Genomic DNA, 122,547 nt, shown 5'->3' on the forward strand with positions numbered 1-122,547 from the left:
ACGTGTTTTGCACTCAGAAGAAGTTTCAGTGGATGATTTCCGCGTCATCTGAACGTTTGGTTACTTATTCATTACGGTAAAGTTGAATAATTTACCTGACTGGTGTTTGTATCAATATCTACAGTAAAAATCGATATGCATTTAAATTAAATTTATGTACGTCACCATTAATTTTGTTAACCAGGTTGGTGTGTTCATAGCACACTCTTCAATTGGGTTATAATAAATACAAAGGACAGCGCTAGTGTATGAACATACTTGTCGGTGAGGAGCCACGAACTCGCCCGAAATGAGCCGATCGCGTGCTCGTGACACAAGTGTTTGAACATTAGGTATCAGGTAGTAGTGGAGAATGGATTGTTTTGCTGTAATTTGGTGACGCAAATTAATTTTACAGTTTGTAATCTTCAATTGTATGTTCTCTTTATAAAAGTTATTTACATGTTTTTTATTATGCCGCATTATTTGTGTTCAGGAAGCTGATTATATTTTATTGACTTTCTCTATAACCTATTTTTACCTATGTTTTTAATGCCATTCAAGAAGAAGTAAGTTACCGATCAGTTTGTTAAAAGTGTTTTAGCCCTTATGTTTCCTTGCAATTTGTTTGTGATCGTTATCATTATTTTAATGTATAAAATATATACTGCATTTACATGTCCGCTGTATTATTTTTCACTTAAACCTCTTGTTTGGGTTGAATTCGTAGCGGTTGTTGAGTAGGTATAAGTTATATGTTTTTATTGTATTGCCGTTAGAGTAAGTTTCATTTAAATTATGACATTCCAGCCCTGAACTTATTTTTCATGAGTCCAAGTGTACACTTGTCACGGTATAGGATTACGTTAATCTAATAAAGAACATTCTTCGTGTATCTGTACTATAACACTAATTTTCAAATTTGAAAATATTGTTTACTACACTGCAGTCATTTAACACCTGTAACACCATTATTGACACCATTGTGACTATACTTTTTTTGGTGTTGCCGATTGATTTTCTCAATTAAATATTCTAAATTACTGAATGGAAACTTTAGTGTGGTACTTCTTAAATACTACTGACCAATTTATTATTGTAATTATTCTGCTGCTCCTTTCTGACATTAACTGGTGATACCTTTAGGTTACCATATTCTGTTGTTTTAATAGCAAATAGTTTTGTATGGTTCATTATTTTCATGTAGTTTATATGTACTTTTGTCAATTATAGTTTAAGTTTGTGTTTCATTCAGTGATGATGATGCCTGCAAAGATTCTTTTATATAACTTTCAGAATTGGCTCTATGCACATTAATTCATCACAAGAATAATTTTTGGATGAAAGATTTTTTTATCAAGTTTTTAATGAAAAATATTTTTATTGAAGGATACCGTGTTTACTTTTTTGTAACTTATGAATGATAATAAAGTGAAATGTGTGATAAACTGTTTACATCCCTGGCTATTAATATTGTTGATCACAGTTTATTTTCAAATAACATATTCCTTTTTTTTTCAGAATATCCTTTATAAAGCTTAGTTTGCTTTTTGTGTGGTGTTGTGTTGTATATAATGAGTGGTTTGTGTATGTGTTGAGTTCCTGGAACTGGCCTTATATGCAGTGCGGTGATATTAAGGAGTTTTACAAGATTTTACTTGTGGCTGATCCACAAATTCTAGGAGAAAAAACTGAATCTTGGATAGCGAGATGGGACAGTGATAGGTAGGAACTTATCGTTTATATTATCTTATGTAAACCTGTAATGTTTACTTTTTGCTTGTATTCATTTATTGTCATGGACACTTGACTGCTTGCAATTAAGATGTAGCTGTTTATCTGATAATCTGTGTGATACATTTTTTTCTAGTACTACTAAATTTCATAATACCTTTTGTTGTTTTCAAAATAATTGTTCTGCAGGACTTAGGTTCAAGTCCACTGCATATAAAATGACTGTTAATTGGCTTTGCTGCCCCTGCTTTGGTCTCTGTAGTACAGAGTTTATTTAAATATCATAATAGAACTGTGAACAGTTCATCAAACTGAAGTTTATCAAATTATTGTTGATGTAGCCAAACTATAGGAACAAATTTATGTTTGTATAATGGTGTCACATAAGACATTTCCAAATATCTGCTTATTAGATGGTAGATGGTATAATTAAAATTTCTACAGTATTATTTGCAACCAAATCAGATTAATCAGTATGACATGACTGATTTCTTGTGAATACTGTGTGGTTTATGCCATATGTAAGTGATATATAAATAATAAAAATTTTTGCATTACTTGGTGCATTTTATATTAAACATTTTTTAGGTAATATTGCTTAAGAATTAGTTTCCTGTGTACAAGGGAGATATTCCTTGAGTTTCTTCATTAGCCAGATTCCTTTGGAAATACAAAATTAATATTAAGTTTTTAGTGACATTCATAGGTTTAGTGTAAAGTGGGCATTTTATTTTTGTTGGCATCCATACTGTGATTGGCCTCAGGAATTCTCTGATTGGAATAATGAAGTTATACAATTAAATTTACATAAAAATAAAATTGAAATATTGTTCAAAACGTCTCCAAACAGTGTTTAATATAAAACTAGAGCCAGTTAGTTCATTTCCTCATTCAATTTATGTCTGCTCTTGCAGCTCTTAAATCTGGTCAAATCAATTTTGATAAAATTTACTTGAAAAAAGGCAGGCCTGCGGCCTGCAGCGAAAATTTTACATGTTTTATGTTTCATCACACATGATTTTGATAAATATTTTTGCCAATTGTAACAAAATAACTTTCATAAATTACTGTACTAACATCAAAAACTTTTACAATGAAAAGCTTCAGAATCCTGAACATTTTTAGCTGTTTCTTGAGTTGTGATTTTTTAACGGAGACAAAACCCCATTGTTTACCTTTTTTATCCCAAAAATACACATATAATTGTAGATAAATTGTTCATATCAAGAAGTATAAATCGTTCAAATGAATGAATCATTTGTGCGCTGTGGGCAGCTACCTGGCACACCATAATTGGTTCGCTTTGTGCCAATAGCAGCTAAAATAAAAATGTGAGCACATACAAACAAACCCACATACCATCGTTTTTTTATGTGAAAAAGATATGATAAATTTATTATTTCAATTTTTTATTGCATTTATAGAGAAAAGACTACTTCTCTGTCCATTTATGAAAAATTAAACATTTTCAGGATATATTTTTCATAAAAAGTTTAATTGGAACTACATTAAGCTTTTCTTTTTAAAGGAGTCTTGCAATAAGGAAGATGTCCTTTATTTCTCTCTAATAAGAATGCTTGCATACCTAAATGAAGTTGACAACTATGGCACTTAGAACCACTTCTGGTTTAACTCCCCAAGTCATAAAGGTTATGTGGAACTCCTGGGTAATGAACGTGCAGATTACACTGCTAAAGATGCATGTATCCAGCTGCCTTTCACCACTCCAGTTACAACTACCGATTCTATTAATCATACAGTTCTAAGAAGGTAACAAGCTGACTGGACTGCTACCGCTGATAGAGTATGGCTAGGAACAGGGAGGGGGGTGACCGGAAGCATCACAAGGCGGGTATCTTACCCTACAGGTTTGGGATGTTGCTGCTGATAATAAACTCTGATGTAACAAAGATACCATGATGGGACTCAACATGCAGAAAGATTTGTCGAGAGGAAGTGGTCCTGTACCAATTGTTATTAGGAAATACCATAGCTACCCACAGATACCTGATGTCAGCAGAGAGGGCATACTGTGCATCCAATGTGACTTGGCTTGACTGTTCACCAGATCCTTGTGGATTGCATTTGTTATGTGGCCTTAACATTGCAAATTTAAATTGTTGATGGATATCTGGTGCTTCGTAGGAAATGACAAGAATATACTGTTAGACAGGGTGTTGTTACTTCTAAGAAGAATTAATAAAATTTAACTCGTACTTAATAAGATTTAACCTATCATAAATTTTTATATTATTTACGTTACTTATATTATCTTAATTGTTGCATTTCTTTTACTATTTCAATTTTATTGCTATTATTATCTTGTTTTCACTGTAGTTTTAACCCTATTTCTTATATTTTAATATCCAAGAAGGATCTTATTATTATTATCTTGACCCAGATGATGATAAAATGGAAGTGTTGTTTTTTACCCCCCAAAAAAAAGGAAATAAACTAGAATAAGTTATCATGATGGTTGAGCTCGGACAAAAAACTGGCAACTATTTTGAAAATCTTGTTTATAAGAACTCAAAAAGTAATTGTAAGTTATTTAACGGACTAGTCGAAAATGATAGTTAGGGTTATCAAACTTTGGACATATATCTCTGAGTTAATTGAGACATAATTTAATAAGAATAAGTCTTCTGCTACATTGAGTTTTGTAGCAGAATTTGAATAAAAACTTCTACAATAACTATCATTGTCATACGTATTTTCATCATTTTTCTCCATTCTGCATTCATGCTGTTTAATGTTGAAACTGTTGTTTCTAAATTATCAACTATAACAATAAAAATATTTTTAAAAAAACTGGAATGCCCTACCTCATTTTTTATCCTAAGAATTTTACGCTAGGCTGATTGAATATTACAGAGTTTGTTGTTTATTAGTAATAATACCTAATATAAATACTCCAGTGTAAATATTGTATATTTTAATTTGGGAGCATGCCATCAGTGAGAATACTTTATAAGAAAGGATCTCATAACTGTAGAATATTATTATCGTACATTCTCAATTATCTGTTTTATATATTTTACAGTCTTTGTTTTCGCTTAAAGTTTTTATCTTCTACACATTTTTTATATCACAAAATTAATTGGGACATCTTAATACATGGCCTTCTTGCTTTTCATTTTTGTGGGGAGCGCCCAATACATTCTCAATTTAGATATATGTTATTTGTAATTTATATATTTTTATATTAATCTAATGTTTTCGGTACAGTTTATTTATTTATATCAAATACGCAGACATATGAGTTGTGTTCAAAAAGTAACGAGAATTTTTGGTTTTTTCGAAAGAATTTTATTTATTCATCTACATTAATGTTATCCCCTACAAAATAGTCCCTGTTAGATATTATACGCTTATGCCAGTGCTTTTTCCAAACCCCGAAACACTTATGGAATTCGATCTTTGGAATAATGTTTAGCTGTTTCAGCGATTCGCTTTTAATCTCATCTATGCTTATAAAATGACGGCCCTTTAAGGTTCTCTTTATTTTTGGGAATAGAAAAAATCACACGGGTCCATATCTGGCAAATATGGCAGCTGGGGTATCATTACCATGGCCAAAAATTGACGAACAAGCAATGAAATGCGAGCAGACGCATTATTGTGGTGCAAAAGCCATAAATTGTTTTGCCACAAATTTGGGCATTTTTTTTTGGATTGCTTCACGCAAACAGCGTTGAACTTGTAGCTAATACTCCTTATTACCGATTCGATTTTAATGGCGATGTCATTAAAATCACAAGAAAAACACAGAGAGCATAACCTTCATGTTCGACTGTCCTTATCCAGCTTTTTTCAGTCTTGGTGATCCAAAATGCCTCCACTGGGACAATTGAGCCTTAGTTTCAACATCATATCTGTAAACGCATGTTTCATCACCTGTTATGACACGTTTCAGTATTTCTGCATTGTTGTTGGCTTCATTTAGCGACTCCTGCGCAACTTCCATTTGCCGCTATTTTTGTTCAAAATTCAACAATTTTGGAACCAATTTTGCTGTTACATATTTCATACCCAAAAAATCCGAGAAAATTTCATGGCATGAGCCAATTGATATCCCAACATCATCATTGACTTTTCTGATTGTGATTCGGCGATCATTCATAATTATTTCTTTCACTTTTTCCACATTTTCACCAGTTGATGTGCTGGAGCACCCAGGGTGCTCATCATCTTCAAGATCTTCACAACCTTCTTAAAAATGCTTATACCACTCGTAAACCCTTGCTTTACTCATAGCAGACTCACCAAAAGCAATATTTAACATTTTTAAAACATTGCTACACTTTATTCCATTCTTATAGCAAATTTAATACAAATTCTATGATCCTATTTATACAAATAAAAATTGCCGATCATACGAAAACATGTGTTATCCTTTTGACAGCTGACAACAGACTAAACATCCAATATGGGTAAAAATGTACGGATACTTTTTAGACATGTTTACTAATACAACAACGAAAAATCCCAAGAATCAACTAATCTGCAAAATTTCAAAATTCTTGTTACTTTGAACACACCTCATATTTGTCCAATTGAAATAAAACATTAATATATGTACATTTAAACATGAGAAATATAGAAACTCCAAATTATATAATTATTTAGGATGCAAACTATAACAAATTTTACATAAAATTGAAATTATCTGTACTTAAGAATAAAGTTGTAAGTATATCGCTCATTTTTGAGTTAAATAAATGAATCTTGTAACTGTTAACAACACTGTATGTTCTTGTAATTGAATTATTTATTTTATAATTTAATCTATAAATATTAATAGCAAATGTTCTATTTTGTCTAGATATTCTAGCCATAAAATTTCTAGAATAAATTTTAAACTATTCAGTAGTAGTTACAATCAGTAACATTAATTGTACGGTAGAGGAAATGTTTAGGTAGTTGTGGTTCATCAGATTCATACATATGGCTATGATTCTTCTTTCTTTTTCCTGTTTAGCCTCCGGTAACTACCGTTTAGATAATTCTTCAGAGGATGAATGAGGATGATGTGTATGAGTGTAAATGAAGTGTAGTCTTGTACATTCTCAGTTCGACCATTCCTGAGATGTGTGTACCCAACCACCAAAGAACACCGGTATCCACGATCTGGTATTCAAATCCATGTAAAAATATCTGGCTTTACTAGGACTTGAACGCTGTAACTCTCGACTTCCAAATCAGCTGATTTGGTAAGACGCGTTAACCATGGCTATGATTCTAAAACATTTATGTTGAACAGTTTCAAGTCTTTTAATATAAGCTTGAGTGAATCCATACAACAGTATAGATCTTATCAAAAGCATGTATAAACGCTTTTTTTAAGAGTAGAGTGAAAAGTTTTACAAATTTTTTTAATAAATTAAAATTGTTAGTTTGATTTATTTACAATATAAAAATTAAAACTAATTTTAAAATCAAAAATTATACCTACATTTCTTGTAGAGTCAACTTTCCCAAAATTAACACCATTCAGACCGTTAAATGTGAATTTTTATTTGCTTAGACCTAGAGAAAGTTATGGTGTTACATTTTTAAATATTGAAATACAGATCATTTCTCAAACACCCATTATAAATCTCATTCAAAGAGATTTGAAAATTAACAGTATCAAAATTTGATTGTATAATTTGAAGATTTTCAAATCATCAGTAAATATTAAAAAAATTACACCATAAATAACTGACCTATTATCATTTATGAAAATGTTAAAGAGAAGTGGACCAAGATGGGAACCTGAGAGGTCCCTGACAAAACTAAGATTTCATTAGATATATACTGTTTTTATTTGACTTATTGAATTCTGTCTTTCAGATAACTTTCAATCTACAGTAATAATGGTCTAGTAATTCCAAAATATTTAAATTTATGAAATAAAATAATACGATTAATAGAATCAAATGCCTTACTTAAATAAGTGTAAATGCTACCAACTTAAAAACCATTTTCCATTGAATCCAAAATATCGAATAACATGCCAAATAATATAAATACTTCTTTTCTCAATAAAACCAAACTGTCTGTCAGTCAAAAAAGGAAAAATGAATACTTTAAATCAGTGTTTCTCAACCTTTTTTTTTATGGTGGACTGTTAAAATTATAGAAAAATTTACAGGGACCAGCAGATCCCCTTCAGCATAGATTTTTTGATGAGAGAAAAAAATACTTATAATCATATTTTTATTTTATTAGTAATTAAATTTATGTATACATAATATTAATTTGTATCATTTCTGTTTGTAAACAACAAAAAAATATATAAATGAAAATCAGAAAATAAATATAGGTTTTATTTAAATAGGAACTACAGACTAATTTTTTAAATACAATTACAATTAAAACTAATGTAGTAATTACATTATAACAAACTAATTGTAAATATTGAAAGTTAGTGAGACATTTGTTGTTGCTCATTTTGTACAGTTGTTTCAATCTTAGTTGTAAATTAATTAAACCTAATCAAAGAGATGAATTTATTGATAAACCACTTCTTGTTTTAGTTTTAATAAGTGTCAGCAGAGAATCCAGCTTCACACAAATTTGTGGTTGCAAAGGGAAGTAGCATTTTCACAGCTTTGTTACGTAAATTTGGATATTCATTTTTTATTTCAATCCAAAATTTAATTAAATTCATAGTTGAAAATTTGTTTTTTAATGTTACGTCTCAACTCAGCTTTCAAGAGACGTTCTGGTCTTCGTTACTTAAATTTATGTTATTGCAATTCTCAATAAAAGGATTAGTTATCTATAAATTCATCTCCTGCAAGTTTATGTTTGTGGATTGGTTATCCATAAATGCATTCATCTCTTACAAGTTTATGTTTATAGAGAAATATTTTTCAAATCTATCATGTAATGACTATAAATGTTGACTTGTTCAGATTATGATTATGATTTTTGTTGATATGTATTCAGATTATGTTCAGACTTAGATTCAGATTATCAACTATTAATTCCTTCTGTGTGGTAATAAAATTGCAATAAGAATTAAATACATCAGGATTATTTTCTTAAATTTTTTTAACCAAAATTAATTTTTTTTGTTGAATGCATCAATTTTGTTAAATAAATTAAATGTAATTGTCATACTTCCATGCAAACTTAAATTTAAGTTGTTTATATAAGAAAATATGTTACTTAAATATGACAGTTTCGCAATCCAATAAATATTGGAAAAATATTTTAATACAGAGATTGTTTTTCTGCCAAAAATATCTCCACTTTCTAATTCATAAAGTTTGATAAGCACTTTTCCTCACGAGAATCATCTTACTTCAGCATGAAGTAAGAAATGTTGCTGTTCTGCTCCTACCTTTTGACAAAGAATGGCAAATAATCGAGAGTTAAGATCACTTTTCTTTACAAAATTAGCAACTTTTGTCGATTCCAGAACATCAATTAATTCAGCTGACATATTTCTGGCTGTTAAGTGCTGGTGAAGTATTATGCAATATGTTAGTAATATGTCCAGAGAAGCGATTTTTTGAATCCTTTTTGTTACTCTGCAATGTTTCTGTCATGTTTGCTGCTCTGTTGGTACATAGACCAATACAATTTTTCCAGTTTAAGGAATGGTTATTAATTTACGACTTCAATGGATAAAAAATTTTGGAACTTGTATGGGAATCTAAATCTTTACAAAATAATTATTTTTCTTTAATTTCTTTAGAAGAATAGTCAGTGTACCAAACATAGTAGAGCAAAATAGCTTTTTTGGAACTATCATATGATTCGTCAATCTGGATGGCAAACATTGGTGATTCTTTAATACTTTTTATTAACTGGTATTCAATACTTAGATAGAGTTTCAATTTAATGACTAATCATATCATTGATCTGATCTGATCTGCAGCTGAGGGTCCAAACATTTCAATGCAAATATCAATTAACACTGGTTTAATTAAATTTTCTTTGGTTGTGAATGATTTTTTTTTGTTTTGGCTATACATAATGCAACTAAATATGAGCATTTGAATTGCGATTTGTTTTGAATAAAAGTTTCTTTAAATTTCTTTCTTTTGGAGATTAAATTCTTGTTTTTGTCGTTCAAATTATTCCAACAGTTTCTGTTCTAGTTCAGAATGCCTTGATTTTAAATGTCGCAACATTTTGGATGGTTTCATGTTATCATTATTCTTAATTTCCTTACATAATATGTACATTATCTTCCGTAGAATCTGGCCAAAGTATAAAACCATATTCCAAGTACTCATTATTGTAGCTTCTTGTGAAAGATTTAATTTTTTGTTTAATGGACATTCATTTTCTATTTCACTCGATTTTTCATTATTACCTTTTCCTGGAGTAAAAATTTCAGTGCAAAAAAAATTATGTTCCTTGTTTTTTTTTACTCATTTTAACAGGAATAAAAATTTTTGGTTTTGCAATAATTAAAAGTAAACCACTTCACTATACCACTAGTAGTCGACTGCGTAAAGTAAAGCATGTAATTGTAAATGTAGTGTTTTCAAATGTACATGTGTGTAGCTAAGTCATAAAACAAAGGTACCGCCAAAGCCACACTCATCAGTGCCACGTTTTTTTGTTATTTTCCCCTACTACACTTTATGCGTTGCAAGATAATTTGTTGTTGCTGATTATACAAAGAATACAATGTATTCAATAAATTAAACCTGCATCAGTATTCGCCAGTGTGTATATACAGAACATTATTAAATAACTGTAATACATAAATTTTATATTACCGTTGAATTTTTTTAATGTTCATTTTTCTCATATTTTTATAGTTTAATGTTTTTGTGGACCCGTTTTTTCAGGGACTGGTAGCATTATCTCGTGGACCGGCACTGATCCTACCGACCAGGGGATGAGAAACACTGCTTTATATTTGTTACTTACTATTGATTCAACTGTTTTAGGAATAACACTCAGAATTGATATAGATCTATAATTAGAAAGATTGCATTCACCAGATTTATGTGTAGGTGTAACGTAATCTGATTTCAAAATCATAGGAAAATGATCTTAAGATAAAGATTTATCAAATAAATTTTTAGGAATAAAGGGAAAGATACAGTTACATTTTTTTAATGAGGATGAGAAATACACCATCAGATATATTATACAAGATCTATAAATAAAGTAATGAGACTACTTTTTTTTTTGGCAGCCAAGATGGCAACACTGTAAAGTTACTAGTAAACATATAGTTATATGAATAGCTGATTTATACTAGATACTAATATTTTTAGTCTATCGTTGCCACATGAGATGTAAACACACTTTTTGTGAAACAAGTTTTTGTCGTGCGTTACAAAAATGAGCGATACTAATTATGAGCAACATTGTGCAATCAAGTTTTGTGTTAAACTCTGTGAGAATGCTACTGAAACTTTTCAAAAATTGAAAAGGGCATATGGAAATGACGCTCTGTCACGAGCCCAAGTTTTTAGCTGGTTTAGAGCATTTTCATTTTCAGATGTTCAGGATCAGTTGCAAACGATCCACTCTCTGGAAGACCATTAACGTCAAAAAGTGACAACAGTGTTGAGCAAATCAGAAACTTGATATGGTATGACCAGCGATTAACTGTCAGAATGATTGAGTTTGAATCATACCGCAGTCCATAAAATTTTGATAAATGAATTGGACATGAAAAAAGTTTGTGCAAAATTGGTCCCAAAGAACGTCACTGTGAATAGAAAAACAACATGGTGGAAGTGTACTACAATCTTCTACGGCGAATTGAAACTTATCCTGATTTTCTAAAAACTGTTATTACTGGTGATGAATCTTGGATATTTGAATATGACCCAGAAACAAAACGCCAGAGCAAGGAGTGACACACTTCAAACTCACCACGTCTGAAAAAAAGCAAAAATGAGCAAATCAAAACCATGCTAACTTGTTTCTTTAATATGTGATATCAGGCATCAAAGGCAACTGGATGTTACATCTTGACAATGCACCTTGTCACACTGCACTCGTAATTAATGAATTTTTGGTAAAGAAAAACATTCCTGTTGTTCCTCAACCACCTTTTTCACCTGATTTGAGTCCCTGCGACTTTTTCCTGTTCCTGGCTTTAAAAAACACATCAATGGACACCATTTTGGAATAATAGAAAACATTTTAAAAAATGTAACTGATCATCTGAAGGATATTCTGGTTTCTAAGTTCCAACACTGCTATGAAGAGTGGGAAAACCGTTTGAAGCATTGTGTGGCTTCCCAAGGGAACTATTTCAAAGGTGATATAGTCCATGTTTAATTGGATTGTAAATAAAAAGTTTTTCTGAACCAGTCTCATTACTTTATTTACGCACCTCATATATTAACTCTTGTGAATATCTAATTATTTATATAGATATATGTATCTCTATATATTTTATTAATCCGATCAACCCAAGTACAGAATTAATAAAATAAAATAAAACAGGATGACACCTACCTTATTCCATAATCCAAGCAAGTGTGTTTTCACAAGCACCTTGCATCATCAGTTGCTCTATAATTTTTCAAATCTTTCTTTGCAAGTTACACATTAAAATTAAAATTGTATGTTGCAAAATTAAAATTGAGATTTCAAATTGTTGAAAGATCCTTTTCCAATTAAATCAAAACAGAAATAAAGCTAACATTTTTTTTTAATATTCAACATTTTAAATTGTAAATGTAAACTAAAAATTAAAAATTGCCTACATACAAAATATAAAGTCTGACTTCATATTTTGTATACATGGAATTTTTAATTTTAATTAATAATATAATATAATTTTAATTAAATATGTTTCCCACAGTAATAGCCTTTGTGGTTGTTCACCTTAATAAACCTGACCTAGTTCACGTTTTTACAAATTTCTTCACCCTTTTATTTATCTTCATCCAAATAATTTTTAAATCCTCCTGAAATGAATTTCAAAGAGCTTTATTTTTTTCCATCTGCTCTTCTTATTGTCTGTTTTATTATGATAAACTGCTGCATGCCACACAAATGTTTTTAGAGTATTTTTAATTTTCAGTCGTATCTCTAGAGGCAGACTTCTATTATGTACCTACCAGGTTGGTCTAGTTGTGAACTCTTCATTGCAAATCAGCTGATTTCTAAGGTTCAGTTGAGAGTTCTAAGGTTCAAATCCTAGTAATGGCAGTTACTTTTATACGGATTTGAATACTAGATCATGGAAACTGGTGCACGTTGGTGGTTGGGTTTCAATTATCCACACATCTCAGGAATAGTTGACCTAAGACTGTACTTCATTTACATTCATAGATATCATCCTCATTCAGCTTCTGAAGTAATACCTTATAGTCGTTCCAGAGGATAAACAGAAGAAGAAAAGAAAAAAGACTTCTATTGTGTGTGAAAACTCTCCATACTTGTGCCAGTCTGTTATTGATGTCTGCATGACTTGAATACTTTGTAATTTAATAATAAATTTCTGGTATATGATATCTATGATTTCTATATTTATTTTATCATTATATTCTTTTTCTTTTTTATAAAAATATATACAGGCTTACTTATGTTATTCATTTAGATTTTGAATTCTTGTTGTGTATGTATTTTGTTTTTATTTTAATTCTGATTTATTATTCTGTTTCATTTTCAGGTATTTGTATAAAACATTTTCAACTGCTGTCAGTCATGTTAAACCAGATTTAATTATGTTTCTTGGTGATTTAATGGACGAAGGCACTGTGGCTACTTCTACTGAATACCAAAGATATGCTGAAAGATTTTCATATATATTCAGTTTGAATTCATTTCCCTCCAACATGGTAATGTGATATTTCTTACATAATTCTAATTTTTACTAATATTACAAGTTCATTAAAAGATAAGGAAGCTTAATAAAAGTAGATGGGCTTCAGTTTGAAAAATAATATAATCAATAAAAATAAATTGTATTGTAAAAATAAACAAGTAATGTAATTTTAATAGGAATATAAACATGATATCTCATTTTTTCTTCTTGCTTTTCATGCTTTAACATTTGAGAATTAAACAATTTTTCAAACTTATCAAATATTAATTATTTATTCAGTGCCAATCCCTCAAGTCTTTTTGACTTGAAATAATACTGCATTTTGAAAGGTATTTGAAGAATTAGTTTGGGGAAAGACATTTTAGAAAGTAACAATTACTTTTATAATGTTAATATTTATTCTGGTGAGATACTTTGACATCATGTCTCCTGTTTAATAAGATACAAAATTCCATTTCCATATTTCCACATACAAACTTCAAAGCTTTTGTAGTAAATTAATTCCATCAAGCAAAAAAAAGAAAAATTGTGAAACTGTTAATTCATATATTGCACATAATCTTTGTGAAAGCATATTAAATACTACTTATTTTTACTAACAATATTAAAAATTACATGTAATATTATTATTACAAAATAAATTTATTTGTTTACTTTTAACAGCAGAATGATAAAGCAAGAATCACTCAAAAATAGTTAAATATTCTTTTATTCTGAAAGTTGCTGCATAACTAAATAAATTACTTATATCATTTCACAGACGTAATAAGTTGACAGAGATGTTTAAACATTTATCATTTTTAACTTAACATTTAAACTTTTTTTTTAGTTCCTACTGTAAAAAAAAACCCAAAAATAAAAACAGTGAATTGTTTTTTTATTACTTTGTAATAAGTTCCCGGTCATATTTGTTTTTTTTTAGATTTAGAATACAAAATTTCAGCTTTCTAGGTTCTATAGTTTTAAAGTTATACATTGTTTTTACACAGCCTAATCTATTTTATATAATATATCTATTTTATAGTTTAGTAAGATTATCTGTCCTCTTCTTAATAATTATATTCTTGCGTGTGGTATACCTCTTGTTATGTATCTAGAAATGTTAAAACCTTATTTTCATTCCTTTGTAGATTAATCTACATTAAATAGGTGATTTTAGAGTAATTAACTCAGCGTCAAATAATGGGCAGGCAGGAGTAGGTTTCGTGATGAACAAGAAGATAGGGAGAAGAGTGGAGTATTTCAAGACGCATAACGATAGAATCATTGTAATACGGATAAAATCAAAACCTAAACCGCCAACGATTGTTAACGTCTATATGCCTACAAGCACCCATGATGATGATGAGGTAGAGTGTGTATACGAAGAGATTGATGAAGCAATTAAACACGTAAAAGGAGATGAAAATTTAATAATAGTTGGAGATTGGAATGCAAGCATTGGAAAAGGCAAGGAGGGAAATATAGCGGGTGAATACGGGTTGGGCAAAAGGAATGAAAGAGGGGACCGACTTATAGAGTTTTGCACGAAGTATAATTTAGTAATTGCCAACACCCAATTTAAAAATCATAATAGAAGAATATACACTTGGAAAAAGCCAGGCGATACTGCAAGGTATCAGATAGATTATATCATGGTTAAGCAAAGATTTAGAAATCAACTCGTTGACTGCAAAACTTACCCTGGAGCAGACATTGATAGAGACCATAATTTAGTGATAATGAAATGTAGATTGGTGTTTAAATACCTGAAGAAAAGGTGTCAGATGAATCGGTGGAATTTAGAGAAGCTTGAGGAAGAGGAGGTAAAGAAGATTTTTGAGGAGGACATTGCAAGAGGTCTGAGTAAAAAAGATAAGGTAGAAAATGTAGAAGAAGAATGGGAGAGTGTTAAAAAGGAAATTCTTAAATCAGCAGAAGCAAACTTAGGCGGAAGAAAGAGAACTAGTAGAAAACCTTGGGTTTCAGACGATATATTGCAGCTGATGGATGAACGTAGAAAATATAAGAATGCTAGTGATGAAGAAAGTAAAAGGAACTATCGGCAATTAAGAAATGCTATAAACAGGAAGTGCAAACTGGTGAAAGAAGAGTGGATTAAAGAAAAGTGTTCAGAAGTGGAAAGAGAAATGAACATTGGTAAAATAGACGGAGCATACAGGAAAGTTAAGGAAACTTTTGGGGTACATAAATTAAAATCTAATAATGTGTTAAACAAAGATGGTACACCAATATATAATACGAAAGGTAAAGTCGATAGATGGGTGGAATATATTGAAGAGTTATACGGAGGAAATGAATTAGAAAATGGTTTTATAGAGGAAGAAGAGGTAGTTGAGGAGGATGAAATGGGAGAAACAATACTGAGATCTAAATTTAAGAGAGCATTAAAAGATTTAAATGGCAGAAAGGCTCCTGGAATAGACGGAATACCTGTAGAATTACTGCGCAGTGCAGGGGAGGAGGCGATTGATAGATTATACAAACTGGTGTGTAATATTTATGAAAAAGGGGAATTTCCGTCAGACTTCAAAAAAAGTGTTATAGTAATGATACCAAAGAAAGCAGGGGCAGATGTGAAGAATACAGAACAATTAGTTTAACTAGTCATCCATCAAAAATCTTAACTAGAATTCTATACAGAAGAATTGAGAGGAGAGTGGAGGAAGTGTTAGGAGAAGACCAATTTGGTTTCAGGAAATGTATAGGGACAAGGGAAGCAATTTTAGACCTCAGATTAATATTAGAAGGAAGATTAAAGAAAAACAAACCAACATACTTGGTGTTTATAGACCTAGAAAAGGCATTCAATAACATAGACTGGAATAAAATGTTCAGCATTTTAAAAAAATTAGGGTTCAAATACAGAGATAGAAGAACAATTGCTAACATGTACAGGAACCAAACAGCAACAGTAACAATTGAAGAACATAAGAAAGAAGCCGTAATAAGAAAGGGAGTCCGACAAGGATGTTCCCTATCTCCGTTACTTTTTAATCTTTACATGGAACTAGCAGTTAATGATGTTAAAAAACAATTTAGATTTGGAGTAACAGTACAAGGTGAAAAGATAAAGATGCTACGATTTGCTGATGATATAGTAATTCTAGCCGAGAGTAAAAAGGATTTAGAAGAAACAATGAACGGCATAGATGAAGTCCTACGCAAGAACTATCGCATGAAAATAAACAAGAACAAAACAAAAGTAATGAAATGTAGTAGAAATAACAAAGATGGACCACTGAATGTGAAAATAGGAGGAGAAAAGGTTATGGTGGTAGAAGAATTTTGTTATTTGGGAAGTAGAATTACTAAAGATGGACGAAGCAGGAGCGATATAAAATGCCGAATAGCACAAGCTAAAAGAGCCTTCAGTAAGAAATATAATTTGTTTACATCAAAAATTAATTTAAATGTCAGGAAAAGATTTTTTAAAGTATATCTTTGGAGCGTTGCTTTATATGGAAGTGAAACTTCAACGATCGGAGTACCTGAAAAGAAAAGATTACAAGCTTTTGAAATGTGGTGTGTAGGAGAATGTTAAAAATCAGATGGGTGGATAAAGTGACAAATGAAGAGGTATTGCGGCAAATAGATGAAGAAGAAGCATTTGGAAAAATATAGTTAAAAGAAGAGACAGACTTATAGGCCACATACTAAGGCATCCTGGAATAGTCGCTTTACTATTGGAAGGACAGGTAGAAGGAAAAAATTGTGTAGGCAGGCCACGTTTGGAATATGTAAAACAAATTGTTAGGGATGTAGGATGTAGAGGGTATACTGAAATGAAACGACTAGCACTAGATAGGGAATCTTGGAGAGCTGCATCAAACCAGTCAAATGACTGAAGACAAAAAAAAGTAGATTAATATGAAATTTTAGAAAGTCATTATTCTGAAACAGGAATATATACTGATCATCTGATAACTTTCTTTGTAATTACCAAAACATACTTTTTATTTTTTAAACTATTGGTGTACCAGTAATAGTTAGCTAGTACAGGAATACGAAGAAGGCGTCATCTTTATCCAGATGACACATGAGCCACTAATATTGCCTTTATACTATTTCTAGATAGAAAACAGAATGTTTGAACAGTTTCTGTGGCATTTAGTAACTGTTTCACCAAACTACGATATAGAATTGGCACCAATGTAGAAGAAGCAATAAATGGTAAGGAAAGGGGAGGGAAAATGAAGGAAAGTAAGCTGAATGAGGGGCTGCCTCAGATCAGGTTGATTTACTTATAACCCTATTGGTAAATCATTCCTAATTATTGATACTTTGAAAATCTTTGATGTACTGATAATACTGTACAGTTTTGGTTAAACATATATATATATATATAAAAGAAATTCCAGTTTCTGAGTTCCAACACTGTTATGAAGAGTGGGAAAACCATTTGAAGCATTGTGTGGCTTCCCAAGGGAACTATTTCGAAGGTGATGGAATCCATGTATAATTTGATTGTAAATATAATGTATTTTCTGAACCAGTATCATTACTTTACATACTTTGTATATATATATATATATATATATATATAAAAACTGAGGAGTCCCTTAAAAGCAATGTATGAAGAATGGTTAAATAACTGAATATAATTAAGAGGTGAACAGCAGTCTTATTTATACCAAATTGTGTTTGTTTTAAGATAGTATGATTACAAAACATTATTTTATTTAACCTGGGAAATTTTTTTCCTTAGTATTGTTATTTTTTATTTGATTATACTGTCTCCTATGAGGGTACTTAATATGATGATAATACTGCTTCATATACCATTTGTTTTAAAGACTTTTATTTTGTTTTATATTCAGAATGAATGGAATGTAATAATACCTTTAATTATACACCAAGAACTATTTCTACTGATTAAAACAATAGTTTTTAATGACAATACAATATTTCTAATAAGTTTATGTTGTAGTACTATGGGATCATATTATAACAGGACCAGTATAATGGACCTGGGTAATTGATTCCTTCCAATTAAGATGAAAGTATGAGAGAATAATAATGAAAGGAATCCAGAAAGGAAATAAAAGAGATCCTTTCTCAGGCTAACGGGTCCATTTAACAACCTGTTCTTAGTAATACTATCAATAGCCACACCTCCAACAGCTGTTGTTTGACGAGAAGGGGTTACCTGGCCAGAATAGGAATTTATGGGAAAATGTAAGGGCACGTATGTTGAAATTATTATGCTTCAACAGTTAAGGAATGAGGTGGATACTGGTTCTACAGGCCAGAGGATATAAATACTGCAGTACCAGTAGTTAAGTGAGTATTAAGCAAGTAGTTTCTGCAAGACCGTGTGCAGTATAGTTGTGAAAACAGTGAATAGTTCTGTTAGTAGATATGCGAGGCTGTGTATGACGTGATTGTGGGATGGTGTTATCAGTCAGCGTTTGATAACAAGTGAAGAGTACATCACAAGCATTCCAGTGTGGACAGTGGATGAATGCAGGAAGTTGTTTGGTGGGTTATTGGTAGACAATAATGTAAGTGACAGTATTAAATTCATTCATAAAGTATAGGGTAGTTTTATTGTAAACAGCAAAGATATGTGCAGAGAATGGAATTGTATGAACTTTAGACTTGTGTAATCTTATTTTGTTGTTAATGCAATATTAGATGTTAATAATTTGTAGTCATTATAATGTCTTTAGTTAAGTGGACTGCATTCTGGTTTTATGATTTAACTATCTTTAAAAGTCTTGCCCTTATTTGAAATACTACTTTTTATGTAATTTATTCACTATTATTATTGTCATTTATTATTATATTACTATTGTCATTATTATTATTTATCTTATTTTTTTGTTTTTAGACTAATAAATTGTATTTGTAACAAATTTTAATTTGTTAGTCTCTCAACAACTGTTAGTTGCGAAATATGTATTGATTTTTTTCCTTTTTCTGTTTATCTTTAATAAGATTTAAGGGTATGAAGACTTGTATTACTTTGTTAACTTTTATGTAATAATCAATATATATTTTCCTATAAGGTTTCTTTTTGTTACGAAATAAGAAAAATATATATAAATAAAACTGGCTTATACTCCTTAGAAATTAGTTTTGTTTTCTTTTTAAATTTCACCCTGTAAAAGTTTCCATCAAGTTAAAAACAATTAGTTACAACGTTTTAGTTTTGCTGTCATTTAAAATACTAATAGGTTTACAAAAAATATTGCCTGTATGTATCAACATTTTGCTAGAATTGGAAAGACAAGAAAACTCTGCTTTGATAAAAAAAGAAAAGAAAAAGGATGCAAGAAAATGGCAAACAGGGACTTATATATGCATGATCACTGTTATGTGGGAGTGTGTATTATTTTTTCCCCAATTGTAACATTTTTTATTGATTTCCTGTATTGTATCTTATATGTACAATTGAAAAATATTGAGATTGACTACATCTTTTCTCAAATTTTCTGAATTGGAAGGTATTTCTTCATCTTCGATGTTTATAATTATTTTATGATTCTTTTATAGATTACAAATGTTACAAATATTCTCCCTACGTTTAAGTCCAAATTTTCTTACAATTTTATACACTTTATTCCATTCTACATTATCAAATACTTTCTCCACAATTACAAATGCCATTAGATTGCCTTTTATTCCATGAATCCCCCTAAGAAACTCACAAGTATAATTTCAATTTTTCTCTTCTTTTCTTCCATATTTTCTTCTGTCACAGAAATCTTTGTGTTGTGTACTATTTCTCTAAATTTCTTTTTATCAAGATAGTCTCTTTCTGAAACGTTACATTTCTTTAGTTATTTTTTCATTTATTTAATATATCCACCTGAATTTTTTAGATGTCAAAAGGTTGCTCTTTATTTTAAACCTTTTAAAATTAATCATGGCTAGAATGGCCTCCACAGTACTTAGTAGTACATAGTACTACTTTGTCTGAAATTAAACTAGTCTTCATCCAATACACCTTTTAACACAAGTTCTATTCATCTTTAAAGTATCCTAGTAAATATTTTCAATGCAAGAGTTGTTAAATTGTTGATGTGATAGTTATCACTTTTATTTGGTTCTTTTTTCTTTGACAGTAAATGTTACATTCTTTTACATCTGATTCTTGTACATCTCCAATTTGAGTAATTTACTTATAAGATTTTTTTTTTTAATGTATTCATTAAAATTTTATTCATTTTTACATTACTAAAAGAAGTGTGCAAGTAATCAAAAATGTTTATCTAAGAATTAGAAAACGATTCTTGAAAGAATTTGCAAGAAATGAGTTTTTTATGATATAAACTATAATAATTTAAATTATAATAATAGGGAAAACAGGAAGGAAAATAATAGAGGCATTTAAGATGTGGTGTTACATAAGGATGTTAAAAATTAATTAATGGGTTTGTGTAACAAATGAAAAAAGGTCTTATAGAAGAATAGGAGAGAGAAAGTTTTGAATCTTGTAAAAATTCAAAGATTTAAAGAAAATCTTGTAAAGAATTGAACTTGCTTTTAGTTTATATGTTTTTTTTTTGTCTTCAGTCATTTGACTGGTTTGATGCAGCTCTCCAAGATTCCCTATCTAGTGCTAGTCGTTTCATTTCAGTATACCCTCTACATCCTACATCCCTAACAATTTGTTTTACATATTCCAAACGTGGCCTACCTACACAATTTTTCCCTTCTACCTGTCCTTCCAAAATTAAAGCGACTATTCCAGGATGCCTTAGTATGTGGCCTATAAGTCTGTCTCTTCTTTTAAGTATATTTTTCCAAATGCTTCTTTCTTCATCTATTTGCCGCAATACCTCCTCATTTGTCACTTTATCCACCCATCTGATTTTTAACATTCTCCTATAGCACCAGATTTCAAAAGCTTCTAACCTTTTCTTCTCAGATACTCCGATTGTCCAAGTTTCACTTCCATATAAAGCGACACTCCAAACAAACACTTTCAAAAATCTTTTCCTGACATTTAAATTAATTTTTGATGTAAACAACTTATATTTCTTACTGAAGGCTCGTTTAGCTTGTGCTATTCGGCATTTTATATCGCTCCTGCTTCGTCCATCTTTAGTAATTCTACTTCCCAAATAACAAAATTCTTCTACCACCATAACCTTTTCTCCTCCTATTTTCACATTCAGTGGTCCATCTTTGTTATTTCTACTACATTTCATTACTTTTGTTTTGTTCTTGTTTATTTTCATGCGATAGTTCTTGCGTAGGACTACATCTATGCCGTTCATTGTAAATCTTTTCATCTAAATCCTTTTTATTCTCGGCTAGAATTACTATATCATCAGCAAATCGTAGCATCTTTATCTTTTCACCTTGTACTGTTACTCCGAATCTAAATTGTTCTTTAACATCATTAACTGCTAGTTCCATGTAAAGATTAAAAAGTAACGGAGATAGGGAACATCCTTGTCGGACTCCCTTTCTTATTACGGCTTCTTTCTTATGTTCTTCAATTGCTACTGTTGGTGTTTGGTTCCTGTACATGTTAGCAATTGTTCTTCTATCTCTGTATTTGAACCCTAATTTTTTTAAAATGCTGAACATTTTATTCCAGTCTACGTTATCGAATGCCTTTTCTAGGTCTATAAACGCCAAGTATGTTGGTTTGTTTTTCTTTAATCTTCCTTCTACTATTAATCTGAGGCCTAAAATTGCTTCCCTTGTCCCTATACTTTTCCTGAAACCAAATTGGTCTTCTCCTAACACTTCCTCCACTCTCCTCTCAATTCTTCTGTATAGAATTCTAGTTAAGATTTTTGATGCATGACTAGTTAAACTAATTGTTCTGTATTCTTCACATTTATCTGCCCCTGCTTTCTTTGGTATCATTACTATAACACTTTTTTTGAAGTCTGACGGAAATTACCCTTTTTCATAAATATTACACACCAGTTTGTATAATCTATCAATCGCCTCCTCCCCTGCACTGCGCAGTAATTCTACAGGTATTCCGTCTATTCCAGGAGCCTTTCTGCCATTTAAATCTTTTAATGCTCTCTTAAATTCAGATCTCAGTATTGTTTCTCCCATTTCATCCTCCTCAACTTCCTCTTCTTCCTCTATAAAACCATTTTCTAATTCATTTCCTCCGTATAACTCTTCAATATATTCCACCCATCTATCGACTTTACCTTTCGTATTATATATAGGTGTACCATCTTTTTTTAACACATTATTAGATTTTAATTTATGTACCCCAAAATTTTCCTTAACTTTCCTGTATGCTCCGTCTATTTTACCAATGTTCATTTCTCTTTCCACTTCTGAACACTTTTCTTTAATCCACTCTTCTTTCGCCAGTTTGCACTTCCTGTTTATAGCATTTCTTAATTGCCGATAGTTCCTTTTACTTTCTTCATCACTAGCATTCTTATATTTTCTACGTTCATCCATCAGCTGCAATATGTCGTCTGAAACCCAAGGTTTTCTACCAGTTCTCTTTATTCCGCCTAAGTTTGCTTCTGCTGATTTAAGAATTTCCTTTTTAACATTCTCCCATTCTTCTTCTACATTTTCTACCTTATCTTTTTTACTCAGACCTCTTGCGATGTCCTCCTCAAAAATCTTCTTTACCTCCTCTTCCTCAAGCTTCTCTAAATTCCACCGATTCATCTGACACCTTTTCTTCAGGTTTTTAAACCCCAATCTACATTTCATTATCACCAAATTATGGTCGCTATCAATGTCTGCTCCAGGGTAAGTTTTGCAGTCCACGAGTTGATTTCTAAATCTTTGCTTAACCATGACATAATCTATCTGATACCTTGCAGTATCGCCTGGCTTTTTCCAAGTGTATATTCTTCTATTATGATTTTTAAATTGGGTGTTGGCAATTACTAAATTATACTTCGTGCAAAACTCTATAAGTCGGTCCCCTCTTTCATTCCTTTTGCCCAGCCCGTATTCACCCACTATATTTCCTTCCTTGCCTTTTCCAATGCTTGCATTCCAATCTCCAACTATTATTAAATTTTCATCTCCTTTTACGTGTTTAATTGCTTCATCAATCTCTTCGTATACACATTCTATCTCATCATCTTCATGGGCGCTTGTAGGCATATAGATGTTAACAATCGTTGTCGGTTTAGGTTTTGAATTTATCCTTATTACAATGACTCTATCGCTATGTGTCTTGAAATACTCCACTCTCCTCCCTATTTTCTTGTTCATCACGAAACCTACTCCTGCCTGCCCATTATTTGACGCTGAGTTAATTACTCTAAAGTCACCCGACCAAAAGTTGCATTCCTCTTCCCACCGAACCTCACTAATTCCTACTATATCCACGTTTACTCTATCCATTTCCCTTTTTAAAATCTCTACCCTACCAACCTTTTTTAAGCTTCTAACATTCCACGCTCCGACTCGTAGAATGTTATTTTTTACTTTTCTGGTGACCCCTTCCTTAGTAGTCCCCACCCGGAGATCCGAACGGGGGACTATTTTACCTCTGGAATATTTTACCAAGGAAGGCGCCTCCATTATTGCTTTTGAAAATGCAGAGAGCCACATTTTCTTGGAAAAAAAAAACAGCTGTAGTTTTCCATTGCTTTCAGCTGCGCAGTACTCAGAGGACTGAGTGATGTTGATATAGCCGTTTAAGTCATTGTGACTCACGCCCCTAACAACTACTGAAAGAGCTGCTGCCCTCTTTCAGGAATCATTCCTTAGTCTGGCTCTCAACAGATACCTCTCCGATATGGTTGCACCTTCGGTCCAGCTACTCTGTATCCCTGAGCACTCAAGCCCCCTCACCAACGGCAAGGTCTCATGATTCATAGAGGAGGGTTTATATGTTAAGATTTAAATTTTAGTTCATTTGGTAATATAGGGATATTTAAAATGTAAAAATGATAAAGGTGAGGAGTAGAATTTATATTACAGATAACTGGGAATATTGACTATAATAAATATGTTGATGCTAAAAGATTAGAGTACATAGCAGAAAAGAATGGAGAATGAGATCAAATCTGTCAATTGATGGGTGAGTAAAAAATGTGTGTGCGCGTGTATGAATTTAAAAGACATAGCAAAGATCTATAAACTTTGACAGCATATTGATTGTATTAGGCTTTCATCTAGTTAACAGACTATATTGCCAACATTTACATTGTTTACAGTGAATTGTTTAATTTCTCTGCATCTAATGATAAAAGTGAAAATATTTGGATCTATTTTCAAAATAAATATTTCAATTTTAATTTTCATATCTGGTAACTTATAGCAAGCAATATTGTGGCATTTATTAAACTCTCAGATTAATGAAGATATTCCTGTTTCATATATTTATTTATTAAATGACAGGAAAAAATTATTACTTCTGTTTTTTAGCTTTTATAACAATAAGCTATTTTATATGTTAACGTTGAAAAAATTTATGTTTAATTTTTATTTGGTTATATTTAAAAATTATGTTTGTTCATATCCTTTAGTGCATGTATGGTAATCAAAGAAATTATCTTTGTTTTAGACAATATTTTTACCTGGTGATAATGATATTGGTGGTGAAGATGAACTAGTAACAAGATCAAAAGTGTCTCGTTTTAAAAAATTTTTTGATCAACCAGATATTGTTAATCTTGGTAATGTACAGTTTATTAAGGTAATTTATTTCTACAAAAATAAATTTTTGTGTTGCTCTATAAGTGAGTGCATGGTGTATAAATCTAAAAAAAAATTGCTTCACTTTTGAAAATTTTTGTTATTTAACCTATTTTAACTAATTTTTATTGAGGTGATAATGTTTTGTTAACATAAGTTTTTGTTTTGTTTTAATTTAAAATTTAGGTGAAATAATCTAGTTAGATTTTTGCTTATTTATAATCATTATCTGTGATTTCTTCACATGTTTTGCATTCTTACATTTACTACAATTACGAATTAAACTTGATAGTGAGTTTTATGCATAATTGAATTTTTAGTTTTTTCATAAAGTCGTCTTTAATAATAATAATTGGCTATTTTCGATTTATGATAAAATATTAAAAACATTTAAATTTTATTCAGTAAGTTTTGTTATTATCTTCTGTTGAGATTCTGGGAATTTATAAATTTATTTTCATGAGTACCGTTCAGTATCATGAGTTGTTTTCCTCATTAGTAAATTTCTTATTATACTTTAGCATGCTTCTCAACCATTTACTTCATGTTATTAAATCTTCCTTCTATCTTTGTGTAAGTCATGCATCTAAAACCCTCTTTTTCTACCTGTATTTTCTTTCCACATTCTTTCTTATTCTGCAGCATAATAGCTTCTCCCTTTCAGGAATTTCAAAGCAATTGCTTACGACCTATTTATTCTTATTATTCAGTTACAAATGTTCACAAAAAGTTAAAAATATTCATGTGCAAGTTAACAACAGCAAATTCTAGTAACTGTTCTCATGTGAAAGCATATTGGTTTTGTGTACTTATCCCTAATCAAATTGATCTTGCATTTTTATGACCTATATTTCTGTGGGCCTGTTGATTTCGTTTCTGTGCAATTTATTTTGTATGTACTGTGTCTAGCAGAAATCTTTTAATAGATCAGCTGAAATCATGGACTACATTATCTACTTATTTATATATTTTATAAGTCAGTTCAAATATTTTCCACTGATATGTTAGTGTCTAGTTAAAGTTATTCTATTCGTACAGATTTTTTATTTTGTTTTATTCTTTTTTTGTGTTTTCAAACTGTATTTCAGGATTTTTTAAATTATTAATGGAAAAAGGATGTCAATAGCAAAAATATTTACATCATTTTGTTCATTGATAGCAATTTCAGATTATGTGTTCGTTGGAAGTGATAGTGAGAACAAAGAAGTAATATCAGGTAGTGAAACTAATTAAGATTACAAATAAATCCATAATTAGTTGAAATAACAATATTGAATGTAGTGTGAATAAATTTAATGGTGATAATTTTTTTACTAGTTAAAAAAATTTCTTCTTCTTTTATTATATTTTATGACACGTAGGATCATGTTAGTCAGTCCATTATCCAAGTCTCTTCAATGGGACTGTTTGGGCCTTGCGATCCTCCCAGTACTTTTTCATATGTTCCAATCTTTGTGCATTTTCTAGTGTTGAGAAAATTTTTCTGTTGTGAGTCTTTTTCGTTGAGTGAAGTGACTGTTTTTGTTCTTGGTTTTCTTGTTAGATTTTATTTTATCTACAGGTTCTTCCAATTCTTCTTTTGATTTTCTGGAGTCTATCTGTTTTTCACTGTTCATTCAAGTGGAAGAGTGTTTCTGCTGCATAAGCAGCTTCTGGTTTTGTAACTGTGTTGTAGTGTCTTATTTTTGTGTTTATTGATAGGCATTTTTTATTGTAAGTGTACAGGTTAATTTTTGAGCTTTAGTTAGTTTGTTTCTTCTAATTTGGATTGAGCTTTTTTCATTTAGGTTTGTTGTTATTATTTCTCAGAGGTTTTTAAATTGGGTTACTATTTTTTTTAAATCTTATTACCGTTTATGTTTACTTCTTTTAATCATATTGGTTTTTGGGGCATAATTTCTATTTTTTGGTTTGATATTCGAGGGTAATTTTATTTGCAATGTTTTGAAGTTTCAATATCTGTGATTTAACTTCATTAATGTCATTTACTAGCAGTACAAAGTCGTTAGCGAAACCAAGACAGTTTGTTTTAATCTTTTGGCCTATTTTTACTTTTGGAATTTTTGAGGCATTTTCTCATTATCATTTCTAGAGCACAGTTGAATAATAGCAGTGATTGCCCATTGCCTTGGCGCAATCCTGTTTTGATCTCAAAAGGTTCTGAGAGCTTGCCTCTGAATTTTGGCTTTGACTTAGTGTTTTGTGAGGGTCAGTTTTATCATATTTATTATTGTGATATCTAGTCCAAGGTGTCAGAATTTTTTTTAGGGATTCTCTGTGGTTGCAGTCAAAAGATTTCTTGAAATCTACAATTGTTATCACCATATCTCTGTTTCTTTTCCTGTTGTAATCCATGTTGTAATTCAGCTTGAGATTCATGATCTGGTTTGTACAGCTCCTCCAGAGTCTGAAACCATCATAGTATTCTCCTAGTTCTTTCTCAAGTTGTGAATCGATCCTGTTGAGGATGATTCTTGAAAGAATTTTGTATGTTTGTGTCTAGGAGTGAGATTCCCCTGTAATTGTTAGGGTCTGTTTTGTCTCCTGTTTTATGTAGCAGGTGGATGAGGGCTGCCCAGTGTTCTGGTAGTTCTTTGATATAGATGTTGACAAGCTGATGAAGGGCAATTTTGCTGATCTTCCTACATGTTTCCAGATTTCTACAAAAATCTGATCTCCTGCTGCTTTGTAATTCTTCATTTCATCCAGTGCTTAGTAGACTTCTTTTATTGTGGGAGTGTTGGTGATGGAAGTTTAGGAGTTCTGTCGGTTCTTCGCAGTTTAGGAGTTTCTTGAAATGTTTAGCTAGGATTTCCACGTTGTCGTTATTGTTATGGCTCAGTTTACCATTTTCATTCTTTATTAGTAGGGTTGGAGGTTCATATTTTTGGAGCTGATTTTTGAAGGTTTTGTAATAGTCTCTCGACTGTGTTTTATTGAATTCTTCTTCTATTGACTTCAGTGTGTCTTTATGGTGTTGTATTTTTATTCTCCTTAGAGTTCAGGTAGTTTGTTTTACTCGATTTTTGAAAGGATGTTTCTGATTTTTGGGATTGGTGAAATAGCCATGCTTGATCTCTTTTTTCCACTGTTTCATCAGATTCATTGTTCCCCCATTGATGTTTTTTACAGGATTTTGTTGGGGGCTAATTCTTCTGTGATTTGTTTAAGGTTGTTGACTAAATCTTTGAGTTTATCCTTGATTATTATTTTTTCAGTTGCTTTTTGGTAATATTCATTCTTGATTAGTTAGGTAGGAGGGTCCATTTTTCTTTTAGTTCTAGGGGCTTGGTTTCGTTACTTTCTTTGGGGAGTAAATTTAATTTTAATTTTGACTTCGTAGATTTCTGAGCCTGTGTCTACTCCTCAGAAGACTCTTACATTGTAGATCTCCTTATGGTGGTGTTTGACCCTGAAGACATTATCTATTTGTAGTTGGGGTGTTATCAGGTTTTGAGTTTTTCAGGTTTCCTCTTGAAATATGTGGATTTTAAGGTTAGGTTATGGTTTCTATAGAGATTGACGAGTCTCTGTCCGTTTTTGTTTGTGTGGGCCATTTTCCAATGATGTCGCAGTATCTTCTTTCTCTGCCTATTTGAGCATTAAAGTCTCTGATAAATTAAAATGGTTTTTTGGAATGTTATTTATAGTTTGATTAAGTAGATCTCAGAACTTTTCTGTTATTTTATTAGTATTTATTTTATTATTAGTGGGTGCATTGCCATTTATTATAGTGTAGATTTTATTAGATGCGTTTGGGTGAGTGTTGAGATTCATGGGGATTGTGACTTGAATTCTTGTATGGAGTTTATTATTTTGAGGTTGACTAAAAAGCCTGCTCCAAACTGTGAGACATTTTTCATCAATCTCTTCTCAAATATACCTTTGTAGAGCCTATATCCTTGAGATTTTATGGCGTCCATTAGGTCAGTTATTATTTTTAGTTTACCAGTTTGTATGAGTGAGTTGACATTGTATGTGGAAATGTAGGTGATTTGATTTTGTTTGCTTGTAGGTGATTTGCTTTCATTTGCTTTTGGACTTTGTATTTTTCTTGTTCATGTGTGGAGTGTTGAGGCATTCCAATGTTTCCAATCACATGTTATCTTCTAAGTGGCAACCTACTGTATCCAAATGCTGCCTTCTCTAAACTCTGGTATTACTTGGTTCAACCAGTGGAGTATTGCTTAAACACCTTTCATGATTGACTGCCGAGGGGTCACCTGTGGTGGGACTAGGTCCCGAGCTACAGCTCTAGATATGATTTAGTGAGGTGTGATTTGAATGATAAATGAAGCTGTGAAGTTTGTTTAGATTCAGTTCACTGGAAAAATTTCTCCTGTTTGTTCTGGATTTATCCAGGCGCACCTTGTGGAGGCTCAATCCAACTTTTGTTAAAGTTATTTTAGAGAAAAATTACAAAGTCTGAGCGTAAACGTTTATGCTCCTTCTTTTATTTAATAAAAAAAAAAAATTTTTTTTAATTATTTTCTTTTTTAACATTAAACTGAACTTTAATAAATATAGGATGTTCAACTTAAAAGAAGTCCCATCACTTAATTTAGTCTGTAATTAATAGTTTTTTGGCAAACACTTACATAATTTTCAGAAGGCATTGAAAATTATGTCCATCTACTTCTACGCACTTGCAATACATCTGTCCATGTTTCTGGCTACTCTTATTAGCTATACCCTGCCTTATTTTCTGGATGGCATTGGTAATGTGTGTCTCCAATTCCTGCAGGGTATGCTTCTATAAACAATTTCTTTTAAGTAACTCCACAGAAATTAGACTAGTCATATCAGGGGATGTTGGTTACCACAGTTCTTTAGAAATGATTCTTCTGCTGAAAAAAATCCTGTAGCATCTCCATAGTAGAGCGAGCTATATGGTAAGTGGTATCCTGTTGCAACCTGCAGTCATGTTCATCCTTTTGCAGCAGGAGTATGAACTGTTGAATAATTTCTTGGTAGACTGCAGCATCTACAGTTTTTAAAAAAAACAAGGCTCCTACTATTCATTGCCTTGAAACCGCACACCATACACCTATTTTTTTGTGAATGTAGGGAAGATTCGAAGAAAATGAGTGGGTTTTTTGTACCCCAGGTCCAGTAATCTGACTATTAACATACCTACCAAGGTGAAACCAAGCGTCATCTGTGAAAAACACTTGATGTAAAATACTAGTGTTGGCTCTAATGAAGTATATATTTCCTCCTACTTGAAAAAATGGAAAAACATTTTCAGAATTGAGCATAACAAAACTGAGGTCAGAAAGAAAAATAGCAATAACTATGGAATATCTTGAAAATAATTCAGTAAATGTTAAAATGATTTACTTTCGCATATGGCAAAATCATTTCATTGAATATGCCTCTAATTAAGAGTATAATTTCATTATTTGTTGTAAAATAAAATTTTAAGGCTAGTATGGAATAATTAGAAGATTTACTAAAAAGAAATGGGGAATTTTTGTGTGGAAAAAATGTGAGTTAACTATTTTGGCTACTATTCATTTTCCTTGAGATATCTGTTACAATTGGTGTACAGTGATTTTAAAGTTAATTGCTTTTGTTGTAATATTTTTGATTTCGCTATGTTATGTTTTAGAAGTACATAAATAAAGTAAAAATTTACCTTATTAAGTTTTAATTATTTTACAGGGTGTGATATTTGAAAGGTGTTTTTTTTAAAGACAGGTTTCATTTCTACTAGCATTGATATCCCTTTTATCCAGAATGTTCATGTAAGCCAGGTGTGTCAGACTCAACCCACCAGGTTGGTCTAGTGGTTAACGCGTCTTCCCAAATCAGCTGATTTGGAAGTCGAGAGTTACAGTGTTCAAGTCCTAGTAAAGCCAGTTATTTTTACACGGATTTGAATACTAGATCGTGGATACCGGTGTTCTTTGGTGGTTGGGTTTCAATTAACCACACATCTCAGGAATGGTCGAACTGAGAATGTACAAGACTACACTTCATTTACACTCATACATATCATCCTCATTTATCCTCTGAAGAATTATCTAAACAGTAGTTACCGGAGGCTAAACAGGAAATAGAAAAGAAAAGGTGTGTCAGACTCAATTTACACACAGGCCATTTAATGCAACTGGCTAGATTCAAATGGGCCATATCACATTTACAAATTTTCTTAAAATCATATTTTGAAGTGAGGATTCAGGAATATGAATAGGATAATTAAAACACATTTGTAATTAAGTGAATTTAGGGTAATAATTTATAATATTGCTACTTAATTGCTTTTATTTAGATATTTATTTAATTTAATGTATTTTATAATTAATTAATTTTTTTTCGGCAACTTGCCAGCACTTTTCTCCTACTAGTATTGCAATATCTGGATTCAGAGACTGAGAACAGACAATCTTCATTATGGAAGAAAGATTTTTACCAGTTAATCTTGATCTGTAGGCCATTTTATTTAATTTCATGTACAAAAATAGTTGCTCACACAAGTACGTACTCCTAAAATTTGTGCAGCAAATTTCCGGGTATTTTTCACCTCAATAAGAATATATTTTCGGAATTGATACTTCTTGATATGTTTTTTTTAAAACCGAATCGTTCTGGAAATCAATTAATTAATTCGATTTGTATTGAAGTGGGAGCATTTTCAACTTCAAAGGAAAAAGGCACAACAAAAAGAGGAAAAATGTTTAGTAACTCTTTGAAATCATTATAATATCCATCAAATACATTTCTGAACTTCAATTTTACCAAAATATGGTGAAATAGAGCAATTTTGATTTTATGCTTTTAACTGCTCACATGTAGGAAAATGCATCAAAAAGTTTTTTGTAGATTATTTTTAAACAGTAAGTTTTTGTACAAAACTTGTTATTGTATTAAACATATTCTTATTAATTGATCTTTGCCTTTCAATGTAATATTAAGGTTATTCAGATGACTTTTTTTTTTTACCTCTTTCAGATGATTTTTTTTTACCTCCATTCAGAGGATGAAATGAATGATTTATAGCGTGTGTGAAAATGCCATGCCTGACTGGGATGATGACCTGTAATATTCGTTAAAAATACCAGATCTTTTACTCGCGAAGTATCTTTTATAATCGATATTTTGTTTTTTCATCTTTCATTTCAAGAAATACAATTATTTCCTCTAAAAGCAGATAAAAGCTCTTCAGGACTACCAATGAACTTCTGGGTGATAAGGAATTTTCAAATTTGAATTCTAAGTCTTTGAACAAAGTAAATTGCGATGGTTAAGTGCTCTTGATTGAATAAAGTTTGACTATGTTTGTTACTGTTTTAAGTACTTTGTCCATTTTTAATATTTTTAAACAGAGAACTTGGTGAATAAGGCAATGGAAGTCCTCAGTTTTAGTTTATCTGGATTTTCTTTTGAAATTTTTTTGTAAGTCTTGACACAAATCCTTTAGTTTCACCCGTGATTGATTTAGCATTATCAGTTGTTACAGAAAGAGGCCTGTCAAAAGGAAGATCAAATTTTTCTAAAATGCTCCATACAACATCAAAAATATCATACCAGTTGTAGTTCCATAAAGAGATTAATTATAATTTCCAACAATTCTTTGGTGATATTATGGCTTATATTATTATTGCAACCACAAAAAAAAAGAACAGCAACTTGTGCAACATCTCTCACATCCGTGCTTTCATCAATTGCTATTGAAAAGAACTGAACTTTGGTAAATATTTCCTGTAATTGTGAACTAATGTTACCTGCAATTTCAGTAATTTTGTCTACCTCCATATATCTTGATAATGATATACCTCGAAATGACTGTACCTTTTCTGGACAGATGAATTTGGCAGCTTTTATCATACATTCCTTTATTAAAGAACTATCGGCGAGTGATTTTGAATGTTTTGCTAATAGATAACTTATTTTTAACATAACGAATTTGTGTGTACAGTATTGCCTTGATTTCTCCTAAGTGCTATTTTCTTCGTTATAAGTTGTTCTGTCGTTTTATTTCAGAGCATTGTGGGCCATAAAAAGTTACTTCGGGGCTGCCAGTTTGACACCCCAGATGTAAGCAGATAAATTTTCTGAAAATAATACATTTGTTGTAAACAATTTAAATTTATTACATTATTTTCTATGCTAAATTATTATTTTCTAACTCCAAAAAATTATCCAAAGAAACTGTATCACTGTCAGAAATCAAATTGAAATTACATTTTTGTAAAGTAATTCTTTTTCACTACGCAAAACACATTCTGAATCCTCTGTACATTCAAGAATTTCAGCGTCATTAAAACACCTGTAGATTAGTCACTTTATAATATAATTAATAAATATAAACTGGTTAAAATAACACAAGACCATAGGAAATACAGAACCGGCACTTTATTCTTGAAACTCATATAAATGCAGAGTGAGGTTAATCTGTTTTTAGGTTTTTTCGAGCAGTAGCTGATGATATTCAATTAAGTCGACTTTGAAATAGGTCTTAAAAGTATCAAAAGAATGCAGGTCAAGATAGCATATTGAAATATTCAACAAATGATATAAATTCAAACATAAAATAGAGGTTGGCTCCTTTCCCTTTAGATATGAACCACTTTGCAGCAGCAAGTTCTCTCCACTCAAGGAGCCAAAAAAGTTAATTTTTTACTAATTGGAAAGTAGAGAGTCATTCTTATACAAGTTACTTAACATGAAAAAGTGTTTTCACTGCTTATGAAACCAATTTTTCGAAGCATACTCCTGAAAATATTTCTTTTTTCAAAGTAAAAAAAACCCATTCATTTGGTAGAAATGTAGCAACATATATTTTGGTTGAATCCAATTTTTAAACTTCCGCTTTTTCTATAATAAAAAAAAAATACCAAAACATTTAATAATAAGTGTTCAGTTTTCTTTAATTAAATTAAAACAATGCACAGTAAAGTAGGTGTAATCTAAATTTTAACAATTTATGTTTTTATTTTACCGTTTATTATTCTTATTTTATATTACTAATTACAAAGTATCTTCTGTCTATTACTTAAAACTGAAATGCTTTTTCCAATTGTTATTTTCTCGATTTCAATTTGTCAATTCTTGGCTTTTTACAGTATTTATTTTCCCTCTGTTTATCTAAAAACAAATTTGTTTAAAGCTCTGCACAAAATTGTTTCTGAACCTTTTTTTTATTAACTGGTTAGATAATAAACTGATATGAATGTAAAGTTATTTCAACTCTTAGTTAAACAATTTTTTTTTTTGTATGACTACTTTTATCAATTGAAGTATTAGTAAAAATATCCAGTACAACTCAATATGTCAATTATTTTTTCATTCTGTTTTCTAACCTTTCTTAAATTGACCTTTTTTTATAGGTAAACAAAATGCAACATAGCTTTCCAAGTGTAAATGGAAAAGAAGATGATGAAATACGAATAGTTGTTTCTCATGTTCCTTTAATGGCATTTCCTAGTTGGTTTTCAGCTGAGGTTTGTAATCATTTATACAGTATTTAACGATTTACACTAAGAACGTATTTATTTCATTTACTGTATGCTCAACAATTTATTCATGTAATATTTTAGTTATTGTTTGAAAATGTTACAAAACTCTCATTTGCAATTGGCAAATAAAGATGTAATTAATGATATATTGATTCTAACAAACTTCAATTGATTTTAAAAATTTTGTGGGAGCTATTGGTATGGAAGCTTAGAATATTAAATAATAAAACATTTGTTTTATTATTTAATTTGATCACTTTCTAAATTTACAATTATACTTCACTTGTTAATCTTATTGGCAAAATCTATAAAAAGTTTCTGTCCTCGGATATCAAATTCTTTATAGAATGTTTTGTTACATTTACACTTTATAAAATTTTGTATTTTTAACGTAATAAAAAAATATTGTTAGATAGATAGCAGTTGTGATTTTTAATTTTTTTTATGGTCTTATAGTTCAATTCCTCTAACTGTTTTTATATTTGAAACAGCTAGAGAAACTGAAACTAGTAAGATTTCAAAAGAATGCTATTACCGAAAAAGTATTTTCCTGTGGTTTCAGTAATTATATTGCATTATATCCTTCCTGAGTCAAGCTGATAAAGACAGGAAACAGTGTTTGATACTTAAAAATGTTTTGGAAGGATTGCACATCTGGACTATATTTATGACTTCACCAGAGCGTATGATTTAGTTAAATCCATTACTTTCCTTTAGCCTTGTGAAAAACTGAGGTTACATGTAGAAAGTTGTAATAAATACAATGAATGTGAATGAAATGGAACCTTCTGAATCTGATTTTGTTGATTTAGTGAGATCAATTGCTGCAGGAGAGAATGTAGCTGAAGGTGACAGACATTACTGAATAGTAAAATTGTATTGAGAGGATCTTTGTTCATTTACCTGACTAGTAGAGGAAGATAAAACTGAAATAAGGAAGTAAAAAGGAGTGCAGGAATCTACTGCACAAAGTTTAATGATTCATGAGATATGCAACATATTCTAGATGCTTGCTACTAGAAGGACAAGATGACATATTAATCCTTTTAGTGCCAAAATGCTGATTTGTAAAATAGTAATGAAAAATGCTATGAGCTGAGGTGTTATCTTTTTGTGTGTACACATTTGTTATTTTCCAATATATCATGTTGATATCTCTTCTACAACTACAGTAAACTATATAGTTAACTTTATGCAGAGTGCGCATATCACTAGCATTTTGACAGTTGTACATTGCAATAATAGAAAATCAATAACTACAATTCACCAAGCTTCTGAAATCACCTGATTTGGAAATTTTGTTTTCAATTTTGCATTTATATTTAGTGGTTTGTTCATTGATTTTAACAATTGTTTTATTTAATTTTAGTGTTAATATTAAAATACACATGATTTAGCTTTCAACTATATGTATGATGTATATAACTATAACTATGATGTATAAGTTTTAGTTTGTAGAGAAATTATGAAAAAATTGAAATTGCATATTTTATTTTTTATTTTTGATAAATTAATTAATTGTTTTTTTTTTTTTTTTTTAGTTTCAAATAATCAAATACCACAATTTTAGAGAATTGAAAATTATAAAAATTATTCAAAGTAAAATGTTTTACATCAAAATTGTTTTTTTTTATTCTTTGTTTTTCTAAATAAAATTAATGAATATTGGAAGCAAAATTTACTTTTTTACAAAATATCAAACATTTTTATCATAAAGAATCAATTTTACTCTAAAACATGACACCAAATGCATCAGTTATGTTGCACAAAAACAGAATTTTTGAATACTAACTATAAAATATAGATAGAAACTTGTCGCGTATAAAATTATAAAAAAAACAAGTAACACTTCTACAAAAAGAGTTTGAAACCTTCCGTAGTGAATGATGTTCTTATTTCATTGTGTTAATTCGTTAACAGAGATTTGATATGTCAGTATTGAGAGCTTTTATTAATTTTGTTCAATATCTTTAGTAAAACTGCATTCATTACTTTGGGTAATCATCCTAACAGTCATAGTTCTAAAACATAGTTTTGTTTAGGAGTATTGTTTTTTATTCTTCCTTTTTTAAAGCATGTAAGTTGAAATCACTAATCAATTAAAAATAATGAATTTGATTTCATTTAATTGGAAAAAGAATTGGTTAAGTTTTTTTAAAAGTTTGTGAGTGTTGAAAACAAATCATTTCTCTGTGAATGATAAATTCTGAGACCGACAGAAGATAGGGCTGTACATATGTAATACATTTTTATAGATAAGTTATATGAAATAGGATTGTGTCAACATTTAACTTCATTAATTATGTACAATTTAGATTTAATAATTACTGAACGACCATTTTGTAAATCTGTATAATTTTAGTGTTCCAGTTTTATTATTGTGAATATATATAATTGTCCATTAATTAAAAACTGGAGATAAAACAATGTAGTAACAGCATTCAATGTTGCTTTGGGATTGATATATCCCCAGTATGTTTCATATTAGGTTCTCTGTTTATAGAGAACCAAAAGTAGCTTCTTAAAACATGTTTTATTAGTTATTATATTAAGACAAGATCGTTTTTCTAATTTTATAGTTTGTTTTATAGTTTTAATTGTTATATGAAAATAATGATTGCTATGTTTGCTGTATTATTTTTTTGTGTGGTAAGAATGAATGTGTTCAGTAAGAAAGATAAGATTATCAGTTCTGTTTTGGTATTTATTTTTTGTATATATGTTAAGTGTGAATAGATAATGTTTGTTGAAGGCAAATTAACATGAGTCATGTCATTCTTGAAAATAAAATAGCTCAAGCATAAAAACTCCTGTAACAGGTTTACTTGGGAAAGTGAGCAGTGAAGTGGTTTTCCATGCTCTCTTCACCAAGTCAGATATAAGGCTGTATATCAGAATGTCAAGCCACTAGAAATAGGTGACATTCAGCTCTACAAATGACATCTTCACCAAAGATTTAGCTGTTTTGAGAACATTCTTACTCTAAGGAAAAAGCAGCTCTAATTTCTGCCCCAGATTCTTTAAATTCATCACATTTGTGACACAAGGTGGTTGAGTAACTACAGGAATGTTTTTCTTTGCCAAAAACTCATTAATTGAAAGTGCAGTGTGACAAGGTGCATTATCATGATGCATCCAGTTGTCTTTGATGGCCTGCCTCATGCGAACAACTCTTTTCTGCAGTCTTTCAAGAATTTCTCTGTAAACATATTGATTTACAATCTGTCCATAGGCAAAAACTCCTTATGGACAATGCCATTACTATCGAAGAAACAGATTAGTGTGGTTTTGATTTGCCTAATTTTTGCTTTTTTGGGACATTGTGACTTTCAGATATGCCCCTCCTTACTGTTGCATTTTGTTTCTGGGTCGTACTCAAATATCCAAGATTCATCACTAGTAATTACATTTTTTAGAAAAAATCAGGATCAGTCTCAATCCGCCGTAGAAGATTGCAGCACACTTCCACCATGTTGTTTTTCTGTTCAACAGTAAGGTTTTTTGGACCAATTTTTGCAAAAACGTTTTCTATCCAATTCGTTTGCCAAAATTTAATAGACTATGGTATGGTTTAAATTTAATTGTTCTGCAATCATTCTGAGAGTTAATTGCCGGTCGTACCATATTAAGTCTGGATTTGCTCAACATTGTCATCACTTTTTGACATTAACGATCTTCCAGACTGTGGATTGTCTGCAACTGATTTCCAGCCATCTGAAAATGCTTTAAACCACCTAAAAATTTGGACACATGATAGAGCGTCATCTCTGTACGCCCTTTTCAATTTTGAAAGTTTCAGTAGCATTCTTACAGAGTTTAACACAAAACTTGATTGCACAATGTTGCTCATAATTAGTTTCACTCATTTTTGTAACGCACAATAAAAAATCATTTCATGAAAAGTATTTTTACGTCTAACGTGACAACAATAGACTAAAAATATTAATACCTAACATAAATCATATGGTACTTATGGTTTATATGTTTACTAGTAACTTTACACTATTGTCACTTTGGCTGTCAAAAAAAAAACTAGTCTCATTACTTTATTTACAGACCTTGTGTGTGTGTGTGTGTATTTTTTCTTTTAATTCAAATAATCCATCAACATGTCAACCACTCTGCTAAATTAAATGAAAATTAAAACACAGTAAATAGGTAAATTAAACTTACCAATTAGTACCAAAAATTGATCTTTTCGGAATCTTGCATCTCCAGTTGGTATTTTATTCTAAATTTAAAAAGAAAACCAATTGATTTTAATGTAATTATAGAATTAAATACCAACTGAAGATGCAGGATCCTGTGAAAGTCGATCCTTGGTATTAATTTGCTAAGTTTAACTTATTTGTTTACTGTGTTTTGGTGATTTAAGTTTAATATATATGGTTTTTCTTTTTTATTATTTATAGGCAATAATGAATTTAAAGCCGCAGATGATATTTTCTGCTCATGATCATAAATCTGTCCACTTTGCTGGTGACCTTAAAACGGGTGAAAGAATTTTAATTGAACCATTGACATCTAATCAAGTAAGCAGTGAATGGCCAATGACTTGGAGATTTCAATTATCTGATAATATTGTTAATGAAGTTGTTGTGCCTACTTGTTCATATAGAATGGGTGCTACACTGATGGGTTATGGTGCTGCTGTTATAGGTAAAAAGTTTTGATACAATTTTAATTTTTATGTTCATGTAACATAGACATAAGTTAAATATTAAATCTAGTTTTAGATTCTTGATAAATAGTTGAATTAGAAATAAGTACATTAATTATTGTAATTGTACAAACAGGTCACATTGAAACCATAGAGATTAAAATTTTACACTAACTATAACCAAAATATTTGCTATAGGTTTTCTAATTGGAACACTGGGAATCTGCTTTATTTTATATGTGTAGGATATCTAACTAGTTCTGTATGTTTTTTTTTTTGTATACTGTAATAAGACAGTGTATAGGTATGACCATATTTCATAGTGTATGTTTTCTGCTGATGAGGATTTTTTTGTTCATGTTTATTTACATACTGAAAAAATTGAAGTGTATGTTTTGTTTTGAACTGGTGATAAATTTGTTTGGTCTTTTTATAGTATTAAATCCAGATTATCAATTATCAGTACCATTTAAGCAACGTAGTGTGTTATGAGAAGTGTAATCATTTTTGATTAGACAGAATTACGCTGAGGCCAAACAAAAACAAATTTGGTGACTGACTGTGATAGCTGATGATGATTACCAAAGAAATGTGTGCCACTATCAAAGAAAATTGTTGGTTGATTGTCTACTATGCATGATGTTAAACATGTATCATGTTGCAGCAAAATTTTACAGTATTCGCTATCATCATCAGTGTATTGCCTGGTTATAGATCCCTTTTGTCACCACTTTCTCTATCCATATCTATCCCAAGGTGTCTGTCACCTTGTAGTTTCTAATTTTCACTTCATCTACTAACTTCAGCCTTCTTCCTTTTTTCTTTTCCTGCCAATGTGGTTGTCAAAATCCCACTTTCCTTAATCACATGTTCAAACCTATTTATTACTGTTCTTCTATCACTTGTCTTTACCACTAAATCCTTTTTTTTGTATACTTTTATAACTTTAGATTTTCTTATATATATTTTTATTCCTACTTACAAGGCTGTTAGCAATCTTTGAAGAGCATGTATGTCAGCAAGAATTACCATGTCATCAGCAAACTTTAATGCATCTTATTTTTCAACCTCCTATAATTATTCCTTCTTCTCCTTCTTCTAAAATATTCATTATCATATCTTGAATGTAAATATTGAACAATGTTGGTCAGATACAGAATCCTTTCTCAACACTTCAACCTAGACCCACCCAGTCAGACATATTCTTACTTTCAATGCTGCTGTTTTTTCATGTAAAATTTTTTAATTAATCTTTTGTCTTTTCAATCTACTTTTTGTTTTTAAGAATCTCCATTTCTCCCACATGTGTCTGTAATATGCCTTCTCTAAATCTATGAAATTCATCAGACTCATTTTTCTTTCTCTCAAAGTCTTTCTCCAATCATGCAGTAGCCCAATGGCATCTCTCATTCCTTTCCTTTTGCTGCGGAAAAGCTGTTCCTCACCTGCATTCTCTTCCATTTTTATTTTAGCAGCCTACACTATTAAACTTATTGTTCTCTGTGCTGAACATTTTCTGATATCATATTTCTTCATTGGTATCATTACTGTTTTCACAACAGTATTAAAGCCATTCTCCCATACTATATATCCTACTACTTTGTTCAGCTATTTCTTCCATCCCTTTCTAATTTATGCATTTATAAAAGTCTGAGATGTGTGTGAATATTCCTATAGATTTTATATTTTTAATTTTTTAATTATTTCTCTACTTTGCTTTTGAAGTCGGCAGTCCTTAACTTTGTTAAGACTCAGATTTCATTTCAAATAGGAAATGAGGAAAAGATGTGGAACTGGTGAGCCAACCTGCCATGTCGGACGTATTGTGGTAGATGGGGAGGGTCATTCAAGTTGCAAGAACACTCCCCTGGGCTGAGTAATACTTTATTGTAGAGCTGGTCCAGGGAAGCAGGAGAACAAACAAAAAAAAAAGGTTCATTTCATGTTTTTTAAATTTTATTATAATGAGGAACTTTAAATTTTATTTACTTATAAATTTTAAAAAGTCCCTGGATGGTTGCACACTGCTATGGGCAGCTGCACTCGGCTCCGTCCATGCTAAAATCAAAGCTTTACTTAACACTGACTTCCACTAGAATGGTCAGTCTAGTATCAGCCATCAGAGACTCAACAGGTATTTAACAGTCATGTGTAATTAATAACAATGTTACATATATGAAGCATAAGTTTGAATATTATAATAAAATAATATTGGTATATATAATGTTATTACAAGTTCAAATATTATAATAAAATTAATTTACAATATAAAATAATGCAGACTATTATTTATTTATTGAACCAGCAAAACAAAGATTTTGAATAATTAAACCTAACCAAGGTACTAAACCAAGGCGGCAATTATTCAACATCCAACTTTCAGTACCTATCTCCCATTCCTTTTTTATATTTATTTCCTCTGATTTTTCTCCTGTCATGTGTAGGTCCTCCACATATTCCTTGCATTTTTCTCTTAACTTCTTTCTTCTCATGTACCATTTTTCTCCTTATCAGTTTCTCTCGTTTTATCATTTATTCCTACACGTCATATTGTATAGCTTTCTTTTCAAAATTCTCAGTGTCATTGCATTCTTTCTTCAACCACTCTTTCCCTAGCTTTTTGTGTTTCTCTCCATAGTTCTTTGTTTAATTTACAATATATCACTCTTTCATTTTTTCCTTACTTATTCTTATATCACCTTCTTTCTCAACTTCTTTCATTTCTGTTATTACCCTTGATTTCTTGAATTTCCTTATAATAACCTACTTTCTCTACTGTTTTTACTGAGGCATTTTTTCTCATCCTGGTCTCTTCACTGTTCTCATTTTCCTTTTTGCTTTCTTTAGTTGCTTTAGTTATTTTTCTCCCGTAGTTTCCTCATCCAATTTCTTCGACCTTTCTAAATTCCATTTCCTAATTACCTTTGTTTTTTCTCTACCTTCTTTAAAGATATTCTCGTTAACATCATAAGTAGCACTTGATTACTACAGGATATCTGGACCTGGTAATCCTTTGGCTTTCTTAACAGAATTCCTATATCTTCATCTATTAAGGTATGGTTTATCTGATAGTAAGCTTTGTCTCCAGTAGATACACAAATATATCTATTCCTGCTATAGTTCTGTACCTCCTCTTTTTATGGTTACTGTTTGAGGAACAAAAAGGAGAAATTTATCATAATAAACAATTTTAAACAAAGGGTATGGTTATGTCGTGGAGACTAAAGTCCATTCATAGTGGATGGTAAAAATTATCATTAAAAAATACAGGAATGTTGTTTCATGATCCAAGACCATATATATATATTTAAATTTTATTAAATAAACCACCTAGTACAGATTATTGAGATAAGACATATTTTTCATTAATTTTTGTTGAACACTTTTGAGGGATCGCATCCTCAGTCATGATTGATTAATTAATTTTTTTACTTTATTAAGATTAGTGGTTTTTTCAGAAGTGTTTAATATCAGTTATTATTTTTAGTTATTACTGTTATTAAAGACTATTGCATTTATTCTTTCTTACCCATCCATCCTTATCCATTTGACTGAAAAAATATTATTTTTTAAGGTAGGTTGTATAAAGTAATCTTACTTTTTGTTTATTCACTTTAATAAAAGATTGTTCTTATTTTTATCATATTTAGAGAATGGGATGATTTTATTAAGTTGTTTGTATATAGAAAATTCTAAGAACCAGAAATTATATTCAGTCAAAAATAGAATTTTCTGCAAAAATTAGTATATGAGGCAAGAATCTGGTTATCACAAAGTAAATTTAAATGTATAATTTTATATTTACTCAGTAGTAGTTTATCTCAAAAAATTAATATTTGTATATAATATAAAGTTATGTTAACTGAAATGAAAAAGAAATTCCAATAAAGGGGATACACGTTTGCATTAAAAATTGAACAATAATGAACTTGTTATAGCAGTAATAGAGCATTTGATAGAGGCAGTGAGAAAGAAGCAGTCAAAGATGTGGGCCAGCTCCTCATGAATACAGCACCATGATAATAAATGTTATTTCTTACCTGTCTGTGGATTTTTGTGAATTTTGACTTTCATTGTTGTTTTCAATTGATAGATGAAGTTGAGGAAAATTCATTTTTGGATGTAGGTCCTGCACAAACTGACTTGGTTTAATAAACTTAGTTTATCCCACAAACAGAATTTCAGATAACATTTGTGGACAGTTTACTTTAGTTTTTCTGCATTTAGGTGTGATCCTTATACCAGTACTACTACCTGGTATTCAGTAGGTGGGTCTGAAGAACTGATAAAACTAAATGTAACTGGAGTAGTTGGATGTTAAGTTGTCTACCTGTGCTGAGAAAAAAAAAAGCTTAATTTCCTTTTTATTATTTCACATTTACAGATTGATTAGTGTAATCTTTGTTTTATAATCCTTAAATTTAGATACTTAAAGTTTATTGGCAATTATTTCATATTTAAGTTTTTTTATTTTTTATTTTCAGATCGAAAGGGAGAATCATTATGTTACAGTGTTCTGCTGTTGCCTTCTAGGTTCATGCTACTTTATATGTATATATTTTGTCTCACTATTTCTGTGTTGTTAATAGCATGTTTTCATCAATCTAGGAATAATTATAAAAAACTAGTCGTCAAAAGTCGCCGTAAATTGTAAAAGTTAATCATGGTCTTTAATTTTAATATGTATCTGTAATAAGCAACTCCATCCATATTATGTAATATTGTAAGTTATTATGTAGTTATTGTTTGTAGCATTTTATATGTGTTTGTTTTGGTTTACATTTATCCTGAATATATCTTATTGTGATTCTTATTAATCTCACTTGTAATGTAGATGGATTCAAAATGCATAAGAGTACCTACCAGACAATTGAAAATGTTTATAACAGAAAAGGTTTTTCTGACTCGTGACCTATAACATTTGACAATTTTTAAAACTTTTTTTTTTTTAATTACAGAAGTTTTTTAAATGACAACCAACAAATTTTACTTTTGAAGGTTTGTGAACTTACTGCATATGACTTAAATGTTTTCTTTGTAAGATATTACACCTGTATAATGCTGCTTAAAATCTATAATTTCACAAGCACACTCTTTGTTTACACTATATTTATATACTGTTCATTGTTTATATTTATTTTTTATATGTATTGACCAACAGTAGTTAATTACTTTTACTGATAAATTTTGTGTTTGTTTTTTTATAAATACCTGACAAAGCAGTGAGCAGACCCACAGCAATTTAAAATTAACTCTGTTTATAAACATAAATGTGTGACAGTACTAGTATAGTCATTAATGGCCCAGTAGTTCTGTAGCATAAGTTGCATTGTAATATAATGATTTCTCTTATTTTGCTTTTTTTTTAGTATGTTTTCATTAATAATTTAATTATTTGAATTAAAAGGCTCTGTTTTTAATTTATTAATTAAAAATAATGGAATGCAAATTTTGAGTATTTATAAAAAATGATAATGTCTTTAATATAATAATTTCAATATGATTTGCGGTACCTTTCTATTTTATTTTTTTAATATTTATATGTTAATATAGTATAAAAAGACAATTACAAAATACAACAAGCATGCCACTTTGTATGTAATGTGATCAAATTTATTGATGACAGGTTACAAAATAATTAAAATTGTTTACTGAGAGACCAATTGAACAGGCTTCTAAAATGTTAAAGTTATGTAAAGATACAGTTTGTAAAATTCATCATGAAACAAGAAGAATCAAAGCTGAGGTAACCAGGACTAGAAAAAAAACTGAAGCACTGATAAATATTTCATTGATATGGACACATGTTTAATTCACTTTGATTTCATTAAATATCTTGATATAAAGAAATTTTTTAACTGCACTATTTTGTGGTGCGAACAACTAAATTTTATGGTAAGCGAAAAAATGCTGCTGAAAATAATTAACGGAATAAAATTTTGTTTTAGAAGTACAAGATTGTTTTTATGTGAACAAGATGGCATAGAATAATGAGCAAAGTTATTTTCATTACAACTTGCTGGATGGATCTGCCCTCATTATATCTGAAAAAAAAAAAATGCTGAGAGATAATGGATAATTACTGAAAAAGAAATGGATTTATGGAGGATGTGGTTGAAAAAATTATAAATGCAGTTTATTAATAATTTCTTTCTTTAAACCTTTTTCCTTATTGTAAAATTATTTTTTATTCAGCTACATCTTTCAGTAAGATATGATGACAAGAGTAAAGTAATGTATAATCATATATTCAAATTATTAATATTAAAGTATTTAAAAGAAAGTTAAAAAAAAAAGTCTAAATAAAAGTATTTGTTAATTCACCCTGTAATTTTATTTTTTCATTGAATTGAAACCACACAGATTGTATCCTTATATAAATTGCCTGAAGTTATACACATTGTCAGTTGTTATACACATTGATTATACTTGTGTATCGCCCTCTCTTGTATAATACTTTTATATGTTTCAACTTTAGGTCTGTTCTTTGTTCTGTCAGGTTATTATTATGATTAATAAACTTGTCAATTTATATAAATTATATAGGTGGGATAAATGCAATCTCAGGGCTACTCTTGAATGTAGTAACCAATCTTTTTTATATGCAGAAGAATTTGGTACTATAATGCTATTTGAATATATCTACAGTAATACAGTAACTTGACCTTTTCTAGGTGTGATTTGTATATTTAATGCCTTATTGTGCCTAAACTATTAATGAAGAATTTCTTTATTTGTTTCTATTTTAGTTCACTAAAATATTAATTATGGAAAAATGTTTGATTTATTATAATTGTATAGTGTTCACTATGTATGAATGAAGTTGACGGATTAGACTCTCTTTCATGTATTACATTGTAATAATTAAAATTATTATACAATTTTTATATTAACATATTAATTGTTTACTGTTTTATTCTTTGTGTTAAGTTTAACCCTAGAACCAGCATTTGCAATACCCTTAATTGTTAATAACAATTAACCTTAATTTCCATTTTAAGGTATTTATAAGTGTTTTATTTCTAGTCTTTACTAAAGTGCTTTATTAAGCTAAAAAAATATATGTTGGCTAATGAATTTTTAGTCATCAAAACTTTTGTGTAAGTTTTATTTTTGAAGAAAATCTATGTATTAAAGTTTAAAAAAAAAATTAATATACTATATTACTTTTTCTAACATTTCATTGATGTATTTTGTAGAGCCTTTTGTCCAAGAAAGTTTTATAAATTTAAAACAAAAAAAATCTTATTGTTAATTATTACAAAAATATTGCATCTAATATACTTAGTGATATCTTGCTGTGTTATTGAAGTATGTAGGTTACTTCCTCTGGTACATTATAAGGGTAGTGCTCATTTTGTGATTTTAATGTAGATGCAGTAGCTCTAAATAGACCAGTCCATTTCACTTTTGTAGACTCCTTTATTGTAAAATTTCAGTAACCTGTGGATCTTGGGAAGAAGATTTTCCTTACATAATTAACTGCAAAAGTTTATATTTTCTTTTACAAATGATGTGTCCAAACTACTTAGGCTTCATCCATTGTAAAATTAACCAACAGTTTCTTTTTTTTTTCAGAAACTAATGATTTTAAGAAAAGACAGCATCATAGAATAGACTTTGATATAAATTGATGTCATGTTAGTGAGAGAGATTATTCATTTTCAGGAAGGGACATGTTTCTTCACTGCGTTTTTTTGACTTCCAGTAGCTTTATTATTGTTATTTACTTCATATTCCTAACTACTGGAAGCTAGGATTGAAACATATTTTAAAAATATTATTAAAACTTTTACTATTTTTTCCTAAATAGAATACCAACAGTATGATGAAACACTATTATTTAAATAGTTCGTATAAAAACATTAAGTATCATCTTGATTGATTACCCTTTCTGATTCAAATCTTTTGTTTCAAAAAAACTTAACATAGATTAATAACAGAAATAAATAATGTAATATATAGAATAAAAAGTAAAAATACATAACACAAAATATGGTAGAAGTGTGTTATCACATTGCTACCAAGACTTGTATATGTGTATACTAATAAACATTGAATGACAAATGCATAAATAATAAACATATAAGGCAATAATAAAGAATCATATGAAACAGTTTCAGTAAGATTTCATCATGAAATAAGTATTTAAAAAAGTTTAAAAAAAATTTAGGAAATATATTAAAATTGAAATATTTGATTTTCCTTTGCAGCCACTCAAGTTGCACAAACGTAAGTTGAAAAATTGGCTCCTGCTGGTTGTATAAGGTTAAACGAATTTAGATTTTTGTAAATAAATATTTGAATATTATAGTAAATAATTTTGCAAATTACTTCCTAACAGTAGAAAATAATTAAAATTTTTATAATAATTACAAAATAATTTTTTTGCACTTACTGGTTTTATTTTTCATTTATAATTAGTATTTCTCCAAGTTTATGTAGAAGGAAATGAGGAAAAGGGATAAAGTTAATAGATAGGTGAAGACTGGAAACTAAGAAAGGGATGAAGCCTGGGACAGAAATGGATGGAGACAACAGTGGTAAGGGGACCTGCCATCAGGCAGATCACCAGATGATGATGATGCAAAAGTATAAAAACTTTTATTTATTATATATATATAGTTATTGGTCAGCTAAACATTTCTTTGTATAATTAAATATTAAAAAAAAATGTTTTAATTAAATCTTATAAAAGATTTAATTAACATTTTTTAAATTGCATTAGAAATTTCCATAAAACATTAAGCATAGAAAAAAAAACCAAATCATTAAATGTAATATAATTTTTTTTCTAGTCCTATAAATTTATAAAGGATCGTAATCAGATTTTCACAAAATTGTATTTTCTTATAATTTTTAAATTTGGATTGTTTAAATATAAATACGACTGTTTTTTTTTTTTATGAAAATGGTTATACCCGTATTATATTGCTTGTTGAAGAAGTATGGTTTCTTAAGTAGCTCATGATATAAAACTTAAATTATTATTAAAAAAAGAAAAGTTATTATTGTAGGAAAACAACATTTTTAATTGTAGAATTTAATGGGAATGTAACCAAATATCTAAATGAAAAAAATAATGTGTATTTTATGTTACTTATAGAATATATTAAAATATAAATTTTTAAAAATTCTATAATTAATGAAATTACAAATCTTATTGTACTTAACTTAAAATATGGTAATTGTGAGAAGGTTTTTGTGAAACCCCATTACTGTTGTCAGTGATTCTGATACTGCTATGAGGGCTTTGGAATTAAACAGACAAAGGTTGTAGAAAAATTATTATTTATTCAGTGGTAATGAAATTTGTGCTTTTTATCAACATAATCCCCAGCTACATTTAGGTTCTTGCTCTATCTTTGTGTGTGAGCTTTCTTATTTCAGTAGTAAAGAATTATTTACCTTGGTGTCTGAGCCATTCTTGTACCTGCATTCTTGACCTGCTCATTTTTGTTAAACTTGGTACCACATTAAAGCTCTGAGAGGATCAAACAATAAAAATCTGTTTGTTGACATCAGGATTTATAGGTGATTATAGTAACACCATTCAGCCTGACTTTTCAAATGGCAATATGGAGGTGGCCACAATGGCCACCTTTTCTTCTGCACAATGCAGAAGAATTACATTTTTGAGAGAGAGCCTGGTAGTTTCTCCCTCATTGCAGGTGTCACCACATCTAGTATATCACAATAATACTTGCTGGTTGATTATATTTTCTTACTAAAATTGCAATAAATTGGGTCTTAATAATTCCAAAACCATTTGCATTATTTTACTGGTTGGCTTGTTTGTTTTAAATGGTTTCCTGGCAGGGAACTCAGATGTTTCCACTTGATATTAAGTTGTTTGGATTACATCCCAAAATGACGAATCCAAATTTCATCACAAGTTATTTTATGATATAAAAAAAAATTGATTTTGGCTAAAGACTGTTATTTAAGTTCTATACAGATGTGAATTTGGGTGCCTTTGTGAATTCACCTTTAATATGATTTCCAATAATTCAGTTTATCATGGGTAGTGAAATGGACATTGCTGATATTCAGATTAAAAATATCAGCAATTGCCCAAATTTTTATGCATCTATCTTAAAAATGGGATTAATGCGGATTTGCAAAGTATTAGTCAAACCAGTAGTTCACCATTCTTCAACTTTGATGAAAATTGGTGGTGCTTGTTTTGCCTAATTTTAACTGTTCAATCCACTTATAAAAGTTTTCATGGGTAATAGACTTTTTACAATACTGTTTAACATCTGCAGCTGAATTTTAGTTAGTGTTAAAGCTTCAGAAAATAAAATTTGTATCAAAACATGCTGTTCTCCTCCACAATACATGTTTAAAACAGAGATTAAATTTTGAAATAAACAGAAGAGATTGTAATAATGGACATTTTTTTTTCAACAGCTGATATTTTCTATCGCTGTTGGACAGTTTCAGTTTATTTTATTAAATGATTTTTCTGCGTGGCCATTTATCTCTGTAATTATTGAACAACCCTTGTGGTTACTTTTGAAATAAAATATTCATAAGTTACATCTGGCTTTGCTCTGAAGTAATAAGAGAACTGAAAATAATAACCTTGATGAAATAACTTCTAAGATAAATTACTATAAAATGAATGTAGCTGCAGACCACTAGCAGCTTCCATTTTACCAGTTCTACATTAAAATTGATTTCTGATAAAATATTGAGGATTTTACTTTTATAACTTTGTGAACATTTTTATTTCACTGTTGAGCTTTTTTTTATTAATTAATTATATATATTTATGTTATCGACATGACAATTTTTATTTAAACTAACAAAAGAACCTTATAATTACCATGAAAAGACCAGGTAGCACATTTGTGTATTTAGAAAGTAAGAGCAATTTTTTTTTGTAATATATGTTTAATGTTAATTTTATGTTAGATTTTTATATTTAGATCTGATATTTTTATTAATTCTTTCTTTTGACTATTGTCATGTTTTCTGTCAATTAGATAATGTGTCTGTTCTGAACATCTAATCTCATTGTATTATTGAAATATTCATGTAACTTGTGCAATTAGTATTTCTAAGATGTTTAACATTTATGGTAAAGAATCTTTAGCTCTAAACAAAAGTTAATTATATAATTTACATGTAATGTGCAATCATTTTTCATTTTGTATATTATAGTTTTAAGATAAGACCTTTTGTGTGTAACTTTTTTTCGTTGCAGTTGGTTTAATTTTTCGTCTTTTGTAAAATGTATTAAAGCTCATTTTTAATAATTTTGTTCTTGAAAATAATTCAAGAACAAGAACTAACATCAACTGCTTTATGTTAGTAACTGCTTAACATACATGTGTTAAGTTTATCTTGGCTGCAAGGTATTGATTCTTTTTTTTATTACTAACTTTTTTTAAAAATGAATAGCTGCTATTCCAAATTATTACCATTGCTTTTTGTTTTCAACGTTTTATATTGTTCTTAGTAAATAAAAAGCTAGCAACATATCTTCAGGGCATTAACATCATACTGTCTTGTAGTCCATGATCAGTATCTTACAATAATGTGGGAGCTAGAATAATTTTAAAAAATCCAGTATTGATTTAGAGTCTTTGGTTTTATGATTGTTGAATAATTTTGCAGATAGCCTGATACTTGTATTTGTTTAGTTTGTTCTCTATTTCTCTGTATAGTACAGTGTATTTGATTTTTAATTTGATTTTTAATCGTACTGGAAAAGAACTTCAAAAAGCCATAACTTTGATTTTGAATTGGTAAAACCTCTCGTTATAACCCTGACTCAAGTGATGCAGTTGAAATACAGCCCATTATAGAGCACTTTTGGTTTTTTATAGAATCATGATTATTCACTTAAAGTGTATTATTTATAGTCATCTTTAGTCAACATTATTTCCTGATGAAGAAAATTGTTCAATTCCAAATCCACTCATCTTTATTTATAATATATTTGAACAAAATTTGGGATAAATGCAGCTTTGACAAACACCCTGACTTGTGAGTATCTCCTGCACTTGATTGCTGACCATATATGTTAATCCCACTGTATCAGACAGAAAGCTTTGAATGATTTACCAAGTTGCATTTGATAATCATAATCTATCATTATTTGCTACAGTTTTATTTTTCTTAACCCAAGTGTTTTTACAAAGTTTGTCATTACTTTTTTAAAATGCTGTAAAAAAATACAATTATGAGTTAACTTATGTCATATATTATACCATTTTGTTCAGAAAACTTTGCAGTTTTCAATGGTGATATCAGAAACACATTCAGCTTTTTTACAAAATACAAAAAACATTTTGGGTTTTTTTTGTAATTTCTTGGACATTTACACCAAACAAAATTTCATTCAATTGAAATGATGCAAAATAACCACAATTTTATGCCAAAAAAGTTCATATAAATATCCCTCAAATTATGGAAACAGTAAACTCAAAAATCATTCGTGGTACCTGCTTAGTATTGAATCCGTTCTTACAAAAATGGTATGAAAATCATCTTAAATATCAGATTTTTATGTAGAATCTAATGAGAGTGCTAAAAACATACCTATAATTGTAATGAATAGTGTCTGATGAAACCATGAATGTGGTGGTACAACTACTATGATTTATTATGCTGAATCACTTTGCACTAAAATATCAGTAATGACAGAACACCAAAAATGTAAAAAAATTCAAAGAAAATATATTTACACAAAGAAAAACAAACTACAAAATCTCTTTACATATATAAACCAATGAAAATAACACTTTTCTATGAAAACTGGAATGGTACTTTGTTGAAATCACTATCAGTAGTAGCTGTCCTCTTCCCTCACTTTAGAGGCCTCCAGTAATGCCTCAACTTTATTAACAAGCAGGATGCACACCTGAATTGCAGCCAAGGCACCAGTATATTTAGTATAAAGTGGGAAGTATGTGATCTTCCTCTTTTCTTGGTTGGTTCACACACTGCACAGAAATGTTCTTTTTTGCCTGGAAGATGGGCCAACATGTGAGCAGGTCCTGGTGCTGGTTGAGGTGGATCAGGTTCTGTTTTGTAAGTTCTTTTAGAGTACTGATCATGAATTTTTTTTCCATTGGATTTCCAGTGTTCTTAGAATATAAAATGTAAACATTCTAAAGAGCCATATCCAGGAGGTTAAAGAAAATCAATTTCCAATAATGTGATAGATAGACTTATCCATTACGTCTATTCCTCGTATAAACCTCTTGTATCTATCAATAAGAACTGGTTTCACCACTTCTCTCCCACTCCTGCTTTTTATTACTTTGTCTTAAGCATGACATGCAGATGTTATCAGATATAAGCTTTCATGCTTTCTTTGTACCAACGAGAAGGATTTGTTCCTGTCTGAAATAAATACTTTCACACTTTTCAGGATTAGTATTTATTACAGTTACTGATAAATCCTTTGTTTTGTTATTGACAGTACCAGTAAGGGATGTACTGATATTTATTTGTATTAGTTCCCTGCACAATGGAAGTTTTGTGTGATAATTATCACAAAGTACGTGATAGCCTTAATATATATAGCTTAGTTTTCTCCAGAAGATCCATGACTACCTTCCTTGTAAAGGGACCTTCCATGTCTACTAAGAAGTCCTTTCCACTGTTCAGTTCAATATGTAGCTTGTAGCTAGTGTCACTGTCACGTACTTCAAATTATTTGATACCAAATCTTGCATGTTGTTTGTTGGGCAAGTACTGTATGAACATACACCAGTTCTGAGTTCTGTATTCCTGTGATACTTTCATCAATAGAAATATCCTAAAAAGGAATGTAATATCTTTTGAACCATTGTTCATTTCATCCAAAAATATTCTTACCTACAGCCATGGATCATAACCAGGTTGCTCCTGTGGTACACCTTGCCTTGTACTGAGACTGAACACAGAAGATATATTCTGGAATCGATTACGAGCCGTAGTATTGGCAAAAAAGGCATTGCTTGAGGGTCTCACATCCCAGTAGTCTTCTACATTATTTTTATAATTTAGTCCCATATTTATTATCAACCTATATATCTTTTCTTCTCAGGCAGGGTATATCAACCCAGTTTTGAAGCTGTGAAAAACTTTTCATGTTGTCTGCATCTTTTTGTTTTTATTTTTTTTATAAAAATTGGTCTCCCTAATTAACAGATTCCAAATTGCAGAAGTGAAAAACAGATTGAAGTAAGCAATGGCTTATTGTCAAAAGGTGTTAGGTTTTTTGTACACCTGGATTTCTAATTCTAAAGTCGTTACTTGCGTCTTTTTCTGGCTTTGGAGGATACACCCTAACCCTGCTAGGAACATCACGTAACTGTAATACAAGAGGAGCAGGATGTACATTATTATTTTCCTACTCTGTAATTTCCCTTTCACTGGTATCTATTTTATTGCAATTAGGAAAGTAGTGTGGGTCACTGCATGAAGTAACACTAAACGGTTCTTCCCAGTTAGATTCAGAATGTTCAGCTGGAAAGTTGCTGTAATTATCGTCGCTAAAATATTTTTCTAAACCTTCCCTAATATCACTTGAACATTCAAGAATGTCATCATCTTTGATATAACGAGACATTGCATACATGTTGTAATAAGAATGACAGATTCAACACACAACATAACACAAGAAACGTAACCTCTGTGAAGCACAACTTCAGAGCCTTCCCAATTATGATATACAGCATTTATTGATATTCTGATATTATCAAAATAACAATCAATTTTTTCTCTTTCAATTTATGAACCATTCATGTGTATTAAATGTAATCTAGTTATAATTTTAAGCGAGAGAGTACGGCCCTACACTAACGATGCAATAGCAATGTTGGCAGAATGGATGGGAAAACTATCATCACAAGTGCGACATGTGGGAGCTGTAGGGATAATTCTGTCAACTGCATTTTCATGCTGCTTTATAAACACTATGCATATTTTAAATTAGCTTCTGTTTATTTGTCCAATTTGCCCGAGTGAAAAATATCATCATATATGATTCCTTTTTCTAAATCCTGATCAAATGTTTGACAACAGTAGATCAGATATTCTTCAACCTTCTGTTGATTATTTTGCTGTACATCTTGTAATCATAATCTAGCTAGTCAGTACTTCTACAATTTGCTTCTGTTCTTTCTTAAACAGAGGTATGATTTTTTATCATTTCCAGTCCTTAGAACTCGCATAAATGATCTTCACCACAGATATAATTAATGTAATCTGTATTTCAGAAACGAACATATTATAATACATATTTAAGTAATTATTCATACCATGTGGTCAGGTTTTCGTACTTGAATTTTGATAAGATATATGCTGTTTGCTATCTCTTCATTCCAAATGTGAGGAGTATGTTTATGTTTAGCGCTAAATCTCTGTGAAAAAGTATGTGCTTTAAAAGTAGCATTTTTTGTGTTTTTCCATTCCTAGTCACTTTTGTCACTTATTACCATAAAAAGTAAATCAATTTGTATAAAACAATATTGGTACAGAGGTATAATGCTTTCCCCTGTAAAATATATACTTATTAAACTTTATCATTTTTCTGATTTATAGGTTCTGCATAGTTTCCTTCATCTTGGCAGGAAATTTATTCAAAAAACAACGAAGTAGTAGTCAGCTAAGGTCTCATTCTCTATATACTAGTGTATCCCTAACTTCATCTGCTGACTTCCTGTTTACAATAACATGGTTGATAAGTGATCTGAGATAACTTTCTCCATCCAAAGGGTAAAGACTATACAATAATTGCATAATTGAGCTTGGATAATGTAGGACAAACAGAACCAAATATAATTATTTACAACATTTTAGGTGGCTTTGTAAAAGGATTTAAATATATAAACTGTGAATTTAATTAAATGAAAATTTGGCTTAGTGTGATAAAGCCCACCATGTCTCTGCTGCTGTTATTTTTGTATCTACCATATTGTTGTTAGATGAATGTTTGTATCTTTTAATTGCTGTTATAGTAACACTATGCAATAATAAGCATTCTTGCCTTTCTTATTGTACTTGAAGTTTTAATATAAATTATTTAATGTATTATGTACAATGTAATAAAATTTATGAAAAAATAATTATTGTTATTTATATTTATAGCTTTTTCATTATTAGATAAAATTAAAATAATAAAATTCTGTGTTTTTATTGTTTGTGTTGCTTTTTATTTTTTAATGTTATTTATTATAATGAATCTACTGAATGTTGTGTGCTTTTAAACCTATTTATGGCTTAAGACACATCAATTTTATCTAATTTATTTATAGTCAACTTATAATAGTTTTTAATTTATATAATTGTAAACCAGTAAGTTTTCAAGTGATATAATTTTTCAGTGCAGAGTGAAATGGATATCTAGTTCTCTGAATTATTTATAATGAATTGCATACAGACATTAATAGATACATATCATGAATATTTCTAGAGATAGCCTGTATTACCTATTTTTAGAGTAATGTTAAATCATTTTATTTCTTAAATTATTTATTTCATTTCAGAAAGTAAAGAAAATATATTTTAAGAAAAACAAAATCAAAATAGTTAATGCCTTCCTCACAATTCCCAATTTTTAATAATGTGTTAGAGAAATAACCTGGTTTTGAGTTCAGTTGTCAGGTGATACCAAAATAAGTACTGTTGACAAGTAATATTATTAGGTAACAAAATTTTGATAACCAGCTTAGCTTAAAAATCAACAAAAAGCCTTTATTTATTTCCAAAATTCCACGTTTACTTGTATCTATTTCAATTGTTCATTATTTTATCCAATCCTTTTGTGATCAGCCTTCATAATGATATTAACAGACTTTGAAAGAATAACAATTTGGAAAGTAAGTTAAGTAATAATTACAATTTATTTTTAAACAATTGAATTATTATGAGAACGTGCTATTTTCAACATATTTTTCATCAATATTAAGACATTAATCATAGTGAGGAATGAATTTTAGAACATCTTTTCAAAAAATGATGCCATTTGTGATGATAACCAATATATTGCAGCTTTTTTGACATCATCGTACACCGATTGTCAAGCAATTAATTGTCTTAAATGAAGCAGGCTGTGAGGGGATAATCTATTTGTCCCAACCAAATGACATGAAATGAGCTCAAATGATTTGAGCAGCAGCAAGCATTTTTGACAAACAGTTTGAGCATAACTTATCTTTTAAATATGTCCCAATTTCATATAGAAAAATACTTGAAATTAGTGGAAAGCCACACGAAAATTATGTAATCATGAACTGTCTGTTCTTATCAATTTATTTATTTAAAAGGACCACCAAATTGTTGTTAATACGTGGTGATTGTTCATGGTTCATCTTGAGCTTTGTCCCAAACTTAATTAAATAAAATGTGGGTTACTCATTCATTAAAGTGATTTACCCATTTCTCACTATTCCTTCACTGATTGCATAATTTAATATTTCATGCATTTAAAAAACAAACCGATTGTATTTCACAGTCCTCTAATTATCTTGAACATTTCTAAGATACAAAACAAACTATAAACAACTTCTTCCACAGTGACAAGTATAGGAAGCTAACACACTGAATTCAGTGCACTTATATCCAAATATGACAAAAGCACTAGCTGATGGTTTGGAAATAAATTTGATAAAAAATTACCTTTATTTTTGTTTTCTGGTTGGTCTTTGAGATAAACACAAAAATGTCTAATTCTCATTCTGAACCGAATCAATAGTTTTTTCTCTTTCTAAAACACTTCCACTCTGTTAATTCCATTTTGTTAGTTCACTGTCCATCTAAAAAAACATTTGCAGAATGTTATGTTTAGCAGTGTTCTTCATTTACCAAAAATACTTGTAATCTTATTCAAATCCAAAATCATAAGTCCTAACATATTTTGTTCTGAATATGATTAAAATATGTTATTACTCTTCCTGTACAAAGAAAACATCTTGCTAAGTGGTCAAATTAGATGCAGCTGAAAGAAGTTGCATCTGGAGGTTTCCTGAAAAATTCATATTAATCAGTCTGTTATTTTGATATTATTTTCAAGAATACTAGAGCCCATGCTACTTAACTGCCACTGAAAAATTATTTTCAAATAAATCGTATTTGTGCCAAATAATTTTCAAATTATGTTGGGGAACAAAAAGTGATAAATGCTCATAAAGTGTGTTATTTTCCGTATTATTAGATGTAGAATATAATTTTTGTATGTTATCAATAAATTTAAAAAAAATTATTAAAACTGAAAAAAGTTAACAAGAAATATTTTGAATACAAAAAAAAAAAATAAATAAAAATGATTTTTATGAATACTAATGTGCTAGTATTTAATATTGTTACATGTAGCATTGATATTTATTATATCAAGTACATATGTATTATTTGTATTGTTATGGCATAGAATTATAGTAGTTTGGGAAAATATTCTGTATTATAATACTCTATTCTGTGGGTGTCATTTATTTATTATTTATTAATAGGATATAATTCTTTCTCGGAAATAGAGAAACAAAACAACAGTTTCTTGAACTTCTTGAACAGTTCTCAACTTTTGAGTTGAATACTTTCTTCTTGTAACAAAAAATTGGCATATTATTGGTTGTAAAATGTAATGTAGTAAATAATAACTAATGATAATATGAGGAGGCAATATTCAAAAGAGACTTTTTCCTTCAAATCTAAGTGTTGGATAATTGGATAAAATTTGTTTTACAGATTCAGATGTTGTTACTTAACTTGTGGCAGTTTATTTACTTAATCAAAATACTTTGTAGCTTGTGTGTAATTAATAATAAGATCATTATATATTTCTAAGATAATTATTTAGAATTTAAACTTGGACATATTCTTTTTTGACTGATGTGTATGGACATAATCTTTTTTTAAACCAAGTCCCACTGCACATAATCGTTTTTGATAGCAGTGTACTGTATGTTCTGTAGTTTATTAAGATGAGGCAGTGTAATAGAAATATATTTTTAATATTAAGAATTGTAAGTATCACTTATCAAAAAATTATGTAGAATGATAGAAACAAACTTAGTAGATTATTGTTCTTATTAAAATGAAATTGTCACATTGGGCATACAGTATCATCATACACACAAAATCATAAAAAAACATTATGGAAATTATCAAAACACTATGCTGTTTTTGGTTTTCCTCCTTTTTACTTTAATATTTACTAAGTACAGACCAAATTAATAACTAGAAAAAAAAAATTAAACTAACAAAATTAACTTTTCTGAACTTTAAACATGAAAGCCGACATCTTCTCAAAAGCAGTCACAAACAGTTTTTTCCTGAGTAGAAGCTGACTCTGCTGAAGGCAGATCAACCAAGAGCTTTTTGTACCAAGCTAAGTCATCTTGAGTACTCTAACCATCGCCAAACAGCTAAGACAGTAGTTTATTCATATAATTTTTCTTTTCATCTGAAACACATGAATTGGCTTTATCTGTTTTTGCTGATTAAAAATGTTCATACACCTGTTACTCTCCAACCTCTTGTTATTAATGATTTATAATCTTCTGCTTCAGATTTAAATCTGAAATTTAGGCACGAAACCTTTACTATTTGTTGTTGATTTCGTATAGTTATGCGCTTTATAAAAATTCATTTCTTTTCACTAATACTATTTAACCTCTTAAAGCATCTCGACAAATCCTTCACACGTTGTATAACTACCCAAAATGTTAATAGTTACAACATATTCATAAACTTCAATATACTCTTCTTTTGTTAAAATTGTAGGCTTTTCCTGCAATTTCATTTCAATTTGGTCAAAAATGCAATCAGTAGGCATATAACTAGCTGCGAAGAAAAATCAAAAGAAAAGTCTTATTTTCTTCTTCCCTACCAAATTTAAAGAATTCAGTTGATGTAGTAATGCAGATAATACCTTAGTAGCACCTCTACCTGATTGGTCTTCTGTACAAAGAAAACCGGAAGTTTTTTTATATAAGTCAACAATGCACCCAATTATATTGAGTAATATTACTCTTTTGTTGACATCTTTGGAAGCAATTCTACTTTTTGGAAGTCAAAGTGTATGAATATTATGTCACTTGAATATTATGATTTCTCTTGAATAAGATCATAAAATGCTTTTGGCCAAAGTGTATGGAATCATTTTACAATCATGTACTCAGGGCTCTTAGTATTTTTTATCAAGAAGTACAACCTAGGACAATAACTACAAGTCTCAATTGCTAGTGACCTAAGTCCTATATTAAATTCATTCATAAAAATTTGGTGAAACATAAATAACGACATTAAACTCACCACACATATCTTTCATAAATTTATGATATTTTTTTTTTTATATTAACTTACATGATGAATCCGAATAAATAAGTTTAGATTTTTTCCAATTTTAGTGGCTTTTTCTCCCTTTCAGCATGTTTCAAAATTGGTGAACATGTTCTTTTTTCTATACACAATTGCCAGATTCCTGATCACCATGTTTTTCTGTCAAATTGATCTCCAGATTTAATTCTATGCTTTATATTTCTCATTTGTGTTGACTATGAATGGTCAATACTATTGAGAAGTGGTGGTTTTTATGTGTGTTTTTATAGTCAGTTGTTGACCACTAAAACATATACATAAAAAGATTTTTACAAAAAGGAATGATTTTATTTGCAAGTTAAATTTTACACTAAAGTCATGTGGCTGTTTGTTGTTATTAGACGTGGTCTTCGCCTTTTAACTTGCTGAATATATAGTCTTGATGCTATAAACTTGTCTTGAGAGACTTTATTTTTAACAGAATATAGTTTAGTTATGACAAAAGCACAATCTTGCGTTCTGAATTTTACACAATGAAATCTCTTATTTGAATGTTTATGCGGCACAAAGTTACACAATGTATGCTGGGAACAAACTTGCTTTCTGATTGGTCATTGGGCAAAATTTCATTTGTTTGAATTAGCCAGTTGGACAAAGTTGTTTTTGAATAAACTAGTCATTTTTAACTATTATTTTATGAGGTCATTTTTTTTTTTTAGTTGAGCAAACTGTATTACTATATACAGCAGACAATCTAAACGAGCAATAAAGTACTTTCTCCATTTTTTATTTTTGTGGACAGTCTTTTTTTTTTTAATGTTACCTCCTCATATGTAATAATATTTTCACTCAATCACCAGGGTAGAGTAGTAACTTTTCTGTTTTTCGTTCTGAAGATCTGGGTTCAAATCCTGGTTAGGTATTGTATTTTCCATATGCTACAAATACATTATTTTTTAATAAAAGAGATCTACTGTAATAATAATTGGCTATGAATGTCCGTTTTATAAGCCAATTTAATGCCATTATGAGTGGTTTATTCTAAAATGTGTGATGGATTGGTTTAATTTTTTTAATGCAGCTCTATTTGTTTCTAAAACAATATTATCACCGTGTAAAAAATGAGAAAAATCTTTAAGAGAATTTCTTGGTTCAAAGTTTCTATTACAGCCGACTTAATTCTGATTTCTGATCCACTTAACTGGATTGTAAATAGATTGTTTTCTAATACCATCATCTGGATTCCAGATTAAAAAAAAAAAGAATAATAATAATAATCCTTTTTATAACCAATTCACCATCACCTCAAATCTTGTGCTTGGAAATGTGAAATTAAATAATAAATTAAAATTTACGTATGAGGTTGTTTATAGTGTGGGAAAAATGCCATGCCTGACGAGGATTAAAATCCAGAACTTTCCTGATGAAAAGCTGAGATACTACCACTGCGCCACAGAGGTTGGAAAAGTGTTACCTAAAGGTATATTATCAATATTCATATTTTCAACGATATTTTCATTATCAGAATTTTCTAGTTGTGACTTCCCATTAAACACTCACTTCATTCATTAATTAAAACAGTAGGAATAGATTTTGAGTATATTAAAGTAGGTTTAACAAACAATAAGTGAATGTGTTCACACTTATTTCCCATTAACAACAAACATGGCATAACCTCAACTTATATGTGTTAATGTAATTTAATAGGCGTACATGGAAGTCATGTGGTTTCCATATCAGATTTTTTTATTATAAAAATAGTGATATTATTTATTAGTTTTTATTTAATTTGGTTAATTTATATTAGTATATTTATGAATTGGCAGGAGGGTTTAAGCTTTTATTTTATTGTAATTGTCTTCATTTTATTTGGGATAGTGTATAAATACAGTAATTATGTACACGTGATAAATTGATATAGTGGTAATTTTTATAGATTTAATATGAATAAAAATGTGTGTTCTCTCATTTGAATGATGTGAGTGGTTTAAGGTTGTGCATAATCTCCCAGTGACCTGACAATCTCACAACTGAGATTTTTCTCTTTATCTAAATAATGCAATATTAATTTCCTACATATAAGTAAAAACGACAACTCTGTGCCTGTGTGTTTTGATGGTAATGAAAAAGAAGTTATACTAGGAGAAAATGGTTAGTATTACTCCATATTATGTTAATAAAAGCACAACATTTATCCAATGATACTGAAGTATTAATAACAGGTATCAGAAATAATTATTTTTATAGTGTGAAAATCACTCTTGTAAATTCATAGTTTTAATGAGTACTTCAATTTCTAACAGCCTATTTGCCTCTAGCTCTTGGATACCAGATAATGCCTGATCAGTGTGCATCGTTCAACTGGCAGTTCCTTCTGATTTTTTCTTATTCTTGGAAGAACATTATCTTTACTTATTTCCTTCCCGTGTCCTTTTCTTCTCTTGAAGGTAAACCATAACTTACAAGGGTGACAGTTATGTGTGTAGTAGGAAGATGGGATTATTGTCCACAAATAGAGCAAACATTATGAGCCAGAACTGAGCTCTTGTTTCTTGTCCAGATGTATGAAAATCCTTTTAGCCCTAGCATTGCCAGTTAGACTGACGTAAATTATAATACTTTAATAACTGTAATGTCAAATTCTTTGATGGCTGACCAATTATTGCACTTGGCAGGAGAGTTTAAGTGCTGTAGCATGTTTTTTGTTATATTCAACTTACAAGATATTCATCACTATGATGCAATTGCATTTATATGACTTCAGTGGGTGAGAATTGTAAACCTTATTTCATTATCATCATTTTGACAGGGTTGTTCTGACTTAAGTAATTTAAATATATGTAGTTTTTAATATTTTTTATATAGTTTTTTTTCTTTTATATAACTTTATTACTTTACAAAAAAAATAACTGTTTTTTTTTCATAATAATAGATAATATAATTGTGTATATTCTCTAAAAAAAAAATCATATCAATTATTGTAGATTTATTTAATCCAGTAAGGATTAAGAGAAATAAACTATAAAATAAAACTAAAAAATCATTTATTCTTTTACTCAGGGTATATGTTTTTTAATGTTAAAACCAAAATTAGTTGATAGAAGGAGATTTTGGAATAATTTTAGAAAAGTTTTATTTGTTAAAACATTAACATTAAACATTTTGTTTATTACAAAATTCTGTAATAAATGAAATTAAATAATTAGATTTTTTAAAATTTAATTTGAATAAAGTAATTAACACTTTGAAAATTGTGTACTTTTGTGCCTTTTTAATTTAGGAAGACTATTAATTTCAATGCTAGAAACATCAGATTTAATATTTTATAAAATTAATTTTTCATCATAACAAGAACAGGGTTGCTCTATCAGGTATAGGCCAGCCTAAAATTACTGTTAAGAATAAATAAATATGTAAATGGTCAAAATGTATATAGAACTCATAAAGGAAATGATTCCAGTTTTAAGTTATAAAAAAAATTATGATGAAAATATTGATGAATGGTCAATGATGTATTGTAATTAAAATTGAAAATATACTAAAATGAAATAATAATAACTTTGTTCTTTGGTTATTGGACATGATAGAAAAAAAATTCATTCACAGAAGGTATAGTACGTGAAAAAAGAAAGTGTAAAAAGAAAAATCTGTTCCCAAAAATACAGAATTATATTATATGGCTGTCATCTTAATCTTGTGTACATCAGTTCTCATACCTTGCCTTAACCAGGACTAAGGTTCAGTCTTCAAAGTGATAATACTGTAAAATGAAATTCAGTGATAAAAGTAAAGAAATTCTTTTAAATTATGACAATAATATTTATGTACTATCTAATATTAAAATAGATTTATCTTTTAATATTTTGATATAATGTAAATTAACTGCTAAATTAAGAGATCGTGGGAGCAGTAGAGAATTAAGTTATTTTTATTTAATAAATTTAAATATTTTAATGTCATACATTAACTCTTGCATGATTTTTCATTGTTTACTTGTTTTATTTATTACAAAAGGCTTCATATCACATATTTACTGTATATATAATAAACACACACACACATACATACATATTATATATATATATATATATTTTTTTTTTTTAAATATTGAAATATTAATAGCCACTGTTGCTGATTGTAAAAATATCAACAATCTTTTCAATGAAAATTAATGAAATCATTAGAAAACTTTTTTAGATTCTAAAATAATATGCAGCTGTTGGGGAGTACAGATGAATTTGAAATAATGTGAAATCCTTTATAGATGTTTCATCTTTCTCCTGCCCCTTTTAGTTTGCTTATGCAAGTTGACATCTTCAACAAATTCAGAAATAAAAATAACGAACTTTCTAGAGCATTTGAGCAAAGCAAACCATACAACTGATTAAATGATTTGCAAATAAATAATAAAAATTGAAATGATAAATTTTTTTTAGTAAGATTTTCATAAATTTAAAAATAAAAATCAATTAATAGATCACCAAATAATTATTTGAAGATTATTGACCTGTATAAACTACTTAAAAAATGGGGGTGGTAAAATTATTATATAGGATTGCATCACATTATTTTAGTTCAGTTTATGCTTAGGAGTAATTAATTACAATTTTTGAAATGGTTGAGATTTCTTTAATGAATTTTTTATGCTTTTAATGAGAATTCACAATGTAAGTAACGAAAGGGCTATGATGAGAAAAATGTCATAATTTTATGTATCCTTTTTGGTGGAAAATAAATAAATATGTATGTATATTTGATTGGATTGTATTTTATGTGTTAAGTGGTATTACGTATGTATTTTATACAAAAATTATACACTTCTTTGTTTGCTTTTTATTTTTCATTGTATTAAATTTTCTGTTGGTTTGGTTTTTTGAATTTAAATAATTTTGAAATTAACTTCAAAAAATCTTTTGATTTTTAATTATTGTTATCATAGACATTTGGTTGAAATAGTCAGTTATTTAATAAATATTATTTAAACTAATGAAATTTCAATTAAAAAAAAAACTAATATATTTTTTATAAAATTTTATAAATATCTATTTTTTTTTGTAGATTCTACAAGATGGACTAAAAATAGCTTCCCATGAATGTTGATTTAGATTCTACAATGGTAGAAAATTTTAATTTTGCAGTCTGCAATAATTAACCAATGTTAAGAACAATTATGATATTAAGATTAAAAAATATTGGCATTTAACCTCACAAAACAAGGGGTTGGTGAAAAAATAATAAAGATTCTGCTGGTGTCCATGAAGAGTTCCTGGGAAGATTAATTAATTCTTCACTATTAATCTGTCAACATTTGAGCTGAACATAAAATTTAAAAGTACTAGAGGCATTGAAGATAGTCCCATGATCAAGTAGGTGTAGAACAGGTTTCACTTAGAAATCATAGAGGCTTGACATAGATCAAACATAGAGGCTTGACATAGATCAAACATAGAGGCTTGTGTTGGAGGTTGCGTTGGAGTGCTATCTTTCTGAAAGATTGGCAACAGACAGGTCCGCCAAGGGAGATGTGCAGATCAGGATGAGTTGCGGTGATCCACAGGACTGAGTGTTAGGTCCAACATTGTATAACATTGCTTACAATGAAGTCCTGACCATAGTGCTTCCCGAAGGAGCAGCCCTGACTGAGTTTGCTGATGATTTGCCTTCAGTAGTGACAGGCAAGTCAGAGCAGTGGTCATGGACATTGGCAATGATTGGATTTATAGGATTGTCTCACGCTGTAGGGTATTGGTGTGCAGCTTTTGTCCGAGAAGCTCCAAGTGGTTGCAGTCTTGGGCAGACAGAAGCTCATCCTGGTCTCATTTAGGATTGGAGACATGGTCATTCACTCCCTCTCCTGCGAAGAAACACCTAGGAGTATGAATACATAAAGGTGCCATATTCTTGAGGCCTTCCACTCCTGAACCTTCTTGTTCAGAAGTGAGAGTTGATATACCGGGGGATAGGTAAAGTTAACGCAGAGGAATACTTCTTTTCAACTGGCAAGAGAGGTGGGATCAGTCTATGAAGGCTAGATGGATCCATAAACTGATCTTGGATCTCCAGAAATTGTTGTAATACAAGTATGGAGAACTGGGTAATATGTTGCAGAATCAATGATGGAACCCTCTTATTCTGATATGATGCTACTAACCAGAGAGACATGAATATTATAGTAGCTGGAACATCCATCCCCTCCCCATACCTCCACTAACTCTCCATGGCAGCCCACACTTGTTCATATGCAAACCGTTAAGATGAAAGTCTGGTTTATATTTACTAACTCTTGTAATAACAGTTCATATTTGATATGGGACCACAAAAAAAGTTATATTGGAGCTTTACTTTTTTGACCGAAGTGTAACAAGCAATTCATATCTTGAAACTAGGATTCATTATTATTTTGAGCTATTTAACATTGGCCAGCCTTATTTTTGGTATCTCCTTATATGCCTTATCAATTTAGAAACTACCTAAATCTTTCTGAACAGATAGGATATTGGGGAACAACTGAGTGGTCATCACATTTGTATGATTAGATAACCTTGCAATTTTTCATTTTGGGGAATCACAGACGTTATTTTCCTCAAATCTGAATGGCTTGAGCTCTAGCTTTTGATTTTATAAATTAGGTAAAAAATTTTTTTTAGAAAAATTGAATAATTAATTTGTTATCTGTTTCCATAGATGTTTAAGTGCATAAGCCTGAAACTTTGATAATTTCCTCTGTTGTATTAAACATGCAATAATAAAGAATGTTTTATTAACTGTTTTCTAATTAATAATTGGGGAACTAACTTTTAACCTATCATTTTAGTTAGTTTGCAATTTCTAAAACCAGTTCATAAAAATGTATTCTCTAAAGGACAGATCCTTTTTCTTGACAGAAGAATATTTTGATTTTCATTAGTTAGTATTATAATGATGTACTTGTCTTAATATCATTATTTTAAATTCAGTCAGCATAATTTTTATGAATAGTTTTCAGGGGGACTGTTAGTTTTTTTTTTAGTTTAACTTGAATGCGGTGTAACCTGGTTATTGCTGTGAGTAGTAAATGTAGATACTTTTATTCTACATGCTTAGAGAAAAGTTATTTTCTTTGCATAGTTTCTAAAATATTTCCTGCTGTGACATCAAATGGTACTTTCTAAGTTTCACAACAGCATTTAGTGTAACAACTGCCCTTTTAATATTCTAATCAGATCTCATTACTGTAGACCCATGTATTTACACAATTCATAATGAATTACTGCAATCCTTCTTCATTAAAAAATTAAATCACAGACAGTTCATAGGATTTTTTATTGTCTCAGCTATTTTTAGTATTTCTATAAAGCAAACAATAGATTTTGACAATGTTTTATAGATATCTAATGAATTGGTTGAAATTATTATACTTACACAACCTGTTTTGTTATTAATATTCTTATTTAGTAGTAATCACACATTTTTACTTTTAACATATGCTTCATATTTATAATTACTACTTAGTACTCATGATGCAGTTCTATTGAGTTGTTAATCCTTGAATAGTGAAGGAACACCAAATTGTGAGAATCCATTCTTTGATACTTGATATAACAATGTTTTATATATATGCAGTTGTGTGTATATGTGTGTTGCAATTTTTATGAATAAAAAGTGTAATAAACAAAATAAATTCTAATTGAAAGTAATATATTTGTTTTGTTCAGCAAATACTTTATATAAAAATAATGTGCATTATTGTAACTGTTCAATAATATTTAAAAGAAAGAATAAAATATTTCTTTTCTAATGACAATATAAGATTTAAATGATTTTGAAAGAAACATATATGCACCCAATGCTGTATTTAGTAAAGTATCCACAATAAAAGGAAGTTTTTTTTTTTGAAAGCATAGTGAAGAGCAGAAAATAGATAGAAAAATTGATGCACAAAGTATCAATAACAACTCATCAGATGTATCAAATTTATACAAAAAAATAACACTTATGCTTTTTCAACAAAAATTATTTATACTATTAATATTATCTAATACTTCTTTACTGCTTGGGAGTGAACTGTATCTATAGTATTAAATTTCTTATTAATGTACGAGGGTTATTTTTTTTCAAGGTCCGATCGATCATGAAATTAAAACCACAGTGAAAATAAAAAATTTTTTATTTGTAACAAGTACTTACATAGTTATGCTATTTCTCTACATAGTCACCACTCCAATTTAGACATTTGTCTTAGCATGGTACCAACTTTCCTATACCCTCGTCATAGAACGGAACTGCCTGTGTTTTCAGCCATGTTTCTACGCTGGTCTGCAGCTTAATGTCTGTGCCAAAATGTTGTCCTCCTAGCCAGCGTTTCATGTGAGCAAAGAGGTGAAAATGGATGGAGCCAAGTCCGGGCTGTATGGTGGGTGATCAAACACTTCCCAATGAAAACGCTGCAGGAGCTTCTTTGCTACAGCTGCAGTGTGCGGCTGAGCATTGTCATGGAGAAAGACAATGCCTGATGACAACATTCCTCTCCACTTATTCTGAATTGCCCTTCGTAGATGTTGAAGAGTCACGCAGTATGAGGCTGCAGTGATGGTTGTTCCACGTTCCATGTATTCCACTAAGAGCTGCAGACCAGCGTAGAAACATGGCTGAAAACACAGGCAGCTCCATTCTATGACGAGGGTATTGGAAAGTTGGTACCACGCTACGACAAATGTCTAAATTGCAGTGGCGACTATGTAAAGAAATAGCGTAACTATGTAAGTACTTGTTACAAATAACAAATTTTTATTTTCACTGTGGTTTTAATTTTGTGACCGATCGGACCTTGAAAAAAAACAACCCTTGTATTTTTATTTTTTTTATTTTTTGCTAATTTATCGAAAAGTCTCTACAAAACATGTGAATAAGAAAAATTTATTTAAAATGTTTAAATGATAAACAACAATAAAAATAATAATTTTGTAACAGGCATGGCATTTTCACAAAATTGCCATTTCATCTAATCTTCTGAAGCAGTACCCAACAATGCTCCCAGAAGTTAAAAAAAAAATGCATTTCATTTTTAGGTTACCTTAACAGTCAACATTTAAATGATATTCATTTAAATACTGCTAACAGTGATTGTTAATCAAAGATTTCCAAGAAAGTTCCAATATCTAAAGGACTTATGTCGGTAAAATCTGTTCAGTTATAATCTTTTCCAGTTACAATCCTTCTTAAGCTAAGAAAATAAACAAATAATTTTACCTAAATAGTTGTAGAGATATGAATGAATTAAGAATGAAAAATTATTATTTTCTAGAGAATGTCATTTTAAGCACGTTCTTTTTTGTATCTCAAATTATATTTGTAATCAGTTCCCTAGATAGAAACCAAAGTAAATTTCATCACAATAAGCAAGTGTTAAGGAGTTTCCTTGAAACACCTTAATTAAATATATTCTGAAAACATTAGTAAATAAATAGATAAATCAGGTAGTATATGCAATGATAAACCCTACACAACTAAGTACTGGAATCTAGTCCAGTAGTACGAAGAATACCACAAGGTATAAGAAAAATTAACATAACAAATGACACCAGAAACAAAAACAATCACATATATTAACACAAATACTTAAATGATGCACAACTTTAGAATAGAAGCCTTTTCCTCATTATCACTATTAGGTTCCTAAGTCTAATCATGGCTTTAACCATGCCTTTAGTCTAGTCTGGCTTTAACCATCTAGCATCTTCGCCATTACCCAAGAGGTTAACTGCTAGATGGTTCATGTGGTTGTTAAGCTTTTTTTTGTACTTTGTTGCCAATCAATTGACTTATTCCTCTTCATATGGCAAATCTTAAGTACTCTTAGATTTCGGCATTCTGAACAAAACATGGGGTCTATGTTATGCATCTCGCAAATTTATTCTAGAAATGCTGAATAGTCTGTATATTGCTGGTACTTGCTGTACCCCTAAATTGGATTCTGCTCTATCATCACTTTGGATCAGCTCTATGATCACTTAGTACAATAGTAGCGTCTTAGATAAGGACAATTCTGATTTCCTGCCTATTAACCAGTTTAACTCCCTAAATCTGATATCTACCTTCTTCCTTTATTCTTTAACATGAACCTTCTATGTTTAACGATGATCAGGGTGATACCAAAATTTGATATCCTCAGTTCCCAGTAGCCCACCTAAATGGATTTCTGGGCAGTCTCCCCTTCTCATATGAGTTGATTTAGCTTGAGTCACCTGTATTTTCCATTTCCTCAACCACTTGGCCATAAGGTCTAATCCTGACTGCAACCTAGCTGAGGCCTAATTGGATCATCATCGACAGCCGTGATTGCTGTGTAATCACTATTGCAAACAATGCAATAGTGGTATTGTTTGTAACCAGAATATCTGCTGTGAAGACAGAGTTGGTAGGCACCAACTCTGAGCCCTGGGGAACACCCAAAGTAATGAAATCAGATAATACTGTATATTTAAACTCGGAACAATGAACTGTGCAATATCAGATATAGTGATTGAGGTAGATTCATTTTTAGGTTGTTAAGCAGACCAGGTAGCCAGACCTTATCGAACACTTGTTTGACATCTAAAAAGGCAGCAAATATAACGCTTATTTTCCCCTCTAAAGCATTTGGCGACAACATGAATGATCCTGTGTATCTGTTTAATGATGGAATTACCACTGTGGAAACTTAACTGATGATCAGGAATAACTTGTCCCCATTCTAAAACTGGCCACAATCTTTGAAGAAATAGCCTTTTGAGTACCTTGGACATCACTGGTAATAGGCTTATTAGGTTGTGCAAGGAACACCTCATGCACTGACTTGCCTAGTTTAGGACCATCTCTATTTGGAATTTTAAACATACTGTAATTTTTTTAAATATAATTTCCACTTTAACTCAAACTTTCTATATTGAAATTTTGTTATGAAAATGCCAAATTGTTATAAATCTTCTTAAATGTCTCAGTTTATTACAATACGTGGTAGAATTTTTTTGTACATCCAGAATAACTAAATGAGTTGAATATATGCCCAACTAAAATTTTCCTTACTATAATTGACTGTAAAATAAATTAAAATATTTAACATAAAGATTATATTAGTACTGCAATACATTGTTTCAAAATACAAAGATCTATGTTACTTTGTTGTTCTGCACTATTTGCCCAAGGCTTTCTTATGTTTGTGATGCACTGTGCACCTGAGGTACATCAAGAATACTAGTATTAGTTATTTTTATTATCACTGCCAGATACTGTGCTGTCAGTGTCATTTTTAACGTTGTATTCAATGAGGTTGATATCCTAGTTTTTAACAGAATATTCAGCTTACTTTAAAAAAAAGAAGTGAAAAACCATTTTTCAACTTGCTTTCCCTGACATATTCAGCATAGAATCCTTGTTGACCTAGATTTTGGTTTTGCTATTTTTGTAAGATTGCTGATCACGGCACTCAACGCAGTCATTAATCTGTTTTTTGTTTGCATTAAGAATACTTTCAGATTTATATATATGTCCAAAGTTTCATGAAATTTCTGTCTTTCCATTTTGTCTGTCTTGTCATGAAAAAAATTCTTTCCATTTTTTAAATTATCTTATAATTTATTTGTGGGTCAAACCCACTGATATATTGTTTAAAACGATTGGCTGATGTACTGAAAGTCCTGTGCTCTCTTTTCAGTGAACATTAAATTTTCAATAAAATAAAAGTAAAAGGTTTTTTCCTTGGTCAAAATAAACCTAATCTGTAAATAATAGATTCAACGAAGTCTATGAATATCACTCACTGAATTTTTCTAAAAAATAAATTTAAGTAAGATAATTAAAAATAAATTAATGAAAGATAAATTGCTAAGAATATTTTAATTTGATGTTTTGTACTATGAAAAATATTGTAATTTTTATTGAATGATATAAAATTGTTTTTGTGTATTTACATTATTATGCAGAGATTTTCCATTCTCGCTATATGAATTTAGATGTGATTTTGTAATTTAACAAATTCAGAATTGGGACAAATTAAAAATTTTAATGACATTTAAGTGATTGTACTAGAGTTTTACTTTGATGTATTTTTCACTGTTTCATTTCTTAATTTTAATCTGATATAATTCTAAGTTTCTATTAGTTTTCTATCAATGGTGATTATTATTATGAAATGCCAGCAAAATCATACTGAATTTTGTGTTAAGTTTTATTAATGCTTTCATTATTAAATATTATTAAAAAGTACAAATCCACCTTAGCAATTTATTTTGAACTTCTCAAGATTTTCAGTCCTTAGACCATCGTCAGGAGATTAAAATATTATTATAAAATAAAGTTCAAAAAATTAAAATATGAAGCAGTCATGACTGCTTAATATTTCAATTTAATATTTTAATTTTATTTTAACCTCCTGATGATTGTCTAAAGACTGAAAGATCTTGAGAAGTTCAAAATTAATTGCTGGTAAGATGTTTTATCTTTTTAATAATATTTAATAATTTATTATTATATCAGCAGTAACCATGTTTGAGAAATTAATGCTTTCATGTACTGATTTAACTTCATTTTTTTAATCATGTTTAAAAGATGGAGCAACCAGCTGCTTGTTCTGATATTAATTAAAATAAAATTGAAAAAAAAGTTTTGTAAGTGCAATTTTTACTTTCTCTAAAGGCAAATAACAATACTTATTTTAACTTATTTTTAGTGGATCTACCTTCATCATAGACATGATTCAAAGTATTTAATTTGCCTTTTTAGACAATTCTTTAAGGTAACATTCTCTTTAGTATTTTTAATGATGATTTTGAAATTATGGTTTTGTTGAAATTGGATCCTGAAAATTGGACTGAAAATACATTGTCAGTAGTAATATACTTTTAACAACTTTGTCAAAGATGATTTCTTTTTTATATTTAATTAATAAGAAAATAAATTGCATAATGAATTATAAATATATGTTTACAATTGCTATCAAGTTGTTTGCTTCTGAAAAATTGTATTTATTTGTCTTTTTAGAAATATATTTGTGTACTTTTGTGTTTATGCAGTGTTTAAAACTTAATATGTTAATTTTTTAGAATTATAATATTTTTCTTCAGTTATTGAAAATAAATTAATGAATGTAATTCTTTTGTAAAGTAGTTGTAATTTTGATGGTTGTATTAATTTAAAATATTAACAAGTGTTTCAAAAAAAAAGTCTAAGATTGCACTGTAGGAAAATGAAAGTAAAATTTAGTATTTAAAACCTCTGTTAATTTTTATATCTGATTATTAATATCAAGTAGCAATTGTTGGTGTTACTATATCACTTTAAGATATACTATTTACTGCTTTTATGTATTGCATATTTTATACAAAATAATGGTTTTATTTTTAAATTATCAGACAAGTGATATTGATAGATTATCTGATTATCAGTTTGAATCACATATTATTTTTATTGATGTCAGTTATGCTCCTAGTTTTTTCCAGATCTAAAAATCATGAAACCTATTTTTGTAAGAGGCTTTTTTCTCTTTAAGCATTGTTGAATTTGGGAGAAATTGACATATCAGCATTTCTTTATTTATTTAACAGACAATAAGTAAGATTTGCTCATATCTCTCTAAATCATAATATATAAAAAGAAAAACATTATGTGTTATGTGACAGGTTACTTTATATGAAATATTAACTTGATGTAATTGTAATATTATTTTGATTTTCCAAAATAAGATTGATTTGGGATATGTAGGTGTGAAATGTTTATTGACCTGTTTTTACTGCTTTAGAATTTGGTGAGGAAATAGATCTAATAATACTGAATCAAGTGTTTTCATCATAAATTATGTAATAGATAGTTAGGTAGAAATGTTGTAGTCATATTAGTTGCCTTAGTACAGCTACATAAAAAATACAGTTTCTTTTCTGCCAACAAGTATTAAATGTGCTGATAAATTTGATAAAACATGGTTATTAGATGTAAAATTTAGGAAAAATAGATGGACGGTCCTTTTTGCAAATTAATCGCTGGTTTGTCATTAACCCTTAGCAAGCAGTCAATTTAAGCTGTTATCAGACTAGCTGAATTCCCAGCATTCTTCTGGCCAGTTGTTTGCTTATTAATGGAAAATAAAGCCTTTCCAGTCAGAATTAAACTTTTTTTTTAATTTGATTTTCTTTAATTTCTGTTTTTGAAATTTTTTCTAATATCCATCTTAAACATGATATCACATTAAATTCTTTTACTTAAAGAGGGTGAAATGCATTCGTTGAACTTTGGAAAAAATTTCTTCATTAAAATTTGTTGAAAAAAATGTTTAGGCTGTAATTTTTGTTGTTCTTTTATTTTTAAAATACATTTTCAGTGAAAAAGTAAAAAAAAGGAAACTAGTTTTTTTCAAGAGGGAGGAGGTAAGGTTTGCTGTAAATATTTTTATTAAAACAGCCAAGATTTCAGTCACAATATAAATTTATCTTGTAAGTAACTTAAAAAAGTTTTTGGTTGTTTTTGTGTTATGGGAGAATAAACACATATATTAAGGTACATGAAATATAAAGAATGAGTTTTGTGTATGAAATTTAAAGAACGTGTGAAAGTAACTTCCTTGGTGTTTGTACTGTTCATTTGAAAGGTCCCTGTTTTGAATCTGGTTAGCTTTACATTTTTCACCTATTACAAAATGTACCTTTTCCATAAGCAACTGTAATTTTGTGTCCGTTTTTAGTTGCAAAAGAAAGTAAATAAATATTGTGAAGTATGGATAACTAAACATAAACAATGAGCAGATAGAATTTCATTTTTAAGCACAGTAAATAAGATCAAGCACTGATGTTTGCAGAATAGTTATTCTTTATTTGTATTGACTTTATAATCATCCTTCATTTCTCTTGGAGTTACAGTTAAGTTGATAATATTATTTAAATTTTAATAGAGACATATGTTCTGTATAACTTATATAAATGTGTGTGTCTATGTACTTTATTTAAGAAAAGAAGAAATTTTTGGAGAGAAATTTTTGGAGTCAAAATCAGGCTTTATTACCATATTTTGACTAATATGTGTTATTTTTTTAAGTTTTTTTTAAGATTGGTGTAAAATGTCTTGATCTTGTAGAAAATGGTATTGTACATCATTTTTCATCAATGAAACATTTTAATGAAATTCTTAATGAAAAAAATGTTTGGAAATTATTTTGTTAAAATTAAATTAATTTTTGATGATTATTGCATAATTGCTGCTTTGTTTAGAGATTTTTGCTTTTTTGGAATAGATGTTTTGTATAAAAATATTTTTAAAAACATTAAAAACTATATCGGTGTTAATTTTACCTAAGTGATTTAGTTTTAATATTTAGGAATATAGTTTTGTAAAAATATCTGTTCTGGAGAAGCAGATATTTCTGCAAGTTAGCTAATGATTGGAAGCCAGTAAATAGTAAATTATTGATTTTAATAAAATAATTTTATTCTGCTATTTGGTCTAGGGGTGAACTCATCATTGCAAATCAGCTGATTTCGAAGTCGAGAGTTCTAAGGTTCAAATCCTAATAAAGGCAGCTACTTTTGTAGGGATTTGAATACTAGTTCATGGATACCAGTGTTCTTTGATGGTTGGTTTTCAGTTAACCACACATGTTAGGAATGATTGACCTGAGATTGTACAAGACTGCACTTCATTTACATTCATAAATATCATACTCATTCATCCTCTGAAGTAATACCTTATGGTGATTCCAGAAACAAAAACACAGGAAAAGAAAAATATATAAAAATAGAGGATGCAATTTTCTAACCTGTTTTTTTGTTAATCTACAAATTTTGATTTTGATTTAAAAATAACCCAATATTCATTTATCTTAACTTTGATTATAATCCCTGATTTCTATGGCAGCAAGGTTGCATCTCACCCTTTTATCTTGAAGTTACAAGTTCGAATCCTGATGATGCATAACATTTTTTATGAGCTATAAAACTTGATTTCATATTCCTATGCTCAGGCTTACAGCTCTTATGATAAATTATTCAAGAAAAAAAACAACTTTGAAAAAGGATAACATTTTTATAGAGGCTGATATAAAAATCACAATGATTGAAATTATTTTCTCTGAAAGAAATTATCCAATCTTTCAGTTCATTCATAGATGACAAGGTTATGTTCATCAATGTTGAAAAATTGATATCAACAGATTGAATGTATACAGATTTTGTTTTTTTTCTGCACTGGATTTTCCTATAATATTTTGTAAAATTAGTGCACTTTACGATATCTTCAAAATAAATTATTTGTTTGTGATGTTAGTATATTTATAAATTTAAGCTTCTCTGTATCCTTTAGAATTTGTTATTTATTTACTGCCCCTTTTTCTATTTTCCTTTTATAAAAATCAGAGGCTGAGGACCTGGTTTACCTGGTTGGCATTTCAGCAATTAAGTTTACTCTGTAGTTAGGAAGCCAGGAAACAGAATCCCCTGGTTAGTACATCAGACCGCATCAAGAATGCTCTGTGGATCAGCTATACATGCTCTAGCTCAAAGCTATACGGGTCTTTTGGAAATAAACATCTCCAGTTAGGAAAGTATGATAGTGATATTTACCTACTGTTATATTAAAACTTATTAGTTTTTGCATGATTTGTATAGTTTTATAATTTTTTTCAGTTAGCATATCTGAAAAATAATTAACAAATTTAATTTAATATAATTTTAAAGTCACAATGGATTTTTTTTCAGGACAATAGTTCTGCCTGTACTCTGCTTATGTGCAAGAAACAAAATTTAAATGTTGTAAATCAATGAAGACAAGCAGAATCTATAATACATAGTGAAAAGGTTGTCTGTAGGTTAGGTGGATGGTTGGAATAATATATATGGGATGAAATAAAGTAGGATATTTATCTTTTTATAAAGGTAATCAATAAGCTGATACCATGACAAGTATAACTCTCATAATGTAGTCTTTCATTAGTTACCTTATTAATGTAATAGCTGTTGTTGATGACTAAGAAAATCCTGCAATAACACATATAGATAGGGTTGCCAGGCATCCCGATTAATTGGTATTGTTACCAGTTTTAAGTCTTGTGTCCCATTGTCTTGAACAAACCTTTCGGGATGCCTAAAAGTCCCAGTTTCGCTATTAAGCATACTTTTTAAGCATTTTCGTCCATCGTACATCCAGTTTGTGCATGGTGTTGATGTAAACAAATTCAAATAGGCTTGAGTGTATGCGTGAGATTGACAGTAGCTGGAAGTGGTAGTGCAACACTGATTTTGGCCTCCGCTTTCAGTCTTCACACACTTGTTGTGGTTGTCAGATGTTATTTTATGTACGTGGTATCTTTTGATTTGGAAGAAAACAGTAATTGAAAGCCAGAGTCATTTGGGAGTTTTCTTCGACGTAAAGTATATGACTGACAGCTAAAATTTAATACCCGTGACATTGTAAACACTTTTATTTAATAATACGTTAGTGAGTTTTGCTAATACTGTATTGGCATTTTTAATATTCTAATGGTTGTTAATGTTTAAAATATTTATTATTTAGATTATAACTGTGCATGAAACAGCCTTGATTGTTATTGCTAATAATTGTTATGACACTTCATTATAATAATAGTTATCTGAGCTGCTAGCTAAAGAAATACTCCATATTATTTATATGTAAATAACATTGAAGTCTAGAAATTTACATTTTTACTGAAGACAGGTATTTGTTACTCTTGAATCGTACTACAATGAGACTGAAAAATATTGAAAACACAATTTATAAATTTCTTATAGAAGATAATTGCTTAATCTTTAAAAATTATAATTAATTGAAATTATCTTGTCATAAATGTAACTTTAAAGTAACATATTTTAGACAACGTAATAATCTTTTACTGTATAGATGATATGTGTAGACCAATCTGTGGGACCAAAAAATTTAATCTAATCTTTTAATTTGTTGTTTTATAATTATTTTTTTTTTAAATAGTAGAAATTGATTATCACTTGTCTGCAAAAATAAACAATGAATGATATTTTCAGTTTGTAATTAAATGAAATTTATGTTAAAATTTACTTGTATGTTAAATAAATAATAAATGTATTATTACAAATAAATTTTTTATTAACCTCATCAATTTCTTAAGTCAGTAATTTTTACTATGAGTTTAGAATGTTGGGAGTTGACTCATAAACTTTCCAGAGTCTAATAGAAAATTTGTGTGGCTTCCATTTCTGTGATAAATAAAACTGTTGGAAATGTGTATGTAAAGTAAAAGCAATTTTTTAAAGATCACAATTAATAATCTTTCCATCATTATAATTAATATGTATGAAATAATCAATTATATATGGACAGATTTAAAAAAAAAATTAGATGCTCATAAGGTCCTGAGCAAGATGTAAAATGTCCTTATCAGAGGCAGTTCCTATGTGGGCTGTTCATTTCCTGTTTCTTTTCTCACATCCCCATAATCTTCATTTACTGTTCCTTGGATTAGTATCATGGGAACTGTCCCAGCGACTGATTGCAATCCGCATGTAGTATCATTTTCCCAGCATGGCACAGTAACCATGTCTTTATTAGAGTTCAGTAGGGTGACATTTCTATTTTGTTTGTTCCTATTAAGAGTTGAAGGAAAAGAAACATTTCAAATGAGCCAATTATTTTGTAGAGGCTGTGTAGAAGCCAAACTAGACTAGGAGCTTAGTGTTGAATGAGTAAAAAGAGACCTAACTAATAAGGTTCTTCATAACCTAGCTAATAAGGACACTCATAATTATGGCACAAAATGTTGAATAAATTGAACCAAATATAATAAAAAAGCACAGATTTACAGGTGCCAACATTAATTGCTATCAAGGAGAGTTCTATATAAAAAAGCCTGAGAAATACCATACTTGAATTAGATGTGATGGATGAAAAAAACAGCTAGCATCACTTTCACTTTTCTCCTGACTTATTTTGTTTTGTTCGATCTTATTGTCCATTGTATTAACTGAGTTTTGATTTCCTGGCCATACCCGAGCATTCATTCATTATCAGTAACATGGTTTAAAGGAAGTTACGATCGCCACTGGCACATTCCAGCATGTCTTATGCAACGTAAAAACATATCTCTGTTCAAGAAAAAGCAGTTTTGGCACATATTTCTCAGCAGCTGTGTACATTCTCAAATCACCCATTAAAATTTTGAGTACAGAGTAATCGCTATTTTCATATGGTTAGCCAATGAATTTTGTTATCAAACTGCACTAGTAGGCTTGTTGGCAGGCTACCAATATGCTGATCACTTTTATCAGAAGATTGGTCATTTTTAAAATAGTTATCTTTCTTTACGTAATGCCCATAGCCTTATTTCCAAAAGCCTAAAATCTTACAAATTAAGCTGTAGGCACAGGAAAAAATAAGACCACCTTGATTTTTACCATAATTATGAAGCAAATTGCTAAGCTTCAAATTTATTAACAAAGATATTATACAACTATGGTAATTGTGAAATGGTAGATCAAGAAAGGTGAGATGTGATTCAGGAAGGAGTGAGTAAGGACGTAGTTTGTATCTGTCTTTTCAGTTTGTTCATAAAAGAAGCAATACAAAAATTGAACTAAATTTTTGTGTACCAGTGTGGAATAATTACCCAAGCTGAAAAAGTAAAGATATTAAGATTTCCCGATGACATTGTTACTTTAGTTGAACTCAAATATGGTTACAAGAAATACTGAATAGCATGGATTTGTTGCTAAAAGAGAAATTGAGTTTGAAAATAATTAGGGCCAAACAATGATATTGAAATGTGACAAAAAGAATTCCATGCCAGGTCACAAAATTCTTTATCTTCTATTATAATGAGAGAAATTTGTTATTTAGGTGGTAAATTTATAAAGGTTCAGTGTAGTAACGCAACTATAAAAAGTAGGTTGAAAAATGCTAGGAGAGCTTTTAGTCAAAGAAGAAGATCAACAAATTAGAAATTCTTAAAACCTTTTGATTAGATGTAGAAATTTGAGATAGTTCATCGCAAATGCTATGTTACAGGAAAATGTTTAGTCAAGTAGATCAGTTAAAGACGTTGACTACATTTGTGGTAAAAAATTGTTAAAGGAACTAAAATGTTGTGACATAAATTTAGACATTCAGGTAAATATGGTTAGCTTAAATAATTAGTATTTCTGTAGACAGGAATTGTGAATAGGATCAAACTAGTCGACCGACTGAAAACTACAAAATAAGCAGTCATGAAAGAAAAAGCTCGTTTCTGAAGACATAAATCTTACATAACCACTCGGTGAAAAAATGGAATATTATATCATGTTAGACTTTGTTTTCTAAACAATTCTTGTTACAATTTATTAGAAGAAAATTTATAAGAATTACGCATTCCATTTTAGAATTCATCACAGATTTTTTTCTGTGAAGATTAATAATATTATTGGAAAATAACTTAAATTAAATTTTAGTTTTTCAAACATTAAACAATAATTATTTTATAGCTTGAACGTTTGTAGGCTGTTACAAGTATTTCTTTTTTTGTTTAACCTTGTTTGGACCACTGTTAGTTATTGCTTCTGAGGCCGAGATGAATGATCTGTAACGTGTATGAAAATGACATGCCTAACCGGAATTCGAATCCGGTACCTCCGGACGAAAAGCCGAGACGCTACCACTCGCACCACGGAGTCTGGCCGTTACAAGTATTTCTCTAACAACCACACGGCTTTTGGAAATATTCGTTAATGTACAGCCTTCATTAAATAAATAAAGTGATCGTTTAATGCTTTATTTTCTGCAATTATTTTAGCAAAATATAAATTTTTCTCTAGCTTTTCTTTATTTATTACTGTTATTTGTTTTGCCTTCAGTACTGTTATATTCTTAATTGGTTAATATAATTACCGAAAAAATGAGAAAATCGGAATGTAAGAAATAATTATTGTTATTAAATAAGTAATTCTTAGAAAATATTTTGAAATAATATTTCATTTTTCAAATTTATGAAACTTTCTTTAAAATTTGTTAATGGTTCTATTCCAAAGGTGGAAGCAATGTTAACAAGTAAAAAAAAAACAAACATAAATTTGATTTTGCTCTTATGGTCGTTGTTTATTGTCGGTATATAGTGTATTGTGTGTTATAGAACTTAATTAATCTGGCTTAATGTAGTTATCCCGTTTTTTATACATTATGGCGACATAAAAAATTCCTATCGTATCAAGTGTCTGTGTTACTTATTCTATAAATAATAAGTTCTACCCAGTTGAGTTAACCTAGGCTGTGCAATATTGTCGAGTGGTTTTTGAAATCAAGCATGGGGAAGGGCCAGAAGAAAGGTCGTTGTTGTGTTGTGGTCAGTGACTCGGACAAGAAAGCCGAAAATTCTTCAGAAAGGCTTTCGACGAAACGTAAGGGTTCGAAAAGAGAATTTCAAGGCAAGTTATCTCATGCTAGCCCTAATACTAGAATAACTAGGTACCTTCAACCACGAATTATCACTGATGAAGTTCAGCAACCGCTAAGTTTGATTAATATAAAGCCCGCTGTTCGTAATTCTCGAAATACTAACTTTAAAATAATGCAAGAAGCCAACGAATTCGTTCCAGTTAGCGAAGGGGAGCAGTCATTGACAGACGATCATACATTTGAACAGGCAGACTGCAGTACATTACCGCTTCTTTCTCACAGGAAATCTGTTGGTGTTGCTATGAATTCCCCTTCTAAATTGCTGTTTCAGCCACATAAAAAGTCTGTGAAGTCTAAAAGAAGACCGAATGATTTGATGCAAGGAATCATCCATAAGACACCACCACTTGGTGAATCTAAATCTTGTCATGATAACAACCACAAATTGACTGAATATTTTCCTGTTAGAAGAAGTGCGAGGAGGACAAAAAAGGTTGTTCTGGAAGAAAAACAAAGGCATTTAGAGGAAGCAGTTCTATCTAAATGTGAAGATGGTCTAGAGGTACGTATATTTGAAGGTAAGGGTCGTGGTGTTGTTGCCACTCGGGTATTTTGTAAAGGTGAATTTGTTGTTGAGTATGCTGGTGAGCTTATATCATTGGATGAAGCTAAAAAACGAGAACAGATGTATGCTCATGATCAAAATACTGGGTGCTATATGTATTACTTTACACATAAAAATATTCATTTTTGTGTTGATGCTACTCCAGAAAGTGATAGATTAGGCAGGTTAGTAAATCATTCACGTTTTGGCAATTTAATAACAAAAACTGTAGTTGTTGAAGACCAGCCACATCTTGTGCTTATTGCTAAGGAAGATATTCGACCTGGGGATGAAATAACTTATGATTATGGTGATAGAAGTAAAGAATCTTTGTATTATCATCCTTGGTTGGCATCATAACTGACATATAGTTTTATTATGTTTAACTAGAGATAAGTTTCTACAAACATCTTTTCTAAGATTAACTAAATCTCTTTTTGAAAACTGTTAATTGATTGAGCATTTAAGAACAATAATCATAATGCATCCTTATTTTACATTGACTGTTAATAGGTTAAGCTGTATTTGTTTATCATTGATTCATCTGCATCTTAATATTTTATTTAAATGGAATAGTAATTTTAGATTGCAGAACTTATGTCAGAATTCATTGATTTTTGTATATTACAGCAGATTCCATATAGGTAAAAATTTTAATGTGTAGTGTTTCATTTTAATTGATATAAATATTGGTATTTTATTAAAGTAATTTATTGACATGTATCAGTTACAAGTTGCTGTTGTGCATTTATAGTATTAATGAAATTTAGAAAAATAGAGTAATGCTTTCATTTTCATTTATATACTTTTTTAGATTAAGAATATAAATAATGGTGCCAAAATATACCTGATGAAAATAAGAAAGTTTTAGAGTGTATATTTAGGTAAATTTAATTGCTTATTCAGGCACTCAATAAAAACAGGATATTTTAATCCTTGATTGATGCCAGTACTTTACCACAAATAAAACTTCATTAGAAAGGTTAGTCTCAAGAAATTTGACAACTATGTAATTGATTTTTATAAGTTTAGGTGTTCTCCGTTATGGGATTAAGTAGTTCTGAATTTTTCAGTTTGTTAATTTTTTTTAATATTAAAACTTTTGTTGTTTTTTTTATTTTTTTTATTGTGATTGTATCAAATAATTAGTAATTCAGTATTGAAGATATAACATTATATGGAATTTGCTGTTGAATTCTTTCTTGGTAATTTTTTTTTTATATGGGCATTGCATTAAATATTTACTTTTGAAAAATGGGTTCAGTTTATTGGTGTTAGCTAACTTTTTATTTATAATTTTCATTTTTTATTAAAAATATCATTTTGTAAATGGACTGGCAGATGTGATGCAGGTACAAATTGTGATAATTTTTATTTTACTTTATGATAGTTTCATTCTGCATATAAATGTATTATATATCCATTATGGATGCTAGAAGACTTTTTGACAAAAATATTTCGCCTAATGACTTAATCAGTAAAAGATGTCAATATTTGTTATGTGTTAATTAAACAATAAATTTTATTACTATTTTTTTTATATCAATAAAGTAATAATTTTATACAGTGATGTAAAGTTGATAAAAGTGTAATAGGAGTGCAGTTTAGCAAAATGTTTTTTATTGTGAAATAATTGGCATTTTTTTAATCTACTGGTTTTTCAGATTTGTAAAACAATATTTCATTTAAAAAAAACACTTGCGTAGTGCAGTTGTTGGTTCTGCAAGCTTATTCTACTTAATGATGTTTTAATTAAGATAATACAATTTTAGTATTATACCTTTTGCAAAGTGATTTATTTCAAGTCAAGTGACTTGTTTCATGGTTTGCATCTTGACTATTTTAGGTTCTGTTGATGGCTGGGGTTCATGATTTGATTGCATTTTGAAGTTCAAATCTTGCTATCTGTGGAAGAAATGCTATTTGTTGAGGGTTGTCTTTTTTATGCATTACCGTAATATATTTTTTAAATGTATTTTTCAATTGTAGCTATATTGATGCTTTGCTGTCAGCATCTTATGTAACAGCCAATCTTCATGACAATTTTTCATTTGCTTTGTCACTTTGGCTGTAAATGGGTTACATCAATTTCTTTATATACAATACAATATATTATTTCAACTTATTCGTTGAAATAAAATATTGATGATCTTTATAGTCATAATTATGTATGAATGTAGCCGCACAAATTAAGGCGACAGTCATAAGTATGTATTGACGAAAATAAGTAAAAATTCAATTGTCAATTCATATTTACTTAACTTGATATTTTTTTTACAGAAATCTGTTTTATAAAGCTTAGTGTTTTCTATATTGACCTTCCTGTAAATTTATCTTACATTTGCTTCATTTTACTAAAAATATAGCAAAATATCATTGTAAAAGGCATCCCTTACTTAATCATTATCTACTATAATGATGGTAATGGAAAAAAAGATGTACATGTTGGTGGAGGGAGTTTTTGAGTGTCTTTATACCAAAGTTCAATAGGAGAAACTGTAGGTGTGGGGTAATGTTCCTGTTTGTAATTACCAATTCACATATGAGAGATGTAGTTGCCCAAAAGGGTTATTATTGTGCATAATGTCTTGGATTTTTTTTTTAGAAATGTTGCAGTTTGATACTGTGTGAAATGCCTTATTTATTATAACAAATATATATATATATATATTTAGGATAGATTATTTAATTATTATTCACTGATTTATTTATTATTATTATTATTATTATTTATATTCACTGATATGTAGCTTTCACTGTTTGAATCTTTTTAATTTTATAACTTAGTATTTTATAAGATATTAAGTGTGTTCGATTTAATGTTTTAATTCTTGTCTATATGTGTATGTGTTAATCAAAATGTTGAAACTGTTATTGTGGTACTAGGAGAAATTACTTGGGTAGCCTTTTTGCTTATGTTTGGTATGTATTAACTATTATTGATGTTTGTGTTGTTACATTGTAAGTAACAAATTTAGGAATTTTAAGTTATAAGTATGATTTGTATCTTATACTTTTATGTGTATATCAAACAATTTGGTAATGTGGTAGTTGAAATTAAAGAAACTATAAAGAGCATACATTCTAAAACCCAGAATCTGTTCTGTTTATCAAATGTCATAATAATAATTTTAATAAAATTACATTTAACATTTATTGTTGGTTGCATACACAGGAATTTAAATATTATTTTAATATCAAAATTACTGTTGAAATTTAATCTAAATGTTCACTCTCATGCACTATTATAAAATAAATAAATTTCATTTTCTGAAAAATATTTTTAACTAAATGCTTATTCAACTTTACAGTTATTACTCGTTGATCATTAAGGATTTTTTTTCAGTTTTTTGTTTAATGAAATGTTTAACCCTTTCTGCTCCAAAATTTTTTAAATGGATATAATTTTTTTTTATTGTTTTGGGTTAAAGAAAGTATCTAATATGAAAATTTAATATATTTCTGAATTTGGTGACAAAATATAGTGTGATTTCATTTGGCGTCATTGGGATTTCATCCATATAACAATTATATTCCTTTTCTACCATGGGGCGAGGTACATTTATATATTTATCAGCAACTGACCAACGCTTGACAGGTTTAATCAGCTCATAACCGTTATATGAAGATAAAAGGTAAATAGCTTTGTTGTTATACTATTTGACAAGTACTATATTATTATTTATTTCCACTCTATTGTCAAAGGCATCTCCATATTCTTTTTTTACTCCTTGTTGTTCTTCAGTAGATGGCCCCTGTTGCTTCATACAGTTCCTTTCATTAGTAACCTCTCACTTTTTAATTTTACGGCTAATGAATAAGCTCTAAACCAATTATCAGTAAACATTTTGTAATTTTCATTTTTAGGCAGGTGTTGGCACAACCGTACTACAATATCTCTGCTAATTCCTAACTCACTGTTTACAGTTGTAGTATTTTTATTAACATACATTTCAACATCATAAACAAAACCACTACTTCCTGCCCTTGTAAACTCTTGTAACTCCCCATGTATGTGGTTTACCCTTTACATATTGATGCAGAGCTGTTTGAGATTTTAGATGAATCATCATTTCATCAATGCTATTGAATTCTTCAGCTTCAACCTTCAAAAAGTTCTTTTGCAGACAAGTGGTTTTACTTTAAACAATTTATCAATTTCTTCAATTTTACTTCTGTTTTTCAATAAAGAATTATCATTCACATGAAGAGAATTTTTTTAAATCTGTTATGATTTGTCACTTCTGCAGTGAGATCATTGCGAGTATCTTCTGCCCAGTACATTTTGTAACTGAAGATTATTACACCAGCTAGCAAATAATATCAATAAACTGACAGATCTCAATTTTATTTGTGTTAACTGAAGACCTGGTCTCTTGGGTTGAGTACAGGTTAGTTTTGTTAATCAAATTTTCAATATCATCATCTGAAAATAACTGAGAGGTGTAAGATGTTCGCTAGGTAGATCTGAAAAATTTATATTACATTGACCATATAGGTTTACTTATAGTTGACCATATAGGTTCCATGTCTTCGGCCACACCATTTATTTTTCTGTTTCTTTTTCTTCTCTGCTGGTTGTGCAATCAAATGTTTGTATCTATCAATAAATGGCAATTCGTCCTCTGAATCCACAGCAGCATCAACTATATTGGCAGTTAACTCATTTCTGCTTACTTAATTGGATTTTGATTGCTCCATATTTATCAAATTCCTGCAACAGTTTAGAAAAACTTTCTTCTCAGTTTCTTAGAGCTTGCTTGATCTACTCATCTTCATCCTCAGCATGATGTACGGTAGTAACATTGCTTTGCTGATCACCAAATTCTAGGTCTGACAGGTCAAAATCTGATAGTGCTCTGTCAAGTAGAAGATCCTTTTCACCCACTAGATTCACATGAACTGTAGAGTCCCAGCCAAAAATGAAACAAAATATATAAGGAAAATAAATGTCAGTGAGATTGCAATATTTTTTTTAAATATACAAAATATTAATTAAAACAAATCTTTATAAAATTAGGGCCTGTGTGGAATTGGTGTGCATTAATAGTGGATAACATATTTGTATTCAGAATATTTGAATACATTTATAAATATTGTATAGTGTGATTAAAGTATCTGTGTTAACCAAAGAATTAATGTTAATAATTTATTTATAATTAAAAATTAATCAGAATTAGGATTTCAGAAAAATGCACAAACACAGTGACAATGTAACTTTTATAAAACTAATTATAATAGAAAAAATATAAAGTCTTAAAGCTTAACGAAATTAATGATTCCATTTGGAATCACTGGGTAATTTTTATTATGTTCATCAAATTGGCTCAATGACTCCAAGTGGAGTCGTGTACATTTATTTTACTATAAATCAGTTAAATTAATGCTAACTAACTGAAAAATAATGCATACTATTTTTCAGTTGCAATCTCCAGTCTTAGCTAAATATAAGCAGTAGAATTAACAGTTAGCACTTCTTTCTTTTTCTGTTTATCCTGCGGAACCACTGTGTTGTATTCTTGTACAGTTTCATGTTGACCATTCCTGAGATGTGTGGTTAATTGAAACCCAACCACCAAAGAACACTGGAATCCACATTGTAGTACTCAAATCTGTATAAAAGAATAGGCAGCTTTTAATCTCAATCAACTTCTTGAACCACATGTAAACGTACTAAAACTGTTTACCTAAACATATAAAATTAAATGAATAGAAATGAAAAGTGCTGCCACTTATTGCAGAAGTAATGAACTACTTCATATGATTCCATTTTTATTGTCATTTTTGGCACTAAAATGAAGACTATGTCATTTAATAAATTCTGGTTGGAATCACTAGAGCAGAAAGGGTTATGAAGTATTGAAGAGTAATTGAGCCCTAACAGTTATATAAGATAATGAGTATATTAATATTGATAGTGTTAAAATATTTTATACAAAGCTGAGAAGTCAAACAGTGCTGTTATAGTATATGTAAAATCTAAAGGCGGGTCCTCCCCACAAGCTGCCTCTACTTGCCTCCTAAACCTGTCATGTGGAACACGTGCTCTTGGTTACCACAATAGTAATGCATATGTGCTGTTTAAAAATAATTTTTTTAAATAACTATGCCATCTCAAAGAAAAATCATAACATTACAGCCTATATAAAATAAATAATAAACAACTTGTATAATATACTTTTGTATTACGTCATTGTTACTGTTTATTTATTTATAGCAAAGCCTTAGTTTAACATATTTCAAGAAATAAATAAATTATTTCATATACATATTGAACAAAATATTAGGCATAAATCATTTTATTTGTAATAACAAATTACCAGAACATATTTTGTTATTGTAATAATGATGTTATAATTAGATACGGTGCAAGTTATTGCAAATTAATTGCTTTAATTTTTGGAATACACAAGACTTTGGCTGCTGGTGTGAGAAGTTGCTGAATGATGTTAAGAGCAGTGGTGGGGATGCCATAGCAAACTATGGACCTGCCTTCAGATATTACATACACTATAGATCCTAAAGATTTAAGGTGATCTGACTATAAAAATTTCAGACCTTAGTGATTTGTGATTACTGAATGAGCCACCGTAGAAGCATATAATGGAGTGTAATAGACATGAGTCTTACCTATTTGATCATTTTCTCAATATTCCTGGTGTTGATGAAATTTCTTGGAAGAATTTACCTGCTTCCAGCTTAGTTGAGGTTGCGCTAGGTTGTATTTATTTGTTGATCATATTTGGGAATTTTGTTAGGGAAGTGGAAGCAATTTATGAAGTTGATATTTAGTTGATAATCCCATCTCAACTATTGTTAAAAAAAGGGATTTTTTAAATATCCAGTTCTGAAAGATATATCTCTGAAAACAAGTATTTAGTATGAAATTTAAAACTTTTTTAATTTCACACTTAAGACTTAAGATAAAAATTGCACATAACACAATCAGTAGTCATTTCATTGTAAACAAATTGTGATTAATGCCCCCCATGTTTATAGAGCATGTAAAAAATATCTTCATGTCTGAGAACCATTAAATTTGGAAAAATCACTAGCCCACAAAATAAATAAATTTAAAAAAATAGTAATTTTGAACTTCCAACATGTAAGATGTGGAAAAAACAGATTTAAAAAAAATGCTGAAGTATTGAGTATCGGATTGCTAGAAGTGGGATAACCTGAGGACAAATAAATACGTGTTATTAGCCAGCATTAATTTTCTATAAAGGACTAATGATGATTTTAGCAGTTTTCTGAGTGTTTACTACTAAAATATTTGTTATTTCTAAACTTTAAACTTTTAAACTTTTTTGAATGTTAAAATTAAGTGAGATAATTTAATTCAGAAATACAATCATAAAACATAGCTTACAAAGAGATTTGCCCTAAAGTTACGTGTTATTTAAATCATAGTTGTATGTAGGCTGTTTGGATAGATGCAAACTGGCTGAAATATGAGATAGTTTTCCAGTTGCTTGTGATAAAGTGCTGATCATGTTTAATAACTGTCTGATCAAATGGATCAAAGTACCAGAGCTATGCACCATTGTGAATTTCAGCTGAATTTCATTGTGAATTTTTGTTACTTTGGGGAGTAGCCCTGCTAGCTGACTGTGAGTGCTGAGGATTAAGTTAAAACCTTCAGTTTAGATTTTGACTTCTCAGTGATAGTATGTATAATGCTATTAGTATAATTAAGTGTTGGGTTCCATAGAATTAGGAAGAAATGTGTAGTTTAAGGTATGTGGTGTAATTCAAGGTAAAATCAAACGAAGATTGCAAATACTTGTACTCGGCAAATTATAGTTGGCTTAAGAGAATATTGGAAATTACAATTTGCAGATATCAAAGTATTTGAAATAAATTGATTTCCTTTTATTTTTAATTATGTTTTCATAAACAACTAAAACTTTTAATGAATTTGATGTTGAGTTTTTATTTTATTTTTTTAGCTAATGTTAAGAGCCATTACTTAGGCTTGAACTTTGCCATATGTAGCCATTAGCCTTTATTTACGTATAAATATATACATTAACTTCCAAAGTGATCCCATATTATAAAAAAATATTAAATTATTTAACTGTTAAAAAATATATATAATGGTTTTATCCTCACATGCTTTCACCCCAGCTATACACATGCGTTGTAGACCTTCAGATTACAGGAATGCAGTTTATTGCTTTACCTAGAACCTACAAGGTTTTCAGGTTGCAAATCCGAGGATCCAAATCTATTTCAGTTACAGCATAGAAAACCATATGTGGCTGCATTTTCTTGTAATATAGTTTAATGGAGGATGTCCTGTGTAATTTTTTTAATCTGAAATGAAAGAAAATTTATTTCAAAAAAAATAAGCCATATTAATTGTTCTACTTGTTTGTTCTACTAAACTATCAATAAATTTTTTAGCTTTGACTTGCCCATCAGGAAAGTATTCAGAAGATAATAAAAATAAATGTGGAAAAATGTTTTTACATCTTCCAAAATAAATAAAAAAATATGAAAAATAATGCATTTAAAATTGTCAATACTTTAAACAAACGTGGTTTTGTGCTATCAAAATTTTTGTTTGAAAACTTAACGTGCATTGTAAAGGTTACTTTAAATGTAGAATCAAAGTAGTTTTTGAGGTATTACATTATACAAAATGTTAGAGTGTACTAAAAAACATTATTCTGTTAATTTATAGATCTTAGTGCCATCAACTTCATTTAACTATGTACTGTTGTTTGAAATAAATTATGCTTCATTGTTTAATTATATTTGACAGTTATAATCCTGTATATTATATAGTGAGATCATTTTTTGATTTTATATGCTATAATTCCATTATGGACTACAACACGGAGATGCTCACACTTGATTTGATTCATGTAATGTAGTTAAAATAAAACTGGTAATGTCTTACAGCAAGTGTTGGAAATGTCCACCATTTTACTGTAGGTAGGTCCAAACCCTTCACATCATATTTTTCTGAGATGAATTCCATTAGCCCCGATATCCTACGAAGGGTGTCAAAAAATATGGTGCAAAAGGTTCAAACCTGCCTTCAGGAAAATATGGACATTTTCAACATTGGCTGTAAGACATTACCAGTTGTGCTATACTAACTATACTGCTATACTGCTATACTAACTATATTTCATGAATCAAATAAAATGCAAGTATCTCTGTATTTTAGTCCATAATGGAATTATAGTGTGTATTGTGATGATCATGACATGATTCTTAAGGATGTAATAAATTGTGTCCTAGGAGTGGAGTGAAATAATATTGTTAAAATTAAATTTTAAGTTATTTCATATACTGCTTTTTATTTTTTTTTATGATGTGCATGGAATTTTTTTTATTTAGATTCTATTTCAGTATATGTATATATATATATTCTTTTTTGTAATAGATTTAATTGAATACATCATTAAAGTAATAGAGATAGATATTTAATTACACAATCACTGAAATAAAGTCAATTTTAATTTAATTAAATATTAAAAAAATTGTATGTCTGCAGATATTTGTAAGTGCTCATATTTGTATTATAGGAGTATAAAGAGAAAACCTTTTTTATATGTATAATTTTGCATAACATATGTATATCTTTTGTTTACAGTGTTTTGAAATAGGATATTAAAAAATTTACAAAAGGCAAAAGCATACTTAAGATTTTTTCTTTTCTGGAAGTTGCTGTTCTTAGTTGTGAAAATTTTGGCTTCATATAAAGTACAGGATTTAGAAAAAAAATTTTCCAACGTAATGGATTTTTTGTCAGTATATTCCCTTACATTTTCACTTTCAAAATTTTATTTATGTGCTGTTAGCATTTTATTAATAATACCCATGTATTAAGCTTCAGTGAATTTCAACCCTGTAGCATATTGGGAAGTATTTAAAAAAAATGTCTATGTTCATTCAGAAATAATGTATTTTACATTATATATATATATATATATTATTTGTTTTGAAAATTATTCACATTGGCAATTTAAAAGATCAGTTGTAATTTTTTTGCATTTAGTTCTTTTTTATTACATTTTATTTAAATTGTTTTAGCATTTATAAACATTTTCATTGTAAAAGAGATTGATAGTTAAACAATTTATTATTGCTATTTGAACAGTTCTGTTGTTTTTTTATTGGGTAAATTTTGTATAGTTTATTTTTGTTTTTTGAAATGTGTAAGAATGTGAGGTAAATGACTTATATCCTAACTTAATATTTGTTTTAATTTATTGATATGAAATGATTGTCACAATCCTGTTTCTTAATATTGAATTATTAATCTTTATGTACTTTTTTTGTGGGATCATTATAATTTACTATATTTTATCTTGTATGAAAAACGTTGTTGACATTTGTGACTTATTGTGGTGGAGCTGAAAAGGATGCTTGCTCATTTTTTAGCTCTGCTGCTGCTTGTGAATCAGCAACTCTGGATTCTGCCTTCCCATATGTCAATTTCTTTTTTGAATTATTTTGATTTTGGGAAATTAACCTTTCTGGAAAAGTATTAACAAATGTTTGAAAGATAATGGTAAAAAAGGTTATTATAATTAATTCCTTCATATAAATTTTCTTATGCCCAATATTTGCACTGTTTTCTTCATAATAATTTCCTTTATGTAAAAATTTTGAGATCCTTTCACTGAGGAATGTATTAAATTGTAGTTAAAGTAAAATGTTATGTACAAATTGTTGATTTTTAATATTGGTTTTATGATCTGTGTTTTATTTTATTTTTAAAATTTCTGTAGACTGTTGTTGCATTATTATAAATACTTAGTGCTATATAATTTAAGTATAATAAAACTTGAGTACTAACATTGTTCTTATTTTTTTGTATATATTTTATTCATAGAATTATGAAGAATGCTATTTTATTGCCTGATATACAGTCTTGATTATCTTACTTGAGACATGATAGTCATCAAATGTATAAATGTGTGTGCTTGTGGGCATGCAGGTATATCCAGAACATAGGTTCCATTTCTAAATATTGTTGGTGCGGTACTGTAGTTGTGATTTTAGACATATGTGCTAAAATTTCCTGATCTGTTAGGAAGAGATTGACACCATTCTTAATCAGTTATCTAGTTAGTACACTTTTGGATTGAGGTTATAACACTTAAAAATCAAGAAATTAGTACATATGAAATTTGGTATGGGATCTGTTCTTGAATGAAAGGAACATTAGGAAAATTATACGAGTTGAAATTCACCATCAGCTTTATGATGTTATGAAAAATATGCAATGAATGATTCCACAGTACAGAGATGAGCGCGATTATTTAATCTAAAATATAATGTGCACAAAGGAGTTTTGGTTGTTGACTACTTGCCTTGAGGATGCTTAATGAATAATGTTGTATATTGAGAAGTGCTAAAAAAATTGCATTGTAAGATGAGGTTAAACAAGTAATTAATACATGCGTATAATGCAGACATGCATGACCTCTTACGCGGCGTCCATTTGGGCGCATATGTTGGATATGAATAAACACTTCTTCAAAATTTAAGGAGTACCCAGTGCAGAGCTGTAATTGTATGCACTGGTATTTTTAAAGCAACCTCCTATGAGGCTACCACTGTATTTGGAAAGGCTCTTCCAATTGATTTAGTGGTGAAAGTTCAGGCAGCCATGTGGAGATTGTGAAGAGGCCGGGAAGCCGAGGTATTTGGAATATGGTTTCGAGCCAAGCCAGTACTGAAGCAGAATGGTGATCACAATTCACCAAATCTAAATTTCATTCAGTTGCCCATCTCCTGCCTACAGAACAGGCTGCAGAGCCTTGCAATAGAAGCATGGCAGCTGGAATGGGACACCATGACTAAGGGAAGATCCTTGTATAAGTTTATATAAGATTTGGGGAGATGTTATGCCTCAAGTTCATTTTTAAGGCCTGGTTGCTCACCAATCACGCTAACTTGAACCAATATCTGTTTCAGTTCCGCCTGGCAGCTGATGAGCTGTGTGTCTGTGGGCAGGTCCAGTCAAATGAACATCTGATGTTTAACTGCCCTGCTCTTGAGGGGGGGGGGGCAGAGACTGGGCCACCGTGGAACTTAGAGGTGAAGGAGAAAATTGGCCACTTACAAGCGGCAAGTCAATGGGGCAAGAGCCACATTGTCGGATTGTGTGGGAGTTCCTAGATGCGGTTGCTTTATTCAATTGGCATCCGTAGTTTGCTTAATTGAAAGACTCATACCGCATTGCTGTGGGAAGCTAACCCTGAGTATGGCTGATCACCAGCCAATTATTATGGCTCCAAGCGCTATAAAATGGTGGACAGGTACTTTCTAGCATTCAGCGACCTAGGCATGGCATCATATTGCTGCCTAGATGAAATAAATTTTATTGTGGATGTCATATATATCTTAAGTAGTTGACAGGATGCACCAACCCATTTCAGCAAATATATGACAAGTGAGTGGTTGGGACATGTAAGCCAGTAGTGTATGGCACCATGCTTAGTCCGCTCACACTGTTAGGTAATCCCTAGGAGCTATGTTAGGATATGGGTTACTAAACTGTTTAAGGCTCAGTTGCCGTTTGTGGCGCAAACATTCGGTCTTATGCTTTAGGGCTCCCGAATGGGGTGATGATGGGGGAAATGTCAAACAAAAAAAATGCAGACGGTTTGGAATACAACTTCTGGTTTCTCATTATAAGTGCCCTAATAATGGTGGAAACTATGAAGAAAAATAAGTAAGATTTACATATCAAAATTCAATAAACATTTTATGTGAGTATATTTTTGATCCTTTTTTTAATAGTCTTTTGGAACTTAATTTCTGGATAATCTCACTATTATTGTCTGTGTGTGATTATTTTTTAATGATGTTTGAATTTGATTATTTACATTTTTATAATTAGAAAATTATTTTTGGCATCTTGACCATTTTCGTTTAAAGAAGTCTATAATTCTGCAAAAAAGCATTTTTTGACTTTCTTTGTCATGAAATTTCAAGCTTCCAAGAATTATATAGACTACATATGATTTTTAGAAACCTAAAATAAAGAGCTATGGTAAAGAAGAACCTGTAAACAAAATTTCTTTGTTATTTATGAAACATCTTTGTCACATGTTTAAAATTATATAATCCATTAAAGCACTTATGACTTCAGTGATTTTTAAGAAAATATTAACGTCATATGTAATTACATATCATATGTGTAATGTTACAAATGTGGATTTCAGTTGCTGATAGTTTTTTTTTTAGAATTTTTTACCAAGTAACTATTACAATTAAAAGATAACCATTACAATTGAAATGACCATTTAGTCCTAGACTCTTATTTTATGATTTTTTAGCTTTATCTATTTCATTGATCACTTAGCAGAGCTCTTTCATTTTATACTTAACTATTTTTTTTTCTTGAAGAGGTATTTTTTTCTGTTAAATTCTTTATAGTCGCTTTTTTTAAATTTCAGAGGCATGTATATGCAAACTCTCATGGCAATGATTTTAAAATGCTTCCAAGATGAAACAGATTGTAAATGATCTGAATAATTCGCAATAGCCTGAATTTGAAAAGTTACTGATTGCATCTAGAACTGATTAACATAAGATTAAGTTATATGATTATAAAGTTGGGCATTACCTAGTGGGAAGTCAGCACTAATAAATTCTCTTTTGTTTACAACCCTTAGTGGAGTACCTTGATAGTTTTATAGGCACAGAGGAAGTCAGCACTAATAAATTCTCTTTTGTTTACAACCCTTAGTGGAGTACCTTGATAGTTTTATAGGCACAGAGGATTACATCCCACTGAGCCACAGAACAGTGGATGACAACTCCATGACATTCATCCAAATACAAAAGAGTAAAGTTTAAATAATGAGGATGAGGGTGATGAACCCAGAGAGACTGTCTGATTAGGGTAGATCGCAATGTCTCTGAACTAACAGAATTAAAAAAAAAAAAATTTAATAGGATATGTATAATAGTATCTCAGTGGTTAACAAAAATTGTATTTACATTTTTAAAATTTTTTTCAAAAAAGTGTTATTTTTTTATAAAATTATTTTCTTTGACATTTTTTGATTTGTTGACTGCTAGCTTTCACTTAAGTGTTTAGATAATCAAGACTGTTGAGTGATAACAGTTATGTGTATATAGTGTAAGACTGTTGTTAAAAGTTAATTTAATTTGTTAGTCTGAAAATATTAAGACTAAAAGTCAAATAATATTGTGTAGTTTGTCTAAATTATGTAGATTCTAAGTTGAAGTAGTTTGTAATTAATAATTATTAATGATTGGTGCATTATAAAATAATTTTATTCAATAATCATTTAATTTAAATTACTATTATAGAAATGTATATCTGCACTCTTGTGTAATTTTATGATGTGTATATATATATATATATATATATAAATATTTATTGCTGAGCAGTTATAGCAAGGCGCTTGCGGATGGGAGTAGATGTACGGCTGTAAGTAGAGAGGAAAGCGCCTTGCTAGAACAGTATCTCTATATGTACACCCTCCTCCACACACATACACATGTGCGTGCACTTGAGTGTGTGCTTGTACATATACTATGATCATTATTTTTAATATTTTCATTATTTTCATTCTCTATGCTTTTTTAAAATTAAGTGTGTAGTGTTAGTGTCAAATAAACACCAGATTATTGTTATTTTGTTTGTGGAAGTTTGTTGAATTTTTAAAGAAAGGTTATTAGTTGTATTTCTAGCATTAAAAATAGTTGTTTTTAATAGCAAGAAGATTATTTTGTAGTTGTGTGTAGTTTGCTGTTTATTAATTTAAGATTATATATTACTTTATGTAAATACTATACTACTACTGCTGCTGTGTGCTAGTAAATTTATTATGGTTAAGTGAATGATTTATTTAAATAGCTGTTTAATTTTAATTCACCATTTTCTAGTATGTATGTGTGAATTTACGTTAAGTAGGAGACTAATCCAGAATACCATGTAGAGTTGGTTGCAGTCTGATAAATATGAGAATTTTTTTTTGCTTTTAATGTATAGCAGGACTATGAAGTGGTATTTTACTTTGTGAAACTGAAATCTTCATAGACAGTTATCCTTACTGCCTCCTTCACCGAATCAAATGTGTTTATACATACAGTGTTGTGCATATGTCATGTATGAAATTATACTATTTTATACTTGTATGAAATTATAAATATTATATTGGTATGAATTTTTTTATTAAAGAGTAAATATTCATTCATTTAATTCTTGATTTGACTACAACTATGCTTTTTTTATAAGTAGCTTTTATTCATAATTTAAATATTTTTTTTTTGTATGCATATTTGTTGACTTTTATGAAAATCTTTCCATCTATTATTTTTCATATTTCACCTATTCATTGTGGCCTGGACTTATTTAAAGTAAATGTTATGCGTTTTTTAAACTTTGGTATTCTATGTAACCTTTGGACTAAAAATCATGAATTGTAGCATCAGGTTTCTTTCAATAGTTATTAAATGTACACTTTTATAGTTTAAGTAGTTTGTCACATTTATTTAACTGGTTTATACAAATCCTTGTATTATACATTTTTGCAAATCATAGTCATTTGACCGTATTCATGATAACAGTAAACTGGTATTTAGTTTTATGGAATTTTAGTTTATAAAATTCCGTAAAACTCACCCCCACCCTAAAAGGTAAGGATGGGAGCAACATATTACTAAAAAGAATTTTACCATCTATCAGAAAATAAATTTCTTCACATATTATTTTTCTTCCAAAAATGAAAACATGAGGGTTCCCCCTATAGAATATTTGCATCCTTTTCGTAATGCAATAGGATACTGAAGAATTAGGTTGTTACACGCTGTTTAGTTGAGTTCTCACTGGAGAGTTTTAGCTGATAATATTTTATATACAATGTACTGCATTGGCAGTTGTCTTGATTAAGTAGTCTTAACTCTGAGGAATTATAAAGTTACATGTAAGTAAAGATTGTCTGTTAGAATATATAGTGCAGTTTATTTAGTTACTACTCCAGCCAACACTGTTCCACAAATAAAACTGCTAGATACATTGATAATAAATACAATAGAATAATCTGGGCAAATTTTCAGGAAGATGAAATGTGTGTATCACTGTGTAAAAAAAGAAGTCAGGATAGGTAGGAAACATCACAGGAATTCAGTATGGATAGAGGAATAAAGCAGGGAGATAGCCCAGCCCCAGTCCACTATTATTCATAATTTTAATACATGGTGTCATTAAAACAGTGCATGCTAAGGACCAAAGAAGCAAACTTGGGAATTGGAGGATGAGATTTGTATGTGAGCAGGCATTGGTTTACATTAATATGGCTCTAGTGGCATTTGAAGAGAGAGAGTTGCAGAATGCAAATATGGAATGGGGAAGTGCTTTCTGGGCTAGGGGACTAATTATGAATGGTGCAAAGTAATTTATGAGTGTTTCAACAGCAACAGTCGAGCAAGCTAAAGTTTTTGAATATATGAGTTTGATAATTACTTGTATTATAGGAAAGTGAAGGAAGAGTTAATAGTAAATCTCAGAATGTAGATTTATCATCAATTGAATAACGTAGTTACAGGATCAAGGTCAATACAGATACAAAGAGATGTGTGTTTAATACCATCTTTGAACTGATATTGCTGTATTGGTTGGAAGTCTTTCTCAACTGAAAAAACAAAAGAGTTATTTTATAACAGATGTGATGAAATTTAGGAAAGCAGTGCAAAAACTAGAAGAGACTAGATAGGGAACAAAGCAATATGAGCTCTACTGGAACAAAGACCTCTGATGAGAGAGAGGAAGGTATTAGAATGGTAAAGTCATGTTGTGAGAATAAGAGAGGATAGACAATTGAAAGTGGACATGTAGGGAAGACTGAGATTGGAGTGAGGGAAAGTTATGTAAAGAGAATGGGTTGGGAAAGAGAAAAGATTGCAGGGGCTGCAGACAGTAAAGTGTGTGATGGATCCCAATGCTTAATGCCGAAGGGGCAAAGAAACAAAAAATAATATATAAGGAAGAAGACCAGGGAAAACCAAGGAAAAATAGTTTTATTATGTAAAGGATGACCTAAAAAAAATTGGTTGTATGGTTTTTGAGGTGTAGAGTATTGGTGAGATAGACTTCAAAGGAAGTATGTGATCTGCATCCTGATCCATAATAAGTAGCAAAAGTGAAAGGATGTTGGTATCTTTACCACCATCGTTTAAACAAATGAAAGCCAATTTACCACCATCCTTTAAACTAAACAAATGAAAATTTATTGGTTTCCACAGACTATGGTTTTATGTTCTTCAAAATTTAATTGGCTACCATATTCAAATTTTTTGTCATGTGTTAAAATTCTGTACGTGGCATAAAATTAAACCATAAATAAGGAAGAGAGTGCTCTAGATTTTAAGTTACAGATTTTAAGTAATCTCTCTTGTTTTTTAATTTTGTGTAGGTTTTTAATTAATTTATTTTCCAGAATTTCTAAAATGTTTCATATAGGCATTTACCGAAAAAAAGTATGCAGAAAATTGATTTTATAATTAGAATAGTATAATTAGATTTTAAATGTTTAATTCCTCGATTCATTTACCGGTTTTGTTGAAAAGATTGTAGTTAAGAAGCCTGATGTGATGTATGTATATATATAAATTCTTTTTTTTGTCCATATCTTCCTCTGTACCCCGGCTGCAGCAAAAACATAAACAAAATTCAGCACAATCCACCAAAGTACAGAATCAATAAGAGCTCTTACCTTATCTTATTATTTTTCTTTTTTTTGTTCTTGTCATCGTAAGAATATATATATATATATATATCTACTTTGATGTTCATTTAATTTTTTTCACAGTTAATACTTTTGTCCAAAGTCTGAATTTTTGAATATTAGGTCAAAACTTCTCATTTGAGGATCTTTAACAATTTTATGCATGGTCAAGGAATGTGTGGATGAGAGTTAATTGTGCTGACTGATTGTATCAATATTTATGTTCACTTTGTCAGATTCACAGACAAAAATGTCTGTGACTTATGTTCCCAGAAGTCAGTTGCCACATGTTTTTGTTTTTTTTTTAGAATTTTTCACTTACTGTGAATGTGTGTAGTGCTGCTTTAAATCTGTGATTCTGCTTTGCCAAGTTTTTTCTATTTATATCACTTTTGCCATGAATAGAAAATTGGGTGGTGAATTTCAGTGCCGATTTCTCTTATTGTGATAAGAAACTGTGAATAATTAGTTGTATCTTATAGTGGTGGGATTGCTACCACTATAATATAGTACCACTGCTTATCACATTTTATTCCTTTTGTGTCTTTACTTCAAAATACCTTTTGGTAATATTGATCTTATAAATACTGCGCATAATTGTTAAATATAGCCGCCATCTTAGTTAAAGTAATGTTTAGTTGTCAGTATGTTTATATCATTCATTATTCTAGTGTGAGAGTATTTGAAACATTTAAAAAAAGCACAGTTGCAGTTTTCTTAGTGAAACTTTTGTGAATATTTATTAGATAAAAATTAATTTAAAAGTGTTTGTTTTGTTATGTATTTTTTAAAAAATATTATAAAAATTTTTTTCTTTAATTATGAAGGAAACAGGAATGTTTTATTTTATTTTGTGTTAGTTTTCAAGAATTTTTATCTTTTTTCCTTTGTATATATTCATTTTTTAGTTAGTGTTATTTATATATTTTTTTGCATTTATTTATCCACTTTTGTATGTATTGATGACAGTAATTTATTTGTTATATGAAGAATTACGTAAGGTCATCTATTTATTTATCACATATATTAATAGATCATAATTCAGGAAAATATATATTTCAACTATATTTTTGAACCTGAAACATTAATATTTTTATGTTTGTATTCATGTTAAAATTGGTTGTTCATTATCTAAGGCATTTATCATGGCAGCCTGCTGTATTTTAGTGGTATTTCATATTTTAATTTATCTGTTGTGCTGTCTATTATATAATACAGTAGGTTGTGCAACAGGTTTTATGTTACTGTAACTACTTTTTTTTTATTATAATAATTTGATAATCATGCAGTTATCAACCTTTTTGTAATATTGATTTTTTTTTACACTAAAAATAATCCTCATTTTTTGTAATTTCATTAAATTTGTTTTTCATTCACCAATCTTCTCAAGAATATGAAAAAACTGCCGAACTTTGTTGAATTCCTCCCCATTGATAAAGTTGAAAACTGTTTTTATCCTTTATATTTTGTGTTGTTAGGGGCACTTTAGTACAGTACATTTATAGTACATATCAAATCTTAAGAAAAGTAATGGTAGGAAACAAAATTTTTATATATTTTGTGCTTTACTGAATTTAGTTGGTCAGTCTGAAATAGAACTGTATAAGTAAAAGTAGGATGGTGTATATGTATAGGTTTGGATTGGATGAGACAAAAAATCCCACCCAAAGGAGTTTAAAGACCCTTTCCAGGCAGAGGGGAGTCATTCTGATCACAGTTCTTCAGGAGATTGTTGTATCTACTCAAAATTGAACAATATAATAGCTGATCAAAGGTTCATATTGACCAGCTCAAATGTATGCTGAAACAAATTACTATTCCTCCAAGGTGGGTGAAAGAATAATACACTAACTTACATGCTTTCAGGCTGGAAAGATTAAAAGGTAATGTTTTTAAGAAAAATATAATTGTTTGTACGTATATTTTGTGATGAATGCCTTAGAGAACACTGAATTGTGGTTTTGGTTTTAGTGGAATAGAAAATTATTACTATAATTGATAAAATAATATTATTATTTTTTATAATTGTAGAATTTTTAATTATTTTTATATGATTAAGTTTGCACTTATGTTATTATTATTTTTTTGTATATTTTAATATGACTGATAACATTATAATTTTAAGTTTTAATCAAATGATTGTTAGACTGAAATATTGATTACATCACTATTGTTATGGGTGTAAAGTGTAATGAACAATATCATCTCAGAATTGCATCAGTTATTATTTAATAACAGGTATAATTGTTTCAATAATACATGACTAAAATTTCACGCTACTTTTTTCAGGCTGGATTTGTATGTAAGCTAAATTGTAAAATGTATTGCACATTCAAATGCTAGAATTTTTTTTTAAATTATAATTTATCATGTAGAAATCACTTCTAGTAAATTCATTATTATTTTGTTTTAAATTTGTTCTATATTTATTTATATATATGTAAAATTTGTTTTTTAAATATAAAACTGATTGCATATGATGCTTGATAATGAATAAATAAACACTGTATTTATTCTTTTATTTTTCATTATCTTGTATTTTGAGACACCTAATTTATTAAAATTTAAGTTGTATTGTTTTCCTTTTGTCTACCAGTCGTCATGTATCTGCCCTGAGACAGTCCCACACCATGTCTATTTCCATTATTAATATTCCCAAGTAAACTTTAAGATCCTGACTGCTCCCAGTTGCAATTGCATTTTCTACTGAACTTTTCTTCTTGCACTATTTAAATCTATCCTTTCATGATGTTTAACACCTGTTTCCTGTTTTAAATTAATCTGATTTAAGTTTTATTCTGTTCACTTTCTCCATTAATACATTCTACATTTTATCCATTTAATCTTCTCCAAGCCCTTATTTCACATGCCTTATTTACCCAGAAGTACTCTCCATACGTAACACTTCACTAGACCTTCAGTTTTTTACCCTTCCTCGCTACAAACTGTTAATTTCTGTTAAGTAATTCCTTAGCCCACATATGAGCAGCCTGCAGGCCAGACCTGGTCATCTATTTCTTTTGATCCAAACCTAATCTCTTTCAATAAACTTATCTGATTCATGATGGGAGAAAACGTGTGCTTACTAACTCACATCAAGTTGATGTCATATGATTTACGCAAAACACCATGGTTTCTCCCATCAAGGTATTTTCCTAACTTTGTTTAGTGCATGTGCGAACATGTTACGTGTCAGCTTAGTATTTGTGTTGGTGTTAACGCTTTGTTTAATGCCTGCATTGACATTGTGGTCTGTTCAGTGTCTGCAGTGTAGAAGACAGTTTTGTTTGACAGTTCTGAATATTGCTTACAGATTTGGAAGAATGTCAGTGGTAATGTCAATATAAAAGTAAAGTAGATACAGATAATCAATTTCAATACAACTGAATGGAGGGTTATTATTTTATTCTGAAAAAGATTTGCTTGTTTGTTTGGTTTGCAATGCACTTTCAGAGAACAATAGAACTTGAAGAGATACTTTATTTTGAGACATGAAGATCACCAAAATAATTGGTGAAACACTACAGAAAGATGAAATACAGAAGTTGAAGAAGAATTTAGATAACCAGCAGCAAATGTTCAACAAGTAAAGAATGCATAACATTGTTAAAGCTAACCTTAATGGTAAATGAAAACATTGTGAAGTCATTTGGAAGCATTTTCAGTTAATTTGATGTCGGCATCGATGCCTCTGATACAGCACAACTAGTAATATTTGTTCGAGAAATTGATGTAGATTTCAGCATCACAAAATTATTGTTGCTTTGTTCATTAAAAGGAAGATGTGATTGAAACGGTCAACACAGTCTTCGAGAGATTTGGGTTTAAATGGAATTCGCTACTTGGCATATGCACTGATAAGAATCCTTGCAACAGTTGGTGCTCAGAAGGGATTTATTGGAGTAGTTCATGAAAAAATAATAGAACTACAGATCCATTCAGAAAATAATTTTTATTGCATTATGCACCAACAAAATCATTATGCAATCTAACAAATTCTGAACTATTATGGAAGTTGTAATTTGCCAATAATATTTTATTATGTCATGTGTACTAATCACAGCTAATTTAAGAAGTATTTGGCTGACCTATTTTCAGATTTTGAAGATGTGTCTTATTATTGTGAAGTGAGGTAGTTTAGTAAAAGTAAAATATTATACAGTTTTATGATCTGAGACAAGGCATTGCAGATTTTATGGACATAAAAGGAAACACAGTTTACCAATTAAAAGATGAGTGGGTGTGTGATTTAGTATTTTTTTATGATGTCATTGGATGTGTAAACGAACTGAATCCTAAATTGCAAAATCAAGGACAATTAATTTGACCTTTGGCCATGAGCTGAAAGTACATGTCAAGGCCTTCCATAATAAAAAATTGTTGAAAAGTAAGATTAGAGCCTAAGATTTTTTTATCAATTTCCTACTCCACATCACTATATGAGACTTGCTGTCATGGGACTTGCTTGTTCCCATGACAGCTGATGTAAATAATGTGCCAGAAAACCTATTGATGGAATTTATTGAGCTTCAGCTGGATTTAGTGCTAAAATCAATTGGATAACAGTGATAGATTTTTATAAATTTTATTTGGTGGAAGAAAAATAAATATACAAATTTATGTACCTTTTCAAGAAAAATAGTTTGTCATTTTCGTAGCACATATATGTGTAAACAATTTTTCAAGGTTGAAATAAAATAAATAAAAAAATTCAAACAAGAATAACAGATGAAAATCTCAAAAATTCTATGTAATTTATGTTTAAGTAATAGTAATAACGCCAATATTGTTTGTTCATTAAATTATAAAATTTATGTGAAGGATTTTACCAAAGCGTTAATGAAGTGGCAATTTGTTTTTAATAAATTTAATTTTAATTTGTCTAATAATATGGTCTGGCCCTTTACTCTTAAGAGAAAATGATAATTTGGTCCCAAAACTTGGAAAGGTGCCATGCTTTCCTTTGCCACTGGTATTTTTTTTTAATATTTTCACTTTTGGAAATCTGTTTTACTTTGTATACATCTTAATATCCTTGCTTTGTTAATTCTTCCATTTTTTTTTCAGACAGATTATTGCTTCTTATTTTAGATTTCCCACAATTAATTTTCATTTTTATTTCTATCACCCTCCTCTATGAATCATGAGACCTTGCCGTTGGTGAGGGGGCTTGAGTGCTCAGGGATACAGAGTAGCTGGACCGAAGGTGCAACCATATCGGAGAGGTATCTGTTGAGAGCCAGACTAAGGAATGATTCCTGAAAGAGGGCAGCAGCTCTTTCAGTAGTTGTTAGGGGCGTGAGTCAGGACGACTTAAATGGCCGTATCAACATCACTCAGTCCTCTGAGTACTGCGCAGCTGAAAGCAATGGAAAACTACAGCTGCTTTTTTTTCCAAGAAAATGTGGCTCTCTGCATTTTCACATAGTAATAATGGAGGCGCCTTCCTTGGTAAAATATTCCGGAGGTAAAATAGTCCCCCGTTCGGATCTCCGGGTGGGGACTACTAAGGAAGGGGTCACCAGAAAATTAAAAAATAACATTCTACTAGTCGGAGCGTGGAATGTTAGAAGCTTGAAAAAAGTTGGTAGGCTAGAAAATTTAAAAAGGGAAACGGGCTGCGCAAAAGGAATGAAAGAGGGGACCGACTTATAGAATTTTGCACGAAGTATAATTTAGTAATTGCCAACACCCAATTTAAAAATCATAATAGAAGAATATACACTTGGAAAAAGCCAGGCGATACTGGAAGGTATCAGATAGATTATATCATGGTTAAGCAAAGATTTAGAAATCAACTCGTTGACTGCAAAACTTACCCTGGAGCAGACATTGATAGCGACCATAATTTGGTGATAATGAAATGTAGATTGGGGTTTAAAAACATGAAGAAAAGGTGTCAGATGAATCGGTGGAATTTAGAGAAGCTTGAGGAAGAGGAGGTAAAGAAGATTTTTGAGGACGACATCGCAAGAGGTCTGAGTAAAAAAGATAAGGTAGAAAATGTAGAAGAATGGGAGAATGTTAAAAAGGAAATTCTTAAATCAGCAGAAGCAAACTTAGGCGGAATAAAGAGAACCGGTAGAAAACATTGGGTTTCAGACGATATATTGCAGCTGATGGATGAACGTAGAAAATATAAGAATGCTAGTGATGAAGAAAGTAAAAGGAACTATCGGAAATTAAGAAATGCTATAAACAGGAAGTGCAAACTGGTGAAAGAAGAGTGGATTAAAGAAAAGTGTTCAGAAGTGGAAAGAGAAATGAACATTGGTAAAATAGACGGAGCATACAGGAAAGTTAAGGAAACTTTTGGGGTACAAAAATTAAAATCTAATAATGTGTTAAAGAAAGATGGTACACCAATATATAATACGAAAGGTAAAGTCGATAGATGGGTGGAATATATTGAAGAGTTATACGGAGGAAATGAATTAGAAAATGGTGTTATAGAGGAAGAAGAGGAAGTTGAGGAGGATGAAATGGGAGAAACAATACTGAGATCTGAATTTAAGAGAGCATTAAATGATTTAAATGGCAGAAAGGCTCCTGGAATAGACGGAATACCTGTAGAATTACTGCGCAGTGCAGGTGAGGAAGCGATTGATAGATTATACAAACTGGTGTGTAATATTTATGAAAATGGGGAATTTCCAACAGACTTCAAAAAAAAGTGTTATAGTTATGATACCAAAGAAAGCAGGGGCAGATAAATGTGAAGAATACAGAACAATTAGTTTAACTAGTCATGCATCAAAAATCTTAACTAGAATTTTATACAGAAGAATTGAGAGGAGAGTGGAAGAAGTGTTAGGAGAAGACCAATTTGGTTTCAGGAAAAGTATAGGGACAAGGGAAGCAATTTTAGGCCTCAGATTAATAGTAGAAGGAAGATTAAAGAAAAACAAACCAACATACTTGGCGTTTATAGACCTAGAAAAGGCTTTCGATAACGTAGACTGGAATAAAATGTTCAGCATTTTAAAAAAATTAGGGTTCAAATACAGAGATAGAAGAACAATTGCTAACATGTACAGGAACCAAACAGCAACAATAACAATTGAAGAACATAAGAAAGAAGCCCTAATAAGAAAGGGAGTCCGACAAGGATGTTCCCTATCTCCGTTACTTTTTAATCTTTACATGGAACTAGCAGTTAATGATGTTAAAGAACAATTTAGATTCGGAGTAACAGTACAAGGTGAAAAGATAAAGATGCTACGATTTGCTGATGATATAGTAATTCTAGCCGAGAGTAAAAAGGATTTAGAAGAAACAATGAACGGCATAGATGAAGTCCTACGCAAGAATTATCACATGAAAATAAACAAGAACAAAACAAAAGTAATGAAATGTAGTAGAAATAACAAAGATGGACCGCTGAATGTGAAAATAGGAGGAGAAAAGATAATGGAGGTAGAAGAATTTTGTTATTTGGGAAGTAAAATTACTAAAGATGGACGAAGCAGGAGCGATATAAAATGCCGAATAGCACAAGCTAAACGAGCCTTCAGTAAGAAATATAATTTGTTTACATCAAAAATTAATTTAAATGTCAGGAAAAGATTTTGGAAAGTGTATGTTTGGAGTGTCGCTTTATATGGAAGTGAAACTTGGACAATCGGAATATCTGAGAAGAAAAGATTAGAAGCTTTTGAAATGTGGTGCTATAGGAGAATGTTAAAAATCAGATGGGTGGATAAAGTGACAAATGAAGAGGTATTGCGGCAAATAGATGAAGAAAGAAGCATTTGGAAAAATATAGTTAAAAGAAGAGACAGACTTATAGGCCACATACTAAGGCATCCTGGAATAGTCGCTTTAATATTGGAAGGACAGGTAGAAGGGAAAAATTGTGTAGGCAGGCCACGTTTGGAGTATGTAAAACAAATTGTTGGGGATGTAGGATGTAGAGGGTATACTGAAATGAAACGACTAGCACTAGATAGGGAATCTTGGAGAGCTGCATCAAACCAGTCAAATGACTGAAGACAAAAAAAAAAAAAAAAAAATTTCTATCACAGTATCTTATAATTTTGAATTGTATGTTGAATATAGTGCACTTCAAGCTCCTTAAAAAATTTTATCATATGTGAACCTTGTGTAGTTTATACTCCTTTGCCCTTGACCGATTCCTTTATCTTTAGAGTATTTTTATCATATCTACATATTAAATCTATCTATATTTCTGTAACCATTTCCTCCATTCCTTTCTTCACAAAGTTCTCTGTTCAGGGCATGCAAAAGAATCTTTTCGTCGAAATTAAACAAATTGGCCTTTACCCTTGGCATTTTAATGCACTTGCCTTTTTGGGAATTGGAATCACGGTTGTTTTAAAAATTTCATGGCCACATCCTGCTGATGTAGATTGCATTGTATAGTTTTAAATTCCTATTAGCAGATTTAATAATTTATTTTGGCGATTTTGTTTTTGGATATCTTTCATTTTATTTTGGTTTGTAACTCCTAATTTTTGGAGTTCTTGCTTTCCTTTATACACTTCTGTTTAAACCTGATCTGTGGGTAGATCATATTATTATTTCTTAGATTGGTATAGGTCCTCAGTGTATTCATATCAACTTTTAAGTATGTTTCCTCTTTATATAACATTTTGAAATAATTACTGATAATTTCTTAGTACCAATACTATTTTCCACTTATATTTTGTTACTGTTTAAATTTTTAATAAGTTAGAAATATCATCCACCTGTTTCTAAATTTTCTGTGTCTAAGCATTAATCTGCGAGATGCTTTGATTTTGTAGTTACAGGTCCAAGTTCATGTTGTGACCATGTAGTACAATGTAAAAATTTTCTGTTCTTTTCATTGGTGTGGTCAGAAATAGGCCATTCCATTTTAAAAAAATTGTGTTAACCTTGAAATAACAATCAAGATCACTATGAGGTCTCCCTCCAACCTAAGTAACTTTCATTTAGGTCATTTTTTTATTGTGCGAAGTTTATGAGAAAATCAACTGGGGCAATTAAAATGAAACTCCTATACACACACACGTGCATATATGTAATGATTATTTGACGTGTTGAAAAATTGTGTTTCACAGAAAATTTAATTTTACTTTCAGTGTTACTATTGACAATCCTATGCAGAATTTGTTGGGACTAAGTATCATATTTAAGATTCAATTAAACTTATCTCCAATTGTTACCTCTTTGTTTAAGTTTTTTGTCAATTTTTGTATCAAAAAGTACAGATGGTAAATGGTTAACTTCCTGTAAAACAGGAAGTTAAAACTTCCTGTTTTATCTTCCTGCTGTGTACTACTTCACCTACTTAAAAGTTTGATCAACCACTTTGGTCTGGGAAAGGCATGCATTTTTTAGCTTATTTCACTTGCATAATATGTTGTAGTTTCAAAATTATCTACTTAAATTCAATAGGATGGGAAGATAAGTGGACTAGTGGAATTAGCTCATAACTTCCTTGTTATTGTTCTAGTTGTCTTTTAACCTGGTAAAGTTTCACCTACGATAGATAAGATATAAGACTGGTCTAGGATAGGCAGCACTATTTACTAGTTAGATATTTGAATTACCAGGTTAGCAGAAAGTATGATGAAAAATTGTATTAGGTAATAATGTTATGACACTATTATAATACTAGTTCAACAACTTTGTTTTGGATGAAGTATCAACATTTGTAGCTTCAAAATATTTTTCTTTGATTGATCAGGACAGCAGAAAATTAAAGCAGTTTGTTTAAATAATATCCTATCATGCCTGATGTGTTAAATTTTTACTGTCCTGCTAGACTTAAACTATCTTAAAATGTAGGTTTTCATTATAAATCACTTTTTTTAAAGAAACTAAGATTTTAGAAAATAGCATTATTTATGAATTTGAAAAAAAATTTCTTTCATTAAATCATTAATATTTAAAAACAGAAGATTTGATATTAATGATTAGTATATGGAGTTTACATGCAAAAACGTTAAAATTTTACGGTTTTAAATCTTAGAATCTTAGAATGGTTTTTTAATATATCTGTTTTATTTATTGCATTTTTTCACAGAGAAATACTACATAAATCTGATGAATTGTTAACATAATTTTTAACAAGTTTTCAATCTAATTTTGACAAATTAATTACTTTGTCTCTTATTCTTTGCTTGAAATCTTGTATATAATCTATTTGAAGAGTTTAAAAAAAATGAAGTTTTTGTAATGTGGAATTTTTGAGAATGAATTTTTCTGATAAAGTTATTTATTAAAAAAAGCTTACTCCCTAAACATAAGAATGATTTTTAGGCTAAGACATTAATCGTTTTGAGTGTCTAAATACAGCTGAACAATTAATTTGATTTTGTAATAAATTACATGTTATACTAAAATTATGCAAATGTTTTTATGATTAACTTATTCCCATAAGAGATGCTGCTATTTAAAAAATTGAAAATGCTAATAAAACAGTTAATGAACTATTCTACTTAAAAACACTGCTAGATTACCACCATTATGAATGACAAACAATCATTATTAATAAAAATAGGAAAATTATATATAAATAGTTTAATATAATAACAATTTTAAAATAAGTACTTTTAGCAGTGTTAATAGAATAAAAGTGAAAGATTAATGCCATTTTTTTATTGTTACATGCACTGTTTCGAGTAATCTTTATTTAAATATGTTCAAGAATAATTGGTTAATATATGAACAGTTTTTAACCGCTGGTTGTTTTTTAAAGTTAAAAATTCTTTTTTCTTGCAACTTGGAACTGATAAGCTGCTAGCTGCAATGTGCTAAAAAGCCAGAAAGCTTATGGCAGCTTTAATTTCATTTATAATTTTAATCTTCTTTTAGGTAGCAAGTACCCATCCCCATTAAAAATTTAATTTAGACAGTTTGAAAGATAAAACTGCAAAGTTTTTTTTCACAGATGATAGCCATTTAAGATCAAGATTCACATTTCCTATAAGAACAACCGTGATCATCCATACCTATTTATTAACAGAATACATTTGTTGATCTTGCTTTCTATGATTTATCTTGCATATATTTATCTCACTCCTTATGCCCTGTGTTAGAAAGATTACAAATCCCTCCTCCTGCTAAGATTAAAATGCATTACAAATTATCATTTCACATATGGTGTGTGTAGCCAAATGAATTTTAGTCCCCTAGTAGATTCATACAGACTGATCATATTGAGAATGATCAAATGGGGCTTTTAAAATAAATTAAAAAGGAAGAAACGAGATATTTAAGGTAAGTATTTAACCCTATAAAGGATGGATGACACACTTAATATATATATAAACTCCACTTTACCAGAAATTTAAAGAAATAATTTAAAAAATTCGTAAGAGGAAAAGGTTTCCATTGGCCATTTTTTAACAGGTAATATATTTTTTTTACAGTTTTGAACTCATTTGAGTCCCTAGCCTAGATATGTATAGTTGCCCCAGCGAATCTTCGATACATGCTTATCAGCATGTATCTATGATACGTGCTGACATCTCATTCTCCAAAACATTTTTGCAAGTAATTATTATTTTTAGATGTCCAACAAATATGGGCGCCCAAACAATTCATTTGTGTTGTGTGTTCAATTCTTTCCACATAGAGTTGATTATATGTACAAACAAGCGTCCTAGATCTTGTAAACAATAACAATTACTTAATCAATGACTAATGCTGTGATTGGTATAAAAAATTTATACATGCAGTTAGAAATAATGCCTTTCGTCACGATTATATTTATATCCGTCATTCGTAGTAGGTATACAAATGTGTGTGTATAGAAATAAACTTTAGTCCACTTTATATCGTGCTCATAGAAGGTATTCGGTTAGCATTTTTGTGCGGTCATATTATTTTATAATTACTCATTGTTTTTCGCAAATTGTTATATATATATATATATATTTTTTTTTTTTCGTGTTATTGGTGTGGCTTTTTATGGCAGAATTTAAATTCGTAGTTAAGAAGAAAAAACTTAGAAGTCGAGCACGTGAAATTACCAATAATGTTTATGATTTTATGAAAAAAGAAGCTCTAAAAGTAGGTAAATTAACTGACAACAAACATATTATTGATTAAAAAATGCGAGAAAGAACTGCTGCTGCTTGTGCGATATCAGGAACACAGATTCAAAAACTCCGAAGAGAAAAAAAGACAAGATTCTTAAATCAGCATCCCAATCGTGTTTTTTCAGCACGTCGAAGAAGTATAAACGACGTTCGCAACCTGTCATTGTCTGGACCGTTTTGATTTAGGTGAAGTTAATGAATTTCATTCAAAGAAGAATGAATTATCTACTTAAAAAAATAAGGCAAGAACTTCAGTCGTCTATTGATTTTTAAAGGCAGTGAATCAACTTTAGCTATTATTTTGAAAGAGTTAGGTTTCAAATGGCGTAAAACTGAAAATAACAGAAAACGTTTAATTGAGAAATCCGTTATCAGGTGGAAGAGAATTGAGTATTTGCAGGTAATGGCTAGTACAGACAAAGCAATGATACAATTATTTATTTGGATGATACAAACTTTGTTCCTTCGTCGCATTTGCCTCAATCTCAAGAATCATCTCAAATCTTCTTCCTTTTAAACGTCTTTTGATTTTGGGGAACAAGGAACGAGGTCAGGTGAGTAGGGTGGATGGGGAAGAACAATGATCGAGTGTTTGGCCAAAAACTCACGAATTCTGAGGGCTGGAGCGTTGTGATGAAAAAACCAGTTACCACTCCTCCATATTTCTGGTCTTTTCCGCCGGGTAGCGTCCCGCAGACGTTTGAGAAATTCAATGAACTTCTCTGATGGTCAGACATCGATTTGCCCGAACCAGAGTGTTGATTTTGTCTACGTGTGTCACTCATTCTAAAATCCGCCGAACGAAAAAACACACTTCACAAACAACCGCGTAGCTAAGTAACCCATAATGATATTTGCAATCCAAAAACCTGGTTGTAATCAGCTGATTTGTACGAACATAGCGACGCCAAGCGGATTTGATTGGAACCAGCTGGACCCGCGCAATTCAAACAGTCTACGTATTTTTTGGACAGACCTCGTATATCAATTCAAGTGGAAAGAATTGAACACACAACAAGATAAATGAATTGTCCGGGCGCCCGTACTTTTTGTAAGTCGAAAATGAAATAAAAATAATAATTACGCGTAAAAATAATGTTTTGGAAAATGGGATGTCGGCACGTGCGTCATAAGCTCCTAGATTCGCTGGGGTAACTATACATATGTAAGCTAGAGACTCAACCCACCGGGTTGGTCTAGTGGTGAACGCGTCTTCCTAAATCAGCTGATTTGGAAGTCGAGAGTTCCAGCGTTCAAGTCCTAGTAAAGCCAGCTATTTTTACACGGATTTGAATACTAGATCGTGGGTACCGGTGTTCTTTGGTGGTTTTGTTTTCTCAGCTCCCTGGACCGGACCGACTTGTTGGTATTACGCCACCCAGGGGAGTGTCTTTATACTCAAATAGGCCTTTCCGCCTATCAGCTATATACTGGCATGGCAGGTCGGCCTACCGGTAGCTCTTTTTGAGAGTAATCTTTTATTTTATATGCCCCTTTCAGACACCACGCCATACCTGGAGTGTCGTGAAGTGGTGTCGAGGTCTTTTCTCTATATCTTGTGTTTTATTATTCCCTAAACTATACCCCCAGGAGTCCCCAGCGGCTCATTGGAACCGACACACCTCGGCATGCTGGCCCTCCCCGCTGAGGCTGTCCTCCCTTCCCTAACCTAGATCAAAAACCCAGTCTCCTTTCGTCGATAGGACGAAATTTTCTTCCAGTTGGATTCCCGACTAGTCATAAAAGGTACTATAGCTTCGGGAGTCATCCCGTCGATCGCCATGTCAAATCTGAGGGCGGCCCATCTTTCACATATGAAGAAAGTATGTTCTGCATCGTCAATCTCTTCGCAATACATGCAGATTCCTTCTGTTCTCCTTCCTACTTTATTTAAGTAATTATTAAGTGAGCCATGCCCGGTGAAAAATTGCGTTAAAAAGTGATCCATCTCGCCAAAACCTCTTCTTATCCATGGTTCGATCTCCGGGATGAGTTGTCTTGAACAGCGACCCACACCGCTATTAGTCCACCTCTCCTGCCAGGTAGTATTGACTTCCTCTTTGTCCTTTTGATCTGCTCTGCCCTTCGATCTTTCGACTCTATATCTCGCGATGAGGTCTACCGGCAGTACTCCGGCGAGAACACAAAGGGCTTCATAGGACACTGTCCTATACGCGGCCACCACACCTAGGAGCCCTCTCCTATGCACCCTCGCTAACTTCTCCTTGTTACGCCTGATATCTGTAGCGTGACTCCATGCGGGAACAGTATACATCAACGAGGATACTATCGTTGACACCAACAATCTGCGTTTTGATGCTCTAGGGCCATTCTGCGTTGCCATTATAATGTTAAGACTCTTTACCATTGCTTCAGCCTTCCTACATATGTTACTTATATGGTCAGTGTAGTCTTTGGTGGTTCGGTTTCAATTAACCACACATCTCAGGTATGGTCGAACTGAAAATGTACAAGGCTACACTTCATTCACACTCATACATATCATCCTCTGAAGAATTATCTAAACGGTAGTTACCGGAGGCTAAACAGGAAAAGAAAGAAGGCTAGGGACTCAAATGACCTCAAAACTACTAACCTGTTAAAATTTGTCCAATGAAAACCATTTTCCTCTCATGAATATTTTCAACTGTTTCTTTAAATTTCTGGTATAGCATTTTGTGAAAGAGGGTTTATATATATTAAAATAAATTAATTTGTACAGGAACTAGGGCGACTATAGAGATCAATATGGATTTAGAAAAAAGTTACAAGATATTAGAAGTTTATGAGCCTTGGTTATTTAAAAACAAGTCAAATGACTTGTTGAAAGGATACGTAAGAGGTTTTATGAAGATTAACTTGAAGCTTCACCTTGGCAGGCTGACTACAAATAAAAGAAGATCATGTACTTGATATTAAAGAGAAATTGGAAATAAAACTAGATATCGAAAACGTTGAGCCAAATCCGGGTAAGAGAGCTGTATCAAAGATTTGCCTGAATAATTTATGGGGTAAGTTTGGGCAAAAAATAAAATAAATATGAATCAAACTAAATATGTATATGATTTAATTGTAATTTTATAATATCTTTTAAAAGATACAGTAACAAATACAAAATATACTTGACTTTACTAAATGTGAAGTACAAATAACATATTATTCGAAAGATCTTGATATAGAAGATTCAAAAACAATGTATTTTCAGCTGCTTACACAACAGCTAATGTGAGAATGAGATAGGGCGATATGTTGGATAGACTTGCTGAGAATATAGTGTAATATGACAGATTCAGTTTTATATATTGATGGTGAAAATACAATAGAGACCGGTTGTATGCTTGATGAGTGGACAGGTGAATTAGAAAGTAATCTTTATATAACTGAATTTGTTTCAACAGGTCCTAAAAGTTATGTTTATACAACTCTGACCAAGATAAAAGGGTTTTCTATACAAATTCAAAAATATTGGAAATAAATATTATGCGCAAAATGGTTGAAAGAGAAACTGAATCTGTAGCCAGGGCCGCCCCTACTTTTTGCGAAGCCCGGGGCAAATCTGAACTTGCGGGACCCTTTTCAAGTAGTTGATAAACTAAGTAATAACTAACTTTAACAACAAAATTGCGGAAATTATAAAACAAAGTCCAAAAAAAAATTATTTTTTTAAGATTTTATGTTTGTTTTTATTTATTTTTATCTTAATTTTTTTTTAATGAACCTTTGTATTTTGCGAACTTCTATTTCAACAAAATCTTTTATTAAATCATCGCAATTTAATTTTTCACATATTTCGTGCTCAATAGATAAAAGTGTCAGCTTTATTAATCGTTCCTGTGACATTATTGTCCATAGATAATTTTTAATTAGTTTTAATTTAGAAAAACTTCGTTCTGCTGATGCTGTTTAAATCGGAATTGTTAATAATATTCTTAAATTAACGGCCAGATTTGGAAAAGAGTCGTGCATATTTCTCAGCATATTCAAGCACTGTACTGGTAACATTTTCAACATTAGTACAGATCGAACAAAAAATTTTAATTTCTTCGTATAAATCGACTCCATTTATCACGATTATCATCTTACCTTAATTTTAAATCTAAAAACATTCAAAACTTTTTAATTTGGTTGCTTCCATTGTTCGTAATAGTGGAATATTGTAAAAAAAAAAAACGGAAAATATTAATGATTTTCAATTTGTTCAAATTTTTAACAATTAATTAATTAACTTAATCTATTATTGTTAAGAAGTAATTTCTGTAGAAGTTTCTTTCTGGATCATTTTCACATTTATCATCAGCTCCTGCTCCTTCATAAACAAATAAACGATTACGTTTTCTTATTCTTACGATTTTTAATCTGTTTGAAATATTAATTTTTTCACAAATATTATTTGCTGCCATTTTAGATATTAAAAAACCATTCTCTCTAATACTGTCAATAATAATTCACACCAAATAACTAGATAAAATAAATCCAAAATGAATTGCATGCTCAAGTAAGGAATCTGTTTCACTTTTCACACTAGAATCCCCTGTCACGTAATTTAATTCTTCTAATCCTGTTATAATTTTGTGTAAATAAAATTTAACTGTCTTCATAGAATTTATTTGGCATTCCCAACGTGTATCTGATGATGATGGTTTCAGAGTTCAATTTGTTAAATGTTTCATTAAAATAGCCCACCTTTGAGCTGACTGGAAAATAGTGTACAGTCTTGAAAGTGTTCCAAAAAATGTCATAGCCATAGGAACCGAGGAAGCCATATCACCTATTAATAAAGTTAAATTGTGCGCAGAACATGACATAAAAAATGCTATCGGAAAATCCTTGCTTGCATGTCTACTATGTTAGCTCTATTTTCACAAACTTGTGCACGGGAGTCGTTTAAAGAAAGAAATATTTAAAGTTTTAAGTTGTTTACATAACTCCTTTGATAAATCAAACCCTGTACTTTTCGGCATATGAGAAAAACCAATAAAATAATCATTAATTTCAACTTTTTGTTCGTCAGACATTTCTACAATTCGAACAATGAGAGTCAATTGTTCATTACGACTTTTATCGGTCGTACAGTCTAACTGTAATGCATAATATTTACTTTTTTAATTTTTTTTATTACTTAATTTTTAACTTTGTTTGCCAACAGATTAATTATCTCATTTTGAATTTTTCAACCTAAATAATGATAGTTTTTCTCTTTATCTTTGATACGTCTTATATGTTCTGCCATTCTTGCATAGAATTTTGAAATTAATTTGAAAACCTAAAAATTTACACCTTTTTTTTTGTCAGATAAAAATTGTCTGATTCGTTCCACGAAGTGCGTCGTTGATTTTAGCTAAATATTGTATACAAAATATAATCCTTCTAAGAACTTCACGACAATGTCCTGCATCTGAATTTATTTGTCTGATGAAAATCGTCAATTGTTCTTTTTGCAACTTGTTTTTACTCCATACAATCTTTTAAGTGATTTTCAGTGTGGCAACGATAATTCATGTTCATTTAAGCGAGTTCCAAGGTGCTTTCAGTCAGAAACACCTTCATTTACTAAAGCCAAAGATGATCTTGGCAGTTTGTTAGGACATAAATTGCAGTAAAAACAAAATACCTTATCTTTTAGTTTTGCATAGAGAAGCCAGTTTCTGCAATATTTTTCTCCATTTAAATTTACTTCTATATAATAGATACATTAAATTTTCTACCTAGTTCATCTATGGGAAAATTGTAATTTGTTACTTGAACAATGTTTTTATTAATTTATAATTTGATTTTCTAAGAAAGGTGTGATGACCATGTTTCGGGGTCGTTTTCCAATATGGTTGATACTTCTTTAGTTTCCTCGTTTGCGCTAAGAAAAAAATCTTCTTGACCGTCATCATTTATAGCTCCATCTTCACTCAATAATGAAGGTAATTCTTTGTATGTAATTTGTAACTCTTCTTTATTTTGTACACTACTGCTAGCTATAGGCAGATTGTTTTCTTCATTATCTTCATTAAAAGATTAACTTTTTGACGACTTTCTACATCTTTTTTATTTTCGGCACGATTTCTTTTCTTGTTATCACGATCTCTACTCGTACTCATTGCTAATGCTATAAATCGTAGAAAAAATAGAAAATATATTTTGTATTTTTAATATATATTATAATACTACATTAACCCTTCTCGTATCACGATATTTCAAAATAAATGTATTTACTAATCTAATTGTTTTTAAGAATATTTAATGTGGCTCATCACGATTCCGTTCACTATTTTATAAAAAGCACTATAACTATTTTTTCACTAAGTATTTCGCATTCCGAACTCACACGTCTCTAAAGCACTTCAAAATACACCATCTACACTCAAAATAAACACGAAAACTCAAAAATATCCTGCACAAAAAATCAAAAACACCAGGAGCCTATAGGAGGTAACTCTTCTCGCTAGTAGTTATATAAATGTCCTTTCTTTTTCCTGTTTAGTGTCCGGGAATTACCGTTCAGGAATTGCTTCAGAGAATGAATGAGGATGATATGTATGAGTGTAGTGTGGTACAGTCACAGTTCGACCATTCCTGAGATGTGTGGTTAATTGAAAGCCAACCACCAAAGAACACCGGTATCCACGATCTAGTATCAAAGCCACATAAAATTAACTGACTTTACTAGAACTTGAACGCTGGAACTCTCGACTTCCAAATCAGCTGACTTGGGAAGACGCGTTCACCACTAGACCAACCCGGTGTGTTGTATAAATGTCCTATTTATAAGTTGTTTTTTTTTACGGAATTCTAATAATTCCTCTACAATAAATGCAAATCTAAAGGACCACTATTTACTTTTTTCGAGGCAGCCGAAATTTGCCTGGAAGATGTTACCTCAGCCACAGATATGAGTCGTGATGGTGACTAAAAATACCTAAGCTTGGGGCCCTTGCAGGACCCCCCATCAGGGTTTCCCTTGCATCACCGGAATGTTCTCTCTCACTTCTGGAGGGCCCGAAAATTCCTCCGCAAGAGGGCTGCCCTTCCCGTCCTACTTCTACAAAAGGTCTGGGTATGCTCTCTACGCATACCTCCCGTCCAGCGCGTCCTCACCGCATAATTTGAGTTTTAATGCTCATTGAACGCCTCGACTTTATCCACTCTTGCATGTGGTTATAGCCAAGACGCCTCAGTAATAGGGCTGCCCCCTGGTCCTATACGGTCCCAAAACCGAAGCGATACGGTCGCTTCGTAGTCCAAAAGCCGGGGCAATCAGCCCAAGGCTTCCTTTCACACACACACACCCACCCACCCACACACACACACACACACACACACACACACAATAAAATACATTATAATAATCAAAAGTAAGGTAACCATAGAAAAACATCTAATCCTATACTGTAGACCATTCGTCAAATAACGAACCCATATTCCTCAAGGAATACAACAGACAACAGACAAGGTTAAACACTTTTTCCCATTGCAGGCGCCCCTGTAGCATGTGCTCTACCGCGTTGTCCGGCGTCAGCAACTCCAGGCCTAACAGTCGTCGACGGCCTGGCCATCTGACACATTCAAAAAAAGAGTGTGCCGGGGTGTCCAATGAGCTACAGTATACACAGTGTGGTGTATCACATCGCCTAAATTTGTAAAGATACATGCTGAACTCCCCGTGATCCGAGAGCAATTGTATAACACAGTACGTCACCTCTCCTTGCGTCTTCCGTAGTCACGGGGCGATGCGTGGTATCAGACGGCGGGTCTACGCACCCTTATCGGAGGCACCCAAATCTTCTGCCACTCCTCTTCCAGTAGTCTGCGTGGATCTCCTCTAGGAGTTCTCTTCTGCTTCGTAATGAGTTCTTCACGGTCACCTTCATTGCCGCTCACCGTTGCAAGGAGGACAGCCGTTCCACATTCCGCTTCCTGTTCAAGGCCTCAATCCAAACTGGGTCCGCGTACATTAGGGAAGATAATACGACCGTGATGATCATCTTTCGTTTACTCGCCTTCGTTCCTTTTTGCGTCATCATCCTTCCCAATGTCGCGGTCACCTGCTCACACTTTTAAGTTGCCTATTGCAAATTGGCGGTGAACCCTGCCGATCAATCCACACACCAAGGTATTTTGTTCGGCACTGTCCACCACCCTAACTCCGTCGACGTCTATTCGCAAAGACCTCAACCGTCGTTTCCTTACAGTAGCGACCGCTGCCGTTTTCGTGGGAGCAAGCTTGATTTCCTTCTTCCGCATCCAGCTACTAAACCTTGCTATTGCGACATTGGCAATATCTTCCACATCCCCTTCTGAGCCACCGGCAACCAGCAAGGCCAGGTCATCGGCATACGCGACCACCCCTGCTCCCTCCGGGAGTTTCATCCTCAGGAGGCCGTCGTTTACCTGATTCCATATAAGGGGCCCTAGCACCGACCCTTGTGGCACTCCACACCGTCATATGAAAATCCACGTCCCCATCTTCCGTATTTGCAACGACTATCCCATCATGAAGATAGTCGTTAATCGTTGCAACCAGTTAATCGCTCAGTCCCCGAGCCCGCAGTGCCTGTACAATTACCCTCCATGGGACACTATTGAACGCGTTCTTCATTTCCAAGAGTACCACAAGGGGGATCTGTCTTCGGTGCCAGGTTCTGGCCGCCCCTTCCCTGGTCCAGTTTACCACATATTGATGGCATCAACTGTTGATTTCCCTTTTACGAAACCGAATTGGGTTGGGGAGAGCCCTCTACCGTCCCCAATTTCAGTCCACAGTCGTTCTACAATCAGGCGTTCATAAAGTGTGGCCAACTCATTAAGGAGGCAGACTGGTCTGTACTTTCCTTCTAATTGTTCTCTTCTTCGTGGTTTCGGAATCAGAATTAGAAGTAAGTTTAAATTAAAAAAAATCACATAAAAAAAAATTTTAATTATTTCATATGAACACATTCTACAATGTTTAATTTTTATTAGAATAATTATATAATATTTTTGGTACTTACACAAGAAGTAATGCTTGTATTCTTAAAATAACTCTGATTACAGTTATAGATATATTTTGTTAATGATATAGTTTGAATTAAAAAAAAACAAAAAACTATTAACTTTCTCTTAATTAAAAATTTTTTAAATTTGCCAAAAGAAAAAAACATGCTAAATTCAATAAAATTAAGCCAATAAATATTTTATACAGAAATAAAACAGTACATTATATTGATCTCATCAAGATTGTGGAAAAAATTGAACAAAAAAACAGACTCAAAATAATATATTATATCCTAAGTATTACAATACTATTGCTGTTCCATTCTCCTTTTTCGGTAGTGAATCCTGAGTACAGTTAAAAACGTTTTCTGATAAAATTAAAGTCAACTAAATAAGGTGTTTTCAAAGAATATCCATTGAGTAAGGGATTAAAATAGAAACAACAAAAAACCGGAAGAGTTTAACCTATCTGTTGAGTTTTTACATTAAAGTTTAAAATCTTACAAGTGTTTATAAAGCAGTTGAGTGCATTAATAGTTTGGCGTAAGGAAGGTAAGGAAAATTGTTTGTCTAGTAATTGGTCAATGAATATTAAATGAAAAAACTTTTCTAAGAAGGGATAAAAAATGTTGTAAAATAATGAATGGTAATTTAAAAATCAAATAAAAAGCTCACAACAAAGTTGTAATACTTTCCTAACATTGGTTATTTTTCTTATAGTGGAAAAATAATAATAATACATGAAAAAAGTTACCTAAGATTTCTCTTTTGATGAAGGGGTAATTTCTGATGAAATGTTATTGTAAAATTATCATTATACTATATTTAAATAACCAAACAAAGTTTTAAAATTAATAAAATTTGTATTTTTTCTGCTCCCCCATCTACAAAATCACCTCGCAAGAATTCTTTTTGAGCTTTCTATTTACTAGGTTAAAGGGAAGAAACTAAACAAGTACAACCAATAAAACGTTACCTAAAATTTTTTTTTTTGGGAGGTGAATTATGATAAAATTTTATTGTAATACTATTACTAAAAGTTAATTATTCAAAATTTTAATACTATTAAAAGTTTACTACTACTAATGCCTAAAAAGGCATTAAAAAAAATTAGTTAAAAAAGTATGCAATAAATAAACAGATAAATTTTTTAGTTTTTTTTGGGGAAGGGGGACTTTTAGAGTAAAAAATGTCAAGATAAGTCACTATGCTGAGCTTAATATAAAGTGGGTTACATTTGCAAAATTTTCAGAAAAATTTTCCCAAACCCCTCCGACCATAAAAATATTGACCCCAAAAATTTAACATCAAATTCCCGCATATACATGAATCTCTGCGTCTAATTTCATTAAAATTGGTTTATCTAGTCAAAAGTTATTAAGCTCCAATCATGCTTATACACGTACATAAGTACATATAAACATTACCGCCCCCTTTTTTCTTGTTTGGAGTCTCTAGGTCATGAAACTTAGAGAAATATACAAAAACCCATACTCCATATTTTACTGATGACCATACTTTCCTTTTTGCAGAATTACCCTAGAACTATCATTCAAGGAAAGTAATATTGAAAATATAAATAGAAAGGTATAGATAGTATTATAAGAAATATCTCCTCATTGTGCATTATAGAAAATGACAGACTATAATCTCTTAAATATCACAAAAAGATATCTAAATAAGGCTTGGCCATGTTATTTGTTTATGTAAGTATGAGTAAAATATTTTCTTCCAAAATAAGATATCATCTTCAAATATGGAATATGAATGAAAATAATTATTCATTCATAATCTAGTCAACACTCACTAGCACTCCTACTCTCAGCTTCTACGCAACAAAACAACAAAGTGGTGCAGTCAAATTTAAAAAAAAGATATCAAGAGAGCGGTGGTTGGAATGAATTAACGTCCTTCATCCTTCTTTTAGTCTAGATGTCAGAAGACCGAGAAAGAGATGAATAGTGGAAAATCTTAAAAGAAGGAGGGCGCTGATCAAATTAGTTTTTTTTAATTCGTTAAGCGAAGGGGGTATCATGAAAAGACCAATTTTGATTTTTTTTAGAGGCATTTTAGAGAAAAATTATCAAAGCAAATTTACTACTACCTACAATATATACGAGGTGTGAAAAAATACAGTGAATAATTTTTTATTAAAAAAAATAATAAGGTTACATAGAATTCGATTTAATCTCCTTCAAAGTACTGTCCTTGGCTAGCAATGCACTTATCCCAACGTTGACTCCATGACTGGAGGCATTTCTGGAAGGCGTCTTTCGGAAGGGCTTTCAGCTGCTCGGTCGTGGCCGTCTCAATGTCAGCAATGGTGTCAAAACGTTTTCCTTTAAGCACAGTTTTAATTTTTGGGAAGAGCCAAAAGTCGCATGGTGCTAAATCCGGTGAGTATGG

At 30.4% G+C, this 122,547-nt stretch overlaps 2 protein-coding genes across 5 annotated transcripts; both read left to right on the forward strand.

Moving 5' to 3' along the window:
* The first annotated feature begins 285 nt into the window (after nt 1-285).
* Mppe (Metallophosphoesterase) lies at nt 286-55,203 on the forward strand. Of its 4 annotated transcripts, XR_012755716.1 has the most exons (8): nt 287-548; nt 1,501-1,704; nt 13,307-13,475; nt 24,933-25,064; nt 34,396-34,509; nt 38,937-39,183; nt 43,669-43,907; nt 54,731-55,203. XR_012755716.1 is itself a non-coding variant. In XM_075360213.1 (7 exons), the coding sequence occupies exons 1-7, from the start codon at nt 523-525 to the stop codon at nt 43,836-43,838; spliced, it is 984 nt and encodes a 327-aa protein (XP_075216328.1). In that variant the 5' UTR covers nt 286-522; the 3' UTR covers nt 43,839-46,114. The 4 variants fall into 4 exon arrangements, 3 of the variants coding, with proteins under 3 accessions (XP_075216328.1, XP_075216327.1, XP_075216330.1); XM_075360213.1 differs by lacking the exon at nt 54,731-55,203 and having other exon boundaries at nt 286-548; nt 1,579-1,704; nt 43,669-46,114; XM_075360212.1 differs by lacking the exon at nt 54,731-55,203 and having other exon boundaries at nt 43,669-46,114.
* Nucleotides 55,204-80,654: 25,451 nt separating this feature from the next.
* Nucleotides 80,655-81,758, forward strand: Set8 (SET domain containing 8). The gene has a single exon (XM_075359169.1). The coding sequence runs from the start codon at nt 80,703-80,705 to the stop codon at nt 81,756-81,758; it is 1,056 nt and encodes a 351-aa protein (XP_075215284.1). The 5' UTR covers nt 80,655-80,702.
* The last annotated feature ends 40,789 nt before the right edge of the window (nt 81,759-122,547 follow it).

Source organism: Lycorma delicatula, chromosome 3 (genome assembly GCF_047948215.1).
Source record: "Lycorma delicatula isolate Av1 chromosome 3, ASM4794821v1, whole genome shotgun sequence".
Classification (NCBI taxonomy): Eukaryota; Metazoa; Arthropoda; class Insecta; order Hemiptera; family Fulgoridae; genus Lycorma; species Lycorma delicatula.

Bases quoted from the DNA above. Each gene is read 5' to 3' on its own strand.
- Mppe (XM_075360212.1), top strand. From the start codon at position 523: ATGTTTTTAATGCCATTCAAGAAGAA. The intron at 549-1,500 runs GTAAGTTACCGA...TTTTTTTTTCAG, and splicing joins TTAATGCCATTCAAGAAGAA to AATATCCTTTATAAAGCTTA. The intron at 39,184-43,668 runs GTAAAAAGTTTT...TTTTATTTTCAG, and splicing joins TTATGGTGCTGCTGTTATAG to ATCGAAAGGGAGAATCATTA.
- Set8 (XM_075359169.1), top strand. From the start codon at position 80,703: ATGGGGAAGGGCCAGAAGAAAGGTCGTTGTTGTGTTGTGGTCAGTGAC.